Here is a 144179-nt window from a genome sequence, read left to right on the forward strand (position 1 = left end):
AGCATCAAAGAAATTGTCAGTCATATTATTCTTTGTTGGATTAAGAAGATTTATATTAAAATCTCCACAAATAAACACGACTCTATTATTTACCTGACTCATAAGTTTTTCTAAATTATAAGTAAAACAATCTATATTTGCTACAGGTGGCGCTCTATATACACAACTTACGATCACATTTTTTCCATTTGAACAAATTATTTCTATAGTTATACATTCCATTAAATCATCTATCACAATAGACAATTGGTTCAATACTTTGTAATTTAATCTTTTATCAACAAAAAGTGCTACTCCACCTCCTGATTTGTTTATTCTGTTTACAGAGTTCATTTCATATCCATCTATCACATAATTATCACTTGTATTAGTTAACCACGTCTCTGATATTGCCACTACATCAAACTTTAATGATTTTGCACTTCCCATGTAAATTTCATTTTGTATTACAATTACGGTTTGTTTTAAACTTTTGTGACTTACATTGTTGCCACCTTGTTCTGATTAGATGAGTCACAGAGCGTTGGTCTTCAGCCAAATTCCTCTTGGATGCAATGTGTTTGATGGAAGGCATCTGTCCCCTTTTTGCAATTTTGCTCCTGTGCTGCACTCTGCCAGGTGTTAAGTACGAAGCCTCAGACTCTGCAGTACAAAAACGTGCATACATGACACCAATTTAAGCAAGATAATGCGCAGTAATTAAAAAACAGCTTTTTCGCCTTTGCTAAAAAAAAACAATTCACTGTGTAAAAAGGATATTGCTGCAATTGTTTCCATTATAAGTATGCAGTTCTTTTTTTGTTTTCTTGGAAAGTGGTTGTATTTGTTAAAGAGCATCATATGCACAACATTTAATTAAATTGCAGGTATAATCACTATTCATTTAAATAAACAGATGCACAATACTTCACACAATGGTTATAAGAACTTTTACTGTACAGCAATAAGCCACGGCAGAAACAAACAGTGTTGTTAATTTTTTTTGTCCTAATTCAGGAATTACAACAAAGACTTTTGATGTAATAGTTAATTACATTACCTCATTACTGTTAATTGATTAAATTACGCTGCAGGTGCTGTTTTTACTGAGCTTGGAAACCCAGTGTTACTCACTGTGCTCCTGCAATAAGCTGCAGAACAATCTGAAGCTTGACTTATTTTTCACGTCGTTAATTTACTCTCATTTTACTTCCAGCTGATCTTGTTGTACTTGCATTGTTTTTTTTAAAAAAAAACACGTTTAAATTAATGTATTTTTAAAACATTTGGCTAACTTAATATTTTATTGCTGTCTGACTTTCTTATTTGTGTGCCTAAATCTTTAACTTCTTGCTCGGCTACATTTTAAATGAGGCCGTTATACGTCAATGTACTTCATGTTTAAACAACTTTTGAATGAATAACTCTCATTCCGATCTATAATGATGAGACGCTAGATTCGTATTTACTTAATCCTAAAATAAAATCTAATTTAAAAAAACAACTTAAATAACAGGAAGGTTGACAAATAAGTAAATGGATAAATAGACCATTTCTCATTAGTAGTGTTATGTCTACAGCTGTATAGTTCAGTTCGATGTTCACATTCCCTCAGGTTCACAAGAATTGCTGTTCAGAGGTTTAAAATATGCTCAAAGGATTTTGTAATGTAACATTAAATCACTGCAACGGTTCAGTTACCACTGGTTTAACAGGTAGGATGTTGGTTCAGCACCGTGTGCTAATTGCATACATGTTCAGTGAACCTGTCTGTTACTGAGATAATATGCTGGGGAGCTATAAAGTCAGCACATCTGCACCTACCCAGACTGGAGATCTCATTAGGTGGCTTTTAAAGCTATGTCTGATTAGGACTATTATTTGTGATTGAACGACATTCTAAAATCGGATGTAGCATCAAATCATGTTAAGAAATAACCAGCGGGCACATACTGCAGAGGGGTTTTTTTAAAAAAAAGCTATCATGTCAATAAGAAAGTGATGATCATCTTTATTAGGAAAGATGAGCCCTGAGGTTTGGCAAGGGCAGCTATCATTTGTAGCTCTCAGTTGATAGTGAGGCAATTATCACAAGTTAATTTGTTAAGACTGCAACACTGCTGAGTAGAAGGCTTTAGGCACAAGTACAAGAACTACACGAGTGATGCGTCAAGCTGGTTAGTGTGCTGGTACAGCAGTTTAAATTAGAATTCCTGTCAGAGGCAAAAGTGTGACGTCAGAAACGCTAATAGCCATCCATAGGAAAATGTATGCATGCATCACCAGGTCAGAGATGAAACTGGGGAGACCTTCTAACAAAGCCCCCTGAAATCCTTCTTCTTCCTTGTTCCCAGATGTACTGATGCTTAGCTGTGTCCAACAAATCCAATGTCTGTTTTCTCGAACTGCAACAGGGACATATTCTATTGTAACATCTTTGGTTATAAAATTTAAAAAGCTAAAAACAATAGTAGCAATATAATTCACACACACAAAGGGAAAAAGAAATCAAAAGTGCTCACACAAGACCAATATTTGTTTCCAGCAAGCATCCAAAATTAGTTTTTAAATACCATCTGTTGTGTGCTTGGTTCGTCTCTTTTTAAAGGGAACGTGTCAAGGTTCATGTTTACCACTCTGTCTTGCCATTGATTTCATTTTGGACTGGAATTGCAAAATTCTTCTCTGGCTATGAGAATATTTTTCTGAACTGCTTTGTCCCTGAGCTTATAGGTATGATAGAACATCCCTCCTCTGAAAGCACCTCTGAATGCTGTAACATGCATCACACAGCAAGGTGAGGTAAACAACTATGGCTTCAGGGGACGTGACTTAACACAGCTGACAACGTGGCTGGCTTATTCTGAGGCTGCAGGCAGATTTAGGAGCAAAGGTTTTGCAAATACTGCTTTATCAAGTTAACATCTGCATTTTTCTCTTTCACTGTGTGTTTTTTTAAGTTATGTACCAAATGTTCAACGGTCTAGAGGATGCACCACATTAATGGGCTTTGAAAACAACCATATGATTCTATGCACACTGAACAGATGCTGACTTTGTCTCAGTTACACGAAAGGTATGTCAACAGACTCAGTGATTCACAAAAATGTACCTCTACTAACTCTCACTGACCAGTAAAGCCACATTATATTTATTTTTTGTAATAAAATGCATTGCGACCTGCATTTGTTAAAAAAGCTGTTCCAATGTAGACGAATAAAAATAAACCAAGTTTTGCATCATTACTGAAGTTTGCTGCCTTGAGCATATTAAAAAAAAAGATATTTGTTTCATTTGACATATCTATCCTGTGTCTGTCACACAGTTCATAGAGTTCCCTTTTCTTGCCAAAGCATGAAACCTAGGATGATGTAAACTGTTAGCAAATTTTAATAACTCACTCAGAAACACTGCTGGTGCGATGACAGCACTTTATGAACGCACTCTTAATACAATTTTCCTAAGGAGAAAGTCTGTTTTTTTGTGTGTGTGTGTATGTCAATGGCTGTTCAGTAATTTGCAGGCATCAGTCGCTGTGTCTGTGCTGACGTGGGAGGAGAGGCACATTTGAGACCGTGTTTATGCAGATCAGGCATTACTGTGGAATTTTGCTGCGTATTTTGGCATGGAAATGTTTTGCCTAAACATTTGCTCAGGCCATCCCTTCCTGTGAAGGTAGGAGCACTGGTCCTTGGTGGAGATGCCTCATCGGGAGTGTGTCTGGGTGGTTACAATTTTATAGATTAACACCATACATACAGTATTTCAGATGAGTCATAGCAACCATTTTTTTAATAAAGTTTTCAGAGATCCCTGATCAGTCGTAGACAGAAAATATTGTAAGCTAAACACATGTTTCAGATTGTTTATTATAATACAGCCCTCAGAGAATCTGTGAATTTTTCATGGCATGCTGTGTTTTACACAACATTGCGAGACAATATGGATATCACACTGACTTCACAGAGGAGGAAATACAGGACATAAGGCACCGAGAGGGGGAGCTACATGAACCAAACTGAGAGGTGGTGGAGGAAAACACAAAGGGAAAATGGATGTACTTGAGAAAAAATCTTAACATTCAGCAAAGATTCAACATCGAATTTTCATTATATTTATTTAAACAAAGACTGTGGGATCTGCTCTCTTCAGGGGTACTGATGGAAAGGAGGTGCTAATGGGAAGGTGCTCCTTTTTGTGGTAATGGAGGTCAGTATTGAAAGGTTGTTTGAGACAGCTATGTGAGTAATGCTGTTTAGTTTGTGCTAAATGGCAAAACTAAACTAAGTTCACACAATGAGACAGCAATGTATTACCTGATGCTCCAACCTGTGCACCTCCAAATCCCTCAAAGCTTTCTGTTGGGGCTGTGGAGAACAGCGGGATCCTCTGGGGAAGTGAGGGGCTCTGTGCATTACTGACCACCTCCAGCGGTCAGGGATTACCTCCCGTTGAAGGCTAACTTCTACTGAGCCCTTCTTCTGACATCATTGACACGCTTCCATTACTGCAGTTCTCAAGGATCCAGGCAAACAGGGAAGAGTTGTATTTAGTACATGGGTAACCTCCTCTCAATCTTCTTTCATATCATAGGCCCTTGGGAGCCTATTTGCTTTACTGTAGATGTGGTCATGGCGACTCTGAACAGCACTGAAAGGTAGCTTCCTCAGAGGCAAATTTTCGCTGCTGAAGCCTCTCTGCGTCAGACACGGTACCACAGCCGGCATTTCTGCTGCGCTTTTAAAGGTGTTTATTTGATTGGCTGTTACTGAAGCCTGCCCCAACTCCACCTGCACATAATGCATTCCTCCCACTAATATGTAGTCAGCTCCAGGCTTGTCGCCAATTTGCACAGTGCAATGCCGGGTTTACGCAGACACTGATGGTCAGGAAAATTGCAAAAGTTTATTGGTCACACCCTTATGCACCAGGAGTTCGTACTTGTGGCTGCACCTTCGCCCTATTTCAGGAAAATAGGGCCAATACAGTTATTGAAGGCCAAGGCAGAAGAGAAATGCACACACACAACCATCAGGCACTGGAGGTGGTGATTGTGTGGGCTGGACAGATAGAGCAGTATACTCTTTTTGAATCTTTCTCATAATGACAGCAGAGGCTAGAGTCCTCGGAATACATTCTTTTCTCTGGATTAGTCAGGACACCACCCCGTGAACCTGACACATTCCTGGATGTGGGCAAATAAGGGACTGAGTGGCTTATCTGCAGACAGGACAGTGATACAGCATTTAAGCAGTGCGTGGCCTTTTCATCAATACCTTTGACAGAAAGCATCAACTGCCCCTTGTGGCTTGGACGCCTCCTGCCACCCTACCACCAACAAAGGCAGCACTCTGAAGTGACTGGATTCCTCAGTAATGCCAGTAGTGACGCTCAGGTTGGGATCTCATCAACAATGACAAGAAAAAGGTCACGATCTGAGCTGAGCTACAACAACACCTCAGTGTAGGGAAGACATCAGGAACAGTTTCTTGCTGCCGTTTAGATATACAAACACGTCCAACACAAATCATCATCAGCTACATACCAGGTGGGAAAAACTGGGCAAACAAACTACCTTCTCATTAGTAACTAAGTACAGTATGTACAGTGCCACCGTGTTCCATGAGCGATAGATTTCCTGAAGACTTTGTTACTTAGTTGTACTGTTTGGATTTGTTGAGTCATGGCCGAGAGCGAAACAGTTGCTATGCGACGTGTCCCTAAACTGGCTTATACATTGTTTCTGGATGTTGAATTTTCTTTAGGTTTACTTTTATTTAGAAGTCCGTAGTCTTGCAAAGTTTCTCAAGTGAAAAGCTTAGCAGAGTATGGTAAACATACAGTCTATGCCACCCAAGGAAATATCAGTATGTGAAGTACCTAGTATACCAGCTTCTTCGCTTATATTGCATTTAAATCAAATTATCTTAAAAGCTTTCCCTCAGTTTCTTTTTGTAAGACCTATCCTTTTAGTTCAAATCACAGACTGGATGACAACAAAAGGAATGAGCCCAGGGGAACCAAACAACCATTTATGCCCTTCGAATTAAATGTTTCTCGTTGTACAAATATGTTCTTCATCCTCCTTTTGGACTACATGTTTTTAAATTCTGACCTTGCAAAGCTGTTGCAGTGCAGATGTACAAACAAGAAAGCAGTTTTAAAGTCACATTTAAATACCTGTTTCTAGTGGTTGTGTAGAAAACAATCTAATGACAGCACAGAATTTAATAATTCCAAAAAAATATCAAATGATACCTTTCTCTGTATGCATCACTTTTTTATGAATTACACTGTTGTCAGTATTTTATGCTGTCAGTGTTCTAGATAAAACTATACTATTAGTTTTTTTTTTTAAATGTGGTGTTTGGTGTGCACATGTTGAAAACTGTTATGCATACAGTGATGAAAACATGACAGAGGAATGTCCAGGTGGTACATCACCACAGACGTTTGGGTTCAGTACCTGGCAGAGGTTCCTCTGGCTTGACCAGGCACTCCAATGAACACAGCTGCCAGTGTTGACTGGTGGGGAGCCAGTGAGGGATGATGTCCAGTATCTTGCATTAAATGCTACTGGTAAAGGGTTGAAATTGAAACTTTTTTTTTCTGTTCGATGCAAATAGGAAAGTAATATATTCTGGACTAACGTGACTTGGAGAAAAGCTTAGATGCACAATAGCACCAGTTCTTAAAGCAGACGGCACTAGATTTTCTGACGAGCTAAGAATGAAAGACTTAGTGTTACACAGTGCCATAGTGCTTTCCTGCGCCATTCTCAAGCTTTCTTCTGCACAGCACTCAAATTTTCAGCCGTCTCGGCTTTCCTCTTACCTGCATCAACATAGTGTTACTAAAGTTATATGAGTTATATAATAGCTCTATCAAAAAAAATCAATGACCTTTAGTTGGATTGTCTTTTAAAAAGAGTAATCTACTTCAGTTTGGTTGACTGTTACTCTTTATTTATAATGCTGCTGAGTGGGTGGATATGTAATGTTGTACTAGTATATTTCATATGCTCATGACACCAATGCGATATATTTTTCTTGCCCTCTGGACACCAAATCTCATAACCTATCTTGTAGGAAGTGTGGACAATATCAAAGGTTGGGATGTCTCAAAATGCAGCTGCATAATAATATACTGTTACGTGTATACAATTATACTGAGACAGGAACATATTTGCATTTAGAGTCACCATTTGTAAAATAAGTCACCAACCTGAAGTAGTATGCCAGTAAAAAAAAAAAAACAGGATGGCCTTTTATCACCCTGAGCTACAACATTTAAAATATATCAAAAGCTGAACGATTCCTATCCTAAATACATTTTGAAAAACAAAAAAAAAGGCAAATCATCTGACATAATAGGCTATTGTCATGTTCTTGTTGCTGGATTTCACAAACACATAATTGCAAGGTTACAGCTCATTTGTAATGCAGCAACCATATCTCTTGGACATAATTGGGCATGCATAATGAAACCGTTTCTATTTTTTTTTTTCTGAAATTACAACTCGGATTACAACAGAAACATAATTTCAGATTTTAGCAAATAGTCTGCAGGATTTGATGATCTTTAAAGAAAGGGTTAGCAATATTTGCCCTGTTCTGTGGAACAAACTGTTGCATTCCCGGAGATCAGTCATTGCTGTTTCTATATTTGAAAGAAAACTTAAAGCCTGCTTATTTTCTCAAGTTATGAGAAGGCCAGTTTCATCATCATAATAGTAAGTTTTGTCTGCTTGTATGTTTTTGTTTTAAAAACCAGGAACAAAAAAGTCATAGCAAACAACACAGAGTATAGAAAACATGAATAAAAAAAGTTGTAAAAGTATAAGAATAAATATATAACTTGGAAAAAAGAAAGTTGTCACACATAAGCAAAACCAACAAACTTGCTTGGATGATAAGGCAATAGAATTTAGTTTTCAGAAGTGATCTTAAAAAAAAGATTTGTGATTTGTTAGGTCTGAGCTCCTCCGGCAAATCCTCCCAGAGTTTAGGTGCCCTGACAGCAAAAGCGCAGCCCTCTGTACTCTTTAATCCCAGCAACAGCTTGCAGGTTTCTTTCTGAGGCTGCACACAGCCTGATGGATGTGTATGCGAGTGATAAAATAATAAAAATGCCTATGTGCAGTCACTTTATTTAAAGAAAATGTTTCAACTTTATTTTGGTTTTTTTAAAATGACTAGAAACATTATTGGTTGGTATACATCGACAGTCCACTCTTCGTATTGCAAGTATGTATGTGTGTGGGTGTTGGATAGATTGGAGGCCTTAAAAAATAATAAATACATTCTTAAAATCAGTCCAACAGATGCTCCTGTGTTATATGATGTGATCAAGTCGAGCATCGGCATTCTCTATTATCAGAATGTTGTTGAAGTTCTGATTTACACCAGTTAAAAGACCATTGCAGTAGTCTGCTAGGAATGAGACAAAGACACATAAAACAACTCTTGCATTTTTTTATAGCATACTCTAAAACTGATTGAATCCCAGAAATGTAGTTTTAGATGATAAAAACAGGATGAGACAAGCTTAATGCTGAGGCCCAAACAGAAATTAGTCAACAAAATTACATCCAAACTTATTGCTTGATGTTTGTGGAAATGGCTCCTTGGCATGACTTGATCTGCAGATACAAGCTTTCTGGTCCAACAACAAGTGTGAGAACATTTTCAGACATCCAGTCCTTCATGTTTTCTAAACATTTAACAAGATAGGAGAAATGAGAAGCATTATGTAGCTGTACGGGAAGATTTACTGGGAACGATTTGTGAAGTAATGGGACTGACACAGTGTCTAGTAAAACATGATGAAGAAGAAGCATGCATAAAGAAACAAGATTAGGACAAAAACTAACTCTTGAGGGATTCATGTTGTTATTGGGAAGTCACCAGCATCTACATTCATTAAGAGCTTATCTGTGCATCTGAGAATAATTTATGCGCTATGATTATTTCAAAAACCTGACTGGAATTAATTTAAAATATATTTACCTGAAATGTTTTCCAGGACTTGTTTGAAAAGTGGTGTAGAGAGAAGTGTCAAGGTCAAGCTTTCTTTTTTAAGAAAAAGTTTGGATACAGCCCGACTCGAAGTGTACAGTGACAGAGCCAGTGGGAATGGAAGAGCTGCCTGTTTTGAGCAGACAGCAGGCATCTCGAACGTTAGCGAAACATTTCGAATTCAAGACACGAACTTGACTAGGACCTTTCGTTTAGGCTAGTAAAAGTCATGTCATTTGTCATATTAAAACTTCAGTGTCGTACACTCTACCACAACAGTTCTTTAATCAATGTCCATTGGGTTTTACTTTATATGTCAAACTGATATATTTTTAAAGCGATACGCCAAAGATTAACAGTTTTTCTCTGTTGCTTGTGCCATGACCTCTTTTAGCCATAGGAGTGCTGCAAGGACGAAAGTGGGGACTGAATAAGTGGATAAAAAGATGGATAGACTAGTTCAGTCTGTATGATACGGAAATAAAAGCTGACTGTGATGATGAATACCACTTTCTGGGTACGAATCCTTGAACTACGTTATGCGATGTAGTACATTAAGGGAACAATTAAATGTGAAGTCAGACAAAGAACTGTTGGCCAGGAGGACATCTTTGTTATCAGCAAATCTGACAGGAAAATGCTCACAATGAGAGTTTTTTTTTGTGTGTGTTTGAACCAAAGGCAGTACTTCCTTATAAACTGACTAGGATGGGAAGACTAGATGGACTAAATGCTTGAGTAGTTTCTATTCAGGGAAACTGTACAAACAAGTCTTGGTCTTCTTATTAAATATAGCATTTTAATGAGAAATAGATTATTATATGAAACATTCATTTAAAATAAGCTGATATAATGATCCCAACAAAATAGCAAAAAAAGTACATAGGCAAGGTATTAGGTGTAAAATCTTCAGACATTTCCATGGATACATGTACAGTAAGCAACACTGTGGTAGCATAATGCCATACGAGTAAATGTGCTTGTTTTATGGACCTTGCAAGTGGCTCAAAACTAAATTGTAATATACAGTATGTTTTGACAATATAAAAACAGTCATAAATGGTCATGAATCTAATTAGATACATAAGACATGGGTGCCCTGTATTTTGTGCTAATGTACTCAAATGGAGGGCTTTTTTGAAGTAGTCTTTGTATTCCCTTTTAATACTGTTATATTTTTATAATATCGTTACTGTAGCAGAGCATTGTTACTGTAACAGAATTAATATTTACAGTTATACTGTACAACAGGGGACAGAAAATATCCACCATTACTTGAAGTAAGTCATCCGTTGTCTCTGGTGGTCGATTTCCCCACATGCACAAACCCTCCTTGGAGGTGTAGTTCTCGGGAGGAGATGAAAAGAGTATATTTGATCGACATTTAAGGTCTTAAATTCTGAAGCTAATTCAGTGTCACTCTTCTTTGTAACATCTAAAAGTTTTCTCCAGCTCTAAACATGTTAAAGGGATAGATAACAGGCACTTAATAATAATAATCATAATAATAAATCTGAAAAATAATCATAATAATAATAATTTGGTAACAATTCATTTGGGTAGTCCAATATTGATGCTGAACAATCAAGTCAATAGACAAGTATCGGTTCCTTTTTTTTACTGCATCTCTGTAGGATTCTGGACATTTCAGGACTTCTCAGGCTAGTATAGCTTGCCTTCAGTTTGTCAGACTCACCCCTGTTTAAATTAACTTTAATTAATCTAGGTTTTTCCATTAGCATGCAAATGTTGCGATGGTAATATTAACAGATTTGTGAAAGTGTTACCATGCGGACACTAACATACTAAAAAGCCAGAACTTCACAACTTGGCATTTTTAAATAGGGCTAACCACTTTTAGATGATTCAGCCCTGATGAATGTGAGATTAATTCCAACACTGAGCTGAGCCTGACAAGCTGAGCCTTGTTGTTCTTAATCCATGCATTGGAAATCAATTCTTCCTATAAGTGGATAAGTTGCTATTTATAGAGCACCTCTCAAAAAGTAAAAGTGCTTCACAAACAGACAACAAACAAATAAACTATTAGGATAACCACAGCAACACCAAGTCCTGACCCCAGTCTGACAGGGATGCACATCTAGAGACAATCACCATTATAATTCTGGACAAACTGAAATCAGAAGCAACAAAAACTATTTTTCACAAAGTTTTTGTGCCAGTTTCATTCAGTTTAGTTCCAGTTTGATTGTTGTTCCCACCAACTTTTAACTTGCAACCCATCATCATTGTCCCAACATAAACTATATACCTGCATTTCAAGCTGACCCCACTAGACAGTTCTCATCACAATGCAAAAGAATAACAATTATTTTGAAGAACACAAAATGAATAAAAACAGCAATAAACCAAACTATCTACATAAAGACAATAACAGACATAAAGCAAAAAACCCCAAACAATTACAACAAACGGGAAAGTGTAGAATTTTAGATGTTATTAGAAAAGCTTGCAATTGGGCCGATAGCTTTTTATACTTCAAGGAAAGTTATTCCAATTTGGGTGACACGGCAGCATTTTTTTTTTTTTTTTTTGCGAATTTTGAACCCCCAAAAATGGCCAGAACAACTCGGTTGTACAACATGAGTGACCTTGTCTTCGTTGTTGTTAACAAACATCCACATAAATGACTGGACCTACAGTACAAAACGTCATCAGTTATAGAAATGTTTCAGCATTGGATTAACCAAATAAAGTGTGACCATCAATACATAGGTAGTGTTTCATATTTCAGTTTGATGATTGAAAGTGTTAAACAAAGTTGCAGCTCTGTCGATGCTTCCAGCAACATGCAAAAAAAAAAAAGTTAAATTTCATATCTCAAAAGAAAAAAAACAGACATTTTTACACGTGGTCATAAAAAGCTTACAGGTTAAACACTGCCAAAAAGGTATTTTAAGCTTTAATATAACCATTTCTTCTTTTTATTTTTATTAATTTTTTTTTCCTGTAGCACAACATAGAAATTCAATGGCTTTACAACACGGTCTTATTCAACATAATATGCCTTTTCTTGTCACTTTCCTTTTAGCTGTGCTCTTATCTGAAATCATCTGAGAGAATAAAACAAAAACATACAAATGAAACAATTTTTTTGTTTGTTTCAGTGTTATGAAGAAGGTGAAGTGGGGATGGACTTTATGCCTTACTGTATGTCTACCTCAGGGAAGTGTATGGCTTTAAGTTGTCTCGCAAATGTGCCTGAACGATGAATGTTTACATTTTGCTCTTGGTGCTGAAAAGCTCCACAAATCAGCAGTCACAACATGTACATTTTGCAAAGCTGTACAAAATAGCATTGATTGTTAAATCTTCAGACCACAATATTGCACTCACGCACCAGGAGGTACTGCCTTGTGAAAAACACAGCTTGAATTTCAAACACGGGAAGAAGCGCTCCAAATGCAAGATTTAGCAAAGACTGGAGTCAATCTCAAATGACACATTCAATTAACAAACAGCAATAAGCATCAAGCCAAAAAAAGGTATACACACACACACACACACGCGCGCGCGCACACTCACACACACAGACACATTCACCCACATATATATGTATATATATAAACAGCTGGCTTTTGTTATTTGACATGACTATCCATTACTGCCCTGCTGTGTGCCTTACGTGTCAGAACAATGATAGAGTGCCTCATTACTCACAAAGAGCGATGCAGATTCACTGTGGGTCTGAAATGTAATAAAGAGTCTAGAAGTAATGTGTTGACTACTTACTCACTAGGGCTATTTAATCCTTACAATGTATAAACATTTTTTAATATTAAACTGTCCATTACGTCTGAAATATTTGAGCTGAAATAAAATGATATCTGGTCTGCCCTTGTGTTGTATCATTATTCCTTTAAAAATGTTTTTTTTTTCTTTTCAATAAACAATGGCAGTTTCAGATATAACCTTTGATCCCTCAGAGTAAAATCAAGGCCTCTTTTTCACCAGTACATTGATTAAATTATTTTTTTCCTCTCTCTCTCTTTTAAATTATTTTAGGGAATTACAGACATGCTGGGACAAATATGATACAGTCCTTATAGTGGTTCCATTAATCTTCTTTATCTGCCAGAAAAGCTTTTCATCACTGCCTTTTCCTTTTTTTTTTCTCTTTAAGAATTATGCTTACAAAGTTAATATTACATCAAAAGGCAGAAAAGGTCAAAAAATGAAAAAGAGAAAAAAAAATTAGATTAATATCCCCTCTTAGTTCATTTGTTGGGCGTTCCGGTTTAGTTTGCTGTCCTTGTGTTAATGTTACGTTCAACAGAGTTTAGCAGTCAGGTGATCTGATTGTTTTAGTATCTCTGTGCTGTACATGTCCAAGGCATGATTCACTCGAATCATCTCGCTGTTGTTGAGCTTGAGCCTATGCTTTAGCATACAGGAGAACAGGTCCAGCTGGGGTTTACCGGGTGCAGATGGAGGCGCTAGTCGGTTAATCCGATCCCTAATATCCAGTAACAGAAGCATAACAGATGAGGATGAGTAGAACTGAGTCCCTTGCGTGTATGACTGGTTAACCTGCTGCACAGCACTACGAAGCAGGTCAGCGTTAAAGCGCAGGCTGTAGCCGAACACTTGGATGTCAGAGATTTTTATGTAGATCTGACGCTTGTTAGGGTCTGCAAGATCTACCGGGCCCTGTCCTGTATCATTGCGGAGGCCAGTTGGGATCTTTGCACGGCTGCGCAGGTAAATGTGCACCGTCTCAAAGAAGGTCTTCCACCTGTTGCCCAGCAGGAGAGTCCAGTTAAAGCACTGTGAGTTCTGCAGTCGTACTTTTTCCCAGCGTGGGTAACCGTGCTCCCCGAAGGGCATGCTCCAGCCTTCTGAGTGGCTACCACTGAATGGGTTGACATAGACAAAAAACATGGGGTCAATGCTGCTGTTTCGCATCTGGCAGATCTTCATTGACAAACCGATTATCATGTGGAGGTAGTCCATCCGGTTTTTGTTACTTTTGAGAGTCAGGGACATGCGTTTGCGCCATCGTGGGTCAAAGAATGTCTCTAGTCGGATTTCGTTACTGATGAAAGTGGTGTGAATGTACAATCGCGAATCCATTTTCTGCAACAGATATTTCAGTTCCAGGTCCTGAAAGTCTAGATCAGTTTCAAAGCTGATGAACTGCTCACTACGTTCTGAGTCCACATTCTGGGGCTCACAGCGACCACGGTACAACTTGTAGCCCTTGTTACAGGAGCCACATTGCGAGATGTTGGCCAGACTGCACATGGCACAGCTGTTGTTGCCCCCTATGACACATGGGATGGGACGTTGGCACAGTGTGACACCTGTATGGCACACACATGTCCTTTGGCTCTCCAGGAAGGTCCCCCAAAACCCATTCTCATTGCAGTACAGGAAGGACTGAACCCTGTTGAGCCACTGCATCACAGATCTAGAAAGACAAGATAAAAAAAATGGGATAGGGGCATTAACAGTGATCAGAATGTTTAAAACTTGGCTTACCATCTGACTTAGATATGATATGAACCAACATCAATAGCTGGCTGGAACGTAAAAGAACAAAAGACTGCCTTGTTAAATGTATACATAGAAGACGTTTACTCTGGCTATAGAATAATTTATTCCCTTCAAAGGGGAGGAGTTCTGCTATTTCCCTCAGGTGGGAGGCATTACTTGCTATTCTAATCTTGTATTTTCTTTTCCCCTTAGGCATCTTTCCTTGTCATCTTGACAGTAGCGGAACTTCTTTTTCTGACTATAGGAGGTGAATTCTGAATTCTGAGTTTTCATGAGGGGAAGTCTGGTCAAGGTTAGTTTGACATGTTGATGAACTTAAACATTAACTATAATGGATGGCATTGCATTCTGAGCAGGCCAGAAAGCCCCTGAGCTATATCAAAATGAGTTTGGAAAAGATCACCTTAAGAGGACAATGGAAGCACACACTTTATTCTACTGTCTCAGGCTTCAAACTGAGAACGGGACAAAGTGAAGGCGTATATTTTAGAATGCAAAATACTTTTTTTTGTGCAGAGAAACATTGCTGGCCTTAAGCCATTGCTTTGCGGGTTGAAATGTAATTGTGTTTTACCTCTTGGACACACACACATACACACACAGCATATCTGCACCACACCAACACAAACAATATCAGTAATATCTTGTTATGGTAGTCTTTAAGTCATCTCAAAGTGTGATTTTATTGTAGTTGTAGAAGCACACAAAAAAAACAACAGTTTTGCATGTTTTCTGCAAAACGGTTCAAGACAAACTTGTCTCTCTTGTTTGGCAAGCAATAATCAACAAGTCCTCAAATTCATACGACCGCATCGGTCGTATGCACCGTGCACCGGAATACGACCAGTGAGAGCATATTTACGTTAGCGCCCCTACGGGGAAAAGGAATGCATTACGGGATTTAATTCACGAAACGGCTTTTCCGTCACAAAACGGCTTTTTCCTCACTTTCCCAACATGGGTTTAGGGTTATGGTTAAGGTTAGGGTTAGGGATAGGGACAGGGATAGTGTTAGATAAAAATTTGTTCATGGTGACGTTTCACCTGCGACTCCAGAGTGTCGATTTTTACTCAACCGCTAGAGGTTGCATACGTCAAAATGTAACACTGGGTCATAATACAGGCGTGTACAGACGACCTATGTGGTCGTTTTTTGTTTGAGGACAGGCTGCAATAATCGCTGTTGGTTTACTATTATGTTTCTTATCTCACTGCTCATCAGAGACAGTCTTAATATTAGCAACATAATTATTTGAAATAAATAAATGACTAAGTTAACTTGTGCTCTCTTAACTAAACATATAAATACAGATATCACTCAAAAATCATTGAAAGGGTTTGGAATATAGAACAATAACTCGTCAGCATACAGTGAGACTTTGTATTTTTTTCTGAAGGGACAAAAGAGGAACACAAAGATCACAAGTTGCTCAGTGACAAAGATTAATTTGAGAGGGGGAAAGAATATTTTTTTAGATTCTTATTTTTTGGGGGGAGACATTAAAAAATACATAATTTTAATAGAATTTGTCTGATTTAGAGAACTAACCCAAAGAAGAACCGTATGGGTGGGTAAGCCAGTAAGTTTTTATAGAATTATACAATTCTGGGTCTATTTTTTTTCATATTAGAGAAACGTTCAGATGATTAATAGTTTCTGCATCACCAAAATATCAAATGGCAAATTTACATAGAATACATCAAAGGGAGTATGAGAGATTTAATTACTTGCTGGAGTCTTGCAAATCTCTGTAACAGCCTGATTAATTTGTTGTATAGATAATGGCTTTTCCAGGAAATCATTTTGCTTTTGTAACATCTAAGTCTCTCACAAAAAAGACAAATGCTGAATAAGTGACAAGTATTGGTATTCGGCAGGTTAGGTTTTAAAAATTTAAAATTTAAATGTATTATTCATCTCAAACTTTTTCATCTTTCTTCAAGTCAAAATGTATGTTCTTCGTGGTTTAGAAGGGTTGCTGTCTCTGTGCAAAGTGAAATAGTTTGCATTTAGTCTGGAAGAAGATTATTCTCTTTGTACTAAATTACTGAAGGAGACACGGAATAGTGATGATCAAATTTTTATATTTTGCCAATGTGTTTGGTTTCTTGTTTTCTTTGCAGTTTCATTTTTAAAGGGATTAATTAACAAGTGATCTGTGAGTAGTGTTTTTGGTATTTGTGGCTTGTTTCTGTAATTGTTTTTTTTTTTTCTCCTCGATGTGCTCTTTGTATTTGTCTCTTTTTAGTATTTTGAACCTCAGGCCTGTCATACGATGCTTAAGATGTTGTCTATATTTGCTTGAGGTTTTTTCCTATCTCTTTATCTCTCACTCTCTCTTTTTTTTTTTTTTATACTTGCATATGTCTCCTCTCCTCAAAGTGCAAGGAAAGGTATCAACCAGCTGTGGCAGACAGCTCATTCATCATAGCTCCTGCCCATGCTAGTGCACGGAGAAGAAAAGACAGGAAGAGCACAATGTAGCTGGAGAAGTGAATCTGCTCTGATCACAGAAAACAAAAAAAGACCCACAAATACCGCATGTCAATTTAAAAAAAAATGCCTTAACAATGGTGCCAGCACTTATGATTACATGTGATGTCTGAAGTATAAATTTAAATACAACAATTTGACAAGAATACATTTAAGAAAAAATAAGAAAGCATGTGTCAAATTATGGCTATTTTATCATAATGAGGCTACATCTATATTTGTAAGTATGTGTGACATTGAACATAAATAATTAAAGCCAGTGCATAGACGGGGATGCAAATAATTTGGCTAGGGATGACTCGACTTCATATCTGTCACTATTAATCATTCATACCAAAGACAAACTGCTATGTTCATTTTACTTGAAGCAAGCTGCTGTACTCATTACAGGAAATGCAAAAGCAAATCCATTAAAGTTCCCACAATGAGTGCCTACAACAGAAATTTACGATGCTTGTAAATGAATGGATGCCTTGTAGAGAGGTAAACCTGGAACAATGATAAGGTGGCAATATGCAATTGTTATTATGGCCTGCCAACAATGCATTTGGTGCCAGATCTCAGCTTACCCTATTTAATATGCAATGGTGAAGAGGCAATGCAATATAAAATGGAAAATGTTTTTTTTGGCTAAATTTTGCGTTGTTTGCATTGTAATAATTGCACCTAAATAATAAAACACACCTTCCCCTTGCTCAATGTTGCATCAAAAATGAAATTCAACTATGAATTCAAACAGAACTTGTTTCTGTGAGAATGCATTATCACCGTCTGCATATTACAGCACCTCCGTCTTTTAACTTAGCTCGGGGAATGCTGCACATTTGCTCACATTCACAATTATGCCTGTACTAACAACATGTGCATGGTGAGCATGGTTTATTAAGCAGCTAGTGGGTCACTTAAGTGAAATAAATTATACAAGAAATAAGAGTTACTCTTGAGTCTGGGTACAGCTCGATGACTGAACCAGCTTTAAGTGTGTTGCCCAGGCAGCAACGCATCACATAAGCTTTTACTTTTCATTTTATCCATTTTTTGGTCTCTATGCAGGATATTACAAAAGACACCTCGAGCCGCAGCCTTCTTAGAGGGCAGCAAGCTCTAATATCCCTTTTTGTATTACATATTGGCATTTGCAGAGTCTGTACTGATATTACAGTTTTCTTGTTAATGTTAATAAATCTTGTGGGTGACTTCACTGTTCAGCAGCACTCCATCATCTTTCTTATCTTTGTTACTTTGAGTCACAGATAATTTGATAGGATTAACTCTGCTGTCACACTCCTGTATTTCTCCTTCCCTCCCTTTCACTCCTGAATGGTAAAACCTAACATGAGGGACCCAAGCTTGTTGTTTCCACTTGGTAATCTGACGCAGATTTGGAGTTGTGAAAAAAAAAAAAGGTAATGTCTGCACTGTAATCTGTGATCGAAGTGTGGCTTCCACGTGTACAGCTTGGAGAAATTCTCCCAGTAGAGAGGTCTGGATGGTCTTAAAACCACTTGAGAAGCCAATGAGCATGATTCTCACAGCGCCTCTCCAAATGGAGTAATGCAAAGTAGCAGGTGGACGACGACGTCACTGTTCCCATTGCGAACCTGATATATGAACTGGAGGGGTTCCAAATGGTCTCTCACAAGGGATCTGTCTTGCTGTCATTTAGAACCCAATTCTTCGCCACTGGGGCCGGGCAAGATGTTTTTTCACATTTTCATCAGCACCCGCTGCAGTCTCACTGGCAGGTTGAAGATGTGCTGGAAGGCCTCCCTGAGGTGGTTGGCACACACCTTGAAAACACTTTGGCTGATGCTATGGGGCCTTCAGCTTTGCCTCAATTCCCCCATCCGCTGATCAGCTGTTATGGGCTTGCCCAGAGATAAGGGTTGGAGTCTCTGCTGATAATGAGGGGGGTACTTGTCTCAAAGCAGGGCACAATGACACATGCAGGTAGATTTCAGTGGATTTATAGCCTAATTCACAAAATGACACTCAGTTTTTTTTATAGGCAAGTGGAAGTGATAAAGACGTAACCTCTTAACATACTACCTCTTAAAATACAGTGAAATACAGTAATAAAGGGATGAATAGTTTTCATTAAAAATTAACAGAGGAGGTTGAAACATTGCAAATGATACTCTCTACAATTATGCAGAGCACATGAAAATATGAGACCACACTGAAAATTGTGCTACTTTTCTACATGCGCACAGATGTGATGAAAACAAATAGGTCCTCCATCTGATGCAAAGCTATGTCAAATAAGCAAACAAATAAACTCGCTGCTCTTGTTTCCAGTGCCATCAGGCGCTCGTGATGCGTGCTCCATGGAAGCGCATACTGCAGCTCTTTGATAACACTTCAGAACAAACCTTTGCCAACTCTCCTAGACAAATGTGGGTGTGCTTCTTTTCTGTCACTGACAGTTGACAACGGCTCATTTTCAGACCACTTAAATGAATATTTTACGGATTCTGTTTCCATTTATATGGTGACATCCCCTACACAGAACAGTTTTATGGGCGTTTCATGTGGCAGACGGGAACTTGGCATATTTTGCATATAGTGTTTTGTGATATTTGCTAAAGTGGATGGGGTGGGGGTGGGGGGGGTGGGGGTTGGGGGGGATTCCTGGCATTTCATGCAGCGCTGACACCGTGGCACATCCGCAGCAAGGCTCTTAAGCTGCAACTGCAGTAGGTGGTGACAGATGTGTGCAATGACCTATCAAGAAAACTCCCACAGCTACATTTTCTTTTCAGAACGCAAAGTGAAATACAAGAGTGAGCCGGAGTGTTTTGGGCATGTGCAAACCTCAGCACTAAGTTGACTTGATGGACAGAAACAACAGAACCATAAGTTAAAATATATAATAGATGACATCCTGACTTTGCATGCTTCAAGAAGCTACAATCAAAGTAAAACCCATACGTCAACTCAAGGGAGAAATTCTCCTGAAAGTTGTCACTTCTCCATGGGATTCATTTTCATTTCATCAAATTGGGAAACCAAATCAAAGGTTTACATTGCTGAGTCGATCCAAATCGAGTTTCAAAAAACAATACGGATGTCATATCTCTACCCACCTCTCCCTAGGCATCTGGTGGTTGGGATTGTGGTGACAACGGATACTGAGACCAAAGAGCTTGCGAGCGGTGCGCTGGATCTTGAGGCGCTGGATCTCCAGGGAACTCTGAAGGAGCCTGTAGCGGGACTGCAGGTCCCAGTCACTGCCCCACAGAAGGTGCACACTGCTGATCGGCAGGAAATGAGTGGAGGGCAGCCTCTTCAGGAAGGACTTGAACTCGTCTGGATGGCAGAAAGAGATGGGGTAAGTAACCAGATTGCAAAACAGAAAGGAGGGGAATGGGCAAAGAAACACATGAGTGTGTTTTGTATTGTTATACACACAGTAGGTATGTATGTTATTACCATAAAATTAAGTAAACACACAATGAAGTCCAATTAGGTAGCTAAAACGGTTACTAAAAAGGAAGTTTATAGTGCATTTCTATATTTTTCTTCAAAGGTTGCTATTAATATGGTGATTGATGTCTTTGGTTTACTTTTTAGTTTGCTTCTGTTGTGAGTGTTTGAGGAAAAATGCACTGCAGTAAACACCCTCTCACTCTGTGCTCTCAGAAGCCTCCTCAAGATTACTGCCCCAACAAATTTGTTCCAACCAGTGGTGATGATTGTCCTTGTGTCCCTCTTGCTGCCTCCGAAAATTCTTGCTTGTCTCTCCCCCCAGACAACTGCTGTTTTTCAGCACCGGCTTCAATTTTTAGCAACAATGGGCATGAAGATGTTACTAAAACTCCTGCAGCAAATACACAGGGGCAAGGAATCTTTCATTTGTTGTGCTCATTAAGAAAGTACTGCATCAAGTACCTCAGAGTAGCTCATTGCAATGCCCAAAAATAAATTGAGCTTGCCATTATAAATAATAGAATAAACATTTTATTTCCAAAAAAGCTCTCCTTATGCCATTATTTAAGCCTCAGTAGCAAAGCAACAAAAATAGCAATATGAGAAATCTGTGTTTATACTGTCATAGTTTGTGACGCAAAGGAGACATGCAATGTATGAAACCACCTGTGCTAAATAATATGTGGAATGGTGAACATAAATATTCTGAGACAATGCAAAGGTTTTTTTCCCACACAACTCTTGAAAGAACGCATCTTCATATTCAAGAGGTGCACCTGTACAGCATGCCAGTACCCTCCTACAGCCCTCCACAAGACAGTTTAAACGCATTAACCACAGAGTTGAGAGCTCTTTTCCAGTCACAGCCGTGAAATGTCAGACTTTTCCCCACCCTCCTCCCAGGCATGTCAGAGCTCCCTTCCCCTTTTTTCTTCAAAGAAGTCAGATTTCTTCTCCTCCCCTGTTTTGAACTTGCCATATTCCTCCACCCAGCTTTCACCCAGATGTCTGGTACTTCCATTGCCCTTTTACTAGGGGGGGGGGGGGGGCAACGGGTGTCTGCTGCACCTAGTTTTTTTTTAGACTTATCTGGTCCCTCCACCAAAAATACCTCCATTATCAAGTCACTACCCAATGCTCGTTCAGTAGTTGCCAAGTCCTTTTATGCAAGCCTCAAAGCCACCAAGGATCCTCTCCTTGATACAGCTTCCAAAGAGTCCACATAGTCCCTTGAGTGACTCTTATCTGAAGTCACCCAGCACACCTTATCTAGAAGATTAGACCCCCTCACAATGTAACCTGGCTTTAGCCCTTGTGCCACTACATTTCACTTTGTAGCCCCCTATCAATATTTCATCAAACCTAATGTTTATCAGCCTACCAGGTCTATGCTACCTTAAAAGAGATGAAAAACATTCTATATCTGCTTCAAAGAAAATGCAATCCAAGCTAATTGACAAAACTATCTAGTCTTGGAGCAGGTAGCAGATTTCCCAGATGATCAGCAATTAAACGTAAGAAAAGCGCAGTGTTAGAAAATAACAGGACATGTAGAATTCCCATCTTGCTTTTAAAAAGACAACTGATTATCTCCCAAAGGACATGGGGGAAAAACTTCTGTACAGAACTTCTATGAGCGGAAAGGAAAATGTTTTGACGGGATATGTCTGATTTGTTTTTCCAATATACTTTGACATTAGTGGATGCTTGCCCAGTAAGAACTCGTTAAGCCCAGAAGGGTCACTGTGGAATTTGTTTATTTATTTCTTTAAATTTTAGTCTTCATGAATTCCTTTTGCATCCTAGAAACAAGATTTGTTTTTTTTCCGCAACACTTTTCCATCACTTTGTAATAAAGCGCACCTTCCCTTGCAATAAGTTGCACATTAACTCGCATTAAGGTTCGCCTACAGTCACAATAATGTTTGCATTCCCTCTGATCCATACAGAAAGGCTGAGCTTTTTCCTGATATAGTATTACTGGTTGTGGCCGCAGCGCTACTGGGCATACCCACCAGCTGCACAGTGGCAATCACTGCAGCTAGACGGATAACTAGATTAGCTAGTTTACCCATGAGTGCCCTCACCGACTGCTGCCAGGGCAGACTGAGACAGTCTGTAGCTGTGATTATTACTATAGCCATAATACGGCATGTCAGTGTGACTGCGGCCATGCCTGTGTGTTCATTGTGATGATTACAGCTGAGACACATTAGCTTGTGAGGGAGGGTGACACTAACTGCATGCAGCGGTTCAGTGTGTACAGTTGTTTGTGAAGGTTATGCATTGTATTGAAGCTAATGTATTCCTGCTGTCCCGTTGTGTATCAGTGACACATCTCTGATAAAAAGCATTGACGGTTCAAATTCCATTCGGCACAAGGAAGCTTTCTGGACTAATTTTAATAGAAGCAACAGTCACAGCATCGGCGCCGTAGATGTATCCATAGAATTACATTCACCCACAATCGCGGCCGTAGTCGGAGCAACAGCCCTATCAACAGCCAGGCAGAGCAGCTGCAGCTGGGCCCACAGCAGTGACTTTATCACTTTGTCACAACTCTGCCTTTCGAAAGGAGCGCTGAGCAATAAATGCATCGTGTAAAGTGTATGATCATCACTTTTCTGTAGTGCCTGCAGGACTCTTCCCTAAACTGGCAGTGCTATAACACAGCCACTGTTCATTTGGATAAGGGGGGAATGCCAGAGATGGTGCAATTCCAAACGATTTCAGTAAATGGACTGGAATGTGATCTTGCAAACTTGGGAAAAAAAAAAAAGTAATATCGGGTTCCTCTGCACCACATCTCTCTGTGGTAATTGTTTTTGGTTTTATCATGTTCGTGTACGATCTTTGCAATGATTGATTTACTTGCATGACCCTTGTAATGTTGCATTCACTAAACATTAAACTGCATGGCCGCTATTTAATTTAATAGTCTGTCGCTAATCCAGTGTCATTGGGTGTCATGTCATTGACATTAAATATTCCCTGTGATTGAAGTTCCATACAGTAAATTATACAATCTATCTTTATAGTCTGATAATCTATTTTACTGGTTGTGACTCAGCTCCGAAGTGCAAATCAGTGGGAAAAAATTAGTGTTTTCAACTTTTCAAGGCATAATACAGAGATAAGATTTGGTCCTAAGTGCCCTCAGACCTGCTTACTCTGGAAAACTTATTTTAGTTTTTCTTTTGGTGTGACTGGCATTTTATTTCTTCTGCAGGCAATTTCTATATTTACATAGCAAATTCCTTTTCCCTCCCTTTTTGGCTTCTTCTAGTGTGTTTCCCAAATCCTCTTAAAAGATACACTGCACTCAGTGACCTTCATGGCTAACATTAACTTTCTCCTATGGTACATAAATATATTTATCTGTTGCTGGCAGGTTTTATTGGGACACTTTTATATCACATCAATAATGGATACACACTGCGCCTTGCTATTCAACAACGAGGCACGAGCACTGCTTTTCCCTTCACTGTGTCCAAAATTCCACAGTCTCACTCATATTTGCATTTGCATTCACTGAAAACAGACGCACTTGCATGGGACAAATTATTATTTATCATGATGATTAATAATTTGACATTTGATGTTGAATTTGCTGAGATTTCTTCCTCTTGAAGGGCAAACTATCATGCCTATCTTGCGTATAGGTTTCTCACTAGGTTTAGGTTCTAAAAATAGGCCATATGAGCGTCTTTCTGATATAACTAACAACTGATTTAAAGACATATTACTGAATTTAAAGACAAATTACCATTACAGATCATTCCATATATGTTTAGTGTTTGCTGCCATATGAGAATTCCTTGCTGCTTTTTGCAGTGAGCATAGCAAAGCTTTATTTTGTATTAATTTTGTTGATTTAATAGTGAGTAAGAGTTGCTAAAGCTGCCAAATTAAGAAAAAAAAATAGAGGTTGGCTTAAAACTGAAGTCTGCTATTCTGGAAAAAGATTGCTGACACTAGTTAGCATATTTAGCTATTTAGGAGCCCGATCTCACGAGGATTCGTGAAACTGTCACGTACACACGTGGACAAAATTGTTGGTACCCCTCAGTTAAAGAAGGAAAAACCCACAATTCTCACTGAAATCACTTGAAACTCACAAAAGTAACAATAAATAAAAATTTATTGAAAATTAAATAATCAAAAACAGCCATTACTTTTGAATTGTTGATTAACATAATTATTTAAAAAAACAAACTAATGAAACAGGCCTGGACAAAAATGATGGTACCTCTATAAAAGATTGAAAACTATTTGACCAGAGTGACATGATTAACTCAGGTGTGTCATTTAATTGACATCACAGGTGTTTCCAAACTCATAATCAGTCAGTCTGCCTATTTAAAGGGAGACAAGTAGTCACCCTGCTGTTTGGTGAAAAGGTGTGTACCACACTGAACATGGACAACAGAAAGCGAAGGAGAGAATTGTCCCAGGACATCCGAAAAAAAATTATAGACAAACATCTTAAAGGTAAAGGCTATAAGACCATCTCTAAACAGCTTGAAGTTCCTGTGACAACAGTGGCTCATATTATTCAGAAGTTCAAGACCCACGGGACAGTAGCCAACCTCCCTGGACGTGGCCGCAAGAGGAAAATTGATGACAAATTGAAGAGACGGATCGTTGGAATTGTATCCAAAGAGCCCAGAGCAACCTCCAAAGAAATTAAAGGTGAACTCCAAGGCCAAGGTACATCAGTGTCAGATCGCACCATTCGTCGTTGTTTGAGCCAAAGTGGACTTCATGGGAGACGACCAAGGAGGACACCACTGCTGAAAAAAACTCATAAAAAAGCCAGACTGGAATTTGCAAAAATGCATGTTGACAAGCCACAAAGCTTCTGGGAGAATGTCCTTTGGACAGATGAGACCAAACTGGAGCTTTTTGGTAAGGCACATCAACTCTATGTTCATAGACTCAAAAACCAAGCATACGAAGAAAAGAACACTGTCCCTACGGTGAAACATGGAGGAGGCTCAGTAATGTTTTGGGGCTGCTTTGCTGCATCTGGCACAGGGTGTCTTGAAAGTGTGCAAGGTACGATGAAATCTGAAGACTATCAAGGCATTCTGGAGAGAAATGTGCTGCCTAGTGTCAGAAAGCTTGGTCTCAGTCGCAGGTCATGGGTCTTCCAACAGGACAACGATCCAAAACACACAGCCAAAAACACCCAAGAATGGCTGAGAGAAAAGCGTTGGACTATTCTAAAGTGGCCTTCTATGAGCCCAGATCTGAATCCCATTGAACATATGTGGAAGGAGCTGAAACATGCCATTTGGAGAAGACACCCATCAAACCTGAGACAACTGGAGCTGTTTGCTCATGAGGAGTGGGCCAAAATACCTGTTGACAGCTGCAGAACGCTCATTGACAAATACAGAAATCGTTTAATTGCAGTGATTGCCTCAAAAGGTTGTGCAACAAAATATTAAGTGATGGGTACCATCATTTTTGTCCAGCCCTATTTCATTAGTTTGTTTTTTTAAATAATTATGTTAATCAACAATTCAAAAGTAATGGCTGTTTTTGATTATTTAATTTTCAATAAATTTTTATTTATTGTTACTTTTGTGAGTTTCAAGTGATTTTAGTGAGAATTGTGGGTTTTTCCTTCTTTAACTGAGGGGTACCAACAATTTTGTCCACGTGTGTAAGTTTTAGTTTCGGTTTCGTGCGCACCAACACGATTTCATCATGTTTTTCGTGCCGCTCACCACGAAATGCGCACCAATGTATTTTAAACGGCGGACTTTTCGTGCCACTCAGAACGTATTTCAAAAGAATGTGTATATTATATTTTAATGTAAAACCGTGGCGAATCCAACGCTATATTTTGCATGACATCGTTCCTAAACATAACCCTAACCATAACCATAACCATAACCTAACCATAAGCCGGTGGTACACTTACCAATTTGCATAGGAATTTCAAGAATGTCCGGCGGCCAGCGGCCGCAAACGCGATCACACAAGCAGTATACGCCGATGGACAGCTTAGATCGTCATGAATCCGCCGGTATAAACCACTTTCAGATGTGATTACCACAGCGAAAAACATTTCGTGGTGAGCGGCACGAAAAACATGACGAAATCGTGTTGGTGCGCACGAAACCGAAACTAAAACTTACGTGACAGTTTCACGAATCCCCGTGAGACCATTTAGATATTGGAAACAGTCGAAGAGCTCCCCTTATCTGGGACCCACTGGGATAGTGTGGAATAGTGTTTATTTTTTTTCATGTCCATGTGAAGATAGTCTCTGAATTTGATGAAAAATGGATTGGAATTGCATCCTCTAGCTTTAACTGCCTAATAATAATATTAATTAGGAAAATTAAAAGAACAAAAAGTCAACTATAAAGGCTGAATTGAAATCCTAAATTGGGCCCCAGAATTTACTCTCCTTACATGATTATCACGGTAAATCAAACTTTGAGGATTTTCCAGCTTACCAGAGTTTTCAAAGTCTTTATAAGAGGATGCCCACGACTCAGACATCCCCAGCAGGGTGTTCTCCATGATCTGGATGTCGGTGATGGGACAGTTGCATTGGGGATACTCTTCGGCACACTGACAGATGCACTGGTTGTTATGGCACACGTACTCCCCCTCTCCGTTGCACATAATGTAGCTCAGAGCTGACTGGACAAATTTCTCTTGCAGGTACTCTGGGAAAATGACTTGAAGACCTGCAACACAAAATGCAATTTAAGAAAAAGGGGGGGGGAGCATTACGTGTTCAATTTTCTTTGTGCACAAAATGTTGCAAAGACTCAAAGCAAGAAAGAATATGCACGAGTCCAGAAAGCGAACTTTTTCATCTTCTTGTATTTAAATATATGCATGCATTAAAGAGAATTGCTTGCTGCTGTCAATGCATGATAGACATATGGTGTTTCCTCACTGATATAGCAAACACATATGTGTGAATAACATTACCAGAATGGGAAAAGTGGCAATGAAATGGCTGACTACCCTACCAAGATTGCTTTGTGTTATAAGCACTCATTTATTTTTTTGAAGGGATGTGCTTCAAAGCTCGCCTCTGTTCAACCTGAGCTGTCTGTTCTGAGTCAAGTCACTCATGATGTGACAATGGTGATGGATGCCTTCTCTCTTTTGCAGTATTGGTTCATTTAGCAGTGAATTTCTTTCCCTTTGTATGCTTTTTCCTGTGTGCATGCATGTACGGCCATTTGTATTTTATTGTAGTGTGCGTACCCAACCTTGCAGCACTCTGCTAATTATACAGTTATGGCAATAGCTGCATTTTTAATCTAGAGGCCAATTTAGAGCTGTAGCTGAAAGTACCTCTCCACTCTTCACTATCACTGACAAGGTATTTATAATTTTTAGACTCCGAGCCAATCCATATCTCACCCTGGGGATCTCTCAGAATTGAAGCTTGGACAGCTAACAGTACAGGCTTTCTCTTCAGTCAAGGCCCGGGGAAAATAAATCCCGTAGCTCTACAAGCCACTGGATTGGAAAAGATTTTCCTCCGTCTCGTATGAAACAGCATCTCGGCGAGGCCATATTTTCTTAATAGGTTTTACTCGAGCACAAACAGAGTTTCCGCAGAAAATATGCATTCAGGAACCAGAACAAAACATGTTATTGAATGATGAATGATTGCATTACTTTTTTCCACTCACGTATTATTTCCACCTTTGGGTGAAAACAGGAATCCGTTTATGCAAAGTCGACATAATGTAGCTCAAATGAAAGGGAAAGTAAGCATATAATTTCATGCAGTATACATGAATCACTTTCAGGGTGTTGTCGCTGAGTCAAATATGGAGACGCCTTCAGCAATTAATGCTACTTATTTTCACCCACAACACATGCTTAACTTATAACTGTGGGTAATTTAGAAACAGTTGAAGACCTTAATGGTTCAATTTGAAACTTCAACATCCGTCTTCTTGATGACAGCCTATATTTATTCTCAAGGCTAGTAGTTACCGCTTGTATTTGTTTGTCGAGAAGATGTGAATAAATTTAATGTAAACTTGTAACTTCAGCTCAAACATAAAAGCATCCTCCTCCTGCTCTTTTCCTAATTAAACTTTGCTAGTAATGTTTACCTTCCTTCGAATAATAGTCAGCTCTTTCCTTCTGCACACCTCATCAGAACCACTGCCCATCAGGGACGAAGGGAACAGACGGAAGACGGGATGGAGGGAGCCGAGTGGATGGATAGATCATGTCTGACCACAAAAGAGTTTGGTTGCACGGGGCTTTTTCTCCATCAGGCCTGTCTGGAACCAATATTCATTTAGCCTGATGTATTCCTGGGCTTGAAACTTTAATGTGATTTGTGGGAAAATCCAGATGGCAAGTTCACGGATCAACGCTGCTCACTGACAGTGCCGGTGCCAGCGGCCGGGTGCACAATAACACCGAGTGCTTCAGCCCTCCCCTCTTTCTCCTCTTGTCTAACCATACGTCATGCCCCCAACCGCACCATCAACACGTACGCACATTTTCTTTCCTTTTTTTCTGATATCAGTGTGTTGGAGCTGCAAGATTGTAGAAGGAACCATTTGAGATGCTGACATTCAGCTCAGCGCTATCAGTCCTGCAATCTCTTGTTTTCCACTCTCTTCCTCTGTCCGTTCTCTCCCTTCTCCCTCTCTCTTTGCCTCTTACTTTGTCTCTGTACACATCTCTACTGTCTTACTTCATTACACTCACTCCTACTCCCACCACACACACACATGCACATGCCCCTTGACTCTTCCCCCATCATACTTTGGCTCTCTTTCACTCCATCAATCACTCTCCTCATTCCTGTTTCTTCACCTCTTCTGCTCCCCTCTACATTCCCCGACTGAGCATGCACTCAAGTATTGGAAATTTGATGTCTTGTCCTCCCACTCTGGCGCAGAAATGATGTCATGCAATAAAAGTAAATCCATCAACATTTGTTAGTGCAGTGGGGAATGAGTAAGAGAATTAGAGCCCTCGGGCCAAAAATTAAATGAGAAGCTAATCAGAGTAAAAACATTTGTCTTCGTGACTTACTCGGCTTTGCTGTGTTAGGGCAGTAACATGTGAAAACACTGGAAATGATTGGGCTATAAAGGTGCGGTTTATATGGCTTTGAGGCAGGTGTTTGTGGAGGAAAACACTGGATATGGGAGTAGGGAGTTACACTTACCATCATTAAAGACGAAATGATGAAATGAAAGGTACATATTGGAATTTCCGTGCACCTATTTGATAACCTCCAACTTCATGCTCTGCCAGTGCACATAATTCCCTCCAACCCCTCTGCCTGGCGTCCTCTAAATAAACAGCGCCCCAAAATGGCAGTTAATCTCATTGCATACATCACAGCCTGAAATATTTCCTTCACGTACTTTGGAGGATATAAGCCCACAAACACGCCATGAATGCTGAAAACGGAGGAGACTCTGCAAGTGTGACTTTGCCTTTTCATTATATCTCTTTCTGGAGTGCTCTATTTTTACATGGTGATAGATAGGGAGTGTAGGCCGCAACTGAGGCTTGTAACTGCCTTGGCAAGCAGTTGCCTGCTTATTGGAATGCCACGCTCCGCCTCATAAGCTACAGTTTCATTAAAGATTAATTGACCATTGTGTGGCCGCAATTTCACAAAATAATCATTACTTAATCCACTGGTGCAATAAAGTGCATTACTTCAATGGCGGCATTAAATTACCATTGGAGGTTATCGTTGCAGCCATGATACAAAACCAAAGACCTCTGAACTGGAAGAGTTTTCCGTTTCTCCACACTCCAGGTCGGCTCAGCCTCCCTGCTGATCTGATATACTTAATACAGGACGGGCATATAGTTTTAAGATTTGCTGTGTTTGCCCATTTCACACAAAGGCTCCTCTTCCGCAGCTACGAGGTAAAGGTGCCGCTGAAGTAGCTATTTATCCACTTTTCATTCCTTTGCATAAAGCGCTTTAGGTCTCTGACAGTGTGTGTGTGTTGGGCCTGACAGAGGATAACATGTTCCACTCTAGCTATTCTCAGCTCTCGGAATATGTTAGCATTTTTTAAAGTTCCGAATGAGGTATACTTAGCATTCAAATGGATAATGTGTCGGTGTGTCTGTGCTGAGTAGATTATCGTAGATTATCATAAGTGTTCTAAGCAGTCTAGAAGTCAGCAGCTTGAGTTGTCAAACGGGATTGTAGACTTAAAATATTGTATTAGGTCTTACTTAAGCACTTATGTGTGTGGGAATAATTGTTTTGGACAATTTCGCCAATATTGTCATCTCAAAAAGCCACTTTTTTCTTTTCTTCTTGGAGCCCTCTATTGAGTTTTTTTGGGGGGATTTTCCTGGAACATGAATACTTAGACTTTATGTACTCGAAAGAACAAAGCAACTGAAAAATGGGAAATCCCATTTCCTAGGACATATTAACATACAAGTGCCGGCATATGCATAAATATGTAATACACCCAAGTGTATCTGTGCGGAACAGAAAGACTTTGAGACCACAATGCGCCTCACACAATGTCTGTATATAGCTTGGGATTCGATGGAACCCACCTATTCGTATTTTTAACACAAAAAGCAAGCAAGGATGCAGGTGCGGCAATCACTGTAAAAGCACAAATTACGTATAAAAATGGTCTTGGCATTCAGGGTTTGCTTCTACTGCCTCTCGAAAAAAGGAAATTGCTGAAATTGCATGTTGAGGCAATCGCTGGATTGAGGAGGGCAGGCAGGCTGGAGCTGTAGATGAGCTATCCATGGTGCTGAATTACTGTCGGTTGTGCTGCACACAGGATGCAGACGCACGTGTTGAGTCAGAGTAAAAGTAACTTAGCGATTACTTCTCTCATCCTTTGCCTCTGTGGAGGACTGCAGTAGAGGGCGAATGCACATTTGCACTGTAATTTCTTTTTCTTTTAGGAATAATGTCCTCGCAGTCCATGCAACCCTGCTGCTATACTTTCATTTTGAATTTGCTAAATGCCCTCACACTGAATATTAGTTGAGTTATGGAATATGGCTTCGGCGAGTAATTAGAGATGTGGTTGCTGTTGGCTGGTTGTGCACTTCACTTGCGCGGTTCAAGCTGTTCCGTCATGTGCTGCCATGTGTCCCCGCACAGCAGAAGCAGTGGGCCTCGGCTGGTGAGATATTGTACTCTTGTCACACAGTCATGTGCATGCACGTACACACACGGAAACACACACACACATACACACCCTTTGTGGGCTCTTGCAGAAATCACATGTTTTACAAGAACCCTGGAGAGGGGGAGGAGAGACACATGACAAGCTCTGACATTTCCATTCCAGCTATAAAAGATACAACTGCCCTCAAAGTGTCACAATATACCGCGTGCATATCTCAGATCAAAAGCTCAGATGTATCACTGAAATTACATCAAACATCCCTTTAATAATGTTAATGTGCTTGTCAGGAAAACACCGATTTGTTGTACAATTTGCTAAAAAATAGAGGAAGAAATCTGCCAAATTACAGACAAACTCATGCAGAGTAACTTAAAACTGGATCAAACAGAAAGACGTTTTGGGGGGTTTAATTATTTAACCTTTTTTGACATACGTGTTGTATCTTCTTAGCAAAAATATGCAGAAAAGTAATATATAACTGCTTCTCAAAGCTGAACAGCATAGCAAATACAAATGCACATATGTTGAGGGTGCATCATTTATTTTGCAGTAAAGAGATTATTAGGTGACACCTTTTAAGCACTTAAATGCCAACAATTAACACATATATATACCTATGTACTGCATATATCTCATAGTATTAATACTGTTTACACTGTTATGTCACTCATACTTGTATTTATCTCTACCTGTGGATTTAGATGACATATTTTATATTATATCCATATATCTATATATTCATCCATGAATGCCTTCATAACACTCTGTCCATTCTGTTTAAACTGTAACAGACTGCATATAATGCACTTTGATGCTGCTTTGCACTTTTGGTTAGCTGCTAACCGGCATTGTGTTGTTTTAGCACTTAGTGACAATAAAGTGAAATCTAATCTAATAACAAAATCTTTGTAAATCCAGCTCCTATTACTGCACTGAAGGCAAAGTCCCTTCCAAATACTAAAAGGAAAAATAAAGTCAGGAAACCCCCAATCAATTGATGAGGGAAAAGTCAGCCCGGCAGAGGGGGGAAAAAAAGAGACTAGAGTAGAAAAGCCTTTGCACTTGCAGAAATGGAAGCCTGCAGCTAGCAAGAGTGAGCAAGGAAAAAAAGAGATTTATGGTCATGCTGGCCCAAATGGAAACTTACTCTTGATTGACCACTTCCAATTGAAAGCTGACCTTCAGGTCAACATGGAAAGATTTCATCAGGTATTGAGCTTTCGGCGTGTTAGGGAGAAGTGGGAAAAATTGTGCAGACATCCACCTTGAAAATTATCCCGTGTTATCAGTTCTCTGGGCAACAACAAAGTATGCATGTTTCCAAAAAGGAAAGAGCCTCAGACCAAAGTATGGGCCCATCTGACAAGTGGTGCAATATACCACTCTGCCAGTTCATGTGATACAGCCCCAATATAAGCTGTCATTAAGTCACAGTTGTTGTTTTTAAGCGTCATGAAATACATATTTCCAGTTTTGTAGTGTAGGGCTAGAGGAAAAAAATGACGACAGAGAGACTGAAAAGCAAGACAAAAAGGAACTGAGTTGAGAAAAGAAAAGATGATGAAACTGCCTCAGTGGGTTTACTGTTGTGCTCATCCAACATTTGCGCTTCATGTTTCGCATCAAATATTTTTTCTTTAGTAAATCATTCTGTGGTAACTGAGGACTCTACGTTTACTGATATACTTTATTCTGCGAATCAATTATTCAACAAGTCAATCATCCAAAAAAAGAGAGGAGAAAACAAACTTAATTGATTCGTATGTTTGTTTGTCTTTCCCGTAATGTTTGCAGCGTTTTCACTTGAAAAGAGGGACAGGCATCGAGCGACAGAGCAATGAGTATCTAATTCATCACTCTCTGCACGACTTGCCTACAGGGCCAGTTTAATTTATTTTCACTTCACCACTTTGAAAACTGTTGGCTCAGGCTATTCTAACATATTCATAAATCTTCCAAGATAGGCTCATGGCTCTTCCAAGATAGGCTCTTGAGGAAACTGGAGAAAGAGAAAAGAGAAAAGCATGCGGTGGGGATTGAAAGAAGCAAATTACTTTGCTTTTGTTTTGGTGCTAATTTATGACAGCCATATTGGAGGTGTTCAGGTCCTTGCAAGGTAATGGCTTGTGGAGGTTCCAGGGCCTTTTATCTTCCTTTGGCGCAGTTATTATACGTAAACAATTTGCAATTTCCAGCCCTCAGTACATGTTTTGTCTGTTTGTGTTGGATATCAAATTACACAAACAATATTCCAATCCTCTGTCTAATATAGAGAAAGTCTCTGCTGTTTTGCTCCCACCAATTCAAAAGTAATCAATAATAAATACTAGCAGATGGCAGGAAATTAGGCTATTGAAAGGGTTTAAAAATAGGACCACGTTCTTTCTAGCACCTGAAACTTACCATGTAAAAAGAGTTTGCCTAAACCATGAAAACCCTCACCGTTTAACTATCATGTGCCAATTCCCTGTTTCATTAAATTCTTTCCTAAATAAATTATTTTTTAAACATCTTGGTCCCAGAGGAGGCAGAAAAGAAGAATCCAGCCAAAACCAATATCATCAGGTTTCTAAGCTTTAGCCAGAAGAGAGGACAAACAAATAAAGAACAAATTAATGTGGGAGAATAAAAGTATATTTAATTCCCCACAGTAGTAAAGCTTAATAGTGTGGGGCTTTCCTTCAGATCGAATTTAAGAGAATGAAAGTTACACAGCTCTCTAAAAAAAAAGTGAATCAGAGGATTCATTAGATTCCTCATTAAGTAAATTTATGGCTTCTGCTACATGGGGAGAGTTTGTCTTTAGCCCAGTTAATAATTTCTGACAAAAAAATAGGCCAGTTATATCATGTTAATAAACATCAGAAGCTTATAATGTAATTTATATTAGATCAATGAGTTTATTTTGCATGTCCAAGAATAGTCTCTGCTCATAACACATCCAAATGCCCTCCTCTGCTGGAGATGACTGCCAGGAAAACATATAGTATGCACTCAGATGCTGAACATGCCAAAAATTGTAAAACTACTGCCTCTTCCAATAACTTTTATATTTAATAGATAAAAGTGTTGCTAAGTCATGCACAAATTTGAATTCAAACTGCTGCATGAAAAGGGAAAGGTAAGAAAGCACAAGGTGTATTTGCCAAATATTTTACAAAGCAAAACTGTGGGAGAGAGGAGAGAGAAGTGAGTTCAGTCTTTGATAGGTAGCTCCCTTGATGTCAGATTCACTACAACGTTCTAATCTAACTCTAAGTGAAAGCAAAGGGAATATCCACCGAGTGTCATATCCGGAGTGTGTTATCTGTGGCTCGCAGCCCCACCAGCTCACAAAGAGCAGACCACAGGGGTGAGGAAGTGGGAAGAAAAAAAAAAAACATTCCCTTTTGAAAATTCTGTCATTTTGGATAGACAGTCGAAAGTGTCTCCGGTAAATTTTTTGACCACACCTAAATTTCCTGCCTTTGCTTATTCCTTTTTGCCTGTTAATTTCAACCAGAATGCTGTCTCATGTTATTCTCAACTTAATCCCACCAAAGCACACACAAAAAAGCAGCAAAAAATGTTTGATCACCGGTTTGTAATCAGTTTCTCGTACATATTTTTGAACAAAGTTTTGCGGTTTCGTGAACGCCCCAAGGTAGATAAAGTGCTGAGGTCTGGAGAGAAAAAATAAAACGGAGAAAGGAAAAAAAAAACATGATTAAAAGTTTAATTAGAAGACTGAAATGGAGTGGGTTTTCTATTACTGCATCCTTGTTGTAACTCATGTGGTTCTGCATATTAATGTGATCCTTTTATTTAATTCATAAGAAATTAAAATAGCTTGTCTTGATCTAGCAATCTTTTAATTTTCAGTGTGTTCATTTTTGTATTACTAAAAGGATGCAGAATAACGTCATTACACATGACACACATAAATATAGATTTTAAACAATTTAACAAAGGGAATCAAAACTTGCATTTTTAGACTATTTACACTATTCAGAATATTAAAAGAATGGAAATGGTACTGATTGCTCGAGAATACTTAAAAGCAGAGCAGCAGAAAATTAAAAAAAAAAGCAAAAAATAACAGAGGAAAATAGTTAGAAAAGAAATTAACTAACTAAGGGGTAGATGGGTAAAGCAGTGCAGAGAAAGAATACAGAAAAATAAAGTTACACCAAACTGAAACTTGACAAAATGTACTTGACTGGGGTCATCTTGGATAACCAGAAATGGCTCCAGGATTGTGGGAAATCGCACACATCACACTGGCGTATCAAGCGGATTATTCAAACAGGGGAAAAAAAATAGAGAAAGATGTGCATAACATTGGAACTGCACCTTCCAAAAGTAGAGTTCCAAAATTTCTTTGCACTCTCTTCATTCCTTTACGGGTGGTGATTTAGACAGCTGCTTCAAAAAACACTTGCACATTCAGCCTCAGTGCAGACAGCAGAGGAAATATGTGTAAACAGAAGAAACTACATAGACATGTAATAAAACCTGAATAGTGGAAGTGGAATGGCCACCATTTTTTTGTGAATGGTTTCATCAGGATTCAAATTCAGGATAGGTCAACCAATCATTCAGGTGATACTGCATACTTTATTGTCACCCACATAGCCTATATTGTACCGCGGCTACACTGGTAAATCTCACATGCTGCTGTTTGGGAGCACATTCAGGCTGAAAACTGACACATTTTTGTGTGTATTATTTGCTGGATTCGTTTATCTGTGACGACAAATGAGAGAGAAAAAAGACGAATGACTTCAGGGTGAATATAGCAGAGCAAGAAGGATACTGAAATACTAGGGTTGGAATGCAATCCTAGTAAAAATCTATGAATCTTTTTTCCCCCACTAAATTACAAAAGCAAATACGTCTTCAACTGCGGCCTGATTGTGATTTTTGTTAGTTGCAATTTACAGATTCATTGACGCTGGGTGTTTCACTGATAATAAGCTTACTGACAATGTATTTTTGCAGTACAAAATCCACTATAGTAACTAAGCTATTATTGCATGATTAATAGCTGTGTATTAGTACTCACAGCACTTCAATAAGGTTTGGGAAAGATCATTTACAACAAGACGAAATGTGCCCATTTACATTCAATAAAAAAGGCGGTCTTATTCTAACCTTAACTAATGTGTTTTGCGTAACATCACACAAGACTCTTGCCGCGTGCCCCAGTCTCTGTTTAGGGTAGTTAATTCACAGTTTACCTCTTACACCCCTCTGTCAATCCCAAGACAGTCCACAAATGTGCTGCTTTAATAAAAACTATAAATAAACATCGAAACCTGAATGTAATCCATCCACCAACTCTATTAACTGAAAACTGTCATTTCACTGAATAAGTTTAAATAAAAATCCTTTCCAACTGAATACACAAGGTGCAGTGGAACATATAAAAATGGCCAAATGTGTAGACAGATTACACAGGACAGGGAAGATACGTGCTGTTCTGTGTTGAACAGGCAATTCAAAAGATCAGGCTCACACAGCAGTCAAAGTGAGCGTCGAAATCTGTAAGGTTCACGCTGAGGTCATTCATTCAAGTCGGGTCTGTGACTACTCCATAAATCCACATAGCAAGAAGGAGCAAACACAGAATAAAAAGAAAACGACAGACAAGAAGCAAGAAATAGCAAATGCATTCACTTTAAAGGATCAGTGTGTGGGATTTAAGGGGAAATCTATCAGCAGAAATGGAATTTAGGTTATGTTTTCTTTAGAAATAATCACCTGTCATTATAAATTATTGTGTTTCATCAGCTTAGAGTGAGCCCTTCTTATCTTCATAGCAAGTGGGTGGTTTTCCACAGCACCCACCATGTTTTGCCAACATCTTCCTACCGTAGCCCAGAGTGGACGAACCAAACTCAACAGAAGACGTTTCATGTTTTTGCATTGAAGAGACGACCGCTGGAGGTTCTCCCACACATTTTAAAAGGGAGATACCATTGTTTAAATCCCGATCCATGATGCCACTAAGTTCTGCACACAGGTTCTTTTAAGCAAAAATTCCGTGAACAGAAAAAGGAAAAATGCATCTCCATCAAAATAGCATGAACCTCCATTTTAAAGGCACCTGAAAAACCCAGCAAGTAAAGCGAATGCACACTATAGTAGAGAATCTATTTTTCGTCATGCTCTATTAACTTGACCTTAAATATTTCATTCATTGCCTGGAGGTATTTTTTTTATTTTCCTCTGCAAATGCATGAATGTAGCATGAATGTATGTGTCCGCTCCTTTATCCGCAATGTGGATTTCAACTCTTGAACTAGCTGCTTTCATAAAGCTTTCAAATCATTTTGAAGGACTTCTGTAGCTGTGTTGATCACCCTTCCCTACACATTACATATAGGCCTTGAAGATGTGTATGATTATTTTCTACATCAAAAAAAATCTGATTGTGTCATAGTTAAGTGTGTAGCACATCAGAAAAGTCTACTTGTCCCTTCAGTTTGTATTTAACACACAAAAGCTTCAATATACTGAGGTGGCTTTGACTTTTGCCCTTTTGTAAAAGTTCATTGTGTTTATTTAAACCTCATCTTTTGTCCTAAAAGCCATATCTGCACATTTCAACCACACTTGTATGAGCTGAGTAAACAGAAAACCTTAAGTGGTAAATCTTCTTTTTGTGCTTAGCAAGACTTCTAAACACACAGTCTAGAAATACTGTGTGTTCAGTGACGACTGTTTAATCCAAAACTGTATTTGAACCAGCACACCGCATGAAGTGCATATTTTCCTGTTAGATAGTGCTGGCAGTGATCTGTGATGTTCCACTTTGGCCAGATGTGACTCCTCCCCACAGTTTAAATGCCAAAAGTTAGCATTTTAGCTAATTGTCTGATAAAAGGTCAATAGGCATTTGTAAATGAGACACATGGTGGGTGTTCATTAGATGTGCTGAGAGCTGCTAGTGCTTATTAGAGTAGTTCTGGGCTGAGCCAATGTCATCCTCCTCGGGGGGATAGTCTGCGGAGTCCATTTATGGTGCATTGTCAAAAGAGGATAATGCTGTCAAAGCTGTTATTTTTTTGGGCTCTGAGTGTAAAAGACCAGTCAAGGGATACCGTAAATCTTTTTGTCTGAATACAAGGCGATTGAGCTGCTTTGGAACCACTTTGAGGCTCACAGGTTGGTCCAAATTGCTCATGCATTAACTTGTACATGTTTAAATTTTCTAAGCACAGTTAAAAACATTCTACTGAGGAGGCTCTTTATACTGTTTTGCGTTGTGTGTATGTGTTTCTCCTAATTAAACAGGTGTCACTTCCTTTTTTTCTTTTTCTTTTTAATAAACATGTCATCACTTTGAGTCGATGCCCAGCAGAAAAATAGAAGCAATTGTAACACGGGACCTTTTTGGTTCCAGGAATGTAATGTGCAGCAGAACTCTTGTGTTATCTCTGCTGAATACCTATGGCAGGCTTGATGGCAGTGTGGGGTTTGGAGAGTCCATTATCATACATACATTATCATTGTCTTTATTGGGGCATGGCTGGAGGCTGGATTCAGTCATTCCGACTCATATCAGCTGTTCTCATCCCTTTAAAAGCAGCGTTCTACCCACCGTGTGGCAGAGACAGTCTAGTTATGTAGTGACTTATTAGTATCCACCAGCAGTCGAGGCCACAGTCAGTTCTGTGTGTCAGCTGTCCTTCACCAAATACGTCTTTGGTCATTCAAATGCACCTCTGCTGTTGTATTACACGGATATTGTTGGTTTAAATACACCGGAACCCTAACACCCACTGTTGGGTTATCTTTTCAAAAATCACCAAAACTTCACCACTTTTCAGAGCCAGAAGCAGGAAAACATTACGAATTGCAATCTTTTCAACTTTCAGATCTGTAACATACTGTTCAATCAGGAAAAGCTTACCTTACAAAACCCATTATGTCCCCAATTATTTGCTTATTTATTTTCATGGCTCTCATTTAAAATTTTGCCAAAAAGAACGTGCTTAATCGAAACAGATTTTGTTAAAAATGGAAAATGATGTGCTCCTCAGAACAACTATGAAGCTGAGACTGACAACAATATCGTAACAAACTGTCATCTCAGGTTGGTTGAACTGCAGGCAATGTTTAAACACATCAGATAGGCGGGTAGGGCACAAATTGAAAATGTAAGTGGTGACATTTGTATAGTATATAGAGTCTCTATTCCTGGGAAAATGTTGTACGTGTTGATTTCAGGCTTCACTTTAATTAAAATGATGAATCTCTACTTCAGTTTTTTTGTTTGTTTGCCATGATTTATGGTAGAACTGTAACATAGAAGACATTTTGGAGTTTTCTCTACTTCTACGCTTTGCTGTGTTGTCCCCATAAATGGGCAGGACTTCATACTGCTGTAAAAACGAGCCCACAGTGAAGGGAAATGTGACGGGACAGCCAAAAATACCCCATAAAGTTCACAAGTGTTGGAGTTCAGATGGTTAAAACACACATAATAGAAACACCAATTGTTAAAAGTGACATAGCACATGTTCATCATTTACAGTATAGCTCAATAGCTAAATATGCTGTGTACATTTCAGTATCTTGTTGACTTTTAATGTGCTCTCCACAAGTGTGAGTTTTGTCTGTAACTCTTCCTAATTAAACAATAAAATACACTATTTGTCGATGTCCTCAACAACACACAGACACCTTGTCTGATCTGATGCCTTATCGACAAGAAAGCACCTGCTAGCACCCTCGTAGTCACAGTAGCCACCCATCAATGCCAAAGCAAGAGTAATGCTAATACATTTCTCTACAATGACTGTTTGTTTTATTGTTGTTGATCTTCCTATTGCATTACTGTTTCTTTCAGAATTCTTCTTAACTGAAGAATTAGGAGTATCATTCTGCATATTACAATATGTTTTCCTCCTTACTTTCAAAGCACAAAGCTGTGCCTTCCACAGCTGTGAGTGTTATCCATAAGGACAGTCCGACAATTTAAACACCATACCTGTCAGTGTTTTAGGGCTGAGATCTTTTGATTTTTCGAATATTGTTAGATGCAGGGAGCACTGAGAAATGTATCAAAGTAAAGGCCATCTCTGCTCTCATCCTGTCATCTGCATGTGTTTGTTAATACACAAGAAAAATGGGCTGCGGACATGACTTCATCCATCTTAATATAAGTGCATGTTTTTCAAAAAGAGGAAAAAAAACCCCTGTGATCAAGAATAAAAAGGAACAGCTTCATAATGGACTTCCCACTCGAGTCAGAAAAAAATCATTTTATTCTGAAGCTCACTGAATTGCATGGGAACAATAGTAAATATCAAAACCGTTATTCCTGCCAATGGGACGAAAACCTGTGCCAAATGTGAATGAAAAGTTTAACCTCGGCCAATTTTCTATACATAAGAGGACTCACTCTTTGCGAATGAACATGGCTACTTTGTTCTGAGAGAAACGTGTCTCATGAAGGAATAAAATAAAAAGATTCAGCATTACACTTGTGTTTGTGACAGAATGGAAACTGTAGGGTGAATTAAATGATTGGATCTCATTATAAATACATTGGAGTGGCGTAGACCTTAAAAGCTCTCCAGTGAGTACATGTCTCTTCATGGGCTGTGTGAAGTGCCATCACTTTGAAGAGCTCTATGATTGTTGAAGAACTTACACCATCAGACGTCTTCCTAATTAAAGGCCGAAACGATAATTGCTCTTAAAGAGAACACATCTTTAGGCAAACTCTCAACAACCCCCTCCTCATCATTCACCCACATACAAAACACTTAAACACACGCTAACAGAATTTTGGCTTAATACAAAAAACCCTAAGCCAGAAACCAATAGGAAGAGCTTTCCATTTTCTGTTGGGGTTATTATTGAGCCAAAAGAAAGAATCTTTCGCCAGGCCTGTCATCTATCAATTGGGTGACAAAACAGTCTTCAAAGCACAAGGCTAATACATTTAGTGCACGGCAATAAAGCTTTTCCCAAAACCTATAGAGTGCTTTGAATAAGTGACAGTGGAAGACTTAAAAGTGTTTCTTTGACAAACCACTTAGTTCTCTGATTTTTAGAAGACGAGTAATGATCCCTTCAGAGAGGAAGGGGGAGGTGTGTGGATTGAAAATAAGCCTCTGTGATGCTCAAACCGGTTTTAATAACCTGCGTAAACTCAAATATATCAAAGAAGCAATCACTCTTCTTAAACACTTGACCACACTTACGCAGTCTTTCATCATTCTTTTTCCCCAGGGTGACTGTCGCTGCGTATAATCCCTTCTCTTAGGCTAATTACTACTCGTATCAGTGTTTAAGACGTAAATGTTTTCACTTAAAAGAGCATAACCGCTAATGGGTAGACGTTGCTATTTGTGTCCATCTATAGATTGAGAGTAAAGTACAAGCAGTGTTTCTAATATTGAGAAAACCTGATGAAAGTGACTTATGAATGCTTATTGAGTATACATATTCTGAGCTCTAACACGCTGATAAAAATACACATATTTTTGTTTGTATGACTGTGCATTGTACCTGCTTGCAGAACACTAGTTTCTGCTGTCACGACTGACTAGTTTGCACAGTTCAAGCAACTGTTTTTGAATTTAGGCCCGTCTTTGATCAACGCTTTAAAACAGACTTAAGAACACAATCAAATTAGAACATGAGCAGACATCTATAACCAGAAAATCACATAGCAATCCCCAGAGGGGGATTGAGGGGAAAATCTTTCACAATCCCAGCCCCAATTAAAAAATGCATTGACATTCAGTTTTTCAGACAGCACAAACTGTTTCCTTCATTCACAGGTTGAGCATTTCATGTATGGCTATAGATTCGCTTCCATTTTTCACCGCTGACATCGATTTTGACCCCGCTTCCCTGTGATGTCCGGCATCCTGGGGAAGCATGTGGGTATACTTGATTTGTTTACCTTGCAGATGAAGCTTGCTCTCAGGGCTCTGCAGGAGGATTGAGCTAACTGAGTCCAGATTGTCATAGCTACTGCATCCCAGTGGCCCCGTCCGTGTCTCTGTCACCTGCAAGAGAATTAGGACTCAAATGAAAGCTGCATTGGAAGGAAAGTGCAAATTTGTAGATGTGGATGCCAGCATCTGCCAATATGTTTTGTACATGATGCAGCGACCACTTGTATGTCTGTGTGTCACATTTCTCCCAGTACTGTGTTGTGATGCATTTCTGTTACATTGCTTTACAACCAAAAATATAATAATGTCACAGTCATTACACAATTTGCCTTTCTGCGTAACTAAGACTTTCGTGTAAGCTAACTGTGCTGCGTCCACACCAGTATATAAAGACTCCGTGGCACATGGATAAATAAAAAGTGACACAGCAGTACATAATTTATTGAGACAGGCTCTCACACAAGACACGATCCGTGATCATTTCTATAACCTGCCATAATGTGAGGGCTAATTCACTCAATGCTCAAAAGAGGTCTTAATTTAATTTTAAAACAACACCTTTACAGAGGGCATTTTTGATGTAGCAGCTGCTGATATGTTCAGCTTATTACAAGGACGCAGCTTCCTTTGGAGTAACTTAAAAGGTTTTTTTTGAAAGATAGGAGCATTACTGGCCATTTTCTTTCTTTCCTTCTTTCTTGAACTATGTGCTCGCTCTGCCCCAAACAATAGCACTGAGACAATAGCAGTGGTTCTCTTTGCCCACCCCCCTACCCACCGTCAAAAGAAATAATGATGCTATTCAGATGTGAAGAGGCTGCTTTAAAACATATGGCCTCCACATCTGAGACCTTGAAGAGGTTGCACTTGAAAAGAAAGGAAGTAAGAGAAATGCCTTTGCCTTTGCTCATTAGCGTCTTCTTCAACTAGCTCCTAATAGTGATTTTACAGTGTTCCAAGAGCCAAATGAGAGAGTACTCAGCAAAGGAGATTAAGGGAGAGAAAAGATGAATCTCGCCCAAATCCTCAAGTGTTTATCTTTTTTTTCCCCTCTCTCTCTCTCTCAGGAGGGTCTTTACTGAATACAAATGCCCATAAGAAAAAAATAAGACTGTGAGTCAATAATAAAAGATGACCAATGTGTGCTTCATTCAGTGTTGATGAAAACAGATTCATTGGTCATTTGAGAGGAGCAGAAAAAAGACCCAAACATTAAGAACAAAATAAAACAATAGTGACTTTTTTTTTTTGCAAACAGTTGAAAACAGTGCTCCACCATCTTTACCGAAGTCCGCTTGTCTCTGCCGTTTGATACTTCAAAGATAACAGGCTGTAATTTGAATTCAACTGAACAGACAGGTGGTCTTTCTCTGTGGCTTTGTGACTGTAAGTAACTTCTTTTACACGCAAGTAGTTAATGGAGTCTTTTCTTAGATTAGAAGGTCAAATCCCACAAATGCGAGTGGGGATAGAAAAAATAATCCAGATAATCTTTAAAGTAAATTAAAAATAAATCACCGCATAATACCAATTTGAAACATTTTTTTTAATCTTTCTATGTTCAGATGCCTTCATATTGATGAGATTCGGAAAGCTGGGATTCCTTAGGGATATGTCAACTGATGATTGTTGATCATTTTTTCAGCTTTTAAAAGTAGAGTGGGCTGTCCTCTAATCAGAAAGTTGCCGGTTCGATCCCCGCCATGCGCCAAAGTGCCGGGCACACTGCAATCCAAAATTTGTTGCCAATGGAGTGTGCGACTGAGGTGTATAGTAGAACCTAGCTAAGGTTATATATAAGTAAAGACATTTTACCATTTAAATCACATGTACATTCTTTCACACTGACTATCTTCCACTGTTTCAAATGACAACTCATAAATAGACTGAAACCTCAGTTGGGGTCTTGAGAGAGGACTTCAGCTGTATAATCACACTGAACCTGGCAAAAAAAAAAAAAACACGACACTGATAGATGAATCAAAAATAGTAATTTGTGTGTGTGATGTCCCCCACATACGGCCTCAGTAAATATCTTTTTCATGAGTGTGTGTATGTGCGTGATTGACAGTGTGATACAATTTTTCCTGTCTTTAATGTTGATACTGTACCAGATGGTGGGCTGACAAGCAAGAAATTAGACAGATGTATATCTTACCCTTGGCATCAGGCTGTGTGTTGGTGTGCGTGTATGCGAGCGTGTGCGTGTGTGTTTGTGTGTGGGGTGTACGGTGTGGGAGTGTTGAATAGACAGAGAGACAGACTGTCTTGGGGAACTATATAATCTTCACATTAAATCAATATGTTCTTGTATAAATCCTGCTACATTCATTTCTATTATCTTAGGGCACTACAGAGCTGTAATAACTGAAAGTATTTCTTAATCACTTTTTATTGTTAGGGGACATCTGAACTCACTGCACTGAGCCAACTATGGCCTTTAATCTTAGCTTGATGAATTGAAAGTATCAATATGGTACAATATATTACTGTTGCAAGGCGAGAATTTCTCTAAAATACACATTTAATAACTAACAAGAAATACAAAATGGAATGTCAGACAAACCTTCTTGTGGAGAAATATTTCACAATATAACCTATTTATATAGAATGATGTCAGTGCAATTTCCGTACACTTTGCAGTTGTTAAGCCTGTTTTCCTTCAACACACAAACTACAAATTATAGCTGATAAAGTGTAGCACCTGCTGTTTATTCTGTTGGTGAATACTACAATCCAAATAACAATCAACATTAAGGTAAGGTAAGATTACATGTTTTTCTCAGTTGATTTGAACCTTTATGTCCAGTGAGGTGAGGTAAAGTCAATTCATTTGCATGAGAAAGCTTGGGAAAAGAAAATATAGCAGCTGTTGTATAACATGTAGCTCACCGCTCTCACATTGAAGAGGGCTATGTCAGGTCACATTTAGTCAAATTTCCTGACTTCAGTGAAACTGAATCCATTTTTCATAAAAAATAGAGACATTAATGATCTTCTTTACTGCAGTTTTCATCTACGCGGTCAACAATTTCGAAGCAGGTTTCCTTCTTTATGTTCTTCCAGCCAAGCGTCGGGCTTTGAAATGCACTTCATGGACTTGCATAAGGTACATGGGCAGATTGATTACAGAACCAGACTTGCCAATCACACTCTACCATCTTGATGGCTGCTGACAGTGCACTTTTTCCTGCCTTTTGTTGTGCTTATCACCAAATGAATTGCCTCCCTCAAAAGGTTGTGTTGCATGATCCATGGCGACAGAGCAAAGCGAATATCTGTCCTCTGTCACCTACGGACATTTCTGCAGGTGGAGACGCAGGCGGCTGCAAGAGCGAGCTGAGGAATATTTACATAGCTACACACAAATCATGTGCATAAACATGAGCATGGTTTGCCGCAGCTAGTTTAACATGCAGTTTTATTCTCTCCAAGAATTTTATATTCCAAATTAAGAGCAGACATACCCAGCTTTATGGATTAGAGACTGACCCTTGTAATCTGAATGACCTCAGGAAAGCTGCGTGCAGTACTTGTTAGGCTCTCTCTTTTCTTTCTCTGCACCACACACCATAAGAGTGCTGTGCACCAGATTATGAAAATAGAGTATAACGTAATAAAAATACAAGGAGCAATCAAAGGACTGAAGTGGGCCGAGGGGGACTTAGAGGATTTGGATTATTAAGCAGAACACAACAGTGGAATCCCACTGGGCCCGGGCTGTATCACAGCCCACAGTCAGAAACCACGGTTCTGGAACATCCTCTCTAATTGTCATCTGTCATCAAGAAAATCATCTAACCGAGTAAATAAGAGATGATGCACATGAGATCCTAGGTTTCTCCTTTTTTTTGTATTTGCACATCCACTATTCCCCAAGCACCAAAATGCTGGAAAACTAAGTTTCCACTCTGTGCAAACTTCTTTGTTTTTCAAAATGCAAAAATCATCCTGGTGACATACATACAATGCAGCTGCAGTGCATCAGGTGTGTGTGGGAGGATGTGTGGGAACTGGATGTGTGTGGTTCGGTGTGTGTGTGTGTGTGTGTTAGGACTAAATTTTATTGCTTCTTTTTTTTCAAAGCTGAATTACATATGAGCTTGTCTTTGCCATTTACATGCATAATCAGTGACTAAATATGCCAGCAAACATTTTGACCTCAAGCATATTTGACAGTTTTTGGTTTCATGTTTACATCTCAAGCAGTGTGCTTATGAATTATAAATGTGATAAAATAAGCTCAAGTTTCGCACTTTATTAGATTGCAGTTGCCCCACTCTAATTAGGCACCTGTAACAAAAATACATGCAGCGTGTACTCTATGCTCTATTTATCTTAGATTTGATGCCAAAATTCAGTTCACTTCTTTAGCTGACCTTTTTAATGCACCTGCCTGCACCAATTAAAAACCTCCTTAGGATTTTTAATTCCTTAAATACAAAGAGGAACATCCAGCAGTTAACATGGGAGGCAAAGGTCAGCTCATGACAGAACACTGTATGCAATTTAAATATTCTAAGGAGAGTAATTGCAAAATAGACTTGGGCACTGTAAAATATCTGGAATAAAACTGAGAAAATCTTCAGTAAAAACCCACTTTGTCACGCTGAATTAGAGTCTTTAGGAATTAGACAATTTTCATTTCAATTAAAGATTGCTAAAAGTTTGATCAATTTCTTCCAACGGTGTCTAAATCAGTAAGTGTTTAATCATTCACATGTAATTGCTGAACAGACTTTTTTATTTCTCTCCATGGATCAATAGAGAATACACACATATAGGCCTTATGTTTTCAGTTGGATAAGTTACATGGAATAAAATCAAACATCTCTCCCTCTCGAGGCTTAATCAGTATTAGTTTTACATTTGCACTGCAGCTCTACAAGAACAGAGAAATCTCATCCGTTAGAAATCACCCTTCAATGTGTATTGACTCTTTCAATGTGCAGTAAAACCACTTTCACAAAGTTCATTAAAATTATGACAGCATATGGCGCTCTCATTATTTCTGATTCCTGAAACTAGTCGGTGTGTTCTCTTTTCTATTTCTCAAACTCAGAGGTATGTACCCTCTGAAACCAAACCTCACATTGTGCGAATCTGCATTTCAACTTGAAAGACCGGGGAGAATTAAAAGGTGGTTTGAAGCTACGTGAGATAAGGAAAACAAGGGATGAAGGCAATAAGATGGGTGAATGGGACAGCAGAGAATACTGTAAGGTTCAACTGTCTTCATTACACATCTCCTCTGCTGAGCCTTCGTAATCTGCCCATCACCTGCCATTTTCTTAATGACTTGCTATTTATGGCTACATAGAAATGAAGAGACTTGCTCCTCAGTTATTCTCCAAGCTTCGCAGTGGAAGCTCTCAGAGGACTGCTTTTTTTTCCTGTCTTGTTCCTATCATATTATACGTGGCTGCAGTGTTCCTGTAAGACACTTTGGAGGGATGAGAAAATCATATCTTATGTGCAGTAGTACATTTCTCTTGAATATCTGTAACATTCTTTGTATGAATATTCAAACAGACAAATCTGTCAAGTGCTAAAGTCATTGTTAATCTAACTCATTAGTTTTAAGTGATGGTGAGAAAATTATCGACTTTGGGATATTTCTAATTATAACCGTGGCACCCTCAAGTGTTTTAACTCAAGTAACACTGCATATAAAATCTGTCATGCTTGCTTGTGGCAAATGCAAATTGGATGTAAACTGCTCCAAACTTGGCTACTGCAGTCGACAGAAATCTGGGTCATATTGTGTACGAGTTAAATTCCTCTTACCTCACACGAGGCTCACATGACTGGACTTTGAAATGAGACACGGGATTGTGTGGCTGCGGCCGGCGCACTAGCAGCATCCACAGCACTGCAGCATCATCAGGAAATATGCATATTGATTGCTGGTGTAAATCTGCCCAGAGTAACTGTATGGATAGGTGACCTTGTGAGGGATGCAGTAAGCACACTCCCCCCTGTAGGAATGCACGCTTGCACACTTCATGCATGAATGAATATAGAGTACACAGTCAGCCGCTCAGTCACATGCACACTCATACACTGTCATGATAGCACACACACACACACACACACACACTCGGTTCCTCATCATGCTTTTTCCTGCATAATCACACATTTCCGCAGGAGAACAGTCGCTCGTAAAATTGACATTTTCTTTCCATTAAAACACTCCATTGGGTATCTTATTTTCATTCCTAAATGACCCTCCTTCCCCACTGGAGTCCTAGCTTGCAGCAATCAAGTTTAGCCACACAAAGACAAACAGCCATATGTCATTTATTTCTATCAGCAAGGTATGATATTGTTCACAGTGGGAGATGTGGATGTGCCCCAGTATGTGTATATGTACCTCTGTTTGTTGAGACCACAAAAATATGGGTATATGTATTTTGTATTCGAATAAAAGTGGAAATAGGCACAACAATCCTGTTTGTTTTCAATATTCTTTACATTTTTTCTTCACTAATATTTTCCAGTAAACTGCTAGAATAACTATATACTTACATGTATTGGTTTAATAAGCATGTATAACCATAAACAGCATTGACAGGATCTGCAATTGTGTGACACACATGCTAGTAACTACGCCGCCAGAGCTAATGTAGGCTAATGTCCGACAGAGGTCTAGAAGGAAAAGAAAACACAAGTAATGTCATAATAAACCTCAGCAGTTAGAGTATATATGTATGCCATGTTGCAATGCAGTACCTTTTGCAGATTTTTCAGGCATTTCAAGGTGCTCTGCTTCTTGTATTTTTTTTCGAATGGTTTTAAAATACTCGTAAAAATCCACTACATACATCACATAATTGTATAATGTTTAAATGTCAAATGATTTAAAATTACACCACCGCTCAATAGCTGCGTTATTTCAGAGTTGACAAGTACAGAATTTCTTCCTATGAGCAATTCAAAGCAATTTGTAGAAATACTATATGCAAAATACAAAGTAAAAATTCAATGCGACAAAAGTGAATATACTTGTGATCACTGGTATACACTTTAGAAAATCTGTGATCACTGAATACTGGGTACACTGGTAATGTCCAGTTAGCCTAATTGCATGGACATAGTCATAAAATGATGTACAGACACCAGAACTTTCTGATTTTTGTACCCATAGACTGTGTCTACCTGCATGTCTGCATCATGGCTCCACAAAGAAAAGAACTGCCAAAGGAACTGAAAAATCTGATTGCGACAGGGTACTAATACGGGAAAGAATATGTGTCCAACTTGAAATAAGTAGAAACAAGTGGCAGCAGTAATTAGGTGGTATTAAATGATCCATAGTGCCACTAATCAGACTAACCAGAGACCATTGTCGTGAAATGACGCCTACAATGTGTTTTCTGTGACAGCATAAAAGTGAGTAACATCTGAAATGATGTTCTTTCTCTACTGCCCATTAAAAGAATCCACATAAATGCTTCTCACCTTGGTCAGATGAGCCAAAGATGATTTTGTTTAGCTATGATGGGATACAGTTTGTTTGGCGTGAGCCTGGCCAGAGCTACCACAGTCAATGCATAGTCCTGACAGTGAATCACTGGGGTGAGAGTGCGATGTCCTGAGGCTGTATGTGTGCACATGTTGTTGGGGAGATTACATTTATTGATGCTACCAAGGATGTTTGTAGATAGATGATAATACTGACTGACCAGATGCTTCTGATACCAGTCCACTTCACTGCCAAAACCATGCAAGAGTTTCTGAGGAAGACTGCTGTGAAACGTGTGATCTGGCCCTGGATGCTGGCTGACTTAAAATTCAACAGAACACCTTTGGAATTATTTAAAAAGAAAGTCAGAGCAAAACTACCCCTCCAGGAGGAGCAGATGAAAAAAAAAGTCTCTGAAGAATGACAGAACATGTCTCCAGAAATTCCCCATGCCGAGGAGGATTGATTCTTTCATCAAAAATAAATGGTGACACACAAAAGCATTAAAGCAAATAAAAGATTTGAATCTCAACAATACCACCTTTTGTTGCATTGAGTTATTGCAGTCGGGCATAAATGTTTCATACAGTATATCTAAACTGTGAGGTTTTAATTTTTATCAGAGCAAATACCCTACTGTTGAACTTAGAAGTGATGCAATTATTGGAAGGTGATACAATTTGTGATATAGCACAGGGGTGTACTATCCTCTCTCGGAGTATGCAGCTCATCTGGCTTCAGTGTGCCTCGGGATCCTCCGGGAGCAACTGGAAAACGGTGCTGGGAACGGTCTGGAATACTCTGCTTAGCCTGCTGCCACTGCGACTTAAACTCCGGATATTCATGTGCATGCACGTGGGAGCTCTGCTCTGTGAGGACTGGTGATGAATACAGATTTTGGCACAAGAAGAACTGAAATGTGATTTATGAATCGGTAAAAAAACGGATAATACCTCTATGCCGAATGACTTATTTGATTTTTTCCTTTTTTTCTGTTTAATAAAAGACCTGCTACACATTCATGGAAAATGATATACAGCATGCTAGTGTGCGATCTCATTACATTGTAACCTCGGGCCAACTTGTTCAATTCTGAAAGCCGCTTGTTTGTTTGTTTGTCTGAGTGAATACATATACGCTTCTTTAGCTTTATATGCATTCTCAGATTTTACACAAGGGACTGAAATGCAGACATTGACAAAGACACGATACACAATCTACTTTAATTTTACTCCTTGAATGTATGATTGTGCAGTTTTGTGACAGTTTTGTGATAAGTGTATTTGTTCTTCGCTCTTTTTTGGTCGGTTGTCGTCGTCACACAGCTGTGCCTTGTGTGCTTTCGCTAAGATTTTGCTGACGGCAGTGGCAGCACAGCGGGGACGTGTCTTTGTTTTGATTAACGTTCACATGTAGCCCAAGACCTCTTAAGCTGTGCAAAGTCTCAGGGAGACGTAAAGAGGAATCGACGATGAAAGGTTTGATAAATTCAGCCCGCCACTACGCACGTAGGCAGTCATCAGTCTGCACATTAAGTGGGAAGCAGTTGCATGTAGACTGCACAGAGGACACAGGAAGCCATCCCGTAGTGTTCAAAGCACATCTCATATTTAACACTTTGGTAGTGACTGATTTTGATTAATAGTGAATTTTATTTAACAACAAAATCAGCGCTCCTCAGAGACCAATTTCATATGCAACCTTAATAATGCTCTATAATGTGTTTTCAGTATTCCAACCATTGTGGCTTTCACAGCGTGCGCAACCTGTAGGAGTCCAATAACAATCAAACAATTGTTTGTATTTCTCGTTGATGGGGGAAAAAAGCAACTGCGTCTATAATGAGGAAGCTTTGCATTAGCGCCTGCACAGATGTCTGATGTCATCAAAGACGGATTGTTGTATACCCTGCTGGCTGTCCTGATGTTCACGTACTGTTCTGCTGCCTCATTAGTAGTCTGATAATGACACAGTTAATCAAGTACTGCTTGCAAAAAATTATACACAGCATAAATTACTGCAAAACTAATGCAGATACACAGCTACTGCGATTGTATATCATATACGGTACAATCTGTTGAGCTACCCGTCAAATGTACTTTCTGTGGTTATTGCTACTTCTTCATGTGTACTTTTAAGGTAGATTCCTCCATAGGTATGATTCATCGCCTAGTGTACTAAAAGGAATATTGTGTAGGGTGTTGTAGCAGATTTTTGGTTCCAGATTTACTGTCGTGTTTGTGAATTTGCAAACTTACTGTCTAATTTTCTCGGAGAGCACTTTTGGCCCCTATTTTCTTTCTTGGATAAATGATATCTCTCGTGGGAAAAGCATGAAAAGATTAAAAAACGCTGATGGCAAACCATTCAACCATTTTGTTAAAGAGCTTGTCCCTGACATTTGCACGATTTTCATCCATCTCCAAATTAAAACTTGTTTACTCCGGAGAATCAAATCTAATTGTTTCGGTAAAACTACTTTCCAAGTTTGTTTTTTTCTCTTCTTTTGTTTTTATTTGCTTGTTGATAGATACTCACTAGATAAAAAATGGCTTAAGCAGACAGGTTTTAATGACCATAATTAATTCCCCTCTGGTGTATATTGTTGCAGACACTATAGAAGATTCTTACCCTTTACAAAAGACAGGTTGAGAGTGTTTGGTGGTCAGGTTTTTGCTACACAACTAATGGTCACAGGTCTGGTGGACCCACAGCCATTATGGAGTTTCAATAGGCACAATATTGCGCTATTTTAAACATTTTTTTTGAATAGGTAATATTTAATGATGTTTATTGTCTTGAACAGACAAAACACAGCAAAAAGCAGGGCTTTAACAGCATTAAAACCCCTGCTTCCTCCAAAGCAGCTCTGACCCATTGACTCATGGACTCCTGGACATTTTAGCAGCAGATCATTGAAGTCCTTTAAGCTGTAAGGTGGGGTCTTAAAAGTGGAACTTGTTTTTTCCCCCAGTACATCACACAAATCCGTTATCAGATCATGAAATGTGGAGGCCAAATCAACACCTTCAACTCACTGTCATGTTCATTAAACCCTTCCTAAAGCATTTTTGCAGTATGGCAGGGTGCAGTTTTTAGGTAGGTGTTAGGTGTCAAAGTAACATCCGCACAAATGCTAGGAACCAAGGTTTCCCAGAAGTACTGTGCCCAGAGCGTCACACTGCCTCCGCCAGCTTGCCTTCCCCCCACAGTGCTTCCAGCTGCCAGCTCCTGCATGGGTAAATGACGCACATGCACCTGGATGTCCACATGCTGCAGAAGAAAATGTGATTTATCATACCAGATCATCTTTTTTTCATTGCTCTGCTGTGCATTTTTTAAACTTATGTGCCTGTTATGGCTGCACTCTTTGGTGGACAGGGGTTAGCATGTCACCCTGACTGACCAAACACAAATGCATCGTGTGTTTTGACAGTTTTCTATCACAGAAGGCATTATGATGTTCAGCAAATTATTGTAGCTTTTTGTGGGATCAGATGTCACCTGTCTGGCTTTGCTGAGACATATTTCACAAGCCTTGGTCCTTTTTTTTGGAACACTTTTGGTCAAGTCCATACAGGTACTCTCCTAAAGATCTTTTCCACTTCAGTGGTTTTTTTCAATGTTGTGGCTGACTAATGTACATTTCCCAGCATAAACATATTCATTCAGTGCCTGTAACCTAGAATGATGATATTACTCATGATTATAGGAAGGATATAAGATGTACTTTGTTGTCCCCCATAACAGTATTTGTATTGACCTGAATGACAACTAATTTACACGTGCATATTATTGTGGAGGCCAAGGTAGGAGAGAACCACATGCACAACAATGTCACACACACTTACTTACAGCACTTCAGCACTGGAGTGTTTTTATGGCTATGGCAGATGGGACACCAGCATCCTACTCTTGAATCTCCCTCTCAGTGGACATCCATATTTCTCCCCTATCTTCCAAATATTCTATAACTCTGAAGTGGAAGACACACACTACATTTGCATCTATAGTTTCCAGAATAATATCTGTGGGCTGCTGAGAAGAGAGCGCTTTTTCCCATGCATTCTCCTATCCTGATGAATTGTGATAAGAAGGCACACATTCAAAGCTATTTATTTGCTGTTTTCCTCCAGCAACAAATGGTTACAAAGGCTTTACCATTTAGATTGTTTGGGAACTGTTGTCACAAGACATCATGTATTTTAGCACATTACAGAAGGTGAAGCATGCAGGGTAAAATCGACACAGTCGGGCAGGTTCCGATGCTTGCAAGGTAACATTGCTGTAACTGTGTGTGTTTAGTTTCACAAACTGCAGAAGGTAAAGTACGAGTCTGTGCACTCTTATTCCTCGTGTTATAGAGACATTTATTGCATTGTATGGAAGTGATGAGTGGCATTCAAATTTACTGTCAAAGATTTATTTATTAATTTATTGTCCATGTCTAGATGACGTGTAAATGGGTTTCCATGTATGTAAATGGGTGTATATGGTGGTTTTTATATTCTTTTACGGAAAATGACTCATAGTCAATGACTCTAAGGTTAAAAAAATAATGAAATGAATAATTTTATTAAATTAATTCATAGAAATAAATCACCCAGACCCAAAAACCATGGTCCATCCAACATGTTTTCTAATTCCAAATACGAAGCGGTTTAAATGGTTTCAATATTATAGTAATTTTATTTATTTATTTTACCCAAGAGATGTAAGACTACCAATAAAAACATATCAGTAATTTTTGTTTAAATTTCAATAGAATTGAAAATATTTAAAATACTAGTAATAATAATTAATAATAGTAGTAATTAAATACAACACTATCTCTAGTAAATATGTACCTGTTATTAATTGTACTATTACATCCATCCATTCTCTATACACCACTTTATCCTCACTAGGGTCGCGGGGGGTGCTGGAGTCTATCCCAGCTGACTCGGGCGAAGGCAGGGGACACCCTGGACAGGTCGCCAGTCTGTCGCAGGGCTACACATACAGACAAACAATCACACTCACATTCACACCTACGTGCAATTTAGAATAACCGATTAACCTCAGCATATTTTTGGACTGTGGGAGGAAGCCGGAGTGCCCGGAGAAAACCCACGCATGCACAGGGAGAACATGCAAACTCCATGCAGAAAGATCCCAGGCCCACCCCGGGATTTGAACCGGAGATCTTCTTGCTCCAAGGCGAAAGTGCTAACCACTAGGCCACTGTGCAGTCCTGTACGATTACAGTATGATTAAATGTAATAATCATACCATTCAATTTGTTAATTATCCAGAGTAATTAGAATATATTAAAATATGTAATTTAGCATTAGTTTTGCTAATTCGTTTCCGCAATGCTACGAATAAAGTTGACAAAGTTGTTAATAACTGGTGCATGAGCTAGTCGTGAATAAGTGAGTAAAATAATAAACCCCTCAGAGGTCAAAATTTCAACTGCCTCACAAAAAGATTGCAGTGGACCCGACTTTCAATGTGCTTACTCGCAGACAGGAAATATCTCAAACATTCCTGCTGTATTGACACGTGTTTTTCATCCTGATTGTAAGTTTGCCCTCCAAAGCAGGTCTCGCAGCCATACTGAATCAATATTGGAGGAGCAAAGCCCTTGTTCTCTGTGTTTATGGATCCATTCCTTCTGATGGACTTTGCTTCCTCTGCACATTCTGATCACTGTCTGTCTGCTGCCGACGTGACCGGAGAACTGCAATTTATGCTGCCTTTATTTATAGTCCAGACATACGGGAAAGAAGTTCAGTCTTAGGTGAGTTTTGGTCATAGAAAATCTCACAATCAAGCACAAGGTTAAAGAGCATTAGCAAATACTACTACTTATATTGGTAATTGTATGTTTCTGTTAAGCTTGTTGTACATGATCTGCTGCTATTATAAGCTCTTTCTACATGTTTCCCCATCATTTTATTTCATTTCTCATCTCATGATGACTCATGTGCATCAATTTAACACTGGTAATTAGATAAAATACTATTTATATATAGTATATACTATGAAAACGTTTTATACAACATCTTATACAATCTATGTATCAAAATAGCAAATTATATTACAGTGTAGCATATAGAAGAGCTGGATTTTACACTTAACCAATCAAAACACTGTGTTCTGCTCTTAGTATGAGACTTATAATGACTGGGGACATTACTTGTGTGCCAGTAGTGTATGTTGACCATAAAAAAATGTATGTTTGCACCATGTAATATGTACATAGCTGGCATTTAGAATCTGATTTCACTGTCTGAGCTGAGGCCTTTGGTCACTTTGTGTTTTGTTATTTCCATCTCTCAATGTGCATCATGCAGGAATAAAAGAAGCTGAAGACATGTTCCACTAATCACAACCTTAAAATTCCTTTATATTGGCACCTGCTTTATCTCTTCCATTGACATTATCAGAATCCGGGAATGTGCAAATGTTCATTTTAAAAATTGGATGCGCACAAGATTTTTCTTACTTAATCCATAATCACTGGAGGCTTCACTTTTCTTTAATTCCGCTCTTAGACGAGGGGATCTTCGGCATTATATAATAATATATGACTCAGCTAAATGAACCACCTCAGACCAATTACATAAACTGAACCTGCAGCTTTCCGAGCCCCTGAGGTGTCGGTGACCGCTATTCCTATTTGGTAATTAAGCCTAACACTGTGCATCGTTACACACACACAAAGAATCACTTATACAAAAATCTAAGCTCAGTGTAAAGTGAGATATCATGCAGGAGCAACACTCATACCAGTATAAAAGTGGAATCTTTGTCTGCCCTCATGTGTCCCACTGTACACAACTTACTCGACGCCTTTGCGTACACAGCCATGTTTGTTTTACTTGATAGAGCAAACCCATTAAGGTGCTATTTTATCCCGTTAGACGAGCGAGAGATATCCATTGTGCATTTTAAACAACTCATTACCAACCCTCAGAGGATGCAATACCTGATAGGTAAAAGAAAAGCTATCTCGCATGCCATTAACTAACTGGCTAACTCACCCAATTGCCAATCAATTCTCAGCCCTTTCCTAAGCTCTGACAAAGCCTCACCTCGTGACATATGCTATAGGCCCATCGGTTTTGATCAGCAGACATGCAGTCCACTCAGCTTTGCGGTGACTTGTGTGTGTGTGTGCGTGTGTGTGTGTGTGTGTGTGTGTATACTCTTTTCTCTCAACACCTCCTGCTTTCCTTTCCTGAGAAACTGACTCAGCAGTCACTGTCAGGTCCGCTTAATTTTGTCATGCTTGACTTCCTGCTACCTGGAGTCTCATCTGCCAAAGCCCCTTAATCCACTTGTCACTCAGAACAACAAAAAGCTGGGAAGGTGCTCCTTGAATGAAGACAGGGAGGTGGAGCATCGGTGGCTGTATGGGAGAGTTGTCCTGGAGAAATTTTGTGCAGGTGTGCAAGCACAGGTGCATGTCAACGGCAGTGTGAATTTTGGATTTATGAAGAATTCATTGCAAGGCATTATGGAGAAGAAGCGAACAAATTCACGAGAGACGATAAAGTGCATCATCTTATCATGAGTTTCAGTTTCAGTAAACGGGATAAGCACACTTCGGAGCAGCATCAGTATATGTACAAAAGGCTTGCTCAACTCATGCAGTACTTTCTCATATCTTGAAAAGCTGCGCAATTTGCATTGGTTCTTCTCTTCCATGTTTTTTGTGTTCATTGGAATTTTTAAAAATGTAACTTTTGACAGAAAAGCTTACCAGAAAGGCTTCAGAGGAGAGACGGGTTAAATATTGTCAATAATGTCATACAGTAAAATGAAATACAACAGAAATTGGTAAAACATCAGTTGAATATTTTTGCTCGCTTTCAGGCAGCTGCACCAATTCAAATGAAAAACCAAGTTTTCTGACGGCCTACACACAGAATGTGAATGAATATTTATGATGAAGCACATTCCTCTTTGGCTCGGATCAGACTCAACATTACTGACATTATTGGCATATTCACACTGAAAAGGCTAAAAATAAAATGTTTAAAATACCAACATCTCATCATTATTGTCTCATTTATATGAAATGTCGCCAGATCAGTTTTGTGAAATAACATTTAATGGATGTTTAACCATATGTAAAAATGTTCTCTTCTTTTTTCATTAGTTTTACTACGATTAAACAAGCTATTTCTAATTAACTGCTTTGATACCTTTACTATATAGCCTAGCCGCGCTAGACCCATGTTCTGAAGGCACAAGGGTCTAGGGCCGGTCGACAGGGAGGGAGGCGGGCTAAAAGGTTGTCTTTCAAATCACTCTGCAGCAGTTGGGTAGGTATACAACCAATCAGTGCAACAAATAGGCTGACGTAGTTCCTAGAGCGTCGGCGGATTGTGGCTTAGTCCCATTAGCTTCCCAACCAGCGGAGCCAACTGGTATATTGAGGATTTGCCATATCCCGTCGGCATAAGTCCAAATACGTCTTTCTTCTCAATGAAACACTTCAGTGCCATCTTTTGTTTATCTTTCAAGTTGAATCTTAGCTTCAAATCTTTAAGGGCTGTGGCCAAAGCCGAGTCGAAAGATAACTGTTTATTGTGCGCTGGTTGTTTCTGTCAGAATCGTCGCACCTCTGTCGTCACTTAGTTACGCCCGCCTTCTGACTCTTCACTTCATGGTGATTGGTCCGGCCAGTTTTAGGAGAATCCAGCCTCGAGCCTTATGGAGGGTAACTAGACCCGCCCTGGCAGAGAATTAAATTCGTTGCCGTGGGTTGTCTAGCGCGGCTAGGCTATTTACTATACAATTCCAAATTGCAATTGTATGCCCATTTGACCTACACTATAGTAAACAGCACATATTTTCAAGTTGAAAGCCTCAGGCTGACATCAGTCCCGAGTATTAAAGATTAGATCCTCATACGAGAGGTGATGCACTGTTACTGGGTGAAAGCCTACACGATTAGGTGGCATTCCAATTTCTCTGTGCTGCAGCCTATTTTCACATCTGCAATCTATTTTCTGCTAAGAATTGTGTGATTGCAGACCCATGGAAAACCAGAGAAGTCTAAATAATTACGATCAGCAGGGCTTGAAATTAACACCAGCTAACTCGCTCAGAGAAGGTAACATTTTACTGTGGCAGATAACACAATTTACCTGCAGCTTCGTTGGCTCAGGCTTTCTCACCGTGTTTCCATATAAACACAAAATATGGCGGGTACCGAGGTCTCGGTTATGTGTGCTTTGATGTGTTTTTTCCATCTTCTCTTTTTTTATAAATGGAACAAAATACACATTTTTCTGCTACTTCACTGTGTAGCTGTCTTATTATCCATCCCTGCATTTTGTATGTTATTTATTGTAGGGACTAGTGACATTTACAAAGCAGCATGTTTTCTCTTTTATCCAGAGCACCGTAGTGGTTTGCTTATAAGAGGCACATTTACATATTATTGTGAGCACCCCAAATGGTAAAAAGACAAGAAGTGAAGAGCTAAACATTTACTGTACAGAATAGAATATGTGGGTTCTATCACCAAACAGTTGTAGGTATGTTATTTGTACGTGTGCTGTGAGATATCTTCCATACCCGCAGTAATGTAATCAATGCTTGGGTGCTCTGGGTTGTCCAGGTCAGCTGCAACTGGAAGCGTAATAGGTGCAAGAGGCTCCACATGCTGTAGTGCAGACTTGTTAATCAAGTTGACAACCTGACACAACAGAACATCCCAGAAGCAGTGCCGCACACTCGTGTTTACTCCGGCTTTATTTATTTATTTTTTTTGTTGTTGCAGTTGCAACACTTGTATTGCCTTGCAAACTAGATGCGTACGAGCAAGGTCAGAGCAGGCAAGAGATGTCGTCCCGGGCCCCTGAGCGGTATTGTTGATTTGTTCTACAGGTATACTCACAGAATCATAATGCTCATCACTGACAGTGTTGCATGGGACTGATTCACAATTATACACCATGGTAGATGTTGTGGCTTTGTTTGAATATTTTTTTCTTCTTGTAATTCCACTTTAGTGTTAGTATTTGGCTCAAAAAATCATTTTCCCCCAACTATCTCAATGAGGATGTAACTTAAAAAAGAATACTATTATTAACTTGAAAATATAACACAAAAGCAGCTGACAACGAGAGTCGTTTCATGTTTAGTGTGCTTTTTTTTTTTTTTTTTAATTTCCAGCTTGTTGATGTTCATGGTTACCTTGTTTTTGTCTCCTCGTTGGGGTACAAAATGTTGAGGAAATTTAGGTTTTCTCGAAATAAAACCATTTCAATTTGACTTGAATATTCATAAACAGGGTACATGTTTAGAATAAGAGTTTGCAATTTAGTCACATACATGTTTCATACATATTCAGCCTGTGGTAGCGTCATCCACGTTAGTCTACTTTCATTCCACCCACTCCTCCATATGACTACTTCAGGGAAGTATGTTAATTTTGTGAGCGCCTTTATTAAAACTAGCTTATCTGTACAATCCTGTGTTAGAATCTATGTTAATTTCTAATCACTGGGATGTGCTTCCTTTGCGTTATAGTTTTATTCATTTGCACTGCACACCATCTGTCTCTGGAGAACGTGAAAGTTGCTCATCTGACTGTCAAAACACATGATTTATGTACAGCTCAGTATGCTACTTGTGTATGTTTCTGACCATTTCTAATAGCTGCTTCTTCACACTATAACATTGGTGAAAGTAACCTTGTAGCAAAAAATCATAGGAAAGATGGCTGGTATACAAAGAGTGTGACTCAAAACACGGTGTTGATGAGACAGGATATGAAAGTCATCTTTCTCTAACCTGGCTCCGCTCTGTTTACTGTGTACTTTCAGTTGCCTGTAACCTTATCACAAATTGGGTTAGATTAGCAGATAAACTATTTTTGGAACTGTCATACGGGTTGTTTTAGGGAGGCACTCACAAACACCTGCTGTTTTGTCTCTTGAGTTTTCCTTTTCTAATTAAAATGAAACACTAAAGAAAAATACTTAAAAAGTCAAACCTCCTCAGAAAAACAGACTAAAAACATTAGGATGAGCAAATAACAAACCCTTCATAACGCTACTAAACACGGTCTCACCAAAAATGAACTATATTTAAGCAAATAAAAGAAACAATACACTTGCTAAATGTATTTATGCACATTATATCTCACAATAAATGTTATTTCATCAGCTGAGAATATGTGACTCATTGCACTGTAGGGCTGACAGAAGCCAATGGATTTGTGTCTTTCATGTGCATGTGAATGTTTAAAATGCACCAACCTTGATGGCGTTGGTGGAAATCTGGATCTCATGCAGCTTCCTCATTGTGCCGTCACGGTCAATGAAGTAGGACGATGCCAGCTGATGAAGGGCTTCCACATTCTGAGTAGCGTTGGCAAGCTTCCTGTCCAGCTTGTTTTTGGCCAGGTACATAGTCAGAGCCTCCTCTCCTGCAGGGAACAAAAGGAATTGAAATTGGTTTATGCATACATGCATGCTTTGGAAGCCTTTTGGGGGAAAAGAAAAATGCAAATAGAGAAATTCGGGTCTCAATTAAAGAAAATATCTTTAGTTAAGGTACACTAAATAAATAATTTGAGAGTACAGCGGCTATCTTCGTTTGTGAAACTCGTCCAATTCAGTCTTATCTCAGCTGCCAGTGGAGCTCTTAACATAATAGATAAGTCAGAGGTCTGAATACCAAGGCTAGCAGTTTCGGTTTGAGACACCAGATGCCCCAGTTTTCCAGGAACAGTCTCCATATTTGCTGCTTTATCCCCAGCTGGCACCGTCCCCAGAAATGTCCCTGGATTTACCCCTATTGGGATGGCATTATTTCCATGAGAGGTCTAGTGATAGAGAATTTTACCTCAATGCCACAGGAATTTTATCCCGTGGAGAACAAATATATCGCATTTATTCCAACTACAGCAGGAAGGGAAAAGACAAACAGAAATGCACAAATAGAAAGCGGCATTGCAAACACCAGGTATTTAATTAGTGCCAAGAAAATTAGAAAAATAAAAGGATCTGATGCAGCTGGTGTTAAAACCAAGTGGAGCCAATTTGGGCACTTCAGGAGCACTGCATCTGGTTATCTGCACTGTGCTATTGTCTGGCATGTTCCTGGACTACTTCAGTTAATGTATTTTTTTTTCTCTTTTCTCATCTGGATGACTAAAATTACTCGTGTGTGGTAAAATCAGATTTACTGACCTTTTGTTGTGATACCAACACTGCCTGGGCGGGTGCTAAAAGATTGACTTCTTTTCACTCGCTTTCCGCAGACACGATCGGTTTCATTTTCCTCTATTTTTATCAAAGCTGCTTTTAAAATCGCACAAAAATATCTTGCGTAGAAAAGTAATTGCCTCTTAAATTAACCAGTGAGCTCACAATACGGCGCGCAGCTTTTGAACACAATAAAAGATGTTGACAGTTTTCCCATTTGATCTAAAGAATTTGGTTGGTGTCTTGCTTATATACCTGTCTAGCAGAATTAAACCAAGCACTCACGATGAACCATTGCTGTTGTTGCTTGTGGAGGTGTCATTCCTGAGATAGTTCCTCAGACTCATAGGTCGACCTGAAATTCTCACTCATTTGCTGAGGTGAACACAGAGTTCCCACCTCTAATGTGGTATGAATTTAAAATTACTGCCACTGGAATGAGGTCACGTAACTACTGTGAATATAAAACTGATTATGCACACACACACACACACGTACACACACATTAAATATCCACATGTCTCTAATCTCTCTCCATAAATGCAGACCTATGCACAGAATTAAAATTTGAGAGGTCAGAAATGAAATCCCCAGACACCCTCATCTTCACCGCGTTTTACGTACAGTACGCTCCATATGTCAAGTTTAAATATCCACGAGGAAATAAAAAAGGAGGTGGGGAGGGGTTTGATTCTAAACGGAGCCACTGCCCTTTCAGCATTTGTCTGCAAGAGGAGGAATGTGAACACTTAGATCAGCAAAAGGGCCAAATATTTGCAGAGCACCAGACAACCGCTCCGATTTGCATGTCTTGCGCTTGTTTGTTGACACACTATAAAGAGCTGAGCTGCTCGTTCAGCACACATCATATTTCCCCATCTTTCATTCCTACAAGCAGAAACAGATGCATAAAAAGCAAACAAGCAAACACCAATTCACTTCCCCAAGCTCAAACAACCTTGCTTTCGAAGATTACTGTTCAAACGGCAAACCATATGCCTGGAACTCATTCAAGAGCATGTCGCATATGTTCAGGTTTTTCCCAGTGCTGCGAATGGTTATTTGGCCCTGAGCGATGCATTGGAATTGGTCACTTAACTTGTGGTGACCGTGACTAGGGGTGGGTAGCAGTCAGGCCAATGTCTCATGCCTGGTTAGAGTACAAGCACTGAGGGGGACGAGGGCCCATTCTCTGACGCTGCCATGCTCCCGCTCCCTCAGGGGTTAGCAAAGTTACTTACACGCACTTGACTTACACCAGTGCGCAAGAATAATGGTCCCACATTAAGCCCTTGATCTGCCATTTTTTATCTCTGCTGCAATTTAGTGTGGCATAAAGGAAGTCTTCTGTACATAAATATTTTGTGGTTACGGCTGCTGGTCAGGCAAAATCATTACCTCGGTGGCTTTAAAAAATTCATTTGTGTGCACCTCTGTGTAAGTAATACATTGTGCTACATTATTACAGGGCACCTCACTGGCACGCTGCCAGAATTAATCAGCTCACGCAGAGTTTATGTGTTTACAGCTGAGAGGTATTTAAAAACAATGTTCTCTTCCACCCGAAATCAATGGGAGCATGTGTGCAAAGAATATTTGCTATACATGCACATACATTTTTTATTATTATTATTATTTGTGCATGTTGAGGTCGATGGGAGTTAGCAGTGCAAGTCAGGTGGTATGGTAATGGAGTGGCTTGAGGAGCATTTTGTGCAAATTGTGCACGTTTGGGTCACTGTATAGAGATCATTAACTACACTATGTTTTATACAGTACTGCAGAGTAAAGGATGGATGTTTTTTTCCGAAAGGCTTTCATAAACTGTACTGATTCACAGAATGCATACAAGTACAGGCAAATCCATTAGAACTGCTTTTACTATTTAATGCATGCAAGCTGTGTCTGTGGGACATATGGGGAAACGCACGGATGACAATAGTTACTTAATATTCTGAATTTACAACAAATGCATGTGTAATAAAAAACAAATAAATGGAAGAAATCCTCAAATCAAACATTGTGTATTTCACAACAGGCCACAGAGCAGTAAACACAACCACTCTAAAATATATGGAAAATGAACACTATATAAAATACCCTGCTGCAAGTATTTGTTTTTGAAAAAAAGGGGGATTGTTGTTCTAAACTAAAATATAAAGATGCTCTAGTCAGCTATACCCGTTTCTGTTTGCAGCAAGTGATACTCTGAAAGTGGGGCTGTTGCCTTGAGATAGTCATGCTCTTATTGTCCAATTACGCCCCGCACGTTTTACGTTGGCAGCTGAACAGCAACAACCACAACAAGTTTCAGGTATGATGTGGTGAAAGATAGCAGTGTTGACACGTTTCACTGGGCAGTCTTACACTACAAAACCCGGGGCGCAGCCGTAGTTCTGCATGTGAACTCTAGCCGCAGGCTTCAGTGACCACAAGTCAGTCCAATAAACTACTTCTTCCCCTTCAGTGCTTAACACATGAGACTGTTGCACTGAAAATGTCTCTGAACCAGCCACTAGTTTTGCATCCACTGTGGAGGTAAATGAGTCTTCTGCTTGAAGATGCTGACCTACCTGCATACATGTTAAACCTTCTTGAGAATATAATGCATTTACTGTATTTAAATGGTAAAAATAAAGCTATAAAATGCATCTTTTCTTAATTTACCACACTGCCAATACAACCTTTCTACAATGATTAGGTATTTTTCTTAATGTTAGGCAATCTCAGCAAAATGCAGATCTATGTTGCTATGCTGTGCAACGGTTGCACTATGCATTTACCATTAGTTTACAAGTGTCGATTGTAGTCGCAGTGATTGCTGCTCAGCAAAGATGTTTGAGTTATAGATCTATATTAGCTCTCCTTCATGCTATATGTGGAGAATGATCTTTCCAAAAAACTCAGCTGATTCAGTAGATTTAATTGGATGTTTCTTTTTTTAAAAACTTTCACGAATATTTGTGTCTATTCTTTCACTCAACTTAAATGCACCAGACCTCTTTATGCACACACCAGTGGAATTCACAGCGAAACAGCAGCTCTCTTACTCAAAGTGGAAAACTGATTTTAAACATAAGGGAGAGAAAATGACAGATGTGTGAAAATATATTCCTTACAACTTTAGAAAAATGCTAATCTGTCCTTCACACTTTTTCCTTAAAGCAATAACTTCTTTTAGCACTTATAGAGCCTCAGATGTGCCGTGACTCCTTAACCATTCTAAATTCTGGACCCAGGAAATTTTGGATTCTCTTGTCAGTAAATATACTGCACTTAACTTAGTGTTCTCAATGGCTGCAGGCAAATCAGAGGTGTTAACCATCTATGTCAAGCTGTTTTGATGGGTTTTTTTTTCAGTTTCAGCTTTAGAGCTCAGTTAAATCGACTCGCAGCGGTGATGACTTTTGTTGGGAAGTTTGAGATGTATTTTCTCTGTAACGGCTTCAAGTCTCCCACGCACAGTGTGCACCCAGGTTGCAGTACACTTCAAAATATACATCCCTTGATACCTCCTTTAAAACGTTCCGATATTGTATGCCAAAAACTCTGCTTCAGGTGATAGGTAGTTAAAATGTTCACACAGCAAAATAGCTGCAGGTAATTGATAATTATTTCCCCACATGTCATTAGTAGGCACTGTCAGTGCTCAGCAAAAGTAAGTGACAGTCTTCCCTTTTTTTAAAAAATGCTTGTTAGAATGAAGTTTACGCTGACGTTACTGAAGTACCAGATTTGCACATAATTACTGATATCAAATGTAAGAGTTTTGAATCTTCACGGTCCAATTTTCAGAGAAAACAAAAGTCAAAATTGATGTTATTTTCATTATTGCTACTATTATGATTTTATTTGTTTCTAAATCAAACAGAATCATGTCATCTAGGATTGCTTTTCAAAATTTCACTAATCTTTAAAAGCACGATTCATTATCTCACTGCACCCAGAGCAAGAACCTCTCCAGAGGCCTTAACAAGGAGATTAAACCTGCAATATGTAAGATTTTTAGCATAAACATAGCAATAACAGAACGGCAAGCAACTATCTGCTGTGTATAGGTATAGTGGAGATATGTTCAGCAGATAATGAAGTTTCATTTCTTCTGTGGGTGTTGTCATCTGAGCTTCTCTGCTCTCTGTTGTGGCAGCCGGTCCAGCAGCATGTTTGTGCATATTAGTGCATGTGAGTCCCACCCTTTGAAACTCTGGCCTTCTCTGTGTTCAGAAGCACTATAAAAGCAAATGTGTGGTCCTTTCAATTCAGCATGAAGCCAGTGCCTCAACAATCAAAAAGCAAAGTAGTTCCATCAACAATAAAGACCCCTGTATTCTACAAGGAGTTATTGTTTTTAAGGACATTCTTCCCCAGTCCTTTACTATGACCATATTCTCTCCCTAACTCTAACCAAGTAGTTTAAGTTGCTTTAATTTAAGCATACATTAACAATGTCCTTTGGATTAATTCACATTCGGTGTTATTATTGAGAATATACTATCGGGATCAGTATATACATTTGGGGTTTTTTTTGTTTTTGTTTGTTTTTGCTAGGACTGATACCAAAGCCGATTATGTCAATCAAGAAAGGCCAGTAACCAATATTTAGAACCAGCGTGCAATAAATGTAGGGTTTTAACAGCATGTTGTTGCAGAGAACCTGTCATTCATAACGAGACTTCTTCATTAATAAGGGTGACAATAACTGAACATGTAAAATAGAAACAGAAGAGATTAAATTATGATGCTCCCCTCTGTTTATGTAGCATCGACTGAGATTGATCAGTTTGTCTCCTGCAGTTCTAGCTGCAGTTCTTCTCTGTTTTCTTAATATTTCACTGTTGTATCATTTTTATTGCCCACTAAGGCCCAAACCTTAAAGCATTATTAGTTATTGTTTGCTACACTCCATTTCAGGGTAATTTGTGACGACCTTCTAACTTAGTCACTCAACATTAGCTTAGCCTTAGCCACTGTGAGAGAAACTAATTTCCTGGTTTGTGGCAATGGCTTGTGTTTCTTATTCAGTGTTTGCACTCTCTGCTTGAGAGACATTTCTGAGGCTACAAAGTGACTGCACACAGAGAGAGGAGGTCGCATCAGACCTAAAGTAGTGCATATCAATAATGGCTCAGTACACAGACTAATACCAATAATTGGAAAAATGCCATATATTGGCCACAGTAATCAGTCTATCCCTAATGCACTGTATGAGAACTTGCAGCCAAACAGTCATGTTGGATGATTGCAATGTTTTCTTCATAAAATATCTGCACAGCTGTTACTTTGACATATTCAGTTTTGCTGTTTACTAGCTTGTTGTCTTGTTGTTCTACTTTACTATCTTTGTTTCTCTGCTTGTTGCAAATCCGGTCACTGGCCCATGAAAATTTTTCCATAGTGCAAAAACTTCAGGGGTCTTTTGTCAGTGTGCCAGATCAGAAAAGATTTGCATAAAACTTATGTACAAGGACTTGAATTACAGGGGACAAGATATATATGAAACACTGTATCTATACAAGTGAAGTATTGAAATATAAAAGAAAACGAAACTAAAATAAATGAGAGAGAAGGGAAAAGAGCTCATTGTATAAGAATATCAGCCTTCAAAGATGGCTTTTTTCATGTTTTTCTACAACAGAGAGTTAAAGACTGGTGTAGCATCTGATGCAGTTTACCACAATGCACAAATAGACTCTTAAAAAAGAATGAACAAAAGGAAAGGAAGTATGAAAGAATGAATGGTACATGCTTTGTGACATAGCAATGGTAACACATTGGAACCATTTTATTCAGTTCAGAGGAATGGACCTCTAATGGGGACGTTCACACTTGACCACTCAACTTGAAGTCGCCTGTGAAAGGGAGAATTCACTCCATTCCTCTCAAGTGTATAATGACTCATGAGATCACAAAGTGTAGGTGGCTAAAGAGAGAATTAGCTTCTTCTTCTTACTTTATCGCTAGTCTTGCATGCACTTTTATTGGTTCATATAACTGTGTTCTTTAATGGCCAATTCCAAGATTGAGATAAAAGTGTAGTGACCCATAACTCGAAAGAAAAGACCTCAAGGTTAAAGAAGAAGAGATGATAACTCTGAGGCAGAGGGTTTAAATGTAAAGAGAGGGAGGAAGCATATAAGGTGATGCAATACAACAAGAATAAGGAGGATGCTGTGGTTGAAAATGATACTGTGATTATTTCTGGGACTGCAACTATTGCCTCGCTTTCACCATCTGGTGCATCGAGGACTTTGGCATCCGTCCTAAAAACACTTAATTACATTTTATGATGTTTCAGCCCAATATTGTATTTCCAATTTCCAAAAAAAAAGTGTTGCTGCAGGAATCACCTTACAGAGTGGTTTATACACTATTACAGCTCTAACCCTTCACACCTGATATTCCTCTGCTCTCACTTTAGCTAAATTATTAAAGCATAAATGGAGTGCAATATTTTGAAATGAAAGAATTTTGCTACCAGGTTTCTTGTTTCTCTGCTAAATTCTTAAACATCAGCTTCCCCAGTTGAAGTATCGGTCTTAACATACTAGCATTGTTTGAATTTGTTGTGTAATTGCCAGACAAAACATCAGACAAAGAAAACTGACTCCATTTTCAGTCTTTGAAGTACGAAACATCTCCACATACGCAATAGATGTCTGCAAAAGAGATATATGTCGGACTAATTTTTAAGGTATATTCCTCAGTTAAACCAACTTTAACAAGTGTGCAGTTCCAAGGCCCATCTGTGTCACACAGTGTGAAATTATTGGGAGAAAAAAAGAACATGACAAAAAGTATCACGAAGATTTCTCAAAGGCATTTGATTGTGCGATTACAAGGCTACCCAAAAAAAAAAAAAAAAACACTTTACACAACTGGAGCAACTACTTGGCAATATTTCATGCATACAATTATATAATATGGGGTTTGAGTAACACAGCGGATTATCTTACTAATTATATCTTTAAAATGCAATTGGCAAAGTAATCACAGTTAGCTGCCTTCATGCATCCCTCAGAGCTCGAGATAAGATAAGAGATACGAGGGAGAAGCCATTTATAGTTAGACTTGGACAGCAGGGGTGCTTAACTTTTATTTTGGAAAGCTCGTCCAAAGTACTGAAAGCATCCATTAGCGGCACGGTGGTTTGTTTAAATTAATTAGTGATTTGATAAGGCAAAATAACCTTGATAACGGTGAAATACATTTCTGTACATGCAAGTCTTTACAGGGTGTCTGCTCTAACAAACCTTGTGCATTCAGGCAGCTGATCCAGAAGATGAATTTATTTCACTTTCGGCCAACCTTGCAGTCGTGAGAAAAAGCTCATTGTGTAGATGTAAAAAGCAAAAACTTCTATTCACACGATGTTCTTGACATTTGAAGGTGAGGTCGCTTAAGGCAGCAGACAAAGCTGTGTGAAAAGTTCCAGCTTGGGGTCATCACACATTGTGACAACTGAAGCCTCGTGTTGGCCGTTTTTCAACTGCAAAACTGTCACATTTATCACTTGTGGAAGTGTCATCTTGAAATTTGACTGCTGAAAAAGTTGCATGTCAATGTACTTCATATACAATGTTTGAGAGGTAGTATAAGTAGTAGTTCGGCTAGCATGATACTTTATGTCAACTAGCAACATACCATGTAACCTCGACAAGTTCCTAAATCTGTCTTCATTTTGCTTATATATTTTTTACCCAATTCATGCTCCACTTGCATTATAGTACATATATTTAAGGTTTTTGGATGCAGAGTGGTAATTTGTCATATAAGAAAACGATTTATTGAAAGTCAGCATTCTCTCTATTTGGTAGGTAGCCTCATTTTGCTTGTACATAGTTAAAAGTCAAACTATATTTATGTTACAGTATGTTTTGCCTTCAAGCAAAGAAAACAAAAGTCCGTTGGAGTTAGATGTGCTGACTGTGGCTATCACTATCTTTGGGGAAAATCCACTGAAACCACACAAGATGGACTGTCTCTGCAGAATTGAGTGGCCCTTTTTTCCCTTCGGTCAGTGGAGAGTTGATGCTGTTTTCATTGTGGACACTTTCAGATTGCACTATTCTTGATTTGGTAGGAAGTCATTTGGCTTGTGAACATTTCTTCCGTCTGCTCTGCCCTGCCCTGCCTTCTTGCGATGTCCCTGCAGTTTAGTTTTTTCCGACACCCCGGAGAACAACTTGGCCCCAAACTGCTTCACTAAGCTGACTTGACATTGTTGCAAGCCGGCAAATGAATAATCCAGGACAGCATGGTGTTGCATTTTCACAGTATAATTACACAGGGTCATTGAATTGCGATATCATCTGTGAGAATTAACAAAGAAACATTCGTTCATTAACTTTTTAAAGGGGATCTGTCTTGTCTTTTAGTATGTATTATCTTTGACTGATAATCCTGAGCCACTTATTTTAATAATATTAAGGTTTAATTAATAAAATTAACACTACACATTTATATCCAGAAGTCACAGTTTCATATCTAACATTTCTGCAGAAATGCAGGTCTTATTTGTGGACTATAAACTTTCTGTCCAGCTTATGCCATATAGTATTGGATTGATGTGGAGAATGTAAGCAAACCACAAGCCATACATTAAAAGTATTTAAACCATTGTGGATAAGTTGTTAATTAAGCATGAGAGTGAGTAAAGGAAATAAGTGAGCCTGTCTTACCTCCCAGGGTGGCTGAGATGAGAATGTGGGTTCCATATTTCTTAATGATAGTGTCAATGAACTGCTGAGTGGTGGGTCTGCGGCCCAGCAAGCGTACGCTGCGCTGGAACTCAGGCATGAGTGGCACAGGGTTCCGGATGAGGTCCCTTCTCTCGATCGCTGTGTTCCTCACCTTCCAACGTGCAAATTCCCTGACAAGAAAACAGAGAAAAACAACAGTTTGATCAAAAAATTGCTTCGTATCTACCACTGAAATTGTTAATAACACTGTGGTAACACATTAATTATCAACACTCTGTCTCAACAAATGCATTTCTGGGAAAACTGTGGGCATCTGGTGGCACACAAAGTGGCCTGTCACATGAATAAAACAACAAAAAAAGACTTGAGGATTTTAACAATTTATATAGGAGCTCCAACTTCAGATCACACTGAGGTAATTTTTTTATGAAAGCAAAGAACAATAGCAAACATTTATGATGAGTTTGATGATGGAAAAGTGATGTATTCTCCTGTGTGCATTTACTCATTCTGACTACACAAAATCACAGCTATTTGGAGTGTAATTTGGCCAGCATTATATAATGGTCATCTGCTTTCCTAGAAACTGCTCAAGGTCATTTTCTTTGTTTCACACTGTGGCTTAAATCTCAAGAAAATACAAAAACCAACAGGGCATTAAAAAAACAGACAGTGCCACGGGCTAAACTGTGCCTAATTCTGACCTTGTTGCTTCTGACTGCAGTTGAAACATATATTTCTCAGTGCAAGAATGGTATAACGATCCTACAAAATGTTTGTGTGGCTTTTTATCATGCTGTTTGCTTCTGTCCCTACTGAGATACACATCAAGAAAACATTCCTACAGGCAGACAATTACAGACAACTCTGACGGTTAGGCGAAAACCAAACAGCCCTGCCCAAAATATCAAAAAACAGACTTTCCTCAGCTGTCCGACGAGCAAAATAACAGTTACTATTATTGAGTCTGTGGCTAATGCCCGGTAATTGAAATTACCGATTAGCGCACTAATGAAAGTAGGTTTCATTGTCAGTACAGAGAGTTTCATGCAGATTTAGATTTGTCATTGATACAAAACAAGTGGTTCCTACCTTTAATTCTGTTATTGGTTTTCTGTTTTGCTTTGTTCTTTATTTGAGGAAACGCACAGTCAAAGTGAATTCCTCCTGCATTGTTTTTCTCTAAAGGAGACATCATTTAATGCTAATTTAATCAGAAACTGTCATTTTCAACATCATCTGCTCTTAATGACGGTCGCAGTAACGTTTTTGTTTCCAACAGGAAAATAAAGCATGCATGTATGTGAATGTTAATTTGTCATTGATGCACTGATGGCAGATTAACATGCACAGGTGTGAGGCTGTTCACATTCAGATGGCACACATATAGACAACAGTACACTGTCTATACTCTGAGCTGAGATTTTTTTTTAAAATTTATTTCATTCTATATATTATGGGTAAATGCAATTTCCTAATTAGTGACTTATAGTTTTAAAAGCATTCCCGCCCAATTAGATTTAAATTGAATTTTGATTATATCTAATGATCTTAGTATATGAATGATGAGCCCATTTGCAGCAAATGTGACCTAAAGTGCAATAAAAGCTCCACTGGATCAAGCACAAACAAATGGCTTCATCATCTTGGTGATTTAACCCTAAAAGCCTTCTCTAATTGAAGTCCAAGCATTGTATAACAGAGACTTACATGGATTCAGAGTAAAAATCAACCAATAAATGGAGACAAATAAATACAAAATGTTCAGAACATTTAAGTAGTCTTTTCAGCCTTTTGGATACACTTTCATCCCGACATGCATTTCAATCAACAATTCATGAAAAACAGAAACTTGAAAGGAGAAATTTCTGCAAAATTCTGGCATAATAAATAATAAAGAGTAGATTTTGTGCACGACATGAAATGATTAAAGCAAACATTGTAACTTGCAAGTTCAATAAAAATCACAAGCCTCTTTTGTGATACATTTTTTCCCCAAAAAAAACCTATATTGCTGTAATTTTTACTGAACACACACAATTAGACATTTTATTTGTGGTGCCATGTGTTTAAGCACTGCAGATAAGCAGTATGAGCAATATGACACTATTACAAGTCTAAGCAAATAATTAAGAATCTAGTACTGCTTCATGTCTACACGTACAGAAAGCAACATATAAAGACATAAAAAAGAAGTAAAAGCAGCTCACAACATACACACATCTAGCCTGTGTGCAAAATAACACAAAGCTATTGTAAATGTGTGTTTAATACTTCTAACAACAAGCCCAAACACGTCCATTATCGCCCTCCAAAAGTGCATTTGTTGATTTCAGAAGTAAGCTGCTGCAGAGTGCTTTCTAGCAGCTTCATCTCCTGAATAGGTGGGTCCCCTCAAATTGATCGGTCACTTAGTTTGAATTTTTAGACATGCAGTCAGCAATGTGTCGCTCTGCCTGCCTTGGCAGCAGCAATTTTTAATGCTCTATTCAGCACTCTATATTAGCATTTAAAGTTCCATTCCTTTCTGCCGGTGGACTGTTATGCAATCATGCAACTTCATAATGTAGCCAACATTTCAAAGGTAATATCTTGACAGCTTACTCAAAGGAGAGGGTATTTTACACATTTATTTTCCACATTCATTTTCCACAAAAGAGCTGAAACATACCATTAGAATGAGTAAATGAGCGCTTTTTTTTAAACTGACAGTATAGGCTTTTGCAACACACAGGAGATCTTGTCCCCCTGTATGTGTAATCACACATAGCATCAAGTACTGTCTTCCAACCCGAAATTCAATAAATACTTTGTGGCAGATTTGCAGAAGTCTTCCCTTTTTTTTCTTCTTTTTTTTTTAAATAGAACTTTTGCAATTCCTCAATGCTGCGAAGACACGAGAGCTCATCTGGCAGGACAGGCCTCACTACTCATTCTAGTACATGCTGACTCAGCTTCCCCGCTCCTGTTCCATGACTTAGCTCTATAAGAGGTACATGTTGCTATCATTTCTGAAATCTGGAGCAAACACGAAAAGCCTGGCGAGCCGCGAGATACTTTTTTTTTGGCAGATGTACCGAAATTTCTCTATTTTCATTGTCTGCTCGGCTCTTCCACTGAATCCGTCTTCGCTTCTCCTCTCTCCCTCTTTTGTGGATATCAGTTCATTGTCACAGGATGTGTCTCATGGCTCGGTCACTACCAATTATCATATGAAGCTTTATATGGGAGCCGTATGTACGTGGGCCCCGTCTGCCCCAGATTAGACATGCCAGCAGATGGAACCTGTGACATGATTCAGTGCTTTACCTCTCAGCTCCAAGACCGCTTTAATGACCTATCAAAGAAAGTTAAGAGGAGATAAATGGCGTTGCAGCCGCACAGAAGGAAGATAGGAACATAGGTGATTATCGCTTTATGGTGTTTAAGTAACTCATGTGGGAGGTTGAGATGCATTCCGCTCGCTTGTGAGGAAGTGTCTGCGACCTTCACAAAAGCACAGGATGCATGATACGGATGTGGACAAGCACAAATGAATAAGTACCTAATTCATTTATTAGAATAAAACAACTTGCTGAAGATTTTTGTGGTGGATGTTTATACCGCAGGGAAAATGTGATGATGTTTATTAACGAGTAGCACATTGGCATTTTTAGTAAAGAGTTTATGTGATGATAAAGGACCCCCACCCCCCACCCCCTTTTGAAGAATCGGCTAAAGTTAATCCTCCAATGCCCTCATTGAGACCACCATATTATCGGATTCTGCTCCGGTGTTTGTCTCGGTGCAGTTTAGTGGCGTAAACACGAACAGCGGTTGCTAGGAAATACATTACTGTAATCAAACCGCCAACTCCCTCATCTCACATAGATCGACAGAGATGAGAGATGAGAATGTTTTTCACAAGAGATCATCGGCTCTAATGAATGTACTGGTGGCTCCAACATGTCTGTGTCTATTTCAGACCTCAATCAAGAAAAAGGAGCCCGAAGAAAAATAACGTTTGAAGCACATCAGCTGTGATGAAATGCACTCTGTGTTTTTTTTCTTCTTCCTTCTTCTTCTCCTTCATAGTGAACTTTCAGAGCTCACTTGTTACAGCGCAAATGTAAGATGAAGACACATACATCAAAGCAAGCGGCGCAAACTCAAGGCAAGTCTTTCAAAGTCACACCTGTGCAATAAAGGCAGTACAAGCAGCTTTGATTTGTTTGGATTTCTTGCCAAATTTATTGATACGAACTGTGTCTTGTCTGCGCTGTAGTCTGTTCTTGTTAGAGCCAAACTCTTGAGAGTGTTCCTGAACATGAAAGTCCTCTTTTGAGGATCCACTAGATGCAATATGTGATATATAACTGATTTGGCAGAATGAAAACAAATTAAAAATTTAACAGAATGCATTAACACATTTCTGCCAGTGTTCCAGTTTGACTATTTTGGATTAATTGATGTGCAAAGGATAGAACAACTCATTCACTGCATCAATGCATCGACTGCAAATGATGTCAATCGCATCAGCTTGCTAGAAGAAAGAAGAATTACTGAGTTCTGCATTGACCAACTTGAAATACTTTGAGCAAACCATCTCCGACAGAAGACTGTTTCAAAAGTTAGATTAAAGCTAATGTTCACAATGAATATATTCTAATGAGGAACATGGAGTGAGGTCGGTGCTAATTGCGACCAATCATCAAACGCATTCATTTTTGCGCAGCAGATCAGTTCAATTATTGAAAGGAATAATGAAAAAAGACAAACCAGTCACAGCTGCTGAATAAGGAAAAAGAGAAACAAGGCTGCCTACTGTATTACTGTATCCAGTTGTTCTCCAGCTTGTTGTTTCAACCAACAAACGTGGGCGCTAGCAAATGAATCAGGTCCAAATCTCAAGGAGTTTAACCTTCTGTCCAAAATAAGACGCCTCTGCAGTGTAGACGCATGAAAAGTCTGCAGTGTAATACTGTGAAAAATTAACATCTAGCTTTTTGTCAGTTGACACAATTTGTTGCAGGATTACTGTTTGCTCAAATTCCCAAAATACAAAACCCTCTAGAAGCTGGTGTATTGTTCCTGTTTGCTGTAAAGGTGTGTTATAACGCCACTAGGTCCCTACAGAATGGCCATGACATTAAAACAGAATGTTACATTTGTTCATGCAGTTGATTAAATACTTAGCTCTCGCACAGCAGCAACAATGACAAGTTGGATGACGCAGGATTTTCATAAATGAGTCTATTCAAATGTAGTCGAACAAGAACAGCTGGTCTTAAGTATAGCGATTAGCCTTTAACTACTACATAATTTTAAGCCACATTGATATTCCTGCAGCACCATTCTGCTGCCTGCTCATTCTGCCGCTGACTATATAATTCAGGACAATGCATATTAAGAGTTTGAAGGCTGTTTACTCTTTTCCTTTATATCTGGAACTTCAGGTGCTTCATAAGGATGAACCTTTCTTCTCCTTCTCTCTCCATTTCCATTCGTTTCGCCGGTCGCTGCTTTTAAAATGCAATGACTTGAGCGCATTAGATTGGTCATTAATGCAGCTCACCCCAACCTGCTGATTCTGTAATACTCCCACTTTTAATGTATTCACACTCTCTCTCATGTGTCCAGCTATGCCTGGTTTGTGTCAGCACATGCGGTCACCAAAGTTGCAAAAACTGGCCAGTCAGGCCCATTTGTGTTTGCACTTCTGCTTACGTTAGCGTCTGTGCCCTCTTTCAAGAAGACCGAGCCTTTTAAATACTTACAATAACAAATAATTTATTATACCAGCTGCTGTTGTGAGACGTAATTGCTATAACAGTGCCTCTATACATATTTGAAATACTTTGTAATTGCTTGGATGTTATGTATACGGCTCATTTTGATCGGGTTAAAAAGTGCTACGAATGCCATGGTGCTCCCTCTAACTAAAATGGATATAAAGTGAGAATATGGCATGTCATAACACCTTCCAGGCAGCATGTTGTCTGCTTCAATTAGAGTCGGGCTGTATTGACATCCAGCGAACAGTCCCTAAAGCTCTGACGGGGGCAGGAAACGACCATCACACAGTGTGTCACCGCAGGCACTTAGTTGATCCCGATGCCGGAGCCCAGATTAAAAAACCTTGAGAGAGCATGACAGACATTCAAAGTAGAAGTGTGGCAGCACAGAGGAAGGAGAGGCGCAGTTCTGTTGAAAGAAAAATATCTAATTAATTGAGAGGGAAACTGGCTTGGCGAGGCCCGGAGACAACATGTTCTTGGGCGCCTCTTAAATGACATCAGAAAATAAAAAAATAAAAAATAATAATAATAAAAGAAGCACGACTGTCAGTGAATCGCACAACTTAGCTTCTTGTTTCCCTCTGCTCTCCTCTCATGCTGTATCAAAGTGTTTACAGTCAAGCACAAACCATGTTCAGATATGTTGTTCAGTTACATCTTGACCTATGTCAGTATGTGGTTAAAAAATAAAAATAAAATCACATTTGCATGTGTACCTCTATCTGAAGCAAAGTCGTTGCCGTTTCCTCTTCTCTTTAAGCAAACAACACCCATTTATGAAGAAACAAAGTAAACAAAATCTTACATCTCGCCATAAAGCTGTTAATGTTATCAAAACACTCTGACTTTATTTGAAGCAGACGAGGTGCTGTCATAAAGGGCAAGACTGTGGCACTCAGCATTTTACTCGGATGATTTAAAGGCTGCACCTGCTGGAGAAAAAATAATAATGCAAAGAACAAAAAGAGGCCAAAATACATCTTGCTTGTTCTTGTTTTTTCTTTTTTTTTTATCATTTCAGTACTAAGTAGTGCTTTTTTTTTGCTTCTCTTTGAATGAATTCAGAAGCTTAGCAGTCGAGGATTTAATACCAACCGAGGGCAACAATAATAAATAGTGTCTGGCGTGCTGGACAATTGTACTGTCAAACACACACATACAGTACTTTTGCTTTCAAAAAGATGAGAGAGCAAACGGGGTCAACCTCCTGTACATCCGTAGTTCATTTGTGAAGCCTGTGGTGAAAATCTTTCTATGTTAGTGGGGTGAGGATTCTGTAGCTGCAGGTTGTGGTTAATATTGTACCGAGTTACATCATAATTATCTGTCACACACAAATACCATCTGGTACAATGGAAGGTATTTTTTGTGTGTTGTAAAAATGTTTATATTTAGATCGCTTTGATGGTGTAATAAAACTGAAATAATTGCATACAGAATAGACAAATCTGTTTGATGTTTCTTGATATGTTCAAGGTCTGATTGGAGAGATGAGTGATCACTTAGAAGTAGGATTTAATTATTAAGCAAATGTGCTCATCATTAGCATAATGTATAGTAACTGTGAAGCTAAATTTGTGAGACAAAGATCATGTTTTGTATTTATTAATTATAAATTACTGCCACACACATTAACGACCAGTCAAAAGTTTGGACACGCCTTCTAATTCAGTGGTTTTTATTTAATTATTTTGTACATATACTGAAGACACCAAAGCTATAACAGAATACATCTGGAATTATACTGTAAACAAGAAAGTGTTAATCTTCATTATTAATCTACAATCTATAAAATAATACAAATAAATAAATAGAATTGAATGAGAGCATGTCCAAAATTTTCACTAGTGGTTTAAGTAATGAAATGGTTGAAAATATAGAACTAAAAATGGCTGTTCTTTACATAAAATCTCACAATTTTTAATTTTAAGCTAAAGATACAACAGTTATGATGCTGGTAAACTTTATGTTTAAGTTAAAATGACTCTGGAACCATGTTCTTCCATTATTAGCATGACAGTGTCCTCTGAAAGCCTCCACAGCCATGAAGCTGATCATAATATGTATTTTTGCTCAGTTTGGTTCGTATTAAGTCAGCTATTCATCATACTTTTACACAGTCACGTTTCTTATCTGGTCATGCATTCAGTTTGCTATTCTTGCCTATATCCCTATTGTACACATTAGAATTAAAAAGAAAACTGCCAACATGAGAGAATTACTCTTGTTTGCACACTGGATGGTTGCCATTTTCCGTGTTGTCCAAATGTGGCTTTAGATGAATCTGAAACCTAATACCAAAGACTCACAGTGCAGTCAGTGGAAATGTGGACAGAATGCTCTCCCTGACATGTTTTGTAAATGGCACAGAAAGCACTTTTGTTTTAGAACAAAGCGAGCAGACAGACAGCACGCACACGCACACAAAACAGTAATTAACTTTTTCTGTTTGTCTGTTTGTTTTTAATTTAACTGAAGAATGTGTATCCCTATTTAAGATTGCAGTTTCTGCCTTTGTACATGTGAAATGTACCACTCTGTGTAATAATCTGTGTGTGTGTGTTTGGGGCCACTGATGCGGTTTTGTCGAGCTGCCTCACATCCTCCTGATGTGGGAAGGAGCCGACTGTTTTCATGCTTTGATAAAGGAGGAACCTTTCATTTGCAACCATTTGTTCCACCACTTGTTTGTTAGGGATGACTTGACAATTGCTGGTTGAAAAGGGTACAATACAACAACAGCATCATTTTGAATTATCTAAGTCAGATTTATTGTCACATAGCAAAAAAACGCCTTTAACAGTCCATTTCCAACAGCCAAGCAAAGATTTGTCTACCAAATCCACTGACCTGAAAGCCTAAATCATGTCACAGTTTTGCATGTAAAACAGAGATGCTCTTTGAGGACTAGAACACATGTGTAATTACAGTTTTTTTGTAATTCTCCCTCCACAGCTTCTCTCTTTGTAAAACTATTTTAAGATAACATTGTTGCACTGAAGTAGTGTTCATGCTAATGGCCTGCTGCTGTGATTACCATGAACATAATGATCTATCAAAGCGGTCATTGAAAACAAAAGAAAAAAGCAGAACAACTAAAATAGCAGTGAGCTCTGTATCTGCTCTCACTACAAGCTGACCATGACGTGATCTCCATCTGCTCTCGTGCTGTATTTACCTGCTCCCTCTCCACTTTGAATGCCAAAATGAATCCATACAAATATGAACTCGCGATTGATGCAGTTTTTTTTTTCAAAAGGACAAAGGTTTGGTCATTCAGTGTGAGCCAGATGATCGAGGGTGTTATAAAGCTATCGTATTAAAATTAATTAGCAAATTGTTCTACTCATGGGGATTTTGCATTATAGCATGCTACATCATTTATGAAAGCCCCTGAAATATTCCTGAGACATCACTGATTGAATCTTTGCCACACTGTTCTATACAGAGGCATGTTCAGCCGACTGATAGTGGTGCACCGTGAGGGCCTCGACAGAAAACACTGGCAAGCTGCTAGGACTCGGGGAGACTTTGATCCAATAATGGTAATTCCCCCATGAATGACTTTGTGAAGCGATTTTGTCTTCCCACACAGTATTGACTTATTCCTTTTCATTCTGTACATGGCGTTCCCACACAGAAACAGTGCTGCGTGATCTCATCTACTTGGATATGGTATCTTTTCAGGGATGTAGGATAAATGTTAATACATCCCGACCAACATGCGGCCCAGCAGGGTTTACGAATGTCTGTATGCGTTGCGGTTTCAGAAGCCGCCTTCTTTGGAGAACTTGACAAGGCAACGAACAACAAGGATCCGTGATTTACATAGAGCTTACAGTAAGGAAGATTTCTGTGGGTGAAAATGTATTCAGGGCTTACGGGAAAGAATGGAGGGCAGATGTGAAGACATTTATGAGTTAAAAGCGATTTGCTACCACGACTGATACAAATAACCAAAAAGTTAGTCAAAACAAAAAGTGGAAGCTGAGCTGTCCATATCTAACTACACAGTCTGGCAAGCTTTAGGCTACAAGTCAGATGGGGGTCATTCTGCAGCAGTTTTAGAATTACAAGAGCACCTCATCTCATCATCTCTAAATGTGAATCCTCGTGTTAACTTGAGAGATCCAAATGGGTGTAAAATGCATTATCTTCCTGCCCTTTCCTCAGTTGGAAACTACAGTGTGGTAATTGTAGCCAAGTCCAAGTACAACTTTCAATAGAGCCATAAAGTATATCTACTTATGCCTATCTTCCACACTTAGCAATGCTGCTTCAGCTATTGGTCTCTAACCAGCATGTGTGGCATAAGGTTTTGGACAAATTAGTCCAAAAGATCACGCTGATGATATAAAAACAAAATGAATAGCCTGTTTTTTTGTATGAGTCGTACCATTTTTGGTGCAATATCAACACATTATGAATATTTGACACAATTAAAAACTGTTCAATATAAATTGTTCAACATATACTAGTAACTGTGCAATATTACTACTTCTATCAGTATTTCTAATCACAAAAGGACTTGTGCAATGGCATTAATATATGAAATATTAAGTCCATCCCGAGGTAGTTAGATAATCTTAAAAAAAAATAGAAATAGTATTTATGTCCATTTTTGTTTTGTTTTGTTTTTTTTTTGTTTTTTTCTTCTGATGTTTCTTAAATGTTAGCACTAACCCCTGCTGCTGTAAGAATACAAGTTCCCCACTGTGGGTTTAAATAACACTTAGGGCATCGTATAAGAAAGTATGTCTGCTTTGTAGCTGCATATAATTGATAAAAAACTAAAGCCACATTCTTGTTGCACTGCAGTTAAAAAAATGCATATATGCAAGAATATTTTGCAGACATAAGATGAGCTATTTTTGAATCTAAGCCACTCAAGTCCTACCCTGGAGTTCCAGCATAGTCACAGGAATTGTTAAGCCTTGTTTACATCTGGTAGCAGCTTTTTCCCATTTCTCTATTTCATGTGATTTACCAGCGACCCATATTAAGAGATGATATTTTTGGAAGCTGACCTCTCAGTAGTTGTACATCTGTGTCTCATTCACCACAGGTTTTCACATGTTTGCTCTTACTTCTCATATCCCTGTTACCATTTATTGTGATCTTGCTGAGCAGCCGGCTATGTGTTTGTACCAAACCCAGTCACCATTCTTTCAAATCAGTCGGTGGTCACAGCAAAAGACCTACATGAGCTGCTGAAAAGATCAGAGATGTGGGCAGAGATTCAGACGTGTGGAAAGGCACAGGACATTTTTAGACACTGTCATTCTGCACTAATGTGAATAGAGGGACTGGTACTTTATACTGGGGGAAAAAAAATCACGGTTAAACTGTTTTACTTTCTTACAGTTGAAGTGTCTAGCAGGTTGCATCTCTGTGATCTGCCTAAAGTAGACAGTCGAGTACTAGAATAGTGTCATCATCGACACTGCAACACATGCCTCACATTTGCATGTTCACTTTCCCTGCAGAGCAATAATACAATTTCTTTCTTTTGGGAAGACCCTGTTGTTCCTGTACTGCCAGCGCATTACGAAGCAGCATGACAGAATGAAAGGGGGGGAAATAGGAGGGGGAAAGAATACAGGCCTTTCCTGGTAATAAGGAGGCAAAGCTCGGTAATAAATCAAATAGACAGAGATACAATTGAAATCCAGCATGAATTTCAACCACTGAGAATTATTCAAAATATTATGGAAAGAATCTTAATCCTATGCTCCAGTGCACACTGGAGGACTGCGCCGAAAGAGGTAGGATATTAGCGAGAGCGGTTTTGTGTGTGCTTGTTTTATTTATTTCCACTTCAATAGTGGCATGGGCTTGATTTTGACACACAGCAGAGTAAATAGTGTAGGAAATTGAAGGAGCTATTTTGAAATTCTCCTGTACCATCAGCACAGAGGCCATGTAAAAATATCCAAGCGACTGTTCCGAGCTAATGGGTTTAGATAAAATTAGGTATGTGTTAACAGTAAATCACTTTGGACTCACTGTCAATGTTCCCACGTGTCTGTCAAGATAGTGGCAGTACTGTACACACTGTCGAACAGAGATAGTTGCATATTATTCATCAAGTTCAGTTAGGTAACATTCTAAAAGGGTTCTTATATAATGGACTCAAAAAATATGATCTAGCATAGAACTGGCACAACATCATTGTCTTGAGTTTGAACTTTATGGTGGCATTTAGAAGCAGCTAATTGATAAAGCGGACTAATTGAATTATAGGTTCTTCTGTCTGTTAAGAGTTGCAAAAAAAAACAACTGTCGCTTCTTTTCCCTCCTTAACCATCATTCTACCAGTCGCAGCAAGATCTTCCTAAGGTGTGCCTTCATCTGTGTGGAGTCCATCTGTGTGAAAGGGTGGCATTATGCCGGTAATGACCGTATTGTTGTCGGTGCAGTAGAAAGCAGATACGGGCAGATGGAGAGATGAAAAGAGAGAAGAAGCTGCACAGAAAGGATTATGTCAAGGTTACTGTGATGTACAAGATCAACACTACGAAATAGAAAGGCGGCCTTTAATCATACAGACTGAGGGCTTAGTTTGGATGGACTTTTGATTTCTTCTGCCAACTTTTTGCACGAGCTGGAGAAATTCAATTTCACAGTTTCTCTTTTGAAAAGTTGTATCGTTTTATTGACAGTAAAAGTAGCAATGGGCTGCAGACAGAGGTAAGGAAATGTGGGGAGGTCTGAATTGAGAAGTTGGTCGTAATTCCCACATGATTGTAATATTTTTCTTTTATTTGAATGCACTGCTGTTGGGATGAAGCTTTGCTGAAAGTCATTAGATTAGAGCGGGTCATCGTTTTATTTAATTTTGTGTCTGCACAGAAGATGGACTGACCCTGGAAGGAATCCTCGGTGGGCTCAAGTTGAGGCAAAGGGGAAATAAACACCATAAATCTAATTTACTTATGACCACAATGACACTGTTAATGCAATAAAGCATGCTCAGTGGCAACACAGCACACTCATAAGTGAGTTATTTTTTGGGCTGCTGTATGTTGGAAATTCATAGTAGAGCTGTGACCCTATCATACTTCACCACCAAATATTGGAAAGCTTTATGAATCATGATACCCAAAAAGACTCTGATACCATACTCACATACAAGCATCTTAGTTATTAACTATTAATTGGAGCATATCAGCAAATGAAACGTGATTGCCTAAATGGAATACGATTGCAGGCATAATAGCTTTGTTAGTGCACTTTGTAATTGTGATGAGGCAATGGAATGAAAATGGATCTAATCAAAAACAATCTCTTAATTCGCTTTAATCTCAAGAATTTGATGGGACATGGTGCCGGAAGCGAATGCATGGGTGAGTGACATGAGCGTGTGTTTGAATCTAATTAACTGTGTAACGTGAGAAGTTCTGCTGATGAACTAGTCTGACTGTGTGGGCAAGAACTGAGATGAAATTATTACGAGACTACACAACAAATAATGGAGTGAGAGTCACGGGCTTCCTCTCAGTGAAGGCCAGGATCGTGTGGAACTACAAAATATGGAGATGCATACAGCATTGCTGAATGATGAAATTGAAAATAGTCTGAACTGCATTCAGAAAATGCAGTTCTGAAGACTGTTTGCATGTGCCACCATCTCACTTGTAAAGTCTCTCTGAACACTTGATGAAACACTTCATCACCTCATGTATCCAGTAATACAGACACACAGGAACACACAGCAGCACTCTACTTTTAATGAAAATACCTTCCAAGGTCAAGGCATTCATGCAGTAAAAAGAAACAACTGCTATTGTTAGTGCCCTAGATGCAGCTTATTGTATCCCATCCATTTGCCGCTGAACTCAATTTGCCCCATAATAACTGTCAGTCACACCCCAAATAAAGCAGCATTATGTTGATGATTTCTGCATACTGTATTGGCTGTGAGTGTAATAGGTAAAATAAAAGCCATCTATTTCATCACAGTAAATCCCTGTTATGCTTTTTAGCTACTATAAATAAAGTTATTACAATTTACGTCACTTCACTTCATTTAAATATGGAGAGCCAGTTGTTATTGTGTGTAATTATTTGCCTTGTTGCACTTTTTTGTGATTGCAAAATAGCTACTGAAGAAAGCTACTGCATCTAGTAGTGGCTTTTCAGATGTTGACCTTTTTATTGCTCAGCAATTCTCAAGTTCAGCACCTCATGTTAGTAACAATCATTGCAGACAAAATATGCTCAATAAAGTATTTTAATTTCAGTTTCACAAAGGCAAGAGTGGAAATCAAAAGTCTTTAATTAAGTTGCTTTTGCTGTTTCTGAAGAGGAAAAAAATGTCCCTTCTTTGTTGATTTTTAAATGACAATCAAATCACTATTTTACTCCAATTTCATTTCTTTTCTGTTTCTAAAATATGGTCATAGAGGGCAGAAAGTATGCTTTCAGAAACCAATTTACTCTTGTACACCGTTTCTATGACCCTGGATAGTCCAGTTTTAAAGCTTGCTAACACCACACGTACAAACGCTACAGTGGCAAAAACTGTGTGAAGGTGAATGAAGTGTGGCTGTGTTTAATTGCTTATTATTTCTGGGATAATCAGGAGACAATGCTTTTGATGGCTTGTTTTCTCATGACAGAATAAAAAACACATTTAGTTTTAAATGAATCCAATGATCATTCAAAAAAACTGTTTTTCCAGCCTGGTCTGACTCCCACCTCATCACATAATACTGCTTTGTCACGAAACCTAAATATAATATCTGAACACACTAGGTGCCTTTTAATGGTATTTTTCACTTCTGCTCTGAGAAACGTGTAAAAATCTGTCAGAACCAGACAGCAGTCCTCAGCTAAATGTTCTCTGTTGGTGCTGTCAGTTGCTCCTTTTGGAGTTACAAGAAGTTTGCCTTGTAATGCATAATCTTCTGTAAACCCAAACCATGATGTTTTCCTAATCTTATCCAAGTAGCTTTGGTGTCTGAACCTAATCAAACAGCAAGTGCAACAAGACTCAAGTTAAAAATTGTAAAAAATGGGGCACGAACTTCAGTCATTTAGCCACCACTTCAATCTCCTTAGGGAGTTTTGTACTGCAATAACTATAGATCCGCCAGCGTTGTATATTGAAGTGGGTGACACCAGCGCCAAAGGACACATTGTGTATCTCTGAGATGTAAGCAGCATCAATAAAACTATGAGTTGGTTTTTCATAGTGAGAAAATGGAATACAGAATTAAGATCTGCTCTCATTGCCCTATCTCTGACATTTAACCCTCAGTAAGTACATCTCCAGACCATTTTCCTGATTTTTGAAAAGACTTCAGCTGGTAGACACTGTGTCACAATCATGCACATGTCAGAGGTAATCTGGAATATCATTGCTGCTTCACTGCTTGAAGTCTGAAAATGAGAAACATGTCATTACTTGTTAAACCCACTTATCAGGCCTTTGCTGCTAGACCCCCAGAGATCAAAACAACCTTTCTGAGGATATCAGACCGGCTAACTCTGTGCCCTCCTTCTAAAACTCCTTTTTCAATAAAAAGGACTCACTTACAAGATGCAACTGATCTTTTTTCAGGCTTCATCACCTTGGCTTGGACTTTTATCTATGAAGAGAAAGTGAAATAGCATGTTTCCATTGAGCACACCTGTTTCAGCCGCTCTCTAAATGAATGATTTTAAAACGATTTCCACTGGGTCAGTTTAACCTGAAGATTCTTTAATAACTGGGTTGGTGAAGTTTTTATTCATTGTCCCGATATTCCATTCTACATTAAAAGCAAAATAGAAGCGGAGATAGAGAAAATCTGCTGATATCTATGATGCCCTTCACTGATATAAAAACAATATTTTATGGATATTAGAGTATTAGGGCCACGTTTTATTGTAAGAAACTACAAAACACTATGATGGCAATTTCTTGGACAATAAACCGGCAACTACTTTTCTCTCTCATGATATACAAGATATGGACATAACTATGACTTTATAATTTCCCAATAAACTATTTTAAAAATAAATACAGCACATGCATCCATTGGATCACCACACAAACTGCCAAAACACTCAAGCACATAGCTCCATAAAAGCCCATTTAAAATTCACTGAAGACGTATAAGAAAGCCAGCAATACGCTACATTTCGAGCACAGTGAGGGGAACATGTCTAATATTGTCGGCGTTTTGCTGGAAGTGCATTGACTCAGATGTTCTGCAGGAGGCCCAGAATAAACCTTTTTTTTGTGTTTGCGTAGGTCACACAAAACACCAAAGCCATGTGCTGACTGCAGGAAACAGGGCTAGGAGAGGAAAGACACCTCTGCTGAGGTGTTTAGAAGAGATGCTGTGCACTGGAACATATTCAGAGGTTATATATTTTTAGATGTTTAAAGAAAGTGTTGTGAATTGTCTCTTGTTAAGCGAATGGTCTGCCCTTTTGGTTATTTGAAGTTCACTCATAAGAACAAAATTCATCCTGGTTTGTGCTGCCCACTTACTTTAAATTTGAATACTGTTACACCTACCTGGTTTTCCGTCTTGAGGTCTGTGCACAGTGCACCCACATAAGTGCTTTCTGTTAGTCCGCCTGATTAGAGCTTCTCCAGGTATGTTGCATCTCGACTGGCACCTCTTGACCCTGCTGTGTTAGTTGGGATGTATCTGTTTGCGCAACTCTCAGCTTTGATTATTTGGAGTACGTGCACCTCAGACCTCACCAAACCTTAACCTGCAGCAAGATCTAATCAGCAAACGTGTGGGTGGACAACATCGAACAGTGTAAGTAACAGAGTGCAACGGTTGAATCTCTAGGCTTTAAAATTGGACATTAAAAGTCAGCGGTGGCAGAGCATTCAATGAGTGTTACATACTTCTAAAAATTAACGTAGCACCAAACAGTTTGCCGCCCATTGCAGTGGATCTTTTATTATTATCGTTTGCACCTTTCGTTCTTGTTTTGGGAAATACAGGACTCACTCTGGTGGAATATTTAGTAAGATTAAGCAGCTTTGCTCTCCACATCACAGAAATGGTATTATGAGGCATGGCTGCTCCATTATCTCCTCTTCAGAGCTTGTTGCTCTTGTGGTGATGTTGTATTGCCAGTCTCAAGGGAGAGTGGCACAGACGTCCCACGCAGTGAATTAGTCAGTACTTAACCCTGACAGTTTCTTCTAGCCTCCTGTTTCTCCTCTAATTACCATCCCTTCCTTGCCAGTAATTAAGTCATCCCACAGCGGGGGCTTTTTACCACTAGGTTGGAGAAGGAAAGTGGCATAAAGTCCCTCCCCAGATCAGCTCTTGTTGATTGTCCCAAACCTATACAGCTGAGAAACGCACATCAACACCCAGTATCATCACCACTCCAGTGATTGTAATTGCAGTGTAGCCCCAAGATGGCATTGTGTTTTGTCTATGTGTTCCATGCGTGTACAAAAGCGACAGCTTAGAGTAAAGGGAATATAGACAGATCAGAGTAAAACAGATATTTTCTGTGCCCCTCAGCAAATAATACTTACAAATATTAAGGTCTCTAATGTAAAAGTTTTTTAAAAGAAGTTTTTTAAAGAAAACAATTGCTCATTTGGTGCACAACAGTGAACCATGGCAACTCGAGAGAATTTAAGCAGTGCTGGAATTTCAGCTCGTCTGATTGGCTGAGACGAGTGTTGGAAATCGTTACTGCTTCAGTCAGCAAATGGGAAATCATGTATGCTGCCAGAGAACAAGGCGTTAGCCAAGATCCGTTTTGGTAACAGGATGTTTGTGAGTCATTTAATTTTCTCAATCACCGGCATGATTATAAAGTGTGTATATATATATATATATATATATATATATATATATATACTTTTGCCCTGCAGCAAGAAGATCCCCGGTTCACGTCCCGGCTTTCCTGGGATCTGTCTGCATGGGGTTTGCATGTTCTCCCTCTGCATGTTTTCTCCAGGTACTCCTGCTTCCTCACACAGTTTAAAAACATGCTCAGGTTAATTGGTAACTCTAAATTCTCCATAAGTGTGAATGTGAGTGTGACTGTGTATGTAGATCTGCGATAGACTAGTGACCTGTCAGGTGGGACAGGCTGTAGCCACCCTGTGACTCTAATGAAGATTAAGCATTATATAGATACTGGACACACACACATCTGATCTTACCTGGTAAAATGAAGAATTATATATATATATATATATATTTGATGGCTGGAAAAACATTATCTACAAGGCAGAAGAAAACTATTACTGACAATGATATCAAGTTCTGTAAGCCAAACTTCCCCATGTATTTAGATTGTAGATAGCCAATAGCAGAGACCTGACAAAAAAATGAGGGATGACTTGCAGCTGAAATGCCTGCTGAACTCGGGGACATTGCAATTACATTGTCAGCATCTTAAACCCCGAGGCCAACAGGATGCACTTTTATTGTGTTCTGCTCGATGACAACACAATAGAACAGGTGACATATAGCTTCAGCTTGTGTAAGATTATATCAGTTTAAAAGTTTCTGCAACACAGTTCAATTTGTTTGTTGATTAATAGCAGATGAAACAGCATTAAGGTCGCTGCTATTGCAAATGGCATTGTTGTTAATGTAGTTGTTGTACATTATTATTATTCCACATTTATTCTTACTCCACCGCAACATCTGCCATTATCAGACTATTTCTGTCACCCTCTCACAGTGAAACAATACCAAAAGAAAGTACAAAATAAATTAAATATTGTGCATTGGCAGAGAAACACACAGACGGGTAAAAATAGCTGAATAGATGCATTTCTCTGCTGGTGCCCAGAATCGGTGTTCAAGTGAATGTGACTGAAAACATTTTGACAGACGGAAAAACACACTATTTTCTAAGTACAGCCGTGATGAAATGCAGAGAAGGCTTTAATAATACATGTTTTTTTGTTGTTGTTTTTTTTTTTCTTTTTCTTTTTGAGAGAGCGGTGAACTCAAGTATTCGGTATTTGTGAGTCATCTGAGCCACGCGGATCCCTCTGTGTTCTTCCTCACCTTGAGTATGACCTCACTGCCTGCTTACCTGTCTGCTCTCCCATTCCTTGTTTTGATGCTGAACTCATCGGACCCCCTTTCCATGTCTCTAGCACTTACATACATTTTCTTTATCACACACTTTTAGCACCTCCCTGTCTCGCTGCCTAATCCCAGACCCCTGGATGTCTCTGTCCTCTTTCTTCAGTCTGTTTTATCCTTCCTGACTTCCCAACTGTCTCTCTCCTGCTCTTCCTTCGGCTACAGCCTGCTGAATTAAACATTGCTGCAGCCTCTCAGCAAATCTGCCGACTACATCAAATCCTCCTTCCCTCGCTCTATCCAATTACAGATGGCTCATCCAAACTAATTCAAGACCTGAGTCGGACAAATGTTACACCTTGTTTCTTGTTTCTTTTTAAAACAAATGAGGCGCAGATCGGCACTAAGAGACACATATACACTGAATATGCGGGAAACTTGTGCGTTTCATTTATTTAGTTTTTTATTCTTTGGGTCCATTAATGTTAACACATTGCTGTACTGCAACAGACAATGCTCTGCTCAGTGCAATTCTGAAGCAAGTCCCAATATTCATGGCTATCTGTTTGATGAACGTTTCAAATTAGAGACAGAGTAATATAAGTTTGCACATCCAAATTAGAGCTGCGGTTTATATATTCGAGTTTTAGTGCTGATCAAGTGGTTGTCTGCGGTCTGATTATAGTTGGGAATAATAATATCATGAAGGGCATGTTCAGTTAGAAATGTGCATAATGTGCTTGCATTAAATACAGCCCTGCCAGGCCTGTCAAAGCCTTGCATCAAACCCTCCTCGCTGGAGAACAAAGGTAAACGTTGAATATCCGTGTTCGAAAAATCAAGCAATGACACTAATCACAGATTCGGAGGAGATTTATATTTTAAATGCATATCCTCAGGTCATTAGCACCCTCAGACTATATTATATACTGTGTAATTCATTCATATTTTAAATTCAGAGTTCAGCTCCCTGATATTCTTCAAACTATTTATGTTTAACAATGTTGTGGTGTCAAAATGTCAAAAATAATAGAAATCTTTTTTTGCCTGTATGTGTATAGAGACAGGATCAACTCTAGGTCTGCAATAACTGCAGTATTTTTGAATAACAGTGCATCGGATAAAACGTATACATGGCCATGCTGTAGTTTCCAGTTTGCCCTTGTGTTCAAAGCGTTGTCTCACTGTTGCAATGCCTAAAGCCTGACACAATGGTACAGAAATGAGTCCATATGGCATACTGTCACGGTACCATGATGGCGCTGCAGCTTGGTTGCAAAAACAAGGAATGAAAAATGACAGACCAATTTAGAGTCCGACGATATTCTGTAAAATATTTTTTAAAGTTCAAATGAGTGGTCATAACAGATGCTGGGCTTGACAATGGACTCTCATTTAGTTGGCTCAGCTATCTACAGGTAGTTTTCCAGATCAAATTTTAAACTTGTGAAGCACTCTTCTTGAAAATGCTGCCCTTCAGCTGCTATGGCCACGGCTAGAGGACAGCAAAGAGGTGCCAAGGCTACCAGGAGCTGATGGATTGTCCTGAATTACAATCATCTCAAAAGCTCCCACAAAGAAAGAAAAAGGGGGGGAAAAACCCCTGTGGATGCTACATGTCTATCTGCACTTTACCCTCTAGCAGCAAACCGGTTACTGCACTTTTTGGAACTTTTTGGTGGCTGTGATTAGAGATTACAGGGTTGACTAATTTAGGTTTGGCAGATTACAGCATAAACATGAATTATATGCTGAAATATTACTGCATTAAAACCCAAAATGAAAGAACTAAATGCATCTACATATTTTGGCGTGCTTATTATTGCTAGTATGCCATATGGCTTTCATACACATGGACTCATTCATGTGCCGGTTTGCTAGAGACCAGCGGTATGTGATAACGGCTGGTAAAATGACCCATACTTTCAACGGTCAAAGAAATATGACTCACTCTATCAGTCTACGTCTTGCCGTTGTCATTTAAAGCGCAGGGTTTCGCTGTGACGATGATTCAGAAACCATGTCAGGTCTATTTTTGGTGGTGGGAAATCAGTGGATGTAACATTAGTCATATAAAAAGCGGCCGTATCATCCTAACAACCCAAAATGGTTCAAATTGAGATAAAAATACGCACTAGCAGAGAGAAACTGGAATATTCCTGAAGCCAAGGTAACATCCCCAATGGTGCTACTGTCTCAGATGGGGAGTTTAGGTGATACAGAGAAACATTAAAATGGTAAATATAGTGCAGATTTTTTATTTTACCTTTGGGAAGTATGTGCAAGCAATCACAAAATGTTTCAATGAATCAGTAATAGAGAAGATTCAATTATCTGAAACAGAAAAGTGAAATGGAAAAGCTATAGTTTCCCTCTTTTGATTTTTATTAGTGTCAAAAATTGGACTTTAGTATTACTTTCCACAGGTCAGTGCAGGGTTTTGTTCAGAACATTGGATACATTTTGAGGTTTTGATGATCCCTGGTTCAATGGCAAGCGTAGCTCCACATCTAACCTCCCTCTTCATTCAGCCCTTCTGGCTTTTCAAAGTGGGATCAATCAGAGCAATGCATTTTCATAAATATATATATATTTTTATTATTCTAAATAACAACCCTCATCTTGCTTCTTTGATTACAGTGCAATGCTGATTTGAGGCCTTTAAAATGCATTAATGGCTACCAGATTTGCATTTATATTGGATTTTTGCTCAGGCACACAAGAACCTGAGATAGAGCTCCGCGAACAAAGACCGATCCGAGAACACGCATCATCTGAAACACATTCGACCCCATAATAGACTACAAGCAAAAGAACGAGAGATGCTAGTGTGAGCAAAACAGGCCATCGCATCTCACCTCTAACTGAAGCGCGCACTGATACACTGTATTCGGCTCAGCTGTGATACAAAAGCAGCACGCAGCCAGCAGTGAAAGTGGCTTTCTTGTGACTGCTGAATACCATACAGGAAATGTACACTAATGCATATGATAAAGGCGAAGAAGAAAATGGATGCGGCTTGAAGATCACAATCAGCGCTGACAGAGCGGTGACAATTACTTATACAAAGCTCACTCCAATAATTTCTTTAAGAGACATAGGTCTAGAGGGAGAGGATAATTGGTGCCTTGCGGTGTGTCTCTCCCCTTCAAGCGACAGTGACCTTTTCAGCGCCGTAGACAAGAGGCTGGAACCTCCTAATTCTGTGTTTATCCTTCAAATTAGGCACAGTGCCCATGTTATTAAAGATGGGGCAGATTTGTTTGTTGCTGATCAGGTTGGTATTGTCCACGCAGTGTGCCTCCAGGGTAATCTCTCTTGATAAGTGAACCCGAAAGGAATGGATGCTTTGTCTCTCTGCAAATCTGATTCAACCACTTTCCACCACTAAATCGTTGAGGCAGAGAAAGTCCCCGGGGAAATTTACAAAGCGATTCAGTCCTCATTGGTTGTTAGAGTGGAGCACGGCTGGGCAATCATGTGCCAAGGAGGACCGAGGATATGTATGATTCCATTCCAAGCAAACACCACACCAGCTGATGTCACTGATTTCCGCCACCTCACTGGTTGAAGATGTACTAATCACTGGAATTAACTGCTGGTCCAGGTTGCAGTGAAAATTCTTGAAAAGCATTTGGTCCTTTGGGGAGTGTTTCACAACTTTGCCTCAAATAATGCCTGTAATTATTTATGCGATCTATATCTCACATTCGAGACTAATGCAGCTGCGTTCCTGGAAGTTACACTGACTAGGGTGCAAGTAGAAGCAACAAACCTCACTCTGTCTGTGTGGATTACTGATTGTTGTCAGTTAATTTTAAATGAGAAATTCATTCAATTTTTCATTCTCCTGATGCAAGGTTTAATTGTCTTGTCACGGGAACAGGGATGTCTAGCACTGACGGCTGAATGTGATGGCACTAATGGTTTGTTAAGAGTGAGAAACAACTGGAGCCACCTGGGCCCGGCAATATTCCCAGCAGCACCCCACATGCAAACACACACTCTCTGTTTTAATAAATCACTGCAGCATCACAGGCAGCGCTCGACGTCTGTACGGTGGCTGTGGAAAGCGGCTTCTGAAGTTTTGCCTCCGAGATTCATGTCTCTGTGCAACATCCTGCTCTGTCAAGTTACACATTATGCAAATGCATTGTTTACTGTTCATGTGACAATATCAAGGCACGAAAGCCAGTGGGGACCAGGGGCTGTGGCAAGTTACCAACAGGGATGGAGGAAAGACGGGGAACAAACTCTGTGAAGGAGCTGCCAAAGAATGTGGCAAATGACTCTCTTACTCTGTTTCAGTCTTGCTGTAATTCCGAGTTAGCAGACTGCAGGGATGCAAAGAAATCAAAGCTCATTGCTCTGTGAAAGAGGGTTTCTCGCCGTCCAATTTCTGAGCCTCTACCACTGTATGTGAGCTTGTGAGGAGATCTGTGATGCACGGCAGCAAAACAAAATACAGCATACACTGGAGAGCATGAATCATGTTGCAGTGTTTGAATGTGAAACTGCATTGTTTGTTCACAAGAATTTAAGGAAAGACAAGAACTGAACATTGGCAGAACTAATCACTGATTTGAGACACTGGCATTTGCAAAGACGCAAATACGATTTAAGGTAAGAATAGAAAGCGAAATCTATTTGTACATTACATTTTTATTGTTTATTCTGATAGATGTGAAATTGAAAAGTAATATAAGAGAGATTGATTTCGGGTCCTAAACCTATGTTTAAAAGCCTTTGTTTAGACAGAAGATATGCAGTTCAAGACAGCTGTGCCTTCCAAAGAGAAAGGCCCCAATGCAAAAAAACCACAAAACACATTTAAATAGCAGTATGTGAAAAATCCAGCATTATGTTTCTGATTAGTGAATAAAAGTTGGACTATCTTTGTTAGTATGTCCTTGATTTTGACAATACTTTATGAAACAGATCATTCACATCTACCAATGTACCTGTGCTTTTTACAAATAGTAAACGGTTGTAATAATTTTAAAAGAAGCACACTGCAGCTGTTACTGCTCGCTGTGGGTAATAGCAGTAACAGCAATGCTAAAATTACAAAACATTTACTAATAAAAGTGTGCAAATGTAGCTTTACAGCAACATAATCATTTTGGGGATAATGTGCATGATATTGCTCTAGAGTAACTTTCAATAGAAAGCAAGAATCTTAGTTGTGTTTCCTTAATATAATAAGAAAAAAGAATTCATAGTGCGGAAACTGACTCCATCTAAATATAAAAAAAAGTGCACTTAATAGGTTAAAAATGCACACAGCTCAGCTTTTTGCAACTAAAATCTCAAAATAGCGCGACCATTAAAAGAGACCTTCTCTTAAAAAGCACGAGTGGCATCAGTACACAGGCTGAAAGTGAACTCACCTATAAATTTTATATCTGGTCGTAAATCCTTGGCGGAATCTTTCCACAAAGGACAGATAACTCCGAGAGTGGTGGAAAGGTCCACGGTCAGAGATGAGCCAGTCATATTGCTTGGTGACATGTTGTTCAGTGGCCAACGGGTCCTGGCGGGAAGACTGAACTGTTATATGGTCCCATATAAACAGGAAGCAGATGACCTCAATAAACCTCCAGTTCATGCTTTTTTTTAAGCCGCTCTCTGTTCATTCTCGCTCCATTATGTGGAGACCTGATGGGAGAGAAAAAAAGAGGGAAGGAGAGAAGGGAGACGCACAAAAGAGAGAGTTGTTACATGACAAATTCTATTTTAGCTGTACAAGAAGATGTCATGGAGTTAGGTTAATTGTCTTGTACTGAACAAATAAGATAGTGCCCTTGTCATTGTCACTTTACTGTGACATGATGTGTATTTATTTTCTGCTCTTTCTCAGAATGTTCACCAACCATGCCTCCCTGGAGTTTGCTAGAAAGCCACACAGATTGTGCCTCTCCATGCAAGGATGTTAGTCTTTTGCAGATGAGCAGAAAGCACGTCCTCGGCCGCTTGTCTGTCTTTTTTTCTTTCTTTTTTTTTCTGCATGTAATTGGTGTCATGATAAGTTCTGACAAGGTTAGAAGACTGCTTTATGATATGTTATGACACCCAGCCAGTAATGTGGAAGAACACCATCTCCCTTTACCCAGTGGTGTCAATTACTGCTGGAAGAAACTTTCAACTATTGACTTCATGAATTGTTAAAAAATAATGTGGTGCAAAATGGCTCTTTTTTTTCATCACACACAAAATAAGACCTCACATTGGGCCTGTTTAGTGCGCTAGAGATGGTTAATAAAATATTATCATTGCCCTTCACAATAGAGAATGGCATTATAATACCAAATGTGATCCTGTGTTTCATAAATATTTCAGAAACAATGTGTTTAGGAAAGAAAATGGCACAATGATTAGCAAAGTTGCAGTATGTAGGAGCAGTTTATCGAACAAAGGATCTAAACAAGGTGAGATTTATGGTGTTCATTTAAACAAAACATGATAAAAGAAAATGTAAACCTAACTCATGCTACAAATACAACACTGTAACTAATGTATAAATATGCACATGCTGCAATAAAGTGAAAAAAGCAAAGATAAATATGGATAACTTTCCCCATTTCAAACAGAACATGAATCAAAATTTTTCCACTGTGTGTTACTGTGAATGGAAATATCTATTTGGCACTGAAAATATGTCTCGTGGTTACTGATAAGAAAAGATTTTCATCAGTAATTGCATTTAAGAACTTTGGCCTCTGGCCGTGGAGCAACAGTGCGCTATCAATTTTTTCCCCCTTTTCATGGTTTATTAGACAATAACACATCATAAAAGAGCAGGGAAAATTTAATGGGCCTAATCTTTTCCAGTTAAATACATGATGAACTGCTTGATTGCCAAAGTTAAAGTAATCACAGCGGGCATACTGATAGGGAGATTTTTATTGTTATTTTAGCCCTCTTTTTTCGTCACATCCCAGTTAAAATAAGCACGTTTGCTTCCTATGACGAGTTTACCGTAATTAATTCCATATTTTATAATTCAAACGCTGACTCACCTACTTGCCAAAGGACCAAGAATAATCTGGGATGATTTGAACATTAACTCGTGTAACTAACAACGATTATACTGCCATATTTGAAGTATAATCAGTTATTAAAGTTGATTGTGATGAAATTTCACCAACCAGCAAAGAATACTGCATCACAGCTGTAATAGCAGGTCTAATTACTTTAGACTAATTTGAGCTTTGCTATCTGAATGAGGAGAAAAATGTAATTTGAAAGAGAGGAGCAATGCCAAGCAGGGGATTGATAATAATATGACTTTTCGTGAAGGTTGAGTGTTCACGTGTTATTTGTCATTTCTTATGATTTGGCTAGAAAACCTGACTTGTGACTGGCAGCCATATTTTCCCCCATGGCCTTGGATGTTTCCCATTTATTATGACAATGACAAAGTCAAACTCGAGTCTCCCCCTTCACTGTTATATACTGAACCCTAAGACTAAATTAGTAATATGTGCTCTCGTTTGTTCCAGCACTACGAAAATCGCCTTTGCATTTGACCCCGAGGTTTAGTCATTCACCACCTGAGGCCTCATTGCTGTCTGAATCCCTCCTGCAGTGAGTAGATTTACATTCACATGGCCACATGATGAGAGTAAATCCTCTGTGCTTCTTTCTATGAGCAGACTTTCTATTCATACGTTAATATTTGTCTATCTTCCGCCGCCATGAAATAATATTGATCTCACGCCAGATTTTCTGCTTGTTTACTTTGGGAGTTTTTCATCCGAACGTTATCACACTTTAAACCAAAACTTATTTCTCGATACAAGGGAGTCTACTTGCCCAAACGTCAGTGAGAGGTACAGATAAATATTGGACAAATATGAGTCACCGTGGCCACTCATCCTTCCAATCTCATGTATGTTGCTATCTTTTCTTTGTGTGGGATATTTTCACAGTTTTCAAAGATGCCATCTGTCTTCATCATGACAAAACACGATGATGAAAAATAGCAAACGATAAGGTTGAGAATGTGAGGAGGGGTTTTATTTGTGGTGAGGAGATGTGTTTTTACAAGAAGAAAGGCTTACAAATTGATCAAAACGAATGCACTCCATGCCCCCTTCAGAATTTAAGAGACCCCACCTTTCTGAGTCAATGCACACTGCTGAAAGGGCCGATCCACATGTGGTGGGGTGATGGACTTGTGGTATTTTGGGGGTTGGAGTCATGCGGTGCGGTGAACCAGCTGCACAGCTAGAAATGGGCCTGGGATTAGGAATCAGATACACTCTTATTCTTCCCTTTAAAAGATGCAGAATCTTCAGATGGCTGCTCTTTCGGTTTAAATATGGAAGCTGCAGAGAGCAGCTGGACGCATTACCACACAAGAAAAAGTTTCTCTCAAGAATACACTAATGTTCATGTGCAAGAAGTGCTGACTCACTTGGAGCAAATGTGCAATCCTGTAAATACGCCACTGAGGGTGCATGATGTTAAATTGGCTTGGGAGGAGATAACACATTTGGTTAATAATTGTTTCCCGGGTCCTACGAGAACCGTTCAGTGTAGGAAACAGTTCAATGCCATCACAAGGAGAGCCAAATAATTTGGCGGCGAACCACAGGGACGGTTTAACAACTGAATGGGGACCATCAACCATTCAGTCCCTCCCTGCTATTGAGAGGGTGACTGCGGTTTTAAAGCCAGCACTTAGTATGAAAAGTTTAAATAGTTGGAGGTTGGCATTTAGAGATATACTCACAGCACCTCGAAATCTCTAAATGATTCAACGTTGATGCCATGTAGGGAAATCTGCGGTTTTTGAGGGCATTATTCACAAAGCTGGAAATAGCCTTGAGGTGAGGAACTACAATGTGCATGCTGTCAAACATCGGGTGTAGTTGTGGTGACTTACTTTGAGGTTTTGCAAGAGATCTGCTGCACTGAAACACCGCTCACAAAGAACAATGACAGTATTCTGCGTTTTGTGCTGAATAAGTCAAACTTCAAGTACAACCATTATCTGCGTGTTTTGAGAACGGCTACAAGAGTCGGTATCACACCTACATGAAGGTCAGAGCAGGCCAGAGAAAGAAAAGCAGCCGCCGTTACCTGAACTTCACCAGAGTGGAAATGACAAGAGAGAGTGATATATAGAGGAGTGTATTGCTGTAAGAGAAGATGGCAGAGAGGCTGTAGAGCAAACAACACACAAGACATTTCCTGCAAGACACGTAAAACACCCTCCAAGTCAGTTTAAAATTACGTATCTGGCATTTTTTTCTTCATTAAAATCACACATTTAGACATTTTTTCATTATATAGTCATCCAAAACAAACATCACCTTATATACGAACAACTATATATTAATTCTCAATTAACACTCAATACTAAATGCTCCTTGCAATCTCTCCCACCTTTTTACCATCCCAACATGCCAACCTGAAATTTCCCATTATTTTACGTATTTACTTGGTGATATATATGCCTGTTATTAGCAGATTACTGCTATGTTCAGAGTGGATTAGTGAAACAGAGAGGGGAAGAGACAGAGAGTGGATCACGCTTACCCTTGAATAAGCAGGGTAAAAAGAGGAGGATGTCTGCTTCAGGAAATCACAAGACGGGACAAGGGAGGCTTGTTTTCTCCATCCTCTTTTTAAACAGCCTTATTCATGCTGCAACTCCTCCTCCATTCTGCTTCTTTCAAGGGGATTCAATCTCCATTCTGGTCCCGTCACTAGCTTTGCCAATCAATTCCTCTTTCCCCAGTGCGGGGCCCTAAGTGTCCCTCTTTATTCTATAAAGTTCATAAGAATGGGGAGGCTTGTTCTCCTTATTTGTATTCTAAATCCCAGAGAGGCGAGGGATCAGGGTAGAATGAAGCCTTTTGCAGGGAGACAGGTAGATTCCAGGGAATTAGAGCAGACACACCGTAGTTCTGCCCTATCTGTCCATTGCTCATACATGACACCTGGTCAAAAATATGTAATATTTATTTTTTCTATATTATTTGTCAAAGGAATATAAGCAGAGGGACTTCTATCTGAACTGTTATCAGCCGAGCTGCCTCAGAGTAAATTTATTCCCAGTGATACAGGTATAACGCGCCTAGTGAAGCAAAACCTTTGACGTAAGGTTATGGATGGCTGGCAGGCTAAAAATGAATTTCTATACTCCTCTGGGTTATTTTAACGCAGTTCATATTAACATGACCTCAATGGGACCAAAGAGTTATGTGCGATTCATGCAGGATTCATGCAAGGGGGGTGACAGAATGAGGAAAGAGAGGGAGAACACAGTTGCATCTAAATATGCCAAACCACTGTCATCTGAGTCCTGAGAATTATTATTGCACCGCTCACAGTCATGTCTGGAAAGGCGTGGTAATGGTCTGCCACTTGCAATTGCTGGGAAGCAACAGAGGAATGGGAAGGCTGGCCGTGGCTAACTTCATTTGTACTGGATTCTTCCACCACCACCCCTCCACCACCACCACCCAATCTCTCGCCTTGGTCCTGTCGCTTCTTTATAAAAGGACTGCAGTGGCACCCTGACCTTCAGAAAACATGGCTGAGCAAGCAACACTGTTTGATAATTAAATTCTCTGGTTGGTCAGCAACCAATCAGCTAAGCTCGGGAATCAATGGCTGATTTTAAAGAGCAAACTAATTCACTAATGGTCAGAGTTATTCCAATTTACCTGGCTGCTGAATTATTGTGTCCAAATCTATTCTGGGAGGGGAAGGATCAATGTGAGCCAGGGAGAGGAGCGGCGGAGGGGAGTCGGTTGCATCTGTCATGTGAAGTGGTGCAAGGAGTGTGCTCTGAGGTTTATTTGATAGCTGCCCAGTTGAACAGCGGCAGTGCGGGGGCGGTTTATGAGATGGTTCTTAACACAGATTGTCTCTGTCATAAAGCAAACTAATTAATAAGGTTTCAGAGTAAGCAGAAGAGGAAGGACGGTGGATGTTATAAAGGTCTAAGGTTTTTTGGGTGTGTGATTCAGATAAATGAAGCGCATTGGCTAAGCAAAGGCCAATTAAATTTAGCATGAAATAAAAACGGAATTCATTTGCTTTGCATGAGGGATCTTGCAGCAAGGGAAATAAAAACATTGTGACACTTGAATTATGTTGTTTTCCAGGCATATTTTTCCCCCCTCAATCTGTTATTTTAATACACAGACCTTGCCTTTCTATTAACATTGTGAATAGAAGCGCTAAACTGATTATCAGCCGCATATGTCTCTCAAACGCAGTATTTGAAAAAGAGCGTAGCAGTACTGCTTTGCCTCTATGTTCATCTCACTCAAGGAGAGGCTGCTGTGAGCTGATAGGAAACACAGAAGGATTCTTAGCTCTTCAGCCAGTATTACAGTCTTTTACCAAACAGAATGAGATGCAAGGTAGCACAGGCGAGCCATTTGTCACCACATCCACCACTGCTGCTGTTGGCCACTGTGGCTGCGTTACAGATGAAGATTGATCATTTGTCAACTTGCAAATTGGCTTTCAAGTGCTTTCTCTAATTACTCTGTGGTTTTATTGATGAGAAACCACTGACTGCTTTCCTTCGATCTACCTCGCCGGGCACCGTCTTTGTTTTGAATATGTTGTTTCTCACCTTCCATTCCGGAGGCATTAGAGGGGCAAATAAAATGGGGCAAAATGCTCCAACCTTAACAGATTTCGCGTGCTACCTCTTGTTCTGCCGAAACAACGTTAGATAAAAGACAAAAATGCCAGAATGAATTTCATTCTCTCAGCTGGTCGCACTCAAAATGCACCCGGAGGAGCCCCTGACATGAATCAGAGGCTGAACAGGAGTTGCCGGGAGGATGTAAATGACACTGTTCACACTGCAGCTCTTCCCTGCTCATGCATGTAAATGTCAAGTGATGTTATCCACTGTATGGTTACCACTGGTATACCCAAAAGGTCTAAACCACAGAAAGGGATGAACAGGGAGGGGGAAAAAATCCATTCAAAGGGAGTGAAAATGTGTTTATCCTCGAGAGTGCACATAAATCCCTGCAAGATTTAACCAAGTTGTTGCTCTGCTTCTCTCTACCTGCATTCACACATCGTTGACTTACACATTTGCAACTTGTGCATTTGGTTAAATAAAATAACCATAACAGGTATTTAATGAATCCCTCAGCGAAGCTCACCTCAAGCCCTGGTAATATATTGTTTTACTGTAATTACTGGCAGAATTAAACAGCAGATCCTCCTTCCTTGTTTCTGCCGTCTGTGACTGATCTGTCATAATTGCCTGTGTCTGTATCGTTTTATTCAAATCGCACTATCAGTGCCACAGGATCGGGTGGGAAGAAGTGTTGTTGCGAGGCAACTGCGAGGCTGCAATTGGATAGCAGAGCTGCATTTTATTTTAGGGAGACATATGTGAGGCGGTATCATCTTATCAAGGTGAGGGCATCACTTCCTCATCCTATTTCAGTTCAAGAGGAACAGGACTCTGGTAGGGGGAGAAAAAAAAACGCTGCTTTGTTTCTTATCCGGGATTTTATCAGCTTTTGCAGAAGATGAAGCTTTAACAGTGTTTCACTCAAACTCCTCCCTTCTTACTTACACTCCTAATGACCGTCATTTTCTACTGACAAACGTCTATATATCAAGTCTGCAATAAAAAAAGGAAAGGTATGAGAAAATGTTGCACTAGCACATTTCTGTGACTTCACGCTGTGTCGCCTAGCCTCTTCACAACAACCTTCCACTTTTGCACTTTTTAAGGGGAGGGGGACATTCTCTGATAAAAATACATAACAGCTGCTGTCCTCTCAAGAGAATGGACCACTGGCATTATGTGGAGAGGTTTTGTCCAGCTGCAGTGGGTTATTTTGTTTGCTTTTGCTATCCCCATTAGCTCCCTGTACTCTGATGCGATGCCATCTCCGAATTTACTGACCTCGTTTCCTTTCCAATTTGATCTTCGAATTCACCCCCTCTGACGAACAGCTAATCACGAGACGTTGGCAAGAGTTCCCTCCTCCGACCAACCGCTTTGCTCTGCAGCAACAGAAGGAATGGGGTGTTCAGGCGACGGTCACTGATCCTATTGTTCCTAATTCAAAGCCATATATTTGTGAAATGGAAGGGAAGCAGAGGAGCAAGCACGGGCTCAGTGTGTTCCATAAATCAACAAAATCTGCAGAGACAAGGAGCAGATGGTGAAAATAAAAAAAATAAAAAAAAGTTCTCCCATCCCAATTCATTGAAGATTAAGCATTGCAAAGCTAAAGTGTTCCGTATTATGCATGCCTCGTGTCAGGATTGTGCGTGATTATCAAAACTCTAAGGATGTTTTGTTCAGTGCCCCATTCAGTCTCCCTCACACTTAGGGTGAACTCATCTTGCGTTAACTAAAATAATTTTTTCTGTTAAAATACAGCATATCAACACTACATATAGCACATATAAGTAGAGTATTTAAAGCATGGACAGTTTTATTGTATTCTCATCTTGTAGTCCAGGGAATATTTTTAATGATTCCTTTGCATTAGATACAATGACAGTCAAGTCAAAACACAGATTGGATATACTTAGAGGATTTGTCACTGTCTAACTGCAGCTGCAGATACTTTGAGCCAATACACAGGAAAGATACAGATGACTGACAAATTAAAGGAAAAGCCTGAACCTTTGTATCCATAGCTTGAGTCCACTTGTCCCTTTAGAGGTAAATGTCACTTCAAATGAGTGCGAAGATGTTCTGAGTGATCACCTATATCATATGATAAAACACCCTGATGAGAAAGTTCTCTTCTGCCTCCATCCAAATATTTGAATCATAAGCTGTGGCCTTCACAGTCACCAGATCTCAACCCAGCTGAACACCAGCAGGAGGTTTTTAACCAACATGTTAGACAATTAGACTCTCCATCATCAACTGTGAAAACAAAACAAAAAAATGTAATGTTTTACTGTATTTCTACAGTCCCACGGTTGAATTTACTGAAACAACTGATTGTAGTACTCTGCAGTGGAATGTGAGGTTTACTGTTTAGTACCGTGACTAGGGTTTAATATTGTAATGAACACTGACTTCACGTTATCTTTAAGTGCACACTGTAAAATTTGTACAGATCCTAACTGTTTTGAACAATTTAAATAGTAAAATCCTTTAAATATGTTACTTTTATTTCATGTATTGCCCTTGTTTTTGGTAATTTACAGACAATACATAGTAAAATTGCCCAAAAAAGGGTTATCTACACGTTAACTGTATAAAAATAAAAATATAATTACATTGTAATCAATGTATTCAAGTCTGATTTTCATATATTTGCTGTTTCTTTCACAGATTTTTACCATTGTTGCAAGATTTTCACAGTTTTTATGGGATTTTTTTTTACAGTGTAGCTCCCTGTGAGTTATAACGTTTTCCTCTTTGAAAATGTACAAAAACTGATGTTGATTTCAGAAATGCACCATAAACAACAATGTGCTTTCATACTTTTGATTCAGAATTGAGACCGACCAATATTTAAATATCAATATCAAGTTACATTTTTAAGGATTTGGAAACATTTAATTCAAAAGCAGCAATGATGAAATTCTTTATGAAATTGTAGTCTAAAAAGTTTAGTTTAGTATGCAAGAAAAATATTTAACGGAAAAAAAGGTAAAAATGGCAATTACTTTAATAATGTTCTTAGTTGCCTAAATGAAGTCACTAACCTAAACAGCACTTTGTTAATATTTGGGCAAACATTTTTTTGTTCCCCTGACACAATCAGTTTTTACAGTAGCCTGCTGTTAGCAGTCATTCTCGTTTTTGGCATCAAAAAAGTGTCACATTTTACAGCTTGTAACTGTATTATGGAAAATCAATGCACTGCTGTAAGAATTTGGCTGTTCTTTAACAGTAATTTATTACAGTGCAACATCAAAACACCGAATATGTTTGTGGAAGAAAGATGTTCCACTCTTAAAGTGGAGTTCCTGATATGTTTATAGTCAATGTTAAGGTGCACTGAATTATTCTGGCAGCAGGTGCTCTATGGCCCAACAACTTAATAAAACACTTTATAAAGATTTTGCCTTTAATTTGTCACCGTCTGTACATTTCAGTACGGTGACGGTGAAAAAACTGACATCCTAGCTTTGTAGTGACAGGTTTTTGTTTTGGTTTGGTTTTAACCTGTGGTGATAAATGCCGTCATGTCATGGCTGTCAGAAACTTCAAATGTTTCAAAAAAGGATCGCTTCATTTTATCTTAGAGGAGAGACATAGTGAAAAGGGCACCGCTTAGGGGAGATGCTCTGTCATATACACAAGCGTGCTTACATGCATACTCCCAGCCACACAGCATATAGATCCACATGCGCAGAGGTATCCTGAGCAGACATTTTCAGGCCTGATATGACTAAAAGGATTGTGAATTTTTGCTGAGAAAAGCTCTTTCCTTTCTGCACCATATTTCGTCTCCTCTTCTTGGGAGGTTATCGTTTGCAAAACGTGCCCTTGATATGGGTTATTGCAGCGAACGTGTACCTATTCCCCATGTTAAGTTTGAAAATAGAGTGCTCTTGACCTCTTGCCTTTGAAATTCTTCCACTATCGCTGTATTTCTCCCCTAAGCTGTCCTCTTTTCATGCTGTAGCTCAGAGGCTTTCGCCACAAGGCTAGCATATTCACATCCTGTAGCATTTCATTGGCCTGCTTCCTTCCCGGGACAGAAGTAAACTTAATCGTAAGCCTTGTAAAATGCTCATCTTTATGCACAAAATCAAGCCATTTTGTTGTTATAAGCACCGAGTAAAACATCAGTGCAAGATTACCAACAACTTTTCTTCAGCTGCTGCAAAATTCACAAAGCAATTTTTCTAAATTCCCACAAGGAGCCACAAAAGAACAGAGGTGATTTTAGAAGGTCTTCTTCAAATGTTTATAACACAAATGCCTCTTTACAGTTTAAATTTTAATGAGGTGGTTTAGGTATAGGTAATCCTTGCATTCCCTGGGGCAAGTACTTACTGTACTTCAAACGTTAATTACATTAACGTCATTGTTTATAGGGTTTTAAACCCCCAACTGTATATGGTAAAAATATATTTGCATAAAAATGCACTTTAATCTGCCATGAAGATCAAACCTGACAGTATTCTATAAAAACAACAGATACAATATTAGAAGATATTTGAATAATCATTGAGAAGGAGATATTAATATGCATGCATGGTCCTGAGGGAGGATTTGACATAGACAAGTTTAAGGTAGGTGGACAAAAAAGAGAAGAAAATGTGTGTGTGTGGTGAAAATAAGATGAAAAGGTATGTTTACTACAGTTAGTGTTTAACCACGAAATGCAGAAGACAGTGGAATTACTTGCAAACACTGAATCTCTGACAACTGAAGGTGCTGTTTTCAGATTTATATTTGAACCTTACAATGACTGAGTTTTAAACTCACACAATACAAATATTTTTATTTCTAAAGGATGTCACAACACATAAGAATTATAAATGTCAGCTCAGATAAAGCATTTTGATATCTCTATACAAGGCCATCATTCAATTTACAAACGTTGTTCAGCAGACGGGGTGAAACTGTGTCACCAGGAAAAGAAATCTGTTGGCAGACGTATAAAGAGGAGTTATAAAGTATACCTAGAGAGGTTTTTTTAACTGGGTCAAACCTCAGCAACTGAACATGACAATGACAGCATATAGGAGACATAAGCAACTGCCACCTCTGAAGAAAAGCAGATCTTTTCCCCAACTTTCATAGTTTCTAACCATGGCTGAATTTTTAACTCTGCTTCAGTGGTTTTCCGTCAATTTTTTTTTTTCTGTGAAGGATTTTTCCCTCTATATTTAGGGGAAAGAATTTCAAACTTTCAGTTTATAAGGCTGGTTGTTGCATTAGACCACTTTAATTACCAAATATATTGATTTATCGTCTTATCCAGTCAGAATGTGGATACCAGAGATTTGAAAGAATTGCCTAATATCTGCTAATATTCTGTGTGTGTTCTGTTGAGTAGCAGCAGACTGGTCACCACAGATCAAATCGTATTGCTTGATTGAAACAGTGATAGTTCATAGTTTTATTTCCGCTACAGATTATGGGAGGCGCTCACTAGAACAATCACTTTCTATTCTGCAAATAAGCTTTTGTAATCCCTCCTATTTCTTCCTTCGTGACAAAGCTCTGGCTTTTCGAAATCGTTGTTTCAGCATGATGTGAGCTTGTCAAGTATCTGGTGCAGCTTATAAAAGAGGTAGCACAGTTGGTTGTGGTAAAGAGGCCGCAGCAGGCATTAGGAAGCAGTGACCTCACAGATGAATGGGTTAATCAAGGGAGCTCTGATTAGCGATTAGCTCCCGTGTGGGTAAGAGAGAAGGAGTGAATTTTAGGCTTACTCGATTGGATGATGAGCTGAAAGGAGGCCGCCTCTTGAATTTTAAACCGACGGGATAATGGAGGGAGGTGGGAATGGAAAGATCGGAGTCGGGAGGTGTGGCTTAGAAGGAGTAATGAATGAAAGAGTAGCCTCGAGGTGAGAGAATTAAAAATGAAGTAGTCTCCTTTATTAAACTTCTGCTAAGCTCAACTACAGTGATAAAAGAATCCTCTGATGAACCATTCGAACAAAAGAGCATTGGAACAGAGCATCAAAGCAGAGACACATTTGGTGGAATCCCCTAAACTTCATGATACGACGACAGAATACAATCTGAGGTCATTATCCACTTCCCTTTTGAATGGGATCTGTTTCCTAATGTACAGGGTAGCAAGATTCTAATCCACCCAAAGGTGACTACCATTGCACTATTTTTTTCCCCCCCACTCACCACTGCAACTTCAATGTGCCATGCTGCCTCTTCGTTGTCCTACATTGGTGTCTTGTTGGTGTGCTGAGTGTACAAAAGCACCAGAGAGGATTCTGCTCAGACTAGCATCACCTGGACTGGCCTCTCCATCATTAAAACTAACAACAGCAGCTTCATCAGCACGGCAACGCTGAGGTCTCGAGGGACGGCACGCGTGTGCGCTTTTTGATCATGTGTGCGCATGTGGTATTTCACCCTGAAGATTCAGTCAATGCCTCTCTGTTTGCCAAACATGGAGCACAGAGCGTTTAAGTAATTCTGTGGTTTAGTGAGCAGCGACACAGAATAAATGAACAGGATCAAAGAAGCACACGCAGGGCCATGTTCTATATTAGACTAAACATATACTAATGCCGAGATAGATTGTCTGTGGCATGACATAGTGACAGTATGGAAATTTGGACAATGTCAAATGAATAGAGTCTCTCATTGTTACAATGGCAAATGCACTAATTTTCATCACTCATTACCAATATCAGTTCAGTTTCTTGGTGAATTCTCAAAAGATTCCCTTTTTTGATGTTTTTTTTTAACTATTCACAAAAAAAAGCATCAATAACCAACCAAGCTTCATACCAAATACTATCATTTAAATGATACAACTTTACCATCAAAGTATTGCAGAAAGCTCCATCCATAATTCATTTGTCAGGAATTAACATCGCAGAACATGTTCTCAATAAATCACTATTTACAGAAGCTGATTAAATCATGTATGAGATGCCTCTGTATCCTCTGTATTTACAGTGCACACCGTGCATCTTCTCCCAGTCAGCACACTGTCAGCAGTTTGATTCAAACACAAATCTGACTGAAACACAAATCATTTCCCTGTCTGGCTCAGGCATGCTTGTCGGATTTTGTAGGGGTTTTGTGCTAAAATTACATTTCAGCGTAACAAATAGGCCCACTGTGTGCTGATCTGTGATTCTGTGATTATTCATAGTTCAATCACTTACACTGTTATATGTCTGTGTCTGTCCTCTCCGTCTAAAAGGGGGAAAAAAAACAAAAACGTTTAAGACGGATCAAAATAATCTTGGCACTTGGTGATTTTATGTTACTCCAAAATTAGGAGAGGACCGTTAATGGAGTGAGATGCCAGGTTGGCACAGCAGTGACGGCACTGCACTCAATTGAGAGAACAAATTATTCATGTTAAGAGACTCAATCAATGTGTATTTTCAATGCGTAGCTGCATTTTGACAGAAGGCATTAAGTGTATCACCCACTGACGTGCTTCAGGAATAATCAGATTGGGAATATTTTGATGTATCGCTTCCAGAATATGGACTGACTTAGTGGGTATATCCAATTATCCAATAAAGAACATCTCCAAGATGAAGTGCATCTATCTGGTTTCTTTGGCCTGAATGTGACAAAAAAAACAGGCTTTGTTTTATGGAGGTGTTTGTTTTGTTTTTGCTGCTAACTGTAGACTTGAACTCAAATGAGACGCAGCACTGAAATGCAGCATTTGGTCTTGCGTGTATCTCCACCATCTGATTTATGTTGTCTGACACACAATCATCCCAAAGCAAAGTATAATTACCCCCGACATTGTCTTGATTGTGTTTTAGTCAGTGGAAAGCAAACCCACAGGGAACGACATAAAGACCTGTTCTGCTTTAAAACTGAATTTCACATTATTACACTTGTTTTAGTTCATCTGAAAAATCAAATTATTCACATGTCCTTCGGCAAGTCATTCTTTTTTTTTCTCCTAGCGTGAAAAAAAAAAAGACTCCCTACTCCTTAACCCCACTTCTGTACAAAACCTCTGGAGTTTTAAAAACCATTCCCGTAATTGTCCTCAATACCTCGGCCTCCATCTCACGTCAGCCCCTTTTTCTGCCTCCCTCCCCCCCTCCCCCCCCCCACACTTACGTATCCCCATTCTCACCACTTCTGTCACCCCCACTCCCCTAAAAGAGGATCAGGAGACAGGCCCCCTCCAATTTCTCTCCACTTCTAATAGGCACTTCCTTGTGTTACATGATCACTGGGTGTCAAGATTAAAGAATGGCTACTGCTTCCCAGGGCAGACATAGATGGGAGACAGAGAAAATAGCACTCCATAATTACTGATAAATCGAGCACACTGCCTCCTCTCCTTCCACTTCCTCCCTATCCACCTGGCCCTGATGTCAATGTGAGGGGCTGAGCAAGTTAAACCGAGAAAAAAGTTGACCACGCCAGCCACTTTTTTTTTTTTTTGCACTGCTGATATTGCAGTTAAGTTCGAGCAATTCAGGGCCAATTGACTGACTTGGAGCTTTTATTCAACCTCCAGTCGTCTCTTCTTTGAAGTGGGACTCAAAGTACTAGACTCACAGAAAGCAGCAGCAGCCAGAGCACAATGGTACCGGCTCACAGTGCAGCAAAACTATACCATAATACACTCTCTGCCAAACACTGGTAAGCTGCCACACAGCACAATTTTTCTTTAATCTCCGAAACGGTTGTGACCTACAGAGGATGATAAATGCGCAAAAATTAGGCACGAGTGGTAAAAAACGGCCATCTGGTTGCTTCCTCTCCCTCCACCAGACCACTTTTCGTTTATTAGTCATCGCATAAACCTTGGTGGAAACCAACGTAGATGTGTGTCCAACTTTAGTTGAACTGGCAAGGAACCAGGTGGTGATGAGGCTCTGGGTATTACAATCACACATAGAATTAATTAGATTTCTATAGTATGTGATATATTTGCCAGAAAGTTTCATCTTCTGCAGCGTAGTTAAGCTAAATCAGGCCTAATTAACCAGCCTTGTATATGAACTGCATCAGCCTGATGATCAGAATGAAATGCCAGCTTGTTTCTCTTCATTTCTTCGGCTTAATATCATGTTCATGTTTGCCATTTTTCTCCTTAGAAGACGGGATTATTATGTTTTCCCCTGTCAAATCGGTAGAAAACTCAGTATTTTCAGTCCCGCATGCTGTAGTTGCTGTTGATTTCAGGATTATGTTATTTATATGTCAGCTTATAACAACCAGTTGTTGCCAGTCTCGGGGATGACAATGACATTTTCAATCCCACCTACAAAGTTGTAATTGGCCGATTGTTTTTTTTTTTTTTTTGTGAAGCCGTTTGAAAACAGTGAGCATGACACCAAACCTACACGAATCACTTAACAACATGCTGAGATGTAGGAGGTGATTTAGAGATCTGGAGCCGTTCAATAAGTAAACTTTCTGAGCTCCGAACTGTTCCACAGCTAACCTCATGTATAGGAAACATCATGCATGACTAATCCTAATTTCATTCAGCCGCATAAAATACAGTAAATGTTAATTTTTTTTGACTTGAAATGTATCGCAAGTAGCTCCAGGAGTGTAAGTTAGGTCTCGCCCAAAAGAACATTGGCACTTTAACGGATGCCTCCCTTTCTTGCAGTGACCCTCTTCATTGCTATCGATTTTATGCCATGTGGAAAAACTGTGCAGTGGATCTGGGGAATATATGACAGTGAAAAGAGCAACCGCCACTGCAGAGCATAAAGCCTTGACCTTAGTGTTAAGGACTTCCATGGTCATAAGGCATTCAAAAAATGTTACGCAGGGTGATTAAAAATTACGGAATTATCCTAGACAACTGCAAAATGTGTGGTGAATCTGATATTTAGTCGATTTGCCGCATGAGTTACTGATTTCTAATTAATTTGATTTACCATCTATTTTTGCTAGTTCTGCTTTTAAATGTGAAATGCTTGATCCTCTTCTTCAGAAACCATGCTGACAGTTGACCTAACCCTTTTTTTCTGAAAACTCTGATGTTTTTGTACATTGGTTTTCAGCATTAATAGCAATAGCAAAGAAAAAAAATAACGCCACTGGTATATTTCATGGGTGAAAATTCTGTTTTTGCCATAAATGCTTTAAAAATGAGATGGAAAATGTTCTCTGCCGTGTCTCCAGATTCAACAGTGATCATCTTTTACTGGAAAATGAAAGTCTGGCAATTGTTGCATTTATATATTTTACAATATAGTCATCACTGTCGGCATCGATATCGCAACAGACCATATTTCAGTAGATTTCTTTGGCTCTGTGTGTGAGTTCACAGCTTTATCTCCCAGTCAGCATCTGCCTTCATGCTTCATCCTCTGCACGCATTACATATGGGTTCTGGCAGGGTTCAGGTTTAGTTCTTGCTGTTTCGAGACGTTTAATCCCAGTTCTCGGCGTTACAACCGAGAAATGCTTTTAAGCTTTCGAAAGAAATCTATATGTTTGGGGCATTTTATCCTTTATTGGACAGTAAACCATGAAGAGCAATAGAAAAAGCATCAGGTTAGAGAGCTGCTGATGACGTGTTACATGGGTCCTTGACTGGAATCAGTCTGGAAATGCTGCAGTTACACGTAAGCATAACCAATTTGCTACCGAGAGCGCCTCAGCCCATCTTCACATCTGTTACTTGTTAGTTTCATTATCACTGCAGCATTTTACTGACTGTTTCCAAAGTGCAGTTTCCAGAAATTTAGAAGCTATACCAAAGACTAATGCCCTCCAGCAAGCCCCTTATTTATACAATTCAAAATGTACTTAAAAAAAAATGACAGACTTTAATTGTTGTTGTCTAATGTACACATTCAATGCTGTGTTTACATTCTACGGATGCACACAGTGAGTTTTAATTTAAATCTAACCATAAACACATGCCTTAAAATAAAAAATTCAACTCAAAAAGATTATTTGGAAAAAAAAAAGCAACACAGAGAGGCCTTAGAACTGACACATTTCCCTTATTTGCTTTAATTTGTATTCTTCATCCTGAGGCAAATTTACTTGTTAATCAATAATGTCCTGCACAATATTGCAGCCGGGTGTGAATTTGCCTTTAAAACACAAGTAATCATGCAGTGAATACATATCAGTTGAAAAGACTGGTCACTGTAAAAGTCCTTTTCTTTTTTTTTAATGCATTCAGTAAGTAATTCAAAATGATTGCATGACTGACAAATATACATTAAGCTGCCTTAACAAGTAAACCACTTGAAGATGTGATGTAACAAGAGTTGCTATGGTAAAAGCCCTGAGGCCAATGCCAAATCATCGCAGATATGCACAGATCTGCAGTCAATCAAGGTTTTACCAAGTTACACGTGACAGGACGAGCTGCTTAGGCAGTCAAGCTTGCATACTAGGAATGCAAATGGTTCGTCCACTGGGACAGCGAGGTTTGACATTAGTGAACATAAAGGGTCTATGTTTAGAATTCTAATTAATACACATGTCTGCTGGCAGATTTTCCACCTCAGCCATTTGAAAGGTGCTCAATGTGCAAGAGACACACAAAAACACAAGCGCCGGCAAGGTCAGGTACATAAAAAAAATCTATAGGTTGGTACTTCTGTGAAAGTGCTGTGTCAGGTCATTTCATGTGCTACTTCTGGAGTCAGTAGCACGACACACCAAAGTTGTTGAGGAAAAAGAAACGCTGTGCTTACCGGCTGTGTCTCCTACAAATTATGCTCACTTTGCGTAAGCAGTTACATATTTTAGGAAACAATCTGCTGCTGTGATTAAATTCCATTTCATATTTCAGGCAAAATGTTTGTTTCGATATTTCACTGTAAATGTCTATAAGACATTAACTGCCCGTGATTCATCACACCAACCATGCAACCATGCAAAACCTAAAGTCTGGTTAATGTATGAGTAAGATTAAAGCTTATTTAACTCAAATGACTTAGTTAAAAGTTAGAAAAAGACAGTGATTACGTCTAAGTTTTCAATAATGTCGGCTGCTGTGAGGTGGGATTTATTTCAGCTCAGGGAATGCTGCGGAATAGGCACACGTTAAAATGCAAATATCATTTATTGACACTGCATGTCAAACTAAACAACAAAATATGTTGTCTGTCCATGTCCTCCAGAATGACACACAGAGGTGTTTTCTGATTTGATGCTCCTATTGGCAGGATGACACCAAATAAATCAGTTTTATGATGAGACAGCAAAGTGGTTCAGTCGGTTGGGAAGGTTAAGGCACCAGCATGTCCGGGTTAGCGATAGTGAAATACAATGGTTTGGGTTACAATAGCTATTTTGTTCTGGTTAGTGGAGCTTTTTTGACACCACATCGGTAATAAAAACTCGACCAGGGCTAGAGAAAGCTCGTGATCAGGCTTTAAAGTGCTCCAAAAACAATGGTCACGGTCAAAACAGGAAACACAGCGATCTCCTCTGTTACGGTCTGATGTTTTGTTGGCCTGTTCATCCACCCCGGCTTCCTCTCGCAGCAGAGATAGATTTTCTATAGCAGACCTTTTCATGAACACACGCTGTTGTGAGGTCTTGTTGTTGTTCAAGCTTATTATGTTTATTATTCTTTTTATTTCTACAATGTACTTAAGACTTTTAATACCCTTTTTATTACAAATAACAACAATTTTGCCTCTTTTTCCTTTGACAAGCATGTATGTTACTTGCATGTTCTTTTGTACATTGATGTCTGTCTGTCTGTCTGTCTGTATCTCTCTCTCTCTATATCTATCTATCTCTCTATCGTACTACTTTCATGATTCGATTACACATTACAGGCTACAGATCAACTTGAATAAATAGGAAAGTTTCTCCTAGACCCTATATGTTCTCCACTCCAATTTGAATATTAAATCTGATCAGTCATTCGCTGCATTGTAGGTTGCTGCTGCCCTGAGCTGCAATATAGGTCACAGATGCTGGGAGCCACTGGCTAGAGCCAACAGTGCATTGACTCACCAGCATCACATCAGTCATGGGTCAGTCTATGACTCCACTCTCTTCAAAATTAGTGCTCCACTGTTGAGTTTTTTTCTTTCTATTCCTTTTTAAAAAAAAAAAAAATTTCATACTGGATGCACTGAAAATAGCAGCTTCTCATCTCCATCCAGGCTTCATGTGATAAACCCCACACTATTTGAAAATTCTTTAGCAAATGTTTCCCTCTTCGTAAGAAATAATTAGGAGTACCTCAAATGTTCCAGTAGGGAGTGCTTCACACTCGTTAGTCAGCACAAGGAAGGCTGGAAAAGATTAAAACCTTCTCTGTGCAAGATCCAATTAAAAAAATTCAGAAAGATTATTTTTCCATGATTGCTCACATTTTAAAATATGTTGTTTCCCCACACTGACAGAATTAATCTTACTCATAGAAACATGAAATATTCCATGTTTGTTTATACACTATAACAATATGTGTGTGGGTTAGAAGGAAAACTACAAATTTTGAATCAATTTTGATACTATCTCCTTGTTTCAGACAGAAAGACAGCAGATTCTTTGAGTGATTTTAACCTTTTATGATTATTTTTGGTGGAACAAAGCACGAGCGCTGGGCCAAGTGGCTCTAGTGCACTTGAAAATGACGATTTTTTTTTTTGCGTAATTTTATTGCCAATCAAATCTGACCTACTCAGTCCCTTTAAAAGTTTTAAAGTGTGTTCCCTCATACAGTCGCACAAAGTTCATACTGACTGCTTTTAAAGATGGGTTCAATTTTCTGGAGATGCTGGAACCTCCATTATGGGTCTGTCTGTTCACTGAAACCCAAAATAATAATGGAGAAAAGTAACAAACCATTCAAGTTCAGTTTAGAATTACTTTGCTGCAAAGGCTGGGGATTGTTGTATTCACATGCATACGGTGATGTACACATTGTCAGCAAGACTGATGATTAAAAACTGACAGTTTTACATAATCTCCTAATGTTAAAGTAAATGCTTAGTTTCTACTTTTTCACATCGTTTGCTTGGATAAACTGTCACCTTTTATTATAACTTATTTTGATATGCTGTTGCTGTTAAACTTTGCTGTTGTTTAGTTATTATTTTGTTTAGGATGCACCCAACATGTAAAGGAAGTATGTGTGTGGCTGCAAAGTTCTTTTGTTTGATAGCAAATTTTATATGTCTCCAGTTAAAGCTGCAACAGGCAACAATCTGATTAACTATATATACATACAGCACTGCTCAAAAGTTTGGAGTCAACCAGACAATTTAATGTTTTCCATGAAAACTCAAACTTTTATTCATGTGCTAACATAACTGCACAAGGGTTTTTTAATCATCTATTAGCTTTTCAACACCAATAGCTAACACAATGTAGCATTAGAACACAGGAGTGATGGTTGCTGGAAATGTTCCTCTGTACCCCATGGAGATATTCCATTAAAAATCAGCCGTTTCCAGCTAGAATAGTCAGTTACCACTTTAGCAATGTCGAGACTGTATTTCTGATTCATTTAATGTTATCTTCATTGAAAAAAATGCTTTTCCTTTAAAAATATATATAATAATTAATAATAAAACATGAAAGATAGAAATGATTTTTAAAAATAATGATAAAAGAAAAAAAAGCCAGAATATTCTAGACCTTCCTTTATGCAAAAATAACAAACAAAAACAAAACAGCATTCATTTTTAGCTCCAAATGGGATATGAAACAAAGCGACCTGGGTTCCTTACTACCAACACCACTTTCACATCATGAAGTACAAACTAATCCAATCTTTTGTTGATATGAAATATTTATTAAAGCAGCTTTAACAATACTTTCTTCATGCTTTAGTTATCGGATGTGGACATTGGAGAATACAGTGAATAGAGACTATTACATAAAATATGTTGGCAGTGAAAGTTTTGTTGGTATCTTCTACATCTATGATGCATTCATGTTTGAAAATATAAACCCCACGCAACATCACATTTCTTTCAGAAATAAAGCATGTTCAGATCTGTGTCTGGCCATATATTCATGAAGGTGATGCAAGTGAGAAAGAACAACAAAACTGCCAATTAATGATCATAGTTGCACGTTATCGCCATACAAACTGGGGCCCCAAAGATATTTCACCGCTGAGAAGATTGTGTTTTGTTTAAAATAACTCAGACACAACTTCAAGACTAGAGCGGATCAAATTATATTGCTGGAGGGAGTGCAGGAGGCAACAGTGAAACAAATTAGGTTAAGGGTTCTCTGTATAATGGTCGGCCAGTGCAGACCTCTGCAAATCAAAACATCCTGCTCCTTCTGTAACATGGGGCGAGAAAAAAATCCAAATAGATGTACAACCAGGGCTGTCACCAAGCCAGCAAAGACCAAGGCAGTGTCAGGCAACATAAATTACTGTAGTTATTACTATGTTGTCAGAGTTATCATATTTTAAGGAGGAATAACTGAGCTTCCTGGCAGTGCTTAATGACACATGGGTCAGGGTTGCGGAGGCTCAATTTAGCACCCACCTTTTTTATCCAGTAACTCCTACCTGGAAACCACCAAGTGCTAGGTCAAGATGCAAACTTTGCAGAGGAGTGTGAGCGCTTTAACAAAGTATAAAAATGCTCTATTTATACTCGATTTGACTCACAAACACTCAAAAACCACTGCTGATACATTCTAGACAAATTATGCCATCAGCTAATAATATGGCGTCTGTTTCGTGACCAACTCAAACCTCAAGAACTGAGTGCCAAATTAAAATTCTTGCAGCTTCTTGCAAATAAACTTAATATTTAATGATTTTTTTTTTTTTTTTGCATAACAACACCTGCAGGTCCCTCAGTCGTCAGGAACCGAGCCTCAGCAGGCTTTATTTTTAGGGCCCGAAGAAGCATATATATGTCTAATACATAATACATGCCTGTTTGCTTGTTAACTTTTGATGTGCAGTTTCTTTCTTGATTGTATCATAAAACCATGATTGTGTTCACTCGCAAATATTCAGACTGCGGTCCCCTGCTGTGAGCGAAGAAAGCAGGAGATAGAGAGAGACCAGAGGCAGGCCGCAGTAGTCAGTTGAAGGATTGTGCGTGTTGAATGCCTAAAGAGTTTATAAAAATAAAATTGTCACTGTTGTGGTGATATTTAAGCTTGAATTCAGCTCTCCTGAGGCTTCAGACAGAGTTTGGCTTCACACACCACTGAAATTTTCCACCACAAATGGTTGCAGGAAGTCAGTGTTATTTTCATTCTAAGCATATATGAAATTGTATGTTTTGCAAGAATGCAGCTATTTGCTTGTGATTATCTTACATGTATCTCAATTGTAAGCCTTGGACTGTGATTTCCTCTTTTTTTTTTTGTGAACATCATATTGTACAAGCAATGTTTTGGACCCATGTGGTCTTCCAGGACTGATGGCAGCAGCACACAGGTCAAACAGCCCCTAGTGGAGGTCAACTAAATCAGCTGTCTTTCCAGAAAATATTGTTAACTCACCAGTACTTCTGTGATATTTTGTCATATGTCATTATGTGACCCTGTCGTTTGTTTCAGATAAAAACAAACATATTTTTCCCCCTCCTAAGCTCTTGAGAGGCAGCCTTCTGGCCACTACACAGCTGCAGCCAGCACCCACATAAAAAAACAATGCCAATACAAGAACACAAAGGGAGAGACACAGAGGGAGAGAGCTGGTGGGTTCCGCCAGTACAAGACAAGTACTGTTCTCTATCCGCCACAAAGACAGTTTGTAAATGATATCCTTATCTTTACACAAGGGTGATAGAGGAGTCACTGTGCATGGGGTAAATGCCTGAATCGGCTCCTTCTAATTATGCTTATGGGTGTTTATTTCCTTGCCTTTTTAAGAAACACAGCAACATGCTTTACAGACAATACATCAGTAAGTTGCATTGCCAAGGTTTTTGTCAAAGGACCACTGCTGCTGAATGTTCTCTTTTCAGTCCTTGAAAGCATTATCAGCAATGGGTCATCTAAAGCCATGACACAAATATAGCTTTAAGCCACTGCTGGCATTTTCATTTTGGCAATGTGATTTAGAATGCTCTCCCTCTGAAAATGATTACATGTTGCCAGCATTTTGCCATTGAAAAGGCCACCAGATTGAATGAAGCATTCTGAAAAAGGCAGCTTTTCTTCCGCAGTTTCCGCTGCCAGTGCAATTTTCTGCGCTGCACATGTGGAGAGGGCGGCACAATATCACAGAGCGAATTGACTTGCCGGTAATATGATGTTAATTTAAGCATTAGAGCTTAATTTAAAGTTCAAATTCAGTGTGTAGGATCATTTGCCACACACAGCTTTTTTCAGGTAGCACTTTACAGACTTAGATATACAGTTTCAGTTGGACTGAGCTCTTGTATTGCCCATTGCGAATATGTATCAAATAAAAGTGATTCTTCTTCAAGTAGGCAGTTACTGTTACATGAAGTGCCTTCTTTCTGGACATATTTGTTCATTCTATGTGCTACTTGGGCTCGCTTTCCAAAAAGACGGGGGGGAAAAAACTGACAAACAAAACAGAAATTGCAGTGGCAGTCATGGAATTGCAAATAAACGCTTCCGGGCCAATTTCAAACAGAAGCTGCTCCTCTAATTTCATAGAGTTGGTATCAGTATCATCCACAGTTATCTTGCCTTTAGCAACATAATGACACCTAGTGTAAAAGAGCATGAGCTCCCCTCGCAGTTAGTCAGTGGAACAGCAATCAAAGGAACTTGAGGGAACACGGAACGGCAACTTTGCCTCACTGGTGACACACACACACGAACACACACACGCGCACAGACATCCAACAAAATAAGCATGTACGTGCTTGCTCTTTCATGGACGCGCGCTCTCACGCGCTCGGATACAGGACAGGCGAGTGCGCACACATTTAAACACAGATCCAGCTCGTTGCGGGCACTGATTCATGTAGAAAAACGGAAATAAGAATAATAACAATAAAGGAAAAAGCATGAGCACCACCGAGACGCAAGCAGGGGGTGACTCTCACTTTGAGTTTAGGGGTAATTCGGGGTAAATGCAGTTTCCGGAGTGAGCTGACCAACATGGATGTTTTTAAGCCACTACTGGACAGCAAACGGAATTGGCTCCTGACTGCATAGTGAGCTGCAGGCCTGCTAATACACCTTCACTCTGAATGTTGCCCCTGTAATGCCATTCATTGAAGCCGCGGCGGGTCTGCGTAATATACCAACCCTCCTCCAAGAAGAAGAAGGGGAAAAAAAACATTGTGAGATCATTGTTTCTCCCAGTGTTCTACGGTCCTTTATGTCGGCACTTCTGCAGCATCACCTCGGGAAGATGCTGGCTCACAAGGCACGGAGAGAACGCAGTCGGACGCGCATAATTGTGAGGATAACTCATTTGCATAATGTTTGGAGAGGATGGCTTTTATAGGACTGTAAGAGTCATTATATACATTTTTACAGCCTCAGAACGCGCCGTCGACATTCACTCCGGGCGGAGCTTGGAAAAGGACTTGTGCGGCGACTATTTAATGGCACCGTGCAAAAGAAGGGAGAGGGGTGAAAAAAATTGCCTCCATCCTGAAAAGGACACCACCGGCCACCCCACTAACGTGCTGACCACGCAACATCGCCATAATTGTGCCACAATATAGCCCTGCCTACCAGACCACTACCTCGTGGTCAGGGATGGACAGAAAATATATACATGCTTCATATAATGTTAGAGGTCCAAGCCGGGTATACTCACCTAAAACTGACTCTCCCCTCTTAGCTGTATCTGTGGTCCAAGATTTCTTAGTTCTCTGGCCAACAACTTCTGCTGGAGCATATGTATCCAGTGCTCATGCTGGTGGCTCAGTCGGTGATGTTGGATTGCGGATGATTTGGCAATCCTTTTCATGCTCAAGGGAAAAAAATCCTCCGTTTCTGCGTGGTCTCGGGCATTGGCGCGCAGAGGAATAAAGTAATGAAGTCCGTCAGGAGGGAAAGGAGGAAAAAAGGGGAGCTCTAGAAGTGAGATTTATGTCGACGTGTTTGAAACTGTTCTCTCGCTCGCTCGCTCGCTCGCTCTCTCTCTCTCTCTCCCTCGCTTTCTCACCGTTTGCGGGTGGAGAGGTGTGGGATGGATATCTAGGAAGGGAGGCTGGGATGCACAGACTGAGGGCGAGAAAGGGGAGGTACAAAGAATACAGTCTCGTATTGTAGAGGACGGTCATGGCAGACAGTAAGGGGTGGGTCTGGGGCTGGAGCAGGCGGAAGGGAAGCTGAGGGTGGATGAGGATAAGAAGCCAGTGTCGTGACTTTTTTTTTTCCTCAGTTGGGAGGTAAATATTTACACCAAAGCTGTTGGGTGACCAACACAAATAGCTTGGCCATGACTAATTAAGGTGGCCCCAGAATTGGTTGAGCTCAGAGGCAAATAATAAGCCGTGTGGTTCAAATGGGGTTGAGGAATAGTTGGTGGGGGTGGCGGGGGTGGAAGAGATTTGTAGGGGGGGAAAGAAAAAAATTGAAAGCGCAACGAAGTGAGAAGGCGTTGAGTTGCGCAGAAGGTGCCACAGTGTGCCACGTGTAGGATGTGTACTTTACATAAAACACAACGTGACTGTACAGTATGTCTGTTAATGTGAACTTAGGATGACTTGCCGTTAAAGTCTCGCTTGGAAAAAAGTGTAAAAAAATAATAATAAAATAGTCCAGCATAGACCAGGCTGCCTGGAATCTTTTCAACTCTACTGTGTAAGTGGAACCCTCGGTGAGTTCTGCCCATTGAACTGGAATACACACACACACACACACACACACACACACACACACACACACACACACACACACACACACACACACACACACACATATATATATATATATATATATATATGCAGTATAGGGTGCTCAGTGGCGTAGTGGTTAGCACTTTCGCCTTGCAGCAAGAAGATCCCTGGTTTGAATCCTGGGGTGGGCCTGGGATCTTTCTGCATGGAGTTTGCATGTTCTCCCTGAGCATGCATGGGTTTTCTCCGGGTACTCCGGCTTCCTCCCGCAGTCCAAAAATATGCTGAGGTTAATTGAGTACTCTAAATTGCCCGTAGGTGTGAATGTGAGAGTGAGTGTTCGTCTGTGTATGTAGCCCTGCGACAGACTGGCGACCTGTCCTGGGTGTCCCCTGCCTTCGCCCAAGTCAGCTGGGATAGGCTCCAGCACCCCCCACGACCCTAATGAGGATAAAGCGGTGTATAGAGGATGGATGGATGGATATGCAGTATATACAACAAAGGGCAGCTGTCCGTGGTGCTGAAACACAACTCGAGGTTCTAGTTTCTGTCCATGGTGCTGAAACTAGCTGAGGAAGCCTACAGTATGACATTGATGTGCTTTATATGTCAGTACATGACAATGTTTGGTCAATATCCTCCTGAATTCACTATTCAATATAGACATACCATCAACATTCACTTGTTCACAACTCCGGTATTTATTAAATTTACCAAACTAGTAGGGCCCCTTCATTCGATAATTACACAAATCTCACATGGCCAGTTCCTAAGATTGATTTTTATGAGTCTAGACTGAAACATCAGCAAAATATTAAACACATATTTGGTGGCTAAATCACCACTAAGTCACCCTGCCATCACTATCTCTCAAATCTCAGTGACAGCTTTGATCATTGGTGCATTTTGACAAGAAACAGCCAGACAGCATCACTAAGGATCTGGACTCTTGTTGAGACATGGTATGGTTATCATTTTTTTTGTGTGCAAATATACCTGAGATTCAAGGGCAGTTTACTGTGCTGTGTTCTACTGTGTTAGACATTAAATCACAGTTCCATCGACTTGCAGCTCCCTTGATCAGGATACCTCCAGCACTGTGTAATGCAGCACACCACAGCAATTACTCGAATCGAAGGTCTAAGTTTAATTCAGGAAGGCTTCTGGTTATTTTACAGGCAATACGACCCTATTGACATGTAAATATTATTATTAGTAGTATGCCATCAAGGTGAATGAGATCATTTCACATATTTACATGATTATGTGTCGATGCATGTGTAAGACTGGGAATTTTGACCTAAACAAGTCAAATTATGTACCTCGTCGCTAAAACATGAACATTTTCTTCAAGACACTTTACATCTCCCTAAAATATTTCTTATGCTCAATCTTTAGATGAACTGATGGATATTCAACAAGCTATATTCCATAGTTTTTATTGCTATAAAGTAACAAACCTAAACACAGATGGTCAGTCTAAGATGGTAAAGCAGCAGCTAAAACTTTGCCTCAAACCATCTTTGGGTCAAGTGCACTAAGGTTGCTTAAATTTTTAAGTTACCTCTTGGGCATTTTTTTCAAATAAGAAGTTTAAGATTTCTTTAAGTTCAGAGGCCTTACACTGAGTAAGCAACACATAGATACATGTATAGAGGGATGTAGCCAGATATCCTGAAGAATTATGGGTAGAATGATGTCCGTTTGACTTAATTAAATCCATAAATGTATGCATCATTTAGGTTTGCATTCTTCTAGATTCACTCACATGACACACTATAATGAAAAGCACATGTTGCATATTTAAGAAGCTAATTACCCAATAATCTAATAATCCAACACTTGTGGAGTATATTTGACCACAGGTTAAAAGATTAGAAGCTTAGATGTCCATTATTGCAGCTGAAAGTCGAAAAGACAACTTTTGAATTGATTTTGCATCACTACGTCCACTGCAGTCGCAGACAGTTTTGCAACTCACTAGCTCTCCAATGGTCCACTTGCACTCAAGTGTTTGAAGCATCCAGCAAAGAACCTGGCGGGACCAGCATTGCATTGAACTCAATGAGGCTAAATGGATAAATGGTGCCATTACAGAGTCATTAGCCTGGAAGTGGTGGTGACACGTGACAAGTTGCCTTTGCAGCAGAAGACATAAAATTCTCCAGGGATCATTGAAGCCGTTACATTTAATAATTCTATTGGTTGTAGCTTTTAATTTGAAATTTCCCTCCTATTCCCAAGATTTACTGTCAGTGAGGGAAATTAGTTTCCAGGCACGTTCAAGAGGACTCTCACATTTGATAAGTCTGATGTTGTTTGGGAAATATGAATTTGTGCTATTTGCAGTTGAACAACACCATACTGTCAAACAATAACTGAAGAATACACACCTTTTGTTGTTGTTTAGATCCCCACTAAAACCAAGTAAATGTTAGCCGGTCTGTCCTACTTAAGCCCACGGATTTACAATGAGACTTTTTGAAAGCGTGTTGTTGCGTTTCTGTCAAAGCTTCATCAAACACAACAAAGCAAGCAAAGTGCTCGGTGTAGATTTGTGAGTATATGTTATTCCATGTGTCACTGCGGTTGGTGCAGAAGTACAGAGGATAAAAAAGCCCTGTGCGTTGTGTGATCGCTGGTCATGAATGCCACAGTGAATCATCAGCACCACTGCTGCGCTGGGTATACCTGTGATGAAATGTGCACCGCACTCTATGTGTTTGTGTGACTGGATGGTGACGAGAGTGTTGGAGGGATGCATAATTTAAATTTCCCTCGTCTCCAGAGGGAAAATGTCATCGCTGCAGTCCAACTAAAAAAGAAAGAGACGCATTTCAGAAAAAGGAAGGTCCAGAATCTGTTTGATGAATGTAAAAGTAAACAGTTACAAGCACAATAAAAAAATAGCCACTAAACGCCCTCTTAACCGTTAAGTACAGATACAAAGCATGTGATCTTCTATCTTGATTGTGCTTGTTGAGCGTTGGTGATGACAGAGAACTGGGAAGTAAACAGACGTATTGGACATTTGGCAGCGAAGATGAAAATGAGGTGTTCTCTTGTTCTGATTCCGCATCACCTTTCAGGCATATAAATTCATAATCTGTAAGCCCCAGGCAGAGCCAACGGGAGAGCGATTTTGCGGACATATGAAGCTGTTATTGGTGAATTTAGATGCAGGCTCGGATTCAGCTCTGTACATTGCATGTGGTGTCATACAAATTGCATTCTTGAAATATAGAAATCCTATAATGGTGTGTGAGTGTGAATGGGTAAATTGTAAATCCTTTTGAGGGTTAAAAAAGCACTATATGAGTGTGGACCTTATACTTTTTATGAGGAAAAAACATTCAGTCAGAGTTTGAAAAATGGCTAAAAGCAACACATTATACTAATAGATTTAGTGAGTAACATGGTAGCATCAAGATAGCATGAAGAAAATGTTGATACCATTTTCATATCTACTTATGTTTAGGAACTACCCCAAGCTAGCAAGCTTCATCCGTGTTTATGACACTTACGGAGGTCCTCATGGGTCTTTTCAGAGCATCCTCTGACAGCAATAAACAAAGTTTTTAAAAAAAACATAAATAAATAAATAAAAATTATCCATCATCTGTCTCACACAGAGCAAAGTTGTGATTAAAGTTGCCATTTCCATTTTGAGTGGTGATTAGTCTTTCAGAAAAAAAGAACGTGTTGCCCAGTTTAATAACTTTATTGTTACCAGTGCTCATTCTTTGGCAAGAAAATGACTAAACCTACCATTTATTTGATTCCATTAAACAGCCTGAAATTATGGTAATCATGAAATCATTGCTAGATTCTCCAGCATTGCATGACTGATGAAGCTAGGACTAATCTAAATAAGGTGTTCAGTAATTAAAGCCCAGACTCATGTTTTGACTTCCTTCAGTTTGGGGATTGTGCTAACATATAATATTTTCTTAAAGCCATTCCATTATTTACATCATGTATGTTACAATCCAAAATCACAAGTCTGCAACAGCTACCTGAGGGGCCCTTATGGTTCTATTCTTGGACAATTGTTGTTTTAGTCAAGTCAAGTCAAGTCACATTTATTTATATAGCACATTTCATACGACAAGCGCAGACTCAATGTGATTTACCGCTTCAGAGTTTTCTGGTACAGTGTGAACCACTGGAATGAGAAAAAACTTTATATTATGATTGCAATAACAAGACTTTGAACTTAGTAGCATCTTTCAGCAGCAAAGAAATATTAAAAAATACATTTAATGTTATTTTGAAAATGACTTTTGATCATAAAAACTGGACCTTATGTCATTTCAGGTAACCACTAGGATTCTTAGTTGAGTCCGTTAGATGCGCATATTTGTAGAGCTTGAATAGACTTTGTAATATTTGGAATCAGTTATTTTAGGAGTTAAAAGAAAGTGGATCATCAAATTTGTAAAAAAAATAATGGTGTGGCCAGTTGTTGCATATTTGTCATTTGAACTGTCAGACAATACTTCTGGATAAAGTAAACAAAAATATCCCATAAAGTTTGTGTTACCTTAAGTCAAATGTATGAGGCCTGGTCCAAGGTTTCTCATTTTTTTGACATCTCTGCAAATACAACTGAATTTGGAGTTGTTGCATTAATAGAATAGGATTTCATTCTCAAAGTTCTATGAATTTAAAACAAAGTAAAAGAAAAAAATGTGTCTCTTGGTCGTATCACATTTACCCACATAGCCTGCTTGATGCAATACTACTGCATACTAAAAACCTAATTTGTGTGCATTATGTTGGAGCAAGAATGCTATCATTCTGCATTTAATTATGGCTCCTCTTGGCTTCCTCAGTGTCCAGCATCGCTAAAGTTTGTAACTCAGAGCTAAGTGTGTCTAAGTGTGCAGAATATGACTGTCAGGTAAAAATATGCTGTGCAGATTTGACTCCATTATCCATATAACTACAATAATTGGGCCATATTCAACATCAGCCCAGACATGATACCTTTACAGGTGCTATATTTATCTGGACTGTAATGATTTTCCATCTACCTCCTTGTTGGAAGCCACGGGTTGAATCTTCCTCCAAGCTGCCTAGAAGACTGTTACCGCTTCCTAGATTGACAACTTACTAATGGCTGATCTCTGAGGCTTAGGCCACAGAGATGTTTCCACCCGGTGTTAGTACACACTGTTGCGGAGGCCTGTCACACTGTACCCAGACCGCTCCCTGACAGGGCCATAAAGGAGAAGACAGATGTCCAAATAGCCAGCAGGTCCATCAGTCATGAGGATTTTTTCCGCTTCCAGGGCGTGGGAGGGGGGTCAAGTGGGAGGAACACAGATGAATGAGGATGACACCATTCTAGCCTCTCTGCTACTCTAATGAAAAACAAACTCATTTTCAGGAAGTTTTCCTGGGTAATAAGACAGTCAGCTAGGCAGATCCAAACATAGCAGTAGCAACTTTTAAAAGTTTTTACATACTATTGAGACCACCCCAGGAATGTTAAAGCCAAAATACAAGCCATTAATATGAGAATATCTGTGATTTTATTGTTTTAGCTAGTCCTTAAATCCATAGAATTACTGCAAATGAAGGAAGATTCCAGGAAACATGAATAACGAATTAATTGCCGATACAAATGGAAGGACATCGAGGAAAGGAAATGATAATGATGCCCTACATTTAAGCGTACAGTCTGGGTAAATGTCATTCTAAATACATCCTGATAGCAAATTAATGCAGCATAGACAGATGGGGGGGATGTCGTGAAGCTTATAGCTCAACCATGATTTACTGCTGATGCCATTTTTGGCAGAGTGTTAGCATTCCATGTTAGATTTTCTTGTGAGACTGAGCAAAGCTTCACAATCACAGGCACGTTATGGCGTTTCATTTAAGTGCTATTTTGTCCTTGTGTTCCTCACAATCAGAAATGTGGGACAAAGAGTTCCAATTGCAATGACAACACACTTCATTTTGAATAACATTTAAGCATGTGAAGTGTAGAGAGATGGAAATAACTGTAATAGCTAGAATTCTTGCATATCAGTTTTCCTGCATACGATATTTAAAATCTGTTTTTTTCAGTTGATGTAAAGTGACTCCTTGGCAAACTGAATTTCGTTTCAAACCTTCTGTGACAAAAGTGCATAAAGTTTGAGCTTAGTGACAAGGACCTTGAATAAGGTATATACTGTAATACAGTATGATTGCTGTTGCAGCTAATCTCTCCACATGTGGCAATGTTGCAACCAGTATGTGGCTGGCTGCTCAGCATGCACTTACCATATTTCTAATTGCCCATCTGGCACAAAAGCGAAGGATTGAGGACACTGAGGATGCACACCTTGATAAGGTTTAGCAGAGCATTTAAAGAAAGTTTGAGGGTTTCTTCGACAACACTTCCGAGCACTGGACAGGATTCAGCGGTCTGTCAGAGCTTGATCGCTCACTTTTCACTTCACCTCCTTAAAAGTGTTGCTCAGCTGCATCATCACAACCCGTTTTCCTTGATATCTTATGCTTGGAAGTGATTTTGTGAAGAATATATTGTCTGAGATATAAATGATTAACCATATGGGTTGTGTGTACGTGGTGCCAATATTAAGTTTTCTGCTTAAATGCTTTTGCATAAAAACAGCTGTATATTTCTTCCCCACAGGATTTTGTGATCCATTTTCTTTTGATTTTTGCCCCAATCAAAGAGTCCAGCATCTTAGTTTCTGATTAATTCCCCCTCAGCATTTGCAGTACTTGGTGCTTATTGCAAGTGCAAATGATGATAGTAAACATTACTTTGTACCAGCAGAACACAAGCAGTTTAGAATTATTATTGTTACCATGAAGCATGCAGATATCAAAAGGGAGCACATTCATGGTGGTAAAGGGATGAGAGTAGTTCACAGAATTGGCATTTTCACTGAATTCTTCCTGATTTAGTTGTGTAATAAACAGTTACGTGTGTATTATAGCAAATGACTCTGCATTGCATGTTATTTTATACCTACTGGTGTTAACAGTGTGGTTCATTAAAAATATTAGTAGAAGTAATAGTATGTACAGTGTACTGTTCAGTTTTAAATGCCAGCTGTGACAATATTTAAAGAAGACAGTCATTTTCACACTATACACCAATCAGCCACAGCATTACAACACAGCATCTTGTAGGCTTCCCTTGTGCCTCCCAGTCAGCTCTGACCTGTCAAAGCATGGACCCCACAAGCCCTCCAAAGGTGTCCTCTGGTATCAGGGACCAAAATGTTAGCAGCAGGCCCTTTGAGTTCTCTAAGCTGCGAGGTGGAGCCTCCATGGATCAGACTTGTTTTTTCAGCGCATCCCACAGATGCTCAATTGGATTGAGATCTAGGGAGTTTGGATCTGGGGAATTCTTCAAACTCCTCAGGCGCAATTTTTGCTGTGTGGCAGGGCGGGTTACACTGCTCAAAAGGGCCATTAGGGAATGCCTTTGCTATGAAAGGGTGTACGTGGTCTGCAACAATATTTAGGCAGGGAGTACCAATCAAAGTAACATCCACGGAAATGCCAGGACCTAAGGTTTCCCACAGAACATTGCCCAGAGCATCACACCGCCTCTGCCGGCTTGTTTTCTTTTCATAGTGCATCCTGCTACCATCTGTTCCCCAGGTAACCAATGCAAAGAAAATGTGGTTTATCAGCCCAGACCATCCTCTTCCTTTGCTGTCAGTTCTGACAATAACAAACTCATTGTAGGTGCTTTCATTGGTGACAGGGGTCAGCATAGGCACTCCCCACTCCCATATCCAGCAAGCTTGAGTGCTCCATTTGAGCCATCATTTTTCTATCTATAGCCAGCATTAAGGTTTTCAGTAGTTTGAACCGATCTGGAATCCGTTTATATGGGTCAACCTTTGCACTTGATGTGCATCATTGAGCCTTGGCTGCCAGTGATCCTGTTCACTGTTGTCCTTTCTTGAATCACTTTTTTTTTGTAGGCACTAACCACTGGATAGCAGAAACACCCCATCTAACCTGTCATTTTGGAGATGCTCTGACCCAGTCATCTAGCCATCACAATTTGGCCCTTGTCAGAGTCACTCATATCCTCGTGTTTGCCCATTTTTCCTGCTTCTAACACGTCACTTTCGAGAACTGGCTGTTCACTTGCGGCCTAATATATCCCACCTCTTGACAGGTGCTATTGTAATGATATAATCAATACCGTTCACTTCACCTGCCAGTGGCTCTAATGCCGTGAATGACCAGTGTATATTTTAACTCACACTCCACGTTGAGTTAGAAATCTTTTTTTTTTAAATGCTGCATCTCATATGTCACCTTTATTTTCATTTGAGTGTCATCTTGAGACAAAATACCTTTGGGTCTCTAGCGATCTAATGAGGGAAGTGAACATTTATCACGTGGAATCTCCAATAGAAATGTGGGCCAAATTAAGACTCTGGCTCATTCAAACTGCTGACTATAGGGAGTTCTCTCTGCTCTTATTGCTCTGGGCAAACCATGCAATTTAAACCAAAAAAAATAGGCTTTGTTTGTTTTTCACTCCAGACAGAAGAAGGGAATAAACATATGCAATAGGATTACAATGGAAAAGAAAACAAAGCAGCCTTGAGAGCAGTTGTTCAGTCTAAATAATTAAGCAGTGATTAGGATGTGGCCAAAGGCTGTCTGATGGGCTCAGTCGCATGCTGTGGACCGGTCTGAAGCTCTCCATTTGCAAAATATGCATTATTTGAGCCAGCTGTGGTGAAATCTCCTACCCCCCACTTTTCCATTTTCCACTTGACAGCAACACTTACTGCCCTCAGTATATGCCTTTCCCCTCTAATTCTATAGCTGTGGTATATGTATATACAGTATTTATGTATATTCTATGTCTTCATGCCTTTTCCAATCTGCAGTTGGTTCCTCTGCCTTTTTTGTGCACATAGCCACTCATCATTAATGTATTCTAAATTGCACCGTGTAGACTTGCATTTCTCAGCTTTGGGCTCTTTTTGAAGCATTTTACACATCTCATGCTTTGTTTTCACATTCATCTAATCACTTCAACATTTCATTTCATGCCCTGCTCTGGTAGTTCTTAAAGCTCTGTGTATTTTTTTTATTTATTTTTTTATTATTTGCAGAGAATCCTGGCTGCTTCATTGTGGAACAACTGGTGTTGCAAATGAAGTGCAAATTCGAGCTGTGATGATATTTTAATCACCCAAAGCAAAAGGGGGGCTTGTAGATGCCTCAGCCTCGCAGGAGTTTTGCACATTATTGAATCTTTGGTCTCAAGTTTACAAGTTGTGGTGGATGTGCGAGTGGAAAATACCCTCACACTTTGCTGTGTCTCCGTACCTGTGTTTATCCCCAGATTTGCAAAACACTTTGTACACCTGTGTCTCATTACAAATCACAGCATGGAGGCAATCAGCAGCGCTGCATTTCAGAAGACAATTTGAGAGCAAATGTGTGGACAGTGAAGAAGAACTGCACCGTCACTAAATATGAACCTGAAACCTCGGTAAATGAATTTGAAAGAAGAAAAACAATAGTGTTTGAGGGGCTGACTTCGTGGATCTCAGATGAAATAAACTGCAGAGCGGCAGAAGGTCAGTGAGACCCCATGCTCCAACTTGTGCACTGATAACAAAGTAAAGAAAAACAATGACTGGAAAAACATCAGTATGCGCAGAATCACTTTCAATGTGATTGTGAGGGAACTCTTTCCATTCGACCGAAGCTTTTATTTGCTTTCACTCTAGGTCTACTGGGTGTCAGCCGCTGTGTGCATGAAAGTAGGGTGACGAAAACGGCCACCTGCAGGTCTAGTTGTTACTTATTGCCAAACTCATTACCTTTATAAATAGAAAACCAAATAGTTCTCTATGATACTGCTGTATGGTGTAAGATAGATTCAGTTTTTGGTACATTTCACACGTTTGGACACTGGATTTGGGTTTATCACTTGAGTATATTTAAAATATGAATCGGCTTGGAAGATGGAATCGACCCCAACTCAATAAATCTGTGACAAGCCACCCAGAAATGTTCACAGGTTTATGCTTCTGCCTCATACGTACAATCATGTGTTGACTTCTAGTTTATACCAAGAGAGGCTTTGAACTTGAAGGTCGCCAGTTTGATCCCCAGACCAGCAAGGAAGACGTGATTAAGTAAAGTGAAAGAGCAGCTCTTATCTCTCTTTCATTAGCTTGAGTAAGACACCTAATCCTCCTTGCTCCAGTGGCAATCCACTGGCTATATATAAAGATAGACAAACCCTCTGTGACGTCACACAAAGGTTTCCGGAAGAGCAGCTTTGAAGCTCAGTGTGGTGGCTCCGTCTGTCACGATCTTGGCCTGACTCCTTCTAACTCTGGGCTAATGAAAAAAATGAGCAGAGATGGAGGGTGAGCGGAGCTGAAGCGAGCCATGCAGCAACTGCATGTCATAATTATGCATAATTTTAAATCTCAATGCAATTTAAATAAGTGAGTTTTGTTTAAAAAAAAAAAAAAGTTCACCTCCAAATACATGTGTCATGAATGGAGAAAGAACATTTAGAGACTCTAAGTATTTCCAGTACCAGGCTGTAAATGTATTTATTTCTGCTGTAAAGTTTGGTATTTTAATATGAGGCCCTGTGGGGACTGACTCACTTTTGAAGCTTGCATCAAGTGGCCATTGGAGGAACTGCATCTTTGGCGCGACATTTTGAAGCCCCACAAGTTGCCACTGGAGGCAAATGAATCAGATTTCCGCTGCCACTTCACATGTTTGCAATATAATGCATGAAAAGGGTTTTCTCTAAAAATGGATCATTGATCTCAGTGAACTTTTGTTGTGTGGGCGTTAAAATAAAAAGCCAAATTATCTATACAAGATAGATTTGTCAGTTATATTTTGCTGGCTTTTTGCAGCATTAATTCACAGTGAATGATAATGCTGTGCGAATGTGCAAATATCTGAAGCAGATGTCTGAAGGAGAAAGAGTTCACACCAGATAGCAAACAACGTGTCATAAATATTGACACACTGTGACAGCTGCAAACTACTAAGTTCCTGTCTGAACCCCTTCAGTAAACACAAATAAACACACAGGCACAGACAAAAATACACACCCTCGCGCACACACAAACACCCTTTTGTGTCAACAGAAGATTCTGAGTCGCGTTGAAAGCTTGTACAGTAGTAAGATCGACACTCTGTCTTCTAGGAGAAAGAACCACTACAAAGCGAAGCTGGATTTGCTTCCTGGGACCCGACTGAGCAGCCTGTAACTAGTGGAGCTCACTGTACACAGCATCTGGAGCAAAATAAAAACACAGTGCAGGGGACAAACAAAATGAGATTTGCATGAGAATGTTGGGAAGATATTAGAACAGTAAAATAGCAAAGAGAAAGGTGAGATTTGAATGTGATTTGTCCATAGAATGGCTTTTATCAGTCATAATCACTTTAATAATTATGCTTCTGAGTGGGCCAAACTCTGCATTATCCTCTGTTCAGATTGGAAACAGATGGTAGACCAGATTACATCAGTGATGTCTTGAAGTCAAGTAAATAGGATCACATAAAATTTCTCTGCAGAGCCTGGAATGCTGGTTCACTCCAGAATACCATGCAAAACACAGACAGCCTTTTCCAACATATATAACCCCAAACAATGATTTTTTCATGAACGTAGCCTCACGGTTTTAGAGCCTGATCTAAAAATGACAGTAAAATAAAAGTGCAAAAATAACAATTCCACCCAGGACCTGATCCCCAGTCTTCTTGGCCAAAGTTCAGCAATTCCAGTGACCCCACTGACCCCTCCATTGCCAAACGCAGATTTAAATGCTATTAAAATCCGTCAACACTGATATGTGTCCAATCTATGTCATCACCACGACTAAATGAGGTGATAAGGCTTGCTGTGCATGCTAGCAGATGGAGCAGGATGCCCACTAGCCATACCTATGGAGTGATAACAACTGATAGTGGTCATCCAATGAGCTGATAACAATCAAATCCAGTGTGTAATGACAAGCAGTGTTGCTACAAATTCTACAGGCAATACATTTTAATTCTATTCACAAACATGTATTGCCTCAATGATGTTCTTGTTATTTGATAATTGTTCACCCAGTCCTTTGGTAATTTTATTAACTTGCTCAGTAACATCCAACTCATCTCCCGCTGCCCCATTGCACCATTTGTATTGGTATGAGTCTGTAGCGCAGACACAAAGGCATCATCTTAAAAGTGACTGATGTCTTGATGAAAGCTCAATCTCATAAACAGCTGGGATGGGCTTGAAGTTATTGAGCACGGTCGGTAGGGGCCATGAGTGGCCAAATCACTTCATCACATGTGCCAATCGTCCTTCTAGCTGTAATGTAATTAGTGTGGATCTCCTCTGCCTGCTCTGGCCTTTTGTTGTTTGATAAATGAAATTAGATGAAACGATCATCAGCAAGTGAAGGCGTCGCTAGTCTGAAAAATGTGACAAGAAAGTCATTGTCATTAACAAAGTGGTTGAGAATGAGTTCAGCTCGCTTCTCCTTGAAATGAGGGGAAAATTGTGTCACACACATACACGCACATGCATCCGAATGATCCAATCTGGATAGAAAGGTTAGATATATAATAAAATATGTGATGCATCTCCCTCTACAGATTGAACTTGGGTGATAATTTTTTGTTTACCTCCAAACTAGGCTATACCGTATCAACTTCTTATCTTCTGTAAGACAAGAGCCACCCAGAGAATTCCACAGCCAGACATATCATTCAGTTTTTTAATCATCATCTTACACTTAAAAAGAAACATAAATTTGAAAAAAAGATTAGTTTTGGCCACATGGGCAAACCCTTATATTGCCCCTTTTAAATTGATATTCTCAAGTTGTTGCTTGTCTATATTCCCGGCAAATATGAGGCAACATAAGCACAGCACATTACAGGGCCCATTTTTGCCTTTACCTTGATGGAAGTCAGTTGCTCTAGAAAGCCAGTGATTAGTTTCATCCAGTCGGCGACACTTGGGCAAAAATCAGGTGTGGCTCAGCTCACAGAACAGACCAAAGTGCCAGAATAAGTCTTGTCGTCTGGTTTACATTGTTCACATTCAAATCAACTTTGTAAGTTGTTCGTATAGCAGAGGTAAGGGATATTGAGAAAGTAGTATGAATCACCTGAAAACACATAAGAGAGAGGGAGTTTGGATGCTACATTCACCAACTACACTGCAAACGAACAAGCAAACAAAAGTAAAGTTGCAATGCAATAGTAAAATAAAATAACTACTATTCTGGTAGCGGGGCTGATTAAAAAAATGGTTTAAAAACATCCATGCAAACCATCAAATAAATATAGATATTTTCCAAAGCTAAATGTTTTTAGAACATTAAAATAATTTCTACACATAATTTTATGACAAATTCTGTAAAATAAAATGGAAAAATTCCATAAAATTCCAGTTTCATAGTGTAACACATCCAGAGCCATTAGGTGGCAGTATATTGGAGCCCAATCAAATAATCATACAGATGCTGTAGAAGAAGATTAGCTGACTCATATGTGCATGCAATATAAACACAGTGGAAAAAATTTCTCCTAAATTGTTTGACTGGGCCATATATCTTGACATAAGTTGGTGGGTTGTCTGGTTGTAATGGTGGAGAGAACCATTGGAGGTTTTGTCAGGAAGGTTGTTAAGAGCCCTTCACCTCCATGAATAAGGGCACTTGGATAAAAATATGGGATTGTTTCCAAAGTAAGTCAAGTGGAATTGGAGTTACTGACATTTATGGCGCTGTTGTTGCCTAAAAAGGGAATCTGGCCACATATTAAACAGTACATTCCACAAAAGAGTCCACGGTGACGTCTAAGCTCCGTAAACAGTAAGTAAACAGATTGGATAGGCCCTCTGGAAAATGAATGGAAAACCATATGGGTAGCTATATATCTTTTGCTTCTAAGTTACTGCCAACAGTGGTCTGTTATTTCCCTCTGAATGACACTTTTATTACGTGCATGTGCCAAATCCAGCAGTGATATGGTACGTTCAAAGCTGTTCCTGAGGATTAATTTGACTGGGTGGATAAACCTGACTGTGCAGTTGCACAGATAGCCAGCAGTGATGTTGGAGGGTAAACACCGTGTGAGGGATGAACTGAAAATGATCCCGAAGTAAGATAACACAATAATCATCATAATAATGCAATACAGGATTAAGCAGGTGAAAAAAAAAAGGTTTCAGTGTAATGCAAGCAGTGCTAAATGATTAGCATCTGTGTGATTGTTGTAATACTATTTATTTTCGATTTCTAAATTCCATACATTCTCAATGTTTGATGTGATTATTTTTTATTTGTTTTCATACTGGGATTAAGCAATTGTGTCAAGATAAAAATCTGCCTTTTAATTTACTTCTCACATTGTCAGTTGGTAAGTTGTTCATTCTGGCTTTAAAGAAACCAAAGCACCTATTAAATCTGTTTTATTGATCGGAATCTAAGATCTGTGTGCCCTGCTTTATCTCAGACCTAGTTTGTCTGGTTAAATATTGGAACTCGCATTAAGTTGTATTGCAAAGAAATCACCTCTTACTTTGAAATTCTTTAGTCTGTGCATTTCTTTTTTCATCAAAGCCAGTTTACATACTTACTTGAAGTAAATACTTTTTTTTCCCTGTGACGTTCCCCCGGGCACCGCACGCAATTTTATACCACTAACAAGCATAAATTACACCAAGGACTAGAAGCCATTTGGCTCTCCATCATTTTTTGCTTTTGCCATTTCCAAAAGAGAATTGTAGAAGCATTTTCCTTAGTCATTTTGCATTTTGAAAGGTAGCACTCAAGATTGCCAACACAGTCGGCATCAATAGACTGAGAAGGGAAATGTGGAATCATCTCATGTGAGACACATCATTTCAATTCTTCACAAATAATGTGCACAACAAGAGTGACAGATAATTCTTCCATCTTCTTGAGGTCTTTCATGCATAGATGCTTAGCCAGGCCTAGAATTTAACTCATCCTGTAGTGAGAAAATGAAAGAGGAGGAGACGGCAAGACAAAAGTTGCCGATGAGAAACACAAAGGAAGTTTGTAATTTACAAATAATGGTTTGCATGCTTTCCCACCACTGACAATCAAAAATAACACTTGAGCTAAAAAAAAAAAAAAAAAAGGAAAAAGATAATAAGCTCATGATATTTCTGACTCAACAGGTTTATGACATCCACATTGTAATAGATTTTTGAAAAAGAAATATTAAAAGCTTGTCTAATTACTATTCTCTTTCTCTTTAATCCAATTTTTCAGATCACACCAGTGTTTCATCTTTTTTTCCTCATTTTCCCTGCGGTATATCTAAATCACTGAAAGCCTTTGTGCTACCTGCCTGGTAGGAAGGCAAACATCCCATCATTTCCATACTGTTTCTCAAATTTTGAAACTACAGCCTTGGCAGAATAGGAACTGTGATAAAAGGCTTGGGGATATATACAAATCTGGCTTTGGCAAACATTTGATCTAAGTTTTTCCCAAATGCAGCAGCCATTTCTTCACATCGGTCAGTGACTGTAGGTATACAAAACTCTTGGCCATCATAACAGGTATGAATAATGCATACTTGCAGTGGCGGCTGGTGGTGAAATTTGTTGGCTGGGCTAACAAATGCATAATACCGATTAAATGGTTAACACAGCTGGAAAAGCAACATCACCTATGATACACACACTTACATCAATTACAGGTACACTATACTTTTTTAGTGCTCTTCATCAACACTCTCTCTCACTCACTCACTCTCTCTCACACACACACACACACACACACACACCACTACAAAACCTTTTCCAACTGCAACGACTGCCCACAGATAGCCTGCTGCAACTGTCTTATTACAACTGTTTGGCGATATGTAGTGCAAAACACGCCTTCAGTACAACAGATGACCTCAGCAAAAACAAGGTGTCACAGTCCTTTAACAGGTCAACATGGGCCTACCTTATTTGAAAAGAAGCTCACATCGATGGCCGATGTGATCCCAGTCTCTTAACTTCCAGCTTTTCCTCCAAAGACATTGAGGAAAATGGACATGAAAGCAAATAATCCACCTCGTTCATGCTAACGCCCGCCATAGCTTAACCTTTTTTCCCTCCTTCCCAACTCTGGCACAAATAGCAGCACCGCTGTGTTAACTCGCTGCTATTGGTCAAAAATCAGTGGCCTGTGGGCTGACTGAAGTTAGCCCAAATGATCAGTAAATCACGGGGGCGGGACATGACACCTGTCAATCACTTACAAGAACGAAATGAATAAAAGCGGACTGTATCTGCTGGGGCTGTAAAAAAATAAGCCCATTTAGAGATATTCTATGTTTTTCTTTTGACTGATTGGTGCTGTTGCTAAGTTATTTGAAAAATAATTTTCTCATCTTTTTTGTGTTGGCCTGGGAGGGCTTAGCCCTGTTAGCCCATTTATACCAGCCGTCCTTGCATACTTGAGTTTAATTTGTTTATTTATTAATTTTAGTGTAGAGGCTAACAATGTTTTTTGATGTTTCTGAGTTGAGGATTTGTGCATCATTAGGTATACATTATCTGTTTAGTCACAGATTTTACACAGTTTGCTCAGGATGTACTGGTAGCATTTTACAATACAATATGCACCACTTAAAAATAACATTTATATAGTGAATCTCCTTTGCACTTTGGCTTCTTGAGTCGCTGTTTGGATATTCAGTGTTTGGAATATGAAAGACTATGACATTTGAATTTATTGAAAGCATGGGCTCACAGTTCTTACAAGTCAACACTTAATGCTGAAGGAGCCGAAGTGTTGTTTGCAACCGAAACACGTTAGGTCCATCACCGTCGCCCACCCACACAGCATCATCTCTGACCGGGTGGCCAAATCGCTCTCCATTGACGGTTTTGAAATTATTTTGGAATCAGATCCTCACCAGCACTGTGCTGTGGTACACAGATTATTTGCAATGACATGATCACTTTTGCGGGTTTTTTTATGCTTCCTTGTTAGATTAATCTGCATTTACACTTGCTATTTGCAAAGCTATTCTCTAGATTCTTACAGTATCTACATTGTAGTAAAGGAAAACAGGAAGCTCAGTGCTGACCTTTCCCTCCGTCTCACATATTCAACATGGATCCCCTCAAATCATCTGCAGCTGTCTATAGGTACACACTGGACCAGTTGCCCCCCCTTGACTCCAGCGCCAGCAGCAACTGATTTATATGATATATCCTGTTTGCATGCCTCGCTGCAGAACCAGTCTTCATCATCCAGAGGTGCACGTTCCAGGTTCATGCATGACAGATGAAACCTCGGGACCTCTGCAGAAATTGCCGCAGCATTGCACCAGAACCACCACCGCCTCAGTTTGAAATGAGGAAATCACAGATGTGATTTAGGAGACAACGTAGTTGTTGTTGCATTACTTACATTATGTGTTGCATCACCAAAAAGGATCTTCATTTGAGTCATCTTACATTCAACAGCTAAACCTACCGTGGGGCTCCTGGTTTTTTTTTGTTTTTTAATATAGCTGCGTTGGTGTTGTTGGTGTCTTAGGGCATATACTGCATGTAAACTACATTTTAGTGAGTGTAAGCTGTGCTATTTTACAACTACTCACTCTTCCAAGAGCTTGGGCTGTTTATTCAGCTGTTTTTGACTGAGTGTAGCATCATACATGGTACTTGAGAGAGACTCTGTCCAATTATTTCGAGCCCATTGATCTTAATGTGAAACTCACCAACATGACGCTGTAACATAATTTCACATGGAGAAATTCCTATGTACCTTTAATCCATTCTGAGCACTCATCCCCAGTGATTTCTTTATTAGTGCCCAGTGATGAATGTATAAGCGTTTGAAGGTAACAGTGATTCGTCTGTTGATCTGTTGGAGGATAATTTCCTTTTGGAACCCAACGAGAGCATCCACAAGCTGCTCCAAATGAAGAACAGGAGTTGCACTGTTGCATCTGGCATGAAAACAGTGGGCCATGTGATCCATGCTAAAGCCATCTCCACAGCAGAGGACAGGCTGCCGAACATTATGGGCGACCAGCATGAATCCCTGGCATCAAGCTATGATTTTGAGAACCGGGGTTTGAAAAGACCACCCCAGGGCCGTCCTGTTCAGGGAGGATAGGCCAGTGTGATTGAACTATCAGAAGAGAGAAAAATATTGTATTTCTTTCAGGGCTGACAGCTTTTCTAAATGGCCCAACTACTGTAGCTCTGCCTTGTCCTTGATAAAAATAAGGACAATGTAGAAAATGATGGAACTAGATTGTATCTAAATTAAATAAAGGGTTAAGTAATATGGTTAAGTCAAATAATGAAATTAAGATGATGAACTGAATGGAATTTCATCAAGTTTCTTCATTGCTACATCTTCCAGAAACTTTAATGAAGGAATGTTTGACATGAAGCTTCAACGATTGTTTGCCAAGTCGTCATGCTATTCCAGTCCAAAAACTTGTGGACATGCCATCAGCTCTGACCTCCCAAAGACAAAAATAAATAGATAAAAATCAATCAAACACACACAGCCCGGCCAGAATTTTTTCTTTGGAATGTTTTTTTCTCAGCGATTCTTTGTTGGCACAAAGTTTTTGATCAAAATGACAAGTTTTGGTTATTTCACAATGGTGTTCTTTTTAAAATAATAATAATAATAATAATGCGTCTGTTCATTCCACTGGTTTGAAGCTGACTAGGGTCAGATGGTCAAAGATGATGCCACATAGTTCTGTGCACCAAAAAAAGTTTAGAAACATCAAAATGGGATGATATTTGAAAGCCACTGTCAATCAAATCTGGTAACACCACACCCTCAGTCGTGAAAAACAGAGTAATTTTGGACTAAAGAAATAAAAAAAACTAATACTTTTTTGATAGTTTTCCTTTTGTTGCCTTGTTGTTCGACTTTTATGCTTTTTGAGGCAGGAACAGTCCATTTAAATAATTACAAGTTGTTAGGACATGAACTGCATTGGAACTCTGCCATCCTTAGAATTTAATCAATATATAATTTTATTTTACAGCTTAATGGAACCAATGCTTGCCACATCAGTTGTTGCTGAACAACAACCTGCCAAACCTATTGAATATATGACCCTGTTATTAATGTAGTCATGAATAAGAAATATTATTGTGAAAGTTTTTTCCAAGCAGTACTGTGTCTTTTTAGGCAGAGAAATGTTGCGGTACAATAACTTTACTTGACATGTTGCTTCCATCTTTTCATATAATCTAACAAAACATAACCAAAAGAAGTTTTAAGGGTCTGAAAAGATAGCCAGTGGCTTTCACTGAGCGATCAGACGAAGCATAACGCCACCGAGCCTACTGCCTTGACTGAGCCACCTCTAAAATCACAGCCAAGCTAACCTTAACTTCCCTTTGATTACAGCCTTTGATTAATTCTTACACTCGCACACCGTACAGCTTCATTTGCGTGGCTGAATGAAGGATCGACTGCCTGTTGTGTTAAAAGCCGATGAAGCATTTTCACCTCAGCATTTTCGAAAATGATACAGTGTTACCTTGATTCCGAGAGACTATTAGCATTTTGTCATTGAGTTGCATAAGCCCATTAGGTTACAAAATGATTGTTTGTGTTCATTTCACATCAGATTTCTGAAGGTGATAAAACACTAGCAGAAGCAGAAAACTCCACATTATTCCACTGCCCACAACATATCAAGAACTGCAATATTTGTGCAAGTGCTGAATCAAAATGCATGTTTCTTTTTTGTCCTCCTCATAGTATTTTTTTTTAACACACATGCACGATTTATTGTCTGGTTACACTAAATAAATAAATAAAGGGTCGACAAAATGCAAATAGTCTCTGTGTTAAAGAGTACAGAGTAAATCCATCCTGCAGACTCTGCCTCAGGGGGGCTTTGCAAAAGAGGAAAACACATATTTCAGTGTACAACTGTGGAGATCTTATATTAAAGCTTAGGGGAAAACACTCGTGTGTGTTTGGGTGGATGCATGACACTGCAGACATTCCGTAAGTGCTCGTGTCTGTATTTCAATATGGCTGGGATACATAAGTGTACACATTTGGGTGCAGGGATATAGAAAGGAGCATGAAATGACAATTGTGAAAAATTCGGCCATTCTGGTGAGGTATTCTTCTAAACCCCCAGGATGGTTTCAAGCTCGGTGCGGTAATGCACTTTCAAGAGCAACATCTGTCATAAGCTATATATCTCACTGTGACTGCGGCCCACTGAGCAACATCTCTGCACCACGGCTTGATCCATGGTCATTCCTCTCCCCTTTATTCTATTTGCCCCTCCCCTTTTCTCCACTCATGCCCCTCCAATGATCCTGGCTCATGGTGCCTCCACCAAGGCCAGTATCAAATGCATTATTCCTGGGATCAGAGCCCAGTGAGTTTTGGTCGGTGAGATATCGCTTTCAAGTAATATAATGCGTCTTACAGCACAACAGGCTTCCTAAAAAGCACAAGACTTTGCAGTTGGTCATGGAAGATAGGAAATTTTTAAAACCGAATGGTAATGCGAGTGGCGGGCATGCTGTGACATTTCATTATCCCTTTGAGAAATAGCAGAGTAATAGAAACACTTTGTCCTGACAGAACAACATAGCTGGTGTGTTTTTATGTTTCGCATTTTAAATACATATACCTAAGGCTTGGATTTAAGGCCACATTCTTATTCTGCATAATTTCCAGGTATACCCTTTAGATAATACTGAATGACCTTTAGCATGCTGGCAAGCCTTACTCGCTGGGTAATCTAACCCATCAACATTAAAATCATTTACCAGGTGGGGGGCTGATAAAGCTTACCTGGCTTTGATGATGCCACAAGGGCAGCAGCAATTTGCAGATACAAATCAGAAAATGATTTTGCATTAGCAATCATCCCAGGATATGTGCAATTGCCCTGGGGAATGCAGAGAGGAAAAAAATATGATTATATGCCATATTCTGCACTTCAGTCAGTTTTTAATTGAGGGAAAACTGGCATTTAATTAACAATTGAGCTAAAGGAAATGAGTTTTATTGATTTGTTTGCTAAGGGACAACATTCATCTATGCATGTGCGGCTCAGTAGTTCGTTCCTTTGAGGAAGCAGACAGTGATTGAGCTGTTTATCAGCAAATATTGTAGCAAACACTTCATGGTGGACACCCTCTGTGCGAACACGTGCCTTCGAGGAATGGAAGTGGCTTGAATAGTTATGAAAATACAACAGATTTATATACTTAATATAATGGTATCTGCTAGGACAACCAAGTCTCACAAATTTAAGCCCTGCCCTTATTGAAAATGCATACAAATTTGGTGATGGATCTCAGAGATCTGCAGGCTGTTTGTCATATCATCTAAACATGTTTTGTTTTCTGTTCTGGGATGATTGTGAAATAACAATTGATCTAACGTGATGCAAAAAAAGTATGTGTTTATTGCAGTTATTGCAAGAGGGGAAGCAAGGCTCTAACGTTAGACAGCATTGACTATTTTGTTCCTCTTGCTTTTCATTACCAGCATCTCATATGGAAACCACATGGTCAGGAGTTTCTCTGAGTACTCAAGGTCACAGTAAGCTTGCTATATTTTGACAATTTATCCCATTTCTATGTTAACGGAAGTCACAGCCATGATGAGATAATGCATTATGAATAAAGTTTTTCTTTCTTTGTTTATTTCTTTTTACCTGGAAGTGAAAATATATATACAGTAATTTCAGTAGAGCTGAGAGGAAACCTAGCAACAGTGAGAAAGCGATACAGATATTGTTTGAGAGAATAAAATAATGAAAATGCCTCAACTAAGTTTGCTTTCAATTTTAAGACCTGGTGAGTAAGTACTATAAATAACACCAGTAATTTTAGTTTTCAAAATGTAAAATGCAATTTTTATATGCAAAACTTTTCGAAAATCTGGCAAATTACAAAAAACAAATCACATTATTGCTGGATAGGAGCACTCTGTATAGAAAGGTGAGCACGAAAGAGTGAAGCAGTCGGCTGCAGCACTGTGAAGCTAGACGGGGGTAAAACCCTTGCAATTCCAAGTTTGGGGGTTAAAGTATGTGGCAGTGAACACAACCATTTTATAGATTTATTGCTATGCTTTATTACTACTCACACACTGTGCACAACTACTTGTTAGAAGGTTGCAGGGTGGGTGGCAGGCATGGTTCATTCCAGATTTCCTCACTAGCAGAACTGCGTGGGTGGAGGAGCATGTCTAGAGTATGAAAACAGTGCCAAGGTTGTAGCTCATAACATTGGATAAACACATGGCAGTGACACACGACAACACGTGCACACACACGCACACACACACTTATAAGGATGCAAACTGCACCTCAACAGGAAAACACGCTCGCACACACGCCTCGCCTTGTTTGTGTGCTGACAGGATGCCTGCCTTCAGAAAATGGACAACAGCATTTTCAGCACCACCGCCAACCAGCCTCAGGTCTGATCATTACAGTCGAAATTAACTTACCATCCCTTGGCCCCAAACCTCCTGTTTATCCTCCCTTTAATTTCTTTTACCCCCCGCCTATCTGTGCTCCGTCTAAAAGGCTGTGAGCTGCACCGAAGTCAGGGTTGTGGACTAGAATAGTGTGAAAGTTATAATAAAACTCTGAGTGCTTCACCTCGTTTTATTACCTTGGCTGCATTTCATGACATTATTATGTTGTCTGTTTCACAGGATTAAGTTGAAAAAAAAAAGCCCCCAGTGGAGAGTTAGAATAAACACAGGACATTAAAAGCAAGTAAAATGACTGATCTCTCATCTCTTTCTCAAGCTTGTGTTGACTGCTGATGAGACTGACAGAGCCATTCTCGGACTCACTGAACTGGTTTCAAAGCAGCCTATGTGTGCAGGGCGTTTGTGTGTGCATGTGTGTGCTCGAATCTTTTTCTTTTTATGTATGAGTGTGTGTGTGTTTGCATAAATGAACAGTCCAGTCATTCATCATGGTTTCATTTCTCGGCTTCATGAATAATGTCAGCATGTATGCATCTATTTGATGTCTCCCAGTAAAGGACTGCAGTGCAGCTTAGGGCATCTCTATTCATAGTAAGTCAAAATTAATCAATTAAACGGAATCGATTCAACGCACCAGATGCCATGTTTATTTTGTTCAACTGTGCACTCCACTAATATGGAAACTATCAA

At 39.3% G+C, this 144179-nt stretch overlaps 1 protein-coding gene across 3 annotated transcripts; it reads right to left on the reverse strand.

The window, feature by feature from the left end:
• Positions 1-9773: 9773 nt before the first annotated feature.
• Positions 9774-120439, reverse strand: brinp1 (bone morphogenetic protein/retinoic acid inducible neural-specific 1). Of its 3 annotated transcripts, none has more exons than XM_022204150.2 (9): positions 119964-120439; positions 102576-102676; positions 95059-95326; positions 70849-71039; positions 61220-61389; positions 42496-42601; positions 26910-27146; positions 20094-20316; positions 9774-14427 (listed from the first exon to the last, which is right to left on the reverse strand). In XM_022204150.2, exons 3-9 carry the CDS (start codon positions 95274-95276, stop codon positions 13287-13289), a joined length of 2286 nt encoding a protein of 761 aa, XP_022059842.1. In that variant the 5' UTR covers positions 95277-95326; positions 102576-102676; positions 119964-120439; the 3' UTR covers positions 9774-13286. The 3 variants fall into 3 exon arrangements, with proteins under 3 accessions (XP_022059842.1, XP_051794258.1, XP_022059834.1); XM_051938298.1 differs by lacking the exon at positions 102576-102676 and adding an exon at positions 108466-108496; XM_022204142.2 differs by lacking the exon at positions 102576-102676 and having other exon boundaries at positions 119964-120435.
• Between the last annotated feature and the right edge of the window lie 23740 nt (positions 120440-144179).

The sequence above is a fragment of the Acanthochromis polyacanthus genome, chromosome 18 (genome assembly GCF_021347895.1).
Source record: "Acanthochromis polyacanthus isolate Apoly-LR-REF ecotype Palm Island chromosome 18, KAUST_Apoly_ChrSc, whole genome shotgun sequence".
Taxonomy (NCBI): Eukaryota; Metazoa; Chordata; class Actinopteri; family Pomacentridae; genus Acanthochromis; species Acanthochromis polyacanthus.

Excerpts from the sequence above, each read along its gene's own strand:
- brinp1 (XM_022204150.2), bottom strand. The coding sequence starts at position 95,276 with ATGAACTGGAGGTTTATTGAGGTCATCTGCTTCCTGTTTATATGGGAC. Across the intron at positions 27,147-42,495 it reads GAGCAAGCTTCATCTGCAAG|GTCTTCAAGTCATTTTCCCA; the intron begins GTAAACAAATCA and ends TTTGTGTTGCAG. Across the intron at positions 20,317-26,909 it reads TAAAGACTTTGAAAACTCTG|ACGAGTTCAAGTCCTTCCTG; the intron begins GTAAGCTGGAAA and ends TCTGCCATCCAG.